This window comes from Lissotriton vulgaris, chromosome 5 (genome assembly GCF_964263255.1).
Source record: "Lissotriton vulgaris chromosome 5, aLisVul1.2, whole genome shotgun sequence".
Classification (NCBI taxonomy): Eukaryota; Metazoa; Chordata; class Amphibia; order Caudata; family Salamandridae; genus Lissotriton; species Lissotriton vulgaris.
Genome location: NC_141693.1, coordinates 249,826,741 through 249,970,919, shown reverse-complemented (window position 1 = coordinate 249,970,919; position 144,179 = coordinate 249,826,741). Strand labels below are relative to the sequence as shown.

Here is a 144,179-nt window from a genome sequence, read left to right as displayed (position 1 = left end):
GTGCTAACACACCGGTATACTTTTCTCGTGTGTTTCTACTGTTGTACCCAGGACTAAGACTAATATGTCCACCTTTTGTCTGTATTATAGGACAAATCTGCATCTAAATCACTTTTGTTCTTCAATGCTCCATGAGGGACTAAACAAGATTAAAGTTACCTAGAGGGAACCCACTTTCTGAATAAGCTCGCTGTGACCAAGACATCGAATAGGTAGGGGTAGTCTCCACAAATTAGGCTACACTCTTGCTTATGTTTGAAACATCTTGATCCTAATAGTTGTATAACATATGCTGTACTCCACCCTCAATAGGTTTCGCACAAACGCCTCATACCAGTATCTTTTCGAACTCTAGACCTCTCCGATGCCAGAGCAACATAAGACCAGTACAAGATAGGTAGGTCTTTGTGTTATTACATTTGAATTTTGTGTATCCAAATCCAAGCACTTTCTGCTAAATACTGTGTCATCTAATCTTGAACATGTCAAGTGACAAATTAATAAAAATCTTGGTACTGCTAAGAGATTTGACATTTTCTAGATACTGGAGCCAAGAAACCTCTAACATGCCAAATCCACACATACAGTGTCATGAGACTATAGCTTCGCAGTTTGAAACTATATAGACTTCTCTGGCCCGCTTTGATGTGTTTGTGATGACCTAATAGGCATTTTCTGACACTTCTTTATCTATTTGTGATCAACTCATAGGCAACATGTTAATGTCCCTGTTTTTAGTGGTTTTTTAGGGATATGAATATGAATGTATATGTAAGGAATTGTATATATGAGACCATACTAACAGATCAATTGTATATATCTAGGGATAATGTATATATTTAGTGTATATATTTTATGAGATGTACTTATTGCTACTTTTATGTTTCCAGCCTTGAAAAAGCCCTGGAGAGGGCGAAACACGTGTCGGCAGTGTAGAGCTGGGAAACTTTTAACTTATTTGAACAATAAAGAACTTGAAGCACAAGATTTGGTTTTGGACCCATACTTTGAATTGCCATTGAACCACTTAATAATGTTGATGCAATAACCTTGGAAATAACTATATTTATGTTCATATATTAATGGACTTTTAAGAGGGTGCTTGTGGAATTTGGTTTTCTCTCTTGATTCGTGGTATTTGCATTCAGTTGCATTGCTTAAACACTCCTGGTGGTGGGTGTCTTATCAAGTTCCCAGTGCACCTCTATTTGATACCTCACGCATCACATACCCGGGGAGAATAACTATAACAGTAGGTGCGGACGTTTTCTCTGATGAGAAACACTACCGCCATTTTCTGTGTATAAATAGAATCAAAAATGTTATAATATTTGTGACTAAGAATTTTCGGTTCTATGAACCCCTTCGCTACTCATGACGAGCTCAGCTCGTCATGCAGTACACTGGTCGTGTGCTTATGACGAGCTGAGCTCGTCATGAATAATGGGATTCATGGATCTGCAGCACAGGAGGGGAATTGCCTTAGCAGTCAAGGTGTTAAGGACATGGAGGCGAAGATTATCCCAACCGGGAGATCTATAACTGAAAGCATTTCTGTCATATATTGATACTGTTGATGCATTTCTTTACAGCTGTCATTCATGTATTGATTACAATTTATCACACCCATGTTCTAGTACAGAGATTTAGGGCCATATGTATCATAAACCTGATTTGCGATTCTCAAATAGCAATTTTTAAGAAATCGCTATTTGAGAATCGCAAATAGGTATGTATGTACAAAATTCCATTTTTTTTGCGATTTCTTAAAATTCCTTAATTGAGATTAGCAAATTGCGAAATGCAAATTAAGGAATAATTTCCCATTCATTTCTATGGGCCAGGAGGCCCATAGGAATCAATAGGAAGGTATACTCAATTTGCGTTTCGCAATTTGAGAATCGCAAATTGAGAATAATTTCAAGGGTGCAGGGGTGTCCAAAGGACACCCTGTTGCACCCCTGAAATATGCATGGGTGGCGCACATACATGCCCTAAGGGCATGTATGTGCATCACATGGCACTTTGAAAAATGCAAAAATTTGCATTTTTCAAGGAATTCGCAACTTACCACCAACTAAAAGTTGGTGGTAATTTGCGATTCCTTAAGGACAATTTGCTAATTTTTTTGGCTTCATACATGGCATTTAAGGAATCGCAAAATTTGCGATTCCTTAAATGCAATTGCAAAATAAGGAATCGTAAATTTTGCCATTCCTTATTTTGCACCAGATTTTCCTTCATACATACCATTTCACAAATTCGCATTCGCAACGCCAAAATTCTGCGAATTTTGGTGTTTGCGAATGTGAATTTGCTTGATACATATGGCCCTAAGTTCTTTATTTTCAGTTTCAGACACAAGAAGAAAACCAGGTTCTTCGCTACTCAAGAAAGAGGTGTCCTTATCCTGTCAGTGCTTATCCTGTTCACTGTGTTTATAGGGCCTAATGAGTTATGATTGGCTATTGGACATTCTACTCTTGGATGTGTAGTTCAACTCTGGGATTTGTAGTTTTGCTTCTACAACTCTGTGGTTACTGAGCAGTTTACATGGCTGCTGTTAAATAAAAGCAAAGAGGAGAATGTATGACTTTCGCCTCCGTGTCCTTAATAGAATTTAAAATTCTTGGTCACAAATGTTGTAAAAGATTTGTTTCCCTGTCACTTGCGATTTTGCCTGCAACATCAAAAGCATGCTCTCCAACTTTGTAAATCATAGAAAAAGTTCACGTCCGTCTCACATGGCCTTCAGAAAGCTTCAAGTGAAGACATCGTTGCAGTCGCTTCTTCCAAAGTTAATTCAGTTTCACCATTACGATGTAGGCTTCACTCACAGTAATTCGACTTAGGTTTCTTGCTCATAATCTGCACTACAGCCTCTCCCTCACCGAATTACCTGGAAGGGAGTGATTCCACCTCCTAAAACGTTATCGCCCTAGATGTCAAGAGCTTGAAATGTCTGCTCTTCTTTCTCGAAAGAGACATAGAAACATTTTAGAGAGGACACACATCTTAAATCTTCTGTTCAGGGTCAGCTACGAGACACTGCTCCTTCACTGACATCGAAAGATGAGTGTCCCAAAGGTGCCTGCAGATTCAAACCTTCAATTTCTTAGATGAAACCACAATCCTACGCGTTGATTATCGATTCGGTTACAAACAAATATATTGCTAGTGGCGCCACTTTAATTTGTAATTTATATTTGTATTGCGCATTATCACCAACGGTCTCTAAGCGCTTTGAGAGAGGTACCTGCTTAGGTTAGGGGTGGGGAGACGGTGCTTTACTGTGAGCCCCAGGCTTCCTTAAACAGTAGGGTTTTGAGTTGTTTCCTAAAAGGTAGTGTTCCTTACGGAGATTGTCAGGCAGTTTGTTCCAGATCTGTGGAATGGTAGACGAGAAGGCTCTGCCTCCCATGGAGGACAAGCGGAAGCGAGGGCAGACCAGCATCCTGGCTTCTGAGGATCGAAGTACTCTGGATGGAGCGTAGTTAGTTAGGCTGTTTTTGATATAAGTCAGTGCCTTGCCTTAGGTAGCTTTGTGTGCAATGCACAGGCCTTTAGACTTAATCCTCTGTCTAATGGGAAGCCAATGTAGTTGGCGCAGATGGGGGGAAGCATGAGTGCGACGTGGGACTTTAAACACAAGTCGTGCCGCGTCGTTCATAGTGGTCTGAAGTCTAGCCAATTGGTAGTCTGGGAGTCCTAGGTAGAGCGAAATTTATAATTTGTAATTTTAATAGCTCCTCGGGTAAATGAAAGTAGGGCAATTGGTGCTCACGACCAGAGGTCTTCAAACTTTTTTAGGCCAGGCCCCCCCTGGCAATATTTTTTAGAAGTTGAGGCCCCCCCAATCACTTACATTTCTGAAAGTTGGTAATGAGCATCTTTGGCAACCATTTTTACCCCGAGGTGTTATCTGACAACTAATTTTTTTTAAAATTTAAGATTTGTGAGTTGTAAATCTGGCCAAAAATCACAGAACTCATGCAACACCATTGGACGGGAAACTTTCTTTTGAGTGAAAAGTGCCACAAGGTCAGTGCATGCAACCCCAACTTAAATAAATACATAATGTTCACTCGTCATTGGCCATCAAAATCCGCCACCGCCCCCATCGCCCTTACCTACACAGGCTGCGGCTGCCGGATATAAATTAAGGCTGTTGCAGTCAGTTACTTGACAGCACTATCACAAACGAACAGGAAGTAGTGATGAACTGCCACAAATGGCCTACATTTGACTTGTTATTATGGGAAATACTTTGACAAAAGATAAAATGTAATTTTGCCTAAGACTCTGAAATTGCCTGCATCACAGCAGATTTACAGAATCCAAACTGCTGTTGGCTAAAACACCAGGACTCACAGTGATAAGTTTCTCAACTGTGGCCTCTTGATAGCAAAGTGCAAGCACACTAGGCCATCAACATTTACAGCGCAATTATGCTGTGTGTAAAAACCCATAGCGCTTTATCTTTTTCCGCTTGTTTTCAGTTAATGGCTCCTTTTTGTGTGATCATTAGGGTGTTGCTCTGCCTTTTAGAAACATTCTCAGGAAAGACACCATCACCTGGACCATGAGGACAGAGGTGACTCAGAAGCACCTGTTTGTAAGTTAATAAAATCTCCTTGAGGAAAGAGAATGCAGGCACCTCCAGTATCTGCCACCATATAGTGGTTGTTTGTGTGATTTAACATCTATAAATAGATTTTGACTAGCTGATGCGACAAAAATCTGTTTAGCAAGGCCATCTACTGCTGCCTCTGCGACTAGCGACTAGCGTGGCCCAAGTAAGTGTCAGCTTACCATAGCTGCAGGACTCAAATCATCTGTCTTAACAGAGAACAGATCTAATTTTTCAACTGACAAGGGAGAGACAAAACCCAAAACTTATTGGAGATTTAAGAGTTGAGGGGAGATCCCTCTCTGAGTTCTAAGGAGGGGGAGAAGTGTTGGGAGACTCAGACAGTGTCAGACTGGAGTCGAAAAGGCCCGGATACCAACATAAGAGGCCCCACTTATGAACTGGGTTCATGAAGCAGAGATGAAAAAGAACGGGCAAGACTCGGAGAAAGAGAGAGAAGTGAACAGAAGAGGCGTGAGCTGGAATCAAGAGTAAGCAGCCTTGGTACTTGGCCACCCTGGTCTTCAGCAGTGCTGCTGTCTGCTTCTAAGAACAAGCATTGGCATAGCCAATAGGTGTCACCTTTGGGACCTTATAAGTGTTTAGCCATGCAGCACATTATCCTGTATGCTGTGCCACCAGGGGTTGAAGGGCCACTCAACTGCTGCAGACTGTGTACACTTTATAAGTAGCAGCCATCTGCAAATGGTCTCATTTACTAATGAATGTTGAGGCAGGTGGTACTTGTAGCATCAGATACTCAGTGTCAGGAAGTGGCAATGACATCATCTTACCATTACCAGTCCTGTTACCCTCACAGGTGCACAGCAGCACCGGGGACGCTGAAAGCCAACTGCCATGTTCCGTTGTACAGCAAGCAGGAACAGAGAAGTAACAGAGTGCAGCTGCTCCAGACCATGGAAGCAGGACCAGCCTGCAACCTCTGTAACACAGATGCAGAGAAAAATAAATTTGGAAACATAAAGGAAGAGGAGAAGGAACAGTCCAAACACAGAACACAGCCCCTTTACAGACAGCCGTCCTGCACGGCAGAGCACAAACTGTGTGTTCTAGTGCCCCAGAGGCTCTGTATGCTGAACGCAGACCCCGAAAACAGGACCTTACTTCCAAGGAGGTACCTGAAGCACAAGCAGCAGCATCCATAACACCTGCCAATGCCCGTAAGATCAGGGAAGGCAGTCAGATTGCACAGAGACTTGCTATTAAGCACAGCGTACAACGGCTGGAGAGAATGCATTGCGACCTCGGCCGGGCAATCGACAACAAATAGCCACGCCACCCGGACACGATAATTAAAAACATATGGCCACTGTGCGCCTGTAGACGCTGAGGGCATGACTGGCGTTTTCCTTGCGTGAGCCAGCAGCAATGCACGATAATTGCTAACAGATGGAGCCGCTGCTCGCTCCCCCAAAGGAAACGCCAAATGTGCACGAGTGCCCATAGAGAGCAGTGCATAAATGCACAAGTTTTAACAAAAGTGCTGTGCGATGCCAAGAGGTCTCTCTAATCAGCCCTTGCGCGCTGCATAGGCGAGACCTAAAAACAGCACACACGTGCAGGCGCTCCACTAAGCAGCAAGGCTAGGAAGTGCACATCTCGCCTATGGCGGCTTCAGTGGGGGCTAAAAAACAGGTGTAAGGACTCGGAGCATCGCAACCCACAACACGGGTGTAACGCCCACTGCGAATGCAGCCAGGTCCTGTGAAAATTCAAATGCTAAAGCAAGTCCACAATAGAAAAACAAAAGAAAAATGACAATAAAAGCACAATAAACGTACTTGACCTTGTTAGGCAACAGATCTGTAGCGCATAAAGAAAAGAACAAACTGTCCTGGTGACATACTTCCCCCCCTTTGATCATGCTGGGTAGGCTGCACCATATTGGGTGGAAGTATTTTGACCTCAGCTAGATAATAGATTTCTGTGGGGCAGACGAGCTGCTCATTTGTAATTAATGGAACGGGAAGACCAGGACTCTGAGTAATGAAGATTACCTGTGAGTAACAGGGCATTCCCTATTACCACTATCAATACTGCCTTAAAATCCAACCTACGAAAAGCTGGAACATGACCTTAACTAACCTTCAGCCACTCACCTGTGCCTCTCTCCTGCCCCCTTTTGTATTATGTTACTATTTATGTATTCAATGGTTTGTTTCAGATATTGCAGATTTATCTGTAAATATACAGTCTGTTAACCTCCAATGTAGCCACTGTATTTTGTTATTTACTGCATTTTTTCATCGAAGTGATCATTTTCAATTTAAAAAAAAATCATGATTTTCATCGCATCAGTCTATTGGGCGTTGAATACAAAAGATATTCATGCTTTTCTCGCCCACTTTCTTCTCTGTAGTGTGAGGGAACAAATATTACAGAGGATCTCTTGCCTGTGTGCTGCATGAAGGTGTTAGTGAGTGAAAGGCAAAGCTATTGTCTTGTCTATTCTTTTTTTTGTTAAATAATTTTTATTTAAGAGAAAGAACACAGAGTAAAGAATACAGTACAAATCTCAAAGGAGAAATTACAAACAGTACTATACAATAATATAATCTATTAGAAACACGAATTAAAAAGAAATACAAAATATTGTGAGTATTATGATAAAACTCCTAATATATTAAAAAAGAGAGATCATAACAATAATAAAACTGAACGTTATACTGAAATACTGCGTTCTAGCAGAAATTGGGGAAGGATATAATATAGCAATGAGAAAAATTTTTATGAAATGAAAAGAACGGAGAAAAACTGAAGAGATAGCAGAAAGAAGGGAAAAGAAGAAAAAGAAAGAGAGAAAAGTGAGTAGAGTGAGTATTACAGGAAAGATGAATGAGATGACAAGAAGGTAGTGAAGGGTAACCATAGTCTTGGCTATTCTTGAGGGGTCACAATGGCAGTCTCTTCCTCAAGGCTGCCTGACTCCTCTAAGATGTTCTTTCTTGCCTCAGCGACAGGGTTGAGGGTTCCTGTGTCAGTGGCGCTAAGACCTTAAAAGCTCAAAACTCCTCCTTTTATCAAAGATCATTTAAAAGAAGAAACTTTATCAAATAAAAAAAGATTGTGATTAAGGTTCCTTGTGGACAGGGAAATGACTGTTGGAAAGAGTGCAACTAAAAAGGCAAATTTTTCTTGTCCAGGTTCGTGTTCTGATCAAGTGGACCATGGCGCTTCCTCCTTAAGAGCGGAGGAGCGGAGGAGCGTCGTCCCACCCCCCACACTTCTGCAGAATTAGTGGGAAATAAAATGTAAATAAATAATTTCACTGCCATTTTATTTTGAACTGTCTGCTGAACTAATTGTGGGGGTGGGACCAGTTTGTCATTGCTGCAATGACGAGTGACTCCTTCAGTGTGACTTGCGCATGTAGGTTTGCCCTCCAGTGCTCTTTGGAGCGCTGAGTAAGCCTGGTCTCCTCACTCATGCAACATGAGAGCAAAGTCTCGATTGGATAAGGCAGTTGGCTGTCTCTGAGGTCACTTTGCGCTTGGAGGAGAGTGGAGCCAGGGACTGGAGATCATCGAGGTCGTGCTGCAGGAGAAGGTAAGTGAAACTTTTATTTTTCTTTCCTGTAATTTTTAATGTCATGTAATGTTATAATGTATTAATATATGTATGCTCCTTTTAATGTTTTATCCGCCCCAATGTTTTTTTAAGTCACCAACTGCCTCTTGCAGTGGAAACTTCCAAACAGCCTATGAGATGGTTTTGTGATTTAAAAGCAAGGCTGGGAACTTGTGTGCTCCTACTGTTAAATCTCCCTATACTAATTCATCACTAATCCTTTTTTGGGTTCCGGAGTAGCGTGCTACTCGCTGAAAAGTGCTTTTTCTCCTCATCAGGAGTAATAAGCGCTATATAAATGCAAATATAAAAGCAGCAGCGACATTGGGAGCTTTGGCCCAGAGTCCAAATCGTTCAATAGCAAAGCTTCAAGTTTTATGTCTGGCACTGGAGAAATGCCCGGTGCCCTCTACAGTCAGTCCAGCCCTGCAGCCAAGCACCATCCATGCACAGAGCCAGCCTAGCACCAGTTCACGTACACCTCCACCAAGTGCCACTCCACGCACTCCACCAGGCAAGCACCAATCTACACACACCGTCATCAAGCATTAGCCCACCTACACCATTAGCCAAGTGCAGGTCCACACACAACACCAGCAAAATGCCAGGCAAAGGTCAGTACACGCAGACTGTAAGCCAAACTCCAGTTTACATCCACACAAACTCGTCCTGGTTTCTAGTGTTTTTCTGCCCTTGCTTGGGTGCAGAGGAGACAAAAAATATCACTGAAACAGCCAGAATCTAATACATCACAAAGTTTAATCCGTTACATTGGCCATCCTTCTGGCGCACAGTGATGCTGAGCTCATTTTTGGAGTGCGGAAGCTGGCCATCAATGTCCCCTCAGAGACCCATTTAGATTGTAAATAGTAGGACTGCTCCATTAGGATTGAGTGCCTCAAGTGAGTTGTGTACTAACAGGGGGAGAGTTTGGGGGAGATGATGTGATTTTCCAGGATTGAATTTAGTGGGCATTTTCACAATATAAATCTAAAATGTGATGTAGGCACTCTAACTTATAGCGAGCACATATTTGTCAAAAGGGATAATTTGAGCAGTTGTATTGCTAGGAGCAACTACTGGGCTACCCACTAAATTTCGACAGTGGAAGAGTGAAGCTTTTAATCCCTTTTTATAACTTAAAATAGTTTATTTTCTAAGTCAGGCCTGGGGCGACTATGGTGCTTGAACGTAAACAGGCACTATGACCTGCTGTAAATGGGAACAAATAGGTGCAGGTACTCATTAAAATAAGCTAGAGGTGTGAGTGGGCGGGGCTTAGGGCAAGACATAATGATACTTAATGGCTTCTATACCATTTGCAAGACATACCACAACACATGAGAAATGCATCTATGTAAACAAAGCAGTTTAACTTGTTACACAAAATGAAAGCCAAACGAGATGAAATGTTTACATTTCCTTGTGTAATATTTGAAGTTGCTGAATGCCATACTGTTATTAGCTGCTGTTTGGCACACAACTATATATTCTCTAGTATGCTCACCCACACACAAAGGAAGAAACAAGCAGACAGGCACACAGAGCATTCCTCACATTTCCTTTTAAAGTACCTCCTGAGCACGTCCCATTCTCTCCCTCTTTCTCTCTCGCAAAAAGACGCACACACCAGCAGGCAAACACACAGACATAAACAGACACACAAACCACCCGGTGGGATTAAAGCCATTTTAAACTTCTTTCCTCCCATTGACTTTTTTTAATTGCTGCTATCAGTGGGTTGCCTCGATTCCTGTGTTTACACAACTGCACACAATAGTGGGAATGTGATTGACAGCACAGGGCCTGAATGGACTGTGGGGCATATTATCAAGGGGGTTTATCTCCGCTTTTTTGGCTTTAAAAGCCAAGAAAGCGGTGATAAAATTATCTCCCTATTACCTAGCTGTCGCTAACACCTGTTAGCGACAGCTAGTAGGAGATAGCGACCATCTTGGGCCCCACTTTGCATGTCAGTGATATTTATCACTAATGACATGCAAAGTGGGCGTGCCAAGATGTTAGCGACTGGAAACAGTTGCTAACATCGCTATCTCCTATTACCAACTTTTGGAGATATTCGCGCTAAGCACGAATATCTCCAAAAGCTAACACCTGCCCTGAGCAGTTCTTAGCCCTGTTATCTAATGGGAGGTGGATAACATGGCTAAGAGCATTAGCTCGGTAATGCATGAATATCGCTGACTCAGCGATATTCATGCATTGCGGCCGTTTTTTATCGCATTTGCGATAAACCTTGGTAATACCAAGGTTCATCTGCGACAAAAATCGCCGCAGCTCAGCGGTAAATTTTTGTCTCTAACCAAGCAATAGCGATAATTATCGCTATTGCTTGGTAATATGCCCCTGTGTTCCATCAAACACAGCGTGGTGGTGAACATGGGACATTATGCAAATGAGCCCATGCTGCGTAGTTGTGCTGAGCTCAAGGCTACAGAAGCGCTTTAGATGTCAGAGATAGGTTCCACTCTAGTTGTCAATGAGCCCACCTTTCCTGAGTACTGGTACTCTCCTCCACAGAAGAGAAATGCTGGTACTCAGCGTGATAAAATTAAGAAGTGCCGGTACTCGGTCCCTTTGAGTACCGGCCCATTTAACCCATTGACCGCGGCGCGAATTCCGCTGCTGGTGAAACAATGGGTGGGCGTGATTCGGACAGCCCCCGGCCGTCTTCCGCACACGCCCACCATGATGTTGGGCGACTGTGTCCGTCCGAAGCACCAAAAAGGTTAAAGCACTGGCTATACTTTTAATCTTCCCTCCTTCATCTGAACAGGCCTTCTCACAGTGATCTCTCCTTGCTTGTGGAAGATACAAATAAACATTATCTGTGAATTGTGTTTTAGGTTTAAATACCGTGCTTTTAAGCAATGCTTATCCAGATATTGCTTGAAGAGTGTCCTACACTGTTGTTAAGAAGATTGTAAAATATTTGCCTGATGAGCAAGGGGCATGAACATTTTTGGGGTAATTGTTCTGAAGGGATATGCAATTCTGTTTTAAAGAGGGCCAATTTGTTTTTTTACATGTTCTCTTTCTGGTAAATTAGGTTGGTAGTTTAATGGTGTCTAACTGCACTGGTGGGAATATGAATATATATGTATAAATATATCCATATCCCTTAGTTAGTTCTGCGTTATCATAGGAAAAGCATTTGTTGGTTTGCTAATAACTTTGGCGCCTTTTGTGCGAATCTTCACAAAACTTTCCAAAAATATGCTCTTTTTGCTTAATTTTCTCATCAAAAGTTTTGGGATGATCCGTGGAGAGCTGGTTGAGAAAAAGGGGTCCCAAAATGCAAACTTCCCATAGACGTTTTTAGAATGTGATACTGCAAAACGGCAGAACGGAATTACACCAAATTTGGCAGGTAACAAGGGGGCATATTACCAATGTTTAGCGATATTTACCACTAACGATGCTTAGCAACAAATTTTTTAACGCTAAGCATCGCCGGAAATTATCGCAGAGATATCTTGCTATTAGCAAGGTTTATCTCAGTAGTGATAAAAATCCTCGCGCTAACTGCCAATTGAGAGATTATCTCTGGAAAACCAACGATAATCTCTCGAAGTTTGGCGTTAGCTTGATAATAGGGGCTCACAAACTTAGCCATGATATCCACCTTCCATAGGGGATCATGGCTAAGTCAGGAAAATACCAGGTGTAAAAAAAGCAGCGCTAACCGCGGTTAGCGCTGCTTTTTTTTTATCACTAACAGGGTTAGCGAAATCCTTGATAATAGGAGAAATGTCGCTTAACAACATTTCTCCTATTATTTTTCTCTGGAACGCCCCCTTTGCATCTCATTAGAGATGCAAGGGGAAGCTTAGAGAAAAAAGGTGCTAACATGCAAATTTGCGTGCTAGCACCCTGTTGCTAATAGGAAGATAATTTTATCTCCGCTTTCTTGGCTTTTAAAGCCAAAAAAGCGGAGATAAATCCCTTGATAATATGCCCCACGATCTTGGTCCAGAAAGTGTGCTTTATGGATTAGGTTAAAATCCATTCAGTCGTTTTTCAGAAATTATGGTTAAAAAATATTTGGATGTGTGACAGTTGGATTTGCGAGAGTCTTGCAGTCATGTGAAGTGAATAATGGAGGCCTCTGATTGGGTGAGAGGGCTTTTTTCCAAACCACTGTCTCACTCCTGCAGGAGAGAGGCTTCCACGAGTCCCATGGGAGCTCGCGCTCCGATTGGCTGACCTCAACATGAAAAGAACTGTTGCAGCTGCCATTTAATGATATCGGTATCCGGTCCCTATGGCCTGAAAATAATTTTTAAAAAGTATTGTTATCTGAAGTAACTAAAACTCTGCCAGTAAAGTAACTATAACTCGCGCCCCTGCCTTCCACCACTATTTACTTCCCATATTATATCACTTTGCATGTTCATCATTGACAACATCCCTGCAGCAAATGAATTGACATCATTCATGACAAAACTGCATGTTGGGACGTAAGTTATAGTTACTTTACTACACGGGTTATAGTTCCTTGAGATAATTATAACTGGTGAAGTTCAGTGTTTTTTTTTTTTAGTAATTAGTTTAAAACTGTATCTTTTAACTGACATTTTCACCTAACTATAACAGCCTTTTAACCTTTGTTTTATTAATTGAATATATATATATACATATATATATAGATAGATAGACAGATATATATATATATATATATATATGTATATATATATATCACCTTTGAAATGTTAAAAAGGTTTAGAAACTTTTATTCAGCGCTTCTCTTCTTGGGATGAGCACATGAGCCGTTGAGACTGCAATGTAAAGATTGACAGAGACTATATATATTGTAAATCAAAGATTATTGCTTGTATGTCCCAGCAGCATCAGTGTTATAAGGCTACACAAGCTAGATTGCCAATGGGTTTATGGTAGAAAGAGTTAGGGGTGGTCTAGGGTGGACATTGGTGCATTTTATGAGTACTAGTAATTATGTATTGTGCCAATGTAAAATCATTTGCAATTAAACATGCCATATCCTAGCAAAATCAAAAATGCTGCTAAAAGTCGAACCTAAAATTAACACAGAAATAAAATATTGTTAATTAGGGCCTCAGTCCAAACAAAACATCTCCAGGTTAAGACACCCTAAATCTGACTCATTACCCTTGCAATCACTGTACCTACCAGTCCTCCAGGGCCTCTTACTTCAATAAAACAAATTGATAGAATAAAATTCTAGTCCTAGTTGGCCGACTTCCGTTTTTGAAGTTTACATAATTGTTTAGTACTAAGCGGTAAAGAAATGACATCCCTGCTCATTGTTATGCTCATATTACTATTAAACCAAAAGGCAACTGCTGGCATAATTGTTGTGCATCATGCTTTATTAAAAATTAAAGAGCTTAATTTGAAGAAGGTAAATAACAGGGCCAACACATCGAATATGTTTGATCCACTTTTGGAATACATCTCCATACTCCTTCTAACAGGATAATCAAGATGAACAAGAGATGGAATATCAAGAAAACATTTTTAGTATTAGCTTTTAGGGTAGAGTCAGGTTGCAGGGTAGGTCTGTAGCTGTTTAAAGGTGTAATGTGTGAGCAGTTTGCTGCATCTGCATTTAGATCTACTGTGAATGCTGTTTCCTTGATAGATCTCTTAAATTGACAGTAGAGACTCCTATTCCTCTACCATGAACACATCATTTAATGATCCCCTTCTCTCTTAAATCACCCTCCCACTGTGAATCCAAGGAACATAGCTCGATGAAAGCCCGCCCATGGTCCAAACTTTACGCTGAGGAATGGTCAACACAACTTATAAACTCAAAACCAACTTTTGAGGCAGACATCACCTTGGCAGCTAAGACCTCTAACTGTTGGCTAGAATCCACACTGGATAAAGTTATTTCGGGAAAAAAAATGTAATTGTAGGATGAGAGAAAATATCTCCCCATGGTACTCACCTCAGCTTAGATTGATCAAACAAAAATGCAAACAATTAGAGAGGATCTGGAGGAAGGATTTATCAGCCTTATTCATGAAGGCTAAATCGGCTCGCAAAGGGCCGGATTCTGAGAATCCGGCCCTTTGCGAGTGCGATTTTTGCTTTTGGGATTCAGCATCCCAAAAGCAAAAATCGCTAATTGCGATGTCGCAAATGTGCGAGGAAATGACATTTAAGGAATCTCTATTTGAGATTCCTTAAATGCTATTCAACATCCTATTTCAATTTGCGATTTCGCTATTTCTAGGCGCAATTTACCGCGAGGTCAGACCTCGCGGTAAATTGCGAAAACTCAGAAAAATGCATTTAAATGCATTTTACTGAGTTGCATGTTACACACACACATGTCCTTTGGACATGTGTGTGTGCAACACCTGTGTCACAGATCATTTGAGGGGTGCTACAGGGTGTCCTGTGGACACCCCTGGCACCCTTCAAATCGCAATCTTATTTGCGATTAGCTAATTGCTAATCGCAAATAAGGAATACTCCCCATTCATTCCTATGGGCCTTTTGGCCCATAGGAATGAATGGCGAGTTATTCCTTATTTGCTATTAGCAATTTGCTAATCGCAAATAAGGAATCAGTAGGAATCGCATTTTATTATGCGATTCCTACATGATTACCGTTTTGCGAGTCCTTAATAGCGAATCGCTATGATTCGCTATTAGGGGCACGCAAAACGGCCCCTTCATGAATAAGGCTGTTAGTGAAAGCACCAAAAATACTTACAGAGAAGCCACAAAGCAATGTCAAGTGGATATCTAAAGGGCACAGTCATTGTATTATGAGGACAAAATTAAGGCAGCAGCAAACGCACCCAAAGAAATCTTCCGGATTACCAAGTGCCATATGTATCAAGCCTTTTTTGATTCGCAAAGGCTGAAATTCGCCAAATTTCGGCCTTTGCGAATAGCAAAAGGCTAATTAGCATGATTTGAAATGTATCAAACAATCGCATCTTAAGGAATCGCAAATACTTGCGATTCCTTAATTTGCCATAGCATTTAAGGAATCGCAATTTTGCGATTCCTTAAATGCTATGTATGAAGCATTTTACTATTGCGAATTCAGCTTAAGGAATCACAATTTACCACCAACTTCCAGTTGGTGGTAAATTGCGATTTCTGTTCAAAATACACTAATTTGTATTTTTGATTGTGGCATGTGACGCACATACATGCCCATAGGGCATGTATGTGCGCCATATGCACACACATGTAATTTACAGGGGTGCAGCAGGGTGTCCTTGAGACACCCCTGCACCCTTGCAATAATTCTCAAATTGCGATTAGCAAATTGCGAATTCGCAATTTGAGAATTATTTGGAAATCTTTCCTATGGGCCTCCTGGCCCATAGGAATGCATTTGAAATTATTCCTTAATTGCAAATTTGCAAAATGCCAATTCGCAATTAAGGAAGATTAAGGTATCGCTGATTAAAAGCGATTTTCTTCATACATACCATTTTGCGATTCCTTAAAAATCGCTATTTAGGAATCGCAAAACGGAACTATGATACATATGGCCCCAAATCTCTCCTAGAGCCCACTCTCCATTATACTTCCAGAATTTATCCAAGGGACAGTGTAATGAACTGGTGAGTTATTTTCAGGGAAAAATACAATCTATTTATAAGACTCTCCCTGTATCCCCACTACCTAGTGATCTAGACACCACCTTGACGGAAGTAGTTGGGCAACAGGAGCCTAGCGCTAGGAGCATGAGAGTAGTAGCCACTCCCACCCTAGAGGAATTTCCTTTTTTTGGATATGGAGACTCTAGCTAAGATTTTTTTCCAAATAAAATCTGGATCTCCCCTTGACCACGCCCCTCCTCACATCTTATCCAAGGCCAACTATGTGGTTCTACCAGCCATCCAGGAGGTGCTTAACAAGTTCATTACCAACAGACTCGTGCCATCGGTCTGGAAGCACGCTATGGTAAAAGCATTACTAAAAAAAAATCATCCTGGACCCCGAAGCACTGAGCAACAACCGGCCCATATCCCTCCTACTTTTGCTTAGTAAGATCTTCGAAAAACATATAAATTCCCCCCTATCAGCCTTCCTAGAAACCCATGAGCTACTTCATCACTCCCAGACAAGTTTCCTCCTGCAACACGGTTCGGAATCTGCATTAATGGCTGTGGTTGAGGAAGTTAGGAGGATAGCGGATCAGGAAGGAGTGGCGGCCATCATCCTCCTAGGCCTCAGCGCGGCCTTTGACACGGTCAACTTCAATGTTCTCATTGAACGGCTAAGGAGAGCCCGGGTAGCAGGAAATGCCATTTCCTGGATTCAATTGTTTCTTAATGGCAGAACTTTTCAGGTCTTTGCGGGGAAATACACCTCCAGCCCTCTTCCATTGAACTAGGGAGTGCCCCAGGGATCCTCTCTGAGTCCCACGTTATTTAACGCATATATGAGACCACTGCCGAGGTCATCCAGTCGTACGGGATCAAAGTGGTCACCTACGCGTATGGCACTCAGTTGGTGATATCTCTAAATCATCCGCGACTGACCCAGCAAGCCTGGAGCAGTGTTTGGAAATCGCCACCTGGATGCAACACTCCTGTCTCAAACTGAACGGAGAAAAAACGGAAATCATGTACTTGGGCAACACTGCCAAGCTAATCCCCACACTGTCCTGGCTGTTGTGCTTGGGCGCCACCCCAGTCCCGAAGTCCAAAATTAAGAGCCTCTGTGTGTGGCTGGATGACTCTCTTAAAACCAGAGGGGGACCCCACATCAATTAAAGGCAGGTCGACGGGGACAATAAAGATCAGACAAGAGAGGGGAACCTGCCCTGTATGGTCTAATAGATGGCCTCAACGAGGTCCACTATATTATGTGACGTACCCAGAACCCACGAGGGACACTTCAAAAATACATTGGCTCCGATTTATCGAAATTATTTTTTATTTTAAAGTTCATTTTTCTTATAAATAGGTTGAAACAATCCAATGAATAAATATATACATAAATATAAGAAAGAGCAGCAAAACAAAATTAACAGTGGTTCTTACTCCACACTATCATACCAACTACACACATACTTAGACATTCACACATCACACGACACTATGCAGGGATGGTCTTTGGTGGAATGGAGACCGATGGTTGGGTATCCTGGTTGGTTCTGTGAGTTCCAGGATAGGAACAGACGCCTGATGACTCTCTTAAACTCGACCAGCAGGCAGTGGCAATGACGGTGCCCTGTCATGGCATCCTTAGAATGCTACGGAAGGTCCTTCCCCTATTTCCCACTGAAGCTAAGAAAATAGTGGTCCAGGCCCTGATTCTTTCGCGGCTGGACTACTGTAACTTACTGTATTTGGGAGCCCCAAAGTCTACCCTAAGGAAGCTCCAGGTGGCACAGAATTCCGCTGCACGACTTCTGACAGGTTGCGGCAGCACGCAGTCAGCCAGACCCAGTCTGAAAGCCCTTCACTGGCTACCAATAAAGGAAAGGATCTCCTTTAAGGCCTTATGCACTGCTCATAAGACTCTTAGGGCACAGGCCCCCGCACCAATCAGCCCCTGATTACCGCCTGTCTTCCTAAGAAATCTCTTCGCTTGGAGAATTTAAATTTAGCCTGCATTCCTAAAATCAATAGGCTGCGGAGCGGAGGCCGCTCCTTTTCATATAACATAGCCAGACTTTGAAACTCCCTCTCGCTCAATCTCCGGCTTGAAACTCCCACCTCTCCTTCCAGAAGGGTCTTAAAACATGGCTATTCCAGAATAGTAATTGCTAGCTTTCTCTTTTCAGCCTGAACTGCTGCTAGTGCTGGGATGCCTCAGGGTAGCCATGCGCTTTATAAATGCTAATTATTATTATTATTATTATTAATAATAATCATCATCATCATCATCATCATCATCATCATCATCATCATCATCATCATCATCATCATCATCATCATCATCATCATCATCATCATCATCATCATCATCATCATGTCCATTTGATACTTCACCACAACATCTAGGTATGTGCCTCAAAATGATGAGTTTAGAGTTTGTTTTAAAATTACCAATGTCTATGGTAACAATTGCGTTCACATTTTGATAAGGGGTTTGCAAGAGTTTTTTCTCCCGCAGAATCATGCAAACTTTCCTGACCTCACTGAGACGAAGTTTAACTTCACTTCAATGCTGCTGGTTGTCCTGCCAAGACTGGAGGGAGATCAGGCTGCAGCGATATGGATCCCTAGGTCTGATTGGCCATGGGTGACCCAGAAATGCTCACACCTCACATGTTCTCTTCTAACCCGCAGGGAGGGCAGCCAGTCAGTGGATTGAGAAGGTGAGGTTCTTCAGGGCTGCGGTGGGGTGCTAGCCACTCCGAGAAGCATCTGGAATTCTTTCCTGCTGTCACTCAGGGGTCCACCTTATCTGACTTTAAAAACGTTTTTCCAGCTTCCCACTTCATAAAGCCAGCAACATTTTTTTAACCTGTGCAAAGTTATACCCTTGAGGTTCACAGAGCCTTTCTTTTGACTCCAGTGGTAGTTCCACCCATAAATCTGAGCCCTTCAGTCCTATGAATGGGAGGTTCAACGCTGGAACAGGAACAAAACACTTTAAAAGGTTAGAAGCCGAAACATGGATGCCAGTGTGGGTGGCTCTACTCTGCCCCACCATCCACCTTGCTCCTTTGACCTTCAGTTGTTTTTTCTGTTCTACTTTGCAAAACTATTAAGGGTGTTGATATTAGCATTTTTAAAACAGGAACGTTTGAAGAGCCATTTTATTATCTGAAAAAGATACCAGTTGTAGTCTGGAACTATCTGGGTGGATGCTCTACGCTGCTCCATGAAATTGCATTCTGGTTCAATATGTCAGTATGCAAATTTGTTAGCCAGATGGAACAGAGCAAAATATATATCAGAAATAACACAATTTTAAGTAAAATAGTGAATTCGGGATTCCCATTTTAATGATACTTAAGTTAACAACTTTAAAGCAAAGTGCACCTTTCCAGACGTCCGCTGTATCTTTCTTTCTCCTGAAGATCACTGCACTTATAAACTTCCTGTTCCTATGTCACTTGCTGAGAAATGCTGCTCATAAGACACTTAAGGAACTGTGTATAAGCACTTAAATGGCTGGTGGCAATGTAATAATCCATGATTGCAAGCTTACTAAGAGTAAGAAGAGGTGAGTGGGACAATAAAAAAACGAATTCAACACCTTAGTCCATTATGGTCCATGCCCACAAAGCTGCTGTTTGCAGCGTTACCAGTGTCGGGGTTGCAAAAACATGCTTTAGAAGATAATCCCCAAATTTTCCTACAAGCTACAGTAGTTTTAAATTGTAATCTGCCTCAGCCTGTCGTAAGGTGGAAGGTTCCTGGTAATTCACAGGGTCCAGCAGCGTTCCTGATATCATCCTTTTCTGACTTACCCAGCATGTTTCCCACTTAGGAGACCCTTATCCTGAGTCACTCTTAGGTGCTCCACAGGATCTCATGATTTTATATGTATAGGAGACCCTTATCCTGAGTCCTTCTGGAGTTGCTCCACATGATCTCATGATTTTGTAAGTTCAGGAAATCCTTATCCTTAGTACCTCTGCAGGTGCCCCACATGATCTTATGATTTTATATGTATAGGAGACCCTTATCCTGAGTCCTTCTGGAGGTGCTCCACTTGATCTCATGATTCCGTAACTGCAGGAGACCCTTATCCTGAGTCCTGGAGGTGCTCCACTTGATCTCATGATTCCGTAAGTGCAGGAAACCCTTATCCTGAGTCCCTCTGCAGGTGCCCCCCATGATCTCATGATTTTGTAAGTCCAGGAGACCCTTATCCTGCGTCCCTCTGTAGTTGCTCCACATGATCTTATGATTTTATAAGTCCAGGAGACCCTTATCCTGAGACCCTCTGTAAGTGCTGCACATCATATGATTGTGTAGGTCTAGGAGGCCCTTATCCTGCATCCCTCTGTAGGTGCTCCACATGATCTCATGATTTTATAAGTCCAGGAGACCCTTATCCTGAGTACCTCTGCAGGTTCTCCACATGATCTCCTGATTTTGTAAGTTCAGGAGATTCTTATCCTGCATCCCTCTGTAAGTGCTGCACATGATATCATGATTCTGTAAGTTTAGGAGACCCTTATACTGAGTCCCTCTGCAGGTGCTCCACATGATCCCATGATTATGCAAGTATAGGAGACCCTTATCATGAGTCTCTCTGCAGGTGCTCCACATGATCTCATGATTTTGTACGTTTGCTGCTCGTGAGCAACGCACTTGGCTCTGCTGGAAGTGGGGTCCACCAAAAGTAGTACTCAGTCCCCATTTCCCAAGGCTTAACATGACTATTTCTTGGGCCAGATGATTGCATTTACCAGCAGCACAAGTTCTGAGGTTACCTGGTAGTCCTCCCTCATGTATGGAGCAAGTGAGTGTCTGTTGTGAAAGAAGTGGGCATAAGAGATTGTATGCCTCAGGTTCTGGAGGCTGCCATAAACTTTTTGTTGACACAAGAAGGTCAGTTGACAAGGTACACAATAGAGTAAGATAGCTTTCTCCTGTGACAATGCGCTGCTGACCACTGGTCACTTCCTGTGCAAGCCATTATCGCCAGGCTTTTGTGTTCTGTGGCATCTTGATGCTACACCTTTTAGATTAGAATGTTCCTACATCAGTGCCAGCAGCCTAATTGGAATGTTATGATTAGAAAAGGTTTGGAGTTGGAGCTGACTGGGATTTGTAACCAAATGGATGGGATCCTTTCTAAAGAATAAATCTTATTTTATCAACTTTACAAGGACTGTTACTTCTTTCGTCTTGGCGACGAGGATGGGATGGAGTTGATGAAAGGATCTCAACACCCCAAAATTTTACTAAAGAAGAAGATTTACTAAAAGATTTCAAGATTTCAAAAGGTACTTTCTTAAAACCTCAATTTTTTATCTTGATTTTCATTTCTAATACATTTGCAGCCTTTTGGCATTTTGCAAGCTCTTTTATATTTTAAAAACAATAACCTGTGCAATGATCTGTGCCTTCATACTGGAACTGTCACTGTCATTTTGAATAAAGCCTGTAACCACTTTAGCGCTTTTTAAATTGGTGACTAAAATCTGTAATCAAGCATTGGCGCTTTTCATCCTTTGAAGTGACTTTTCTACCCTGACTGAAACCGTCGTACTGACTTAAATCAATTTTAAAATAAGGGCACAGAGTTAGTCACAGAGTTAACTTTGCACTCCAGCGTGTAATACTTTGCCGCTTTCATTTTTCACCCAAAAGCTGCAAAGCTGCGAAATTGCCGCTTTAATTTTTTTTACCCAAAGGCTGCGAAATTCCTATTTCTTTATACACTGCATTTTTTGAAGCTACGAGCGAAGATCAACTGAATTCATCACGCGTCTGCCTCGCGTTGCTTCACTCACCATTCGCGTTGTCTGCACGCGTTGCTTCTCTCACCATTCTCCGAGCATCACCATTGCGGAAGATACAGATGCAAGCTACTGATACGAGCGTCCACGTCATCACGCTCAATGTGGTAGCCATCTTGGAAAAGGTTTGAAGTTCTCGGTGTGCCGTTTCAGTGACACACACACTATTTCCATATTTTCTGACGTCGTGTGTTTGTAGCGTGTTTTTCTGTGACAAGCACACTATTTTTTTAGCGTGTTGTTCTGTGACACGCACACTACGATACAATTCAAGGAATTCCTGCATTTTCATCATTTCGACATTAGTTAGCATTACAGGAGTTTTGGACTTTTGCATGTCTCAGTAACAGCTCAGTGACACGCACACTATCATCAGGTATTTGGTGTATTTATACACTTTGACATTTACATGGTAGTCAACATCTTATTGTAATTTTGTTTTTAGATTCATGTTAAAATGTTTGACTTCATTAGTGTGTCACTACTCATGTATTATTACATAACTCAAATTTAAAATGTGTTTTTGTTTTGGAAACATATTAAGGAGAAGGTATTGATATTATTTTCGTTTTCATTCATGTTAAAATTTGACCTCACATATACATTTTAGTTAATTGGTGTTTAGTCCAAAAGCTTATTTAAAGTGAATAGTTTGGCTTACATTTATTGTTTATTTTCTTAGGTTTCAACATGCAAAATGTCACATCACCGCCATTTTTCCTATCTTCTCCTGGGGACCCTCCGATTAGATGGCAAAAATGGCGCAAAGTATTTGAACGATATGCAAGAGTTTGTGGTTCTAGCCTTAGTGCAGAGAGGAAGACAGCCTTATTACTACACTGTCTGGGTTCCGAAGGACAGGACGTTTTTGATCATCTTCCTGAACTTCAGGACAGCTCTCTCAATGAGTATGAAATTTGCATGGCTAAACTAGATAAACATTATTTGCCAAAAGTCAGTACCATCCTAGAAAGGTATCATTTTGGTCGCAGGGCTCAACAAGAGGAAGAGAGTATTGAGAATTATATTACAGCTCTCAGGAAACTTGCTTCGAGTTGTAAATTTGGAGCATTGGTTGATGAGCGTATAAGAGATCAGTTTATGTTGGGTTGTATCAGTGAAAAGATTAGGGATGAGCTGTGGCAAAAGGATGAACCATGTTTAGATGATGTCATCACAATAGCGAAAAGAATTGAACATTCCATTAAGTGTGTAGAAGTAATTAAAAAGAATGGCGAGGCAAAAAGTAAAGATGTAGTTCAGACTGTAAAATTAAATCACAAAGTTAATACTTCTCAGAAGGTAAATAGAGAAGAAAATGTCTCCAATAGTATGCTTCCTAGAAAACCTCAGGGTAAATTCAACTTTTCTCAAATTAAATGTTTTAGATGTGGCAAAATGGGACATTTCGCCAACGACAAACAGTGTCCAGGTTGGAAAATGACCTGTGGTAAGTGTAAAAAAAGGGCCATGTATCTCATATGTGTAAAGGGAAAGATTATAAAAGTAAAGTGAATGAAATGTATTATGATTTTGATGAATTAGCAGAAGGTATTGAGGAAATTGACTGTGGTCAGATTTTGGTACAAGTGATAAGCAGTCAAGATAGCAAAAATAGTCCTACTGATGACATTTTTGTTGATGGACATCAAACTAATGTCTTGTTTGATTCTGGAGCTAAAATAACTATAGTTGCAAGAGAATTCTATTTAAAGAATTTAAAAGACAAGACAAGTTTGTCTCGACCTGATATCAGACCTTTAGCTTATGGTAATAAGCCCATCAAACTACTTGGCTATTTCTTGGGACACATTAATTACAAAGGAAGGTTGACCACGACTAAAGTCTATGTGTCTCAAGAGGGTGATAGCCTTATAAGTTGGTTTGCACAAAGGGATCTTGGAGTTATCTTAGACCCGAATTCGTCTCCTCCAATCATTTTGAAGGAACCTTTTAATCAAGATCTAAAAACTGTTACGGTTGATAATCTAGAATTTAGTCGTGGTCTGGAGAAAAAATTCCCTAGTGTCTTTGCACAAAAATTAGGATGTCTAAGGAACTATACACATCACATCAAGTTGAAAGATAATGCTGTTCCAGTGTGTTGTAAGGTGCGTAATGTACCCATTGCTGTCAGGGATCAGGTGAAGGCAGAGTTAGAGAAACTGGTTAGAGAAGGCATCATAGAAGTTGTTGAGGGGACTGAATGGGTCGCCCCCATTGTCGCAGCGAAGAAATCGGATGGTTCTTTACGCCTCTGTGTAGATTTGAGAGAATTAAATAAGTGTGTAGTTAGTGACCATTACCCTTTGCCTAAGATCTCTGATATGTTGATCCTTTTGGAAGGTGCTAAAGTTTTTAGCACTGTAGATTTAAGATCTGCCTACCACCAGATTAGTCTGGATGAGAAGTCTAAAGACTTAACAGCGTTTATCACACCCTTTGGTACGTTCCGTTTTGTGAGGCTGCCATTTGGGTTAGTTTCTGCTGCCTCCGTTTTTCAGCGAGCATTGGAAAATGTACTTAAAGGCTTGAATGGTGTCAAGATATATCAAGATGATATACTAATTTTTGGCTCAGACAATGAGGAGCATGATCTCAGACTTATGGAAGTTTTGGGAGCTTTATGTACTGCTGGACCTACTGTAAAAATTGAGAAGTGTAAATTTAGGAGAGACTCCATTGAGTATTTAGGTCACACTATCTCAGAGGGAGGTATTCTGCCGAAAGAGAGTTTAGTATCCACCATTTCCAAAATGTCTTCACCAACCAGCAAGGAAGAGTTAATGAGTTTCTTAGGAATGGCAGAGTACTATAACAAGTTTATCAAGGGTTTTGCTTCTCTTTGTGTTAATATGAGACTTTTGTTCAAGAAAGGGTGTAATTTTGTGTGGAGTGACAAGTGTGAGCAAGAATTTCTGTTATTGAAAGAGAAATTGAGCTGTGCCCCAAAACTCAACAGTTTTGATCCTGCTCGGAAGTCTATTTTGATCACTGATGCAAGTTTAAAAGGTCTGGGTGCTGTTTTAGTCCAAAAGAGTGAAAGAGGAGAAGTAGTTATTTTATTCTTGTCAAGGGGTCTAAGAGGTGCAGAATGTAGATACTCTGTTGTGGAGAGGGAGGCGTTAGCTGTGTATTGGTCTGTCAAAAAATTAAAGAATTTATTGTGGGGAACTTCTTTTGAGATAAGGACAGACCATAAACCTTTATGTGAAATTTTAATGAAGAAAGGTATAGATGCTATATCTAGTAGAATCACTAAGTGGGTTGTAGGGTTACAAGATTATGACTTTGAAGTTAAGTATCTTCCTGGAATAGAAAATAAGGTTGCTGACGCTTTATCTCGCCTTGTTCCATCTGGAGAGTCTAGCGAGAAGGATGACTTTGATGACGAAGATGAGTTGGTGTGTTCCATACAAGATAGTATTATTGACACAGAAAAATGGAACAAAGCCTTAGAAGCTGACTCAGTCCTTGTGGAAGTCTTGAAACGAATTAATTCAGGTTGGAGGTGTAGAAACAAAGAAGATGAAATATTAGAAAAGTTCTGGTGATGGAGCAGATTTCATCTGCAGTCAGGCATTGTTTTATTTTTTTTGTGCTTCAGACAAACTGCATTTAAATTGCCACGCACCTTTTGGTGCAAATTAAAACCATGGCACATGAAAATCATGAAAGTGAGGCCTATTCACTCTGAAATGCTTTTGCTGAATTAACATATGTTTTTGCAATGTAGAGAAAAGTGACCTTTTTAGCTTTGAAGATTAATAGAATATGTTTCTCTCTTCCCAGCTCATCCCTAAATCCACTATTTCTGTCGTAAAAGACTTTTACTTGTTGCATATTTTGATAAATATTTTCAGTTAATAACACCTCTTTTACTTTCTTGCACATTGCATATTTATTTTGCATGTTGTACATAAATAATAGAAAAGCTGTTTTACGCTAGTAGCTTGGCTAAGTAAACATTTATAAGGAGTATTAGTATGAATTTGGGAAACATAATGGGCTGATTCACATGACATTAATATTATCTTTTTGTTTGTTTTATTTTCGGGCCTACCATTAAATGGCTGCCTGTGAAACCAGCACTATGGCTTGCTTTGAAAGAGAAGAGAGCATGCGCAGACTGTGGCAGCTTGACACAAACTGCGGAAGGGGTCAAGGACAGCTTGAACTATACATCCTTGTGATTCTGCCAAATGTACCAGTGTTAGTTAAAAGTGTCCATCTGACTGCGCTTTGGCAGGAAGGGAGGAAGACTATTGAAACATTTTCTCTAGCAATTGTTGCACACTTATAAAATGTATTTATTATGTATGCTTCTTTTGTTAAAAACTGGCATGGTCAGGTTTTTAGAATGAGTCAGGAAAGAGACGTCATGCCATCATGACTGACCAATCAGTACAGGTTTTCCTGAAAGTTGAAACATTTTGTGTAGTCTGCCAAAATTTTGTGTATAAAACTGACCTCTCCGGAGGAGGGGGTGGCTTTCTCAGCTCAGCTGGCTTCTAGGCTCATTAGGGGGTGTGTGAGCTCTTGAAGAGAAGGAACAGATTAGGCCAGACAGCCTATGGGTTAGGTACGAGAACGTCCCGGGAGATTGCTGAAGGGGAGGTGCGTCCGAGGAGAGTCAGGGGGAGGTTTCTTGCTTCCACGTCATATCTTGGCACTGCAGGCGCATTCCTTTGAGGTCTGGTGAAGGAGGGGCTATCTCACTCCCTGCTTGCTCTTTAGACACAGACAGGCAGAGAGTGCAGCTGATTAACTAGAAATAGATGCTAAACTTCAAGTTATGCTTTGACTAATTAATTAGGTCTGAAATGATTTATTCGTCTTATGCATTTATTTCTCTTTATGGGAGATTTTTGCAAACTATTTGATTAGCCTTGCAAGACTATTTTTTCCTAGAAACTCTTTAAGAATTTTGAATGACATTATGCGTCACATTCCTATATGTAATGCTTATATGCAGACTGTAAAATGTTCTGTATTAATGCTATTTTTCCTGTTTTCCAAATTCTGTAACCTGATTGATATTTTACTAATGAATAAAGGGTCAGAGAAAAATTAACTTTTGACTAGAAAATAAAACCCTTTAAATACTCAACAACTCTCTTTATTGGCTTAAAATAATAATTGCATTTTTGACTGTTCATCTTTATTTAAAGTCTTATGAAGGTAATACATGGTGTGAAGGGCCCAACACCTTTTGAGCGGTGAATTAGAGGTAGCATGAGGGTTTTGCATTGAGAAACTACCAGAAGAAATTACCGCTCCATCAGTTTTTGGTAATCAGAGGATGGCCATTATTGATTAGTTTGGTGATTAATGATTATTGATTTCACCATCAACTACTCAACTAATGGATCATTGACCTTAAGTAGGGAAATAAATAATTGCCCAAGTTAGATAAATGTCCAATTCCTGATTCCTGACTCCAATGCTCAGAACCTGAAGACTGGCAAAGCAGTACTGGAAGGTGATGCAAGAAGTGGTGTGAGTATGAATAGGGTTGTGAAATGTTGTTAATATGCTAGCATGTTTTTTTGAAGTGTTGAAAATAGTAAGGATTTTTACTGTTGGTGACATTTTGCTCATTTTGAATTGATGGTGTATTTGATTATATTGGTAATTTCATAGGACATAATTTTTGGTTATTGATTACATGTTTTAACTCTTTATGTTAAGTAAGTGTCTTGTTCTATGTTGTCTGAACACGCAGGTATGCACACCTGTGGAATCCCGGGAAGGAATAGCGGGTGGTAAATGGAAGCCACACTGCACTGAGGTTACTCGTCTGTTGGAATAGCACTGAGAAGCTAGATAGGGCTGGCAGTGTTAAATTAGGGACTATTTTCTGTGTGCGTGATTGTAGCAAAGAGTTCGCTGGTGAAACTTTAGTCTGATATCACCTAGAAAGGGTCACACTAAAGGAGTAGCAGGTTCTTCTGAGCTTGATTGATAGCAAAAGGGTTCGCTGGTGAAACTTTGGCCTAAGATATATCCTGAAGGATAAGGCCAAAGGAGTAGCAGGTTCTTCTGAGCTTGAGTTAAAGGTAAGCGGAAGGGATTTACCTGTAGTGTTTGAAGAGTAAACGGAAGGTCTTACTTTGTGAAGGGTAAGCGGAATGTGTTACTCGCAGTGAATAAATCTATCCTTTATTTAGCACAACAGACAGAGTAGCGAATGTATTTATGTTGTTACTAATAGAGTTATTGATTAAGAAAATATTGCAGTAAGGTTTTGTGGAGGGTCAGTGGTAGGAGTGAAACTGACTAAAATTGAGACTGACAGCTTTGGAGAAAAGAAATTGCATTGAACTATTGCAAAAATGAAATTGTTTGATGGCTTAAAGAAGCTTTTAGGAGGTAAAGTGAAAATTCGTTTTTTATTGGTGATGCTCCTGAAGGAACACCTGTGCATTTTATGTCTACCAATTTGGGACAAAATACATGTATGTGGGTTCACCAATGGTGCAAGATTACTGAAAAAGAGGGTGCTTTGAAGTTTCCAAAAGATGGTACTTTTGAATTGCAAATTATTGACAAATTAAGGGAAGTCCTATGTGAAATAAAGACACCATCTAAAGCTGCACAATTTGAGGCCTTAAGCATATGGGAAAAGGTAGCAAGAGAGAAAGCAAGTGAGGATAAAAAGGTAAAGCACCAAATACAGGAGAAGAGAATTAATGATGATAAAGAGCTTCAACTAAATAATGATTCAGGGGATGAAATAATGGAGGCATTGTTAACTGAGTGTCCACCACTTTATTTGGTTCCCATTAAAAATACTGAAAATAGTGTACTGGTAAGCACTACAGTGGCTACTGCTTCTGTTGAGCAGAGAAAAACACAGATTGAGAAAACTGTGCTAACATTTCAGATTGACCCATTACCTGTTGATTCAGCACTGACAGTGATACCTCCAGGTGTTACTGCTTCAAATGTGCCTGATTCAGACCAAGAATTGCTAACTTCAGATGCACAGATAATGCATAGAAAAAATATGACTGTCCCAATTAATATGGTCCCTACTGAAAAGGTTCAAAGAGCTGCAGAAGGAGTGATTATGGCAGGGTTTATTTCAGAAACTCAGAATACACAGACTATTGAACAGAAATTACCCCAAGAACTGAAGGGTGAGGGAAAAGGGGTATTTACAACATCTGCAGCCCAGAATAAAATAAATATATTTGAAAATGGGATTTCTCAAACCTGCTTTGAGGAAACAGCAGTGAGTAAAAAGATTGAAAACATGGGAGAACATATTAACACATGCCCTGAAAAAGAGAAACAGCGTAGTGTTTTAAATTCAGCACTTGAACATGGAGAAAATAACAGTCCATGCTGTTTAAATAATGAAAATGTGAACCAGTGTCAGGAAAAAGAATTAATTTCCCTGAGTGAGGAAACAGTTGCATGTGCATTAACTACCCATAATGGCCTGACAGATTTGGCTCAAAATTATGAAACGGATGTTTCAGGAAGTTTTCCATCTCAGAAAAGTTTTAGGGTACATATGGATGATGAAGCAAATGAGAAAATGTGTTCTTCAGGAATGCAATTGCACATTGCAGAAATAAAATATATTTTTAAATGCAATGGGTTTGAGAAATTAGGAGACAAATGGGCAAGAAAACATGAGAAGAAAAAGAAACCACCAGACCTAGCAAGGAAACTGGAAAAGGAAAAGAAGCCACCAGATTTAATTGAGAAAAATAATAAGCAGAATGAGGGAGAAGCTTTTGCTTACTCATTGAGAGAAAATGTGGGAGAAGTGCATATTCCTATGCCACAGAATAAAAGTGAACTTGCAGCATTTCTGAGCACATTCCCACAATTGAGAGACAGACATATGCTGTGGTACCCACAAGTTGATGGATTTGTTGAGATTTTAAAAGAGCTGTGCATTAATTTGGAAATGTTCTTTTACATTGCCATGCAGAATAAAATGTGGTTTGAATCTAAAGTTATTCAAAGGCCAAGTGATGAGGCAATGAAAAGGGTTTGCATGAATGCACCATCGTTTTCTGTTGATATGGAGGAAAACATAGCAGTGATTATTTTCCTGAAGGGTGGAGTGCCAGTAAAGGATGTTGATTGGGTACAGATTAAAAGAACACAGGATGGAAGTAAAGGTGTTTTGGTTTGTGAAAATTCAGGTATGGATGTTGTACTGCTGGAAAATGTGTCCTTTTGCCATCTTTATAGCAGATTTGAGCATTGGAAGAAGAAATATACATTTAAACATGATGCACAAAAACATGGAGAAATGCAGATGCAAAATATACCAGCTAAGCAAATGCAAATGTCAGTTCAGAAACAGGTACCTATGGCAGGAATTTTCCAAGCAAAGATGGTCCCACAAAATATGGAAAAGGCTACCATTAATTTAAATAAGTTGTCCGGAGCAAATGTGAATTATTTCCAGAGACAAAAACAGAACCCAGTCCAACAGGTTGCTGTGTTTGAAAATGAGAGTTTTATCCCTCACAATTCTGAATTTACCAAGTCCATTGTGAAGGCAGTGGAAAGTCCAGATTTAAATTCAGGAGTTTTAAACAAAGAAATTACAAACCTAGTTTTAGAAAAATTTGCACCAAAATTAGGCCCATTTGAGGAAAACTGCAAAACTGTTGTCTGTGGCTCTGGCCTAGCAGAAAAACAATTATTTAGCAAATTAAACAGCACAGATTACTGTATATCAGATAGTGTTATTTTTCAGATTCCTGATGACGATGTACATTTTAAAATGGCCCAACAAGAAACAGCTGTAGCATTATCTTCAGAAAAGAGAGTTGAAAAATTACCTTCTGATTTTGGAAAAATAATAAACACAGAAATAAGAGAGTTCACAGAGAAGGATGCCAGATTAATAAAATGTGCAGAACATGTCTTATTAAAATTAGAACCAAATGACATGTATTCAGGAACACCATCAGTTGCAGAAATTTTACCAATAAAAGGATTTTTGATGGAATTGATTAGAAGTTTATGTAACTTTCTGATCACAGATTCACAGAAAATAAATGAAAAGAACAGAATAGTGCAGGAGATTAAAAGCATATTTTTTTTCATGTTGTCCCGTGGTACCGAATCCAGACAATATATTTTTTCACATTCCATGTGCTGAAGAATGGCTTACTTTTATTGATTTTTGCAAAGTCCATGTAACAGTGCCATTGCATGAGAATAGTCAGGAGTGCTGTCAAAAAGAAGATGAATACCTGGGACACAAAATTGGAAAGGGAGGTAGAAAGGTGTCACCAGAGAAGGTGGACATTATTCACCAGATGAATCCACCTCAAATTAAGAAAGAAGTCAGGACATTTTTGGGAATGGTTAGCTGCTGTAGAGAGTGGTTACTAAACCTTTCCCTAGTGGCTAAGCCTTTACTGAGGCTGACACACAAAGGTGTGTCTGATCCGCTTCCATTGGACAACAATTGCACAAAAGCATTCCTAGAGTTGAAAGAGAAAGAATGTTGCGCCCCAGCACTAGGAATGAAAGTTTATTTGAAAGAAAATACACGAATTTGCAGTGAGAGGGAGGGCTGCACTCTCTCATTGCCTATTCAAAAAGATGACTGTGTTCAAAGCTCTGTGATGTATTGCCCAATGACCTTTGACCCTAACTTCACAGAAATGTCAGCAAATGATTTGGTTTGTGATGAAACTGAAAATGAGTGTCTAAATATCATGAAAATATGCATAAAGCCAAAATCAGACTTTAATGATGAATGTCTGAGTCAGCCCAACAATGTCCATTTTGTAGATGGCCCATGTTTGAAAGGTGACACATCAAAAGCAGCACATGCTGTGCTCCTTATACATTATGTTGTCAAAGCTTCATGGCTTTTAGTAATTACCCCAGCCCAAAATTCGAAATTGATTGCCCTTACCATAACATGCAGTATATCTGCTCAAATGGGAGTCACTGGGAGAGAGAAATGCTAATTCAGTTGCACACATTTGTGTTCTGTTAGCATGCACATTCTATGGAATCTTCACAGGTGAATTAAAAGAGGCTCAAGAAAATGTTTTTGAAGCAGCACAACAGGGTTGTATCAGAACTGTTTTTGAGAAAAGTGACAACTGCATAGTGGTAAAAGTGTTATTGCAAAGACTGATGCCCAGGTATAGATTGTCAGTTTCTCTGAAATCAGATCATAATGTGGTCTCAAAGATAATGAGTGCAGAACAACAGATTGGACAAGGAATGGATTGCAGCTATCTGCCTGAAGTGTCAAGCATAATAAAGCAACACAATGGCAGCACAGAGTTACCTTTTGCCAAAGACGGTGTCTCACCAACACCAAAGTGGCTTGAAAATGCATATGCAAATGCACTTGTGGAAAACCCTGAGGAGAACACTAGCCATTGCTGTGTAGGTCTGGTTGATGTACAGTGTGCAGTTTCTCACCAGATTGCAGCTGCTACACAAGATCTGCATAATGGATGGTGCAACGGCTTTGATTTGAGAGATGCTGTGGTGAAACATCTGAATCTGATCAAAGTGAAGATAAGAGTGAAAGGCATTGGTTGAAAAAGTGCAAGAGATTGATGGTGCTCTGTCAGAGTTTCTCAGCACCTAAGTAGTCTAATTTGCATTGAAAAAGGTACAGAATGCCAATGAGCCATTCTGATGGCAAGCTGATGACAAAGAGAAAAGAAATGCTGAAACTGTCCTGTTGAATTCCTTTTTTATTATTTTAGTTACTTATTTTAAAGAAGACTAACTGTTCCAAGAAGCTACTTACAGAACTCTGCACTAAAACAATTGAGCTTGGCTATATATGATCTGATTACAGATAGACGTGTGTTTGCCTTAGAAATCGAAGTAAAATTGTTATATGCTCAGCTTTTGCAAAAAAAAAAAAAATCACTTTGGAACATGAAATATGGAAATATGTGTGATGAATTAAAAATCATTTTATTATGTTTTGAATTATCAGAAGGGTGGATTGATGGAGCAGATTTCATCTGCAGTCAGGCATTGTTTTATTTTTTTTGTGCTTCAGACAAACTGCATTTAAATTGCCACGCACCTTTTGGTGCAAATTAAAACCATGGCACATGAAAATCATGAAAGTGAGGCCTATTCACTCTGAAATGCTTTTGCTGAATTAACATGTGTTTTTGCAATGTAGAGAAAAGTGACCTTTTTAGCTTTGAAGATTAATAGAATATGTTTCTCTCTTCCCAGCTCATCCCTAAATCCACTATTTCTGTCGTAAAAGACTTTGACTTGTTGCATATTTTGAGAAATATTTTCAATTATTAACACCTCTTTTACTTTGTTGCACATTGCATATTATTTTGCACGTTGTACATAAATAATAGAAAAGCTGTTTTACGCTAGTAGCTTGGCTAGGTAAACATTTATAAGGAGTATTAGTATGAATTTGGGAAACATAATGGGCTGATTCACATGACATTAATATTATCTTTTTGTTTGTTTTATTTTCAGGCCTACCATTAAATGGCTGCCTGTGAAACCAGCACTATGGCTTGCTTTGAAAGAGAAGAGAGCATGCGCAGACTGTGGCAGCTTGACTCAAACTGCGGAAGGGGTCAAGGACAGCTTGAACTATACATCCTTGTGATTCTGCCAAATGTACCAGTGTTAGTTAAGTGTCCATCTGACTGCGCTTTGGCAGGAAGGGAGGAAGACTATTGAAACATTTTCCCTAGCAATTGTTGCAAACTTATAAAATGTATTTATTATGTATGCTTCTTTTGTTAAAAACTGGCATGGTCAGGTTTTTAGAATGAGTCAGGAAAGAGACGTCATGCCATCATGACTGACCAATCAGTACAGGTTTTCCTGAAAGTTGAAACATTTTGTGTAGTCTGCCAAAATTTTGTGTATAAAACTGACCTCTCCGGAGGAGGGGGTGGCTTTCTCAGCTCAGCTGGCTTCTAGGCTCATTAGGGGGTGTGTGAGCTCTTGAAGAGAAGGAACAGATTAGGCCAGACAGCCTATGGGTTAGGTACGAGAACGTCCCGGGAGATTGCTGAAGGGGAGGTGCGTCCGAGGAGAGTCAGGGGGAGGTTTCTTGCTTCCACGTCATATCTTGGCACTGCAGGCGCATTCCTTTGAGGTCTGGTGAAGGAGGGGCTATCTCACTCCCTGCTTGCTCTTTAGACACAGACAGGCAGAGAGTGCAGCTGATTAACTAGAAATAGATGCTAAACTTCAAGTTATGCTTTGACTAATTAATTAGGTCTGAAATGATTTATTTGTCTTATGCATTTATTTCTCTTTATGGGAGATTTTTGCAAACTATTTGATTAGCCTTGCAAGACTATTTTTTCCTAGAAACTCTTTAAGAATTTTGAATTACATTTTGCGCCACATTCCTATATGTAATGCTTATATGCAGACTGTAAAATGTTCTGTATTAATGCTATTTTTCCTGTTTTCCAAATTCTGTAACCTGATTGATATTGTACTAATGAATAAAGGGTCAGAGAAAAATTAACTTTTGACTAGAAAATAAAACCCTTTTAATACTCAACAACTCTCTTTATTGGCTTAAAATAATAATTGCATTTTTGACTGTTCATCTTTATTTAAAGTCTTATGAAGGTAATACATGGTGTGAAGGGCCCAACACCTTTTGAGCGGTAAATTAGAGGTAGCATGAGGGTTTTGCGTTGAGAAACTACCAGAAGAAATTACCGCTCCATCACTGGCATGTCAAAGATCAGTTGACGGAACAGGATGGTTTATTAATGAGGGGAACTAGGTTAGTTCCACCACAGTCCATCAGAAATGAACTCATTTCTCTAGCTCACATTGGTCACATGGGCATTTCTAAGACTAAAGAACTTTAAGATCCTCTTACTGGTGGCCAGGAATGGATTTAGAAGTAGAGAGGACAGTTAGGGATTGTGTTCAATGTGCCTTAAGTGACAGAGTAGCCAAGCCAAAAACACAACCCATGATCATTAGAGATCGTCCAGACTCACCTTGGAAGGAAGTAGGTTTAGATATTCTAGGGCCTATTTCATCATCAGGATCTGATTGGTATGTTTTGGTCTTAGTTGATTTTTACTCAAGGTGGCCTGAGATAGCTATCACTCAAGGAATTGAAACAAAGCATGTTATTAACTTCCTTGAGAAATTATTTGACAGGGAAGGTATTCCTGACATTATACTTTCAGACAATGGTTGTCAATTTGTCTCATAAGAAATGGAGGTATTTCTTAACAAACATGGCATAAGACACAAGAAGTCATCTTTATACCACCCAGAAACCAATGGCAAAGTTGAGATGTTCAACCGAGTACTTAAGGAGACTATTAGGATGGCTAAATCTTCAGGTACCGACTGGAGGTGTGATATCTTTAAAAAAGTTAAAGTGTATAGACTGTCTCCACATGCCACGACCAATAAGTCTCCCTTTGAGCTTTTTAGATCTAGAAGAGCCAACACATTGGTAACACCAGCGTGGGTTAATGATTTACAACCCAGGTTGAATTCTACCAATGATCATGTTGACTGGAAATTACGTGAAGCTCAAAGAATACAAAATAGGAAAAGACTTTTTGATGTGAGGAAGAGTGTTAGGAAAACCTGTGTTAAAGTGGGAGATTGGGTTCTTATAAAAAAAATCAGTCTAATAAGAATAAGATGTTGTCTGCTATGTTCATGAAACCTATTCAAGTCATCAAGGTTTTCCAAAATGCAATTAAGACGGCTGATCATCGTATTTGGAATCTCAACAGAGTGGTGGTCATCAAAAAGGATTTGGTCTCTGGTGGTAATCCTTCTGGTTTAAATCCTGATCCGTCTTTAGATTCATCTCGTCATGATGGACCATATCGCTGTCTTCGCAAGTCGTCAAGGATCACTCGTGAACCAGCACATCTGAAAGACTTTGTTAAGTAGTTTTACTGTATATATAACTTTATTGTAGGAAGGGAGATGTGTGGCATCTTGATGCTACACCTTTTAGATTAGAATGTTCCTACATCAGTGCCAGCAGCCTAATTGGAATGTTATGATTAGAAAAGGTTTGGAGTTGGAGCTGACTGGCTGACTGGGATTTGTAACCAAATGGATGGGATCCTTTCTAAAGAATAAATCTTATTTTATCAACTTTACAAGGACTGTTACTTCTTTACATGTTCCTGGTTCAGATTTACAAAACTCTTAGTTGAACATGCAGAACGCGGTCTACCTTTTCCTCTTGTTCAGGCCAATTTAATCAATTAGCCTAGAGTGAAGATATTAATAACAACAATGGTACTATTGGGAGAAATATATCATACTACTCGGTCAGCAATATGGATGGGTTTTCCTTGAAAAATATTAGTAGCATACTTTTACTTCACCTTTGTCACTAATTCCTTTCACTGTGTCCCTTACCGCATCCCCTATTGTGTATATTGATTGTCCAGCTAATAAGATTTGACAGCAATTAAAATACACTGTTAAATACAGATAAGCAATATATTTTGAGTTTGCGCTTTATAAGTCTAAGCATATATATGCTCCCAGGAGAACCCTTGTTGTTATTAATATAAACATTGACCCAAGGTTCTCAGGGATACTGGGTGGCCCCAAAGTAATATATGGCCGACCTATAGTGAAGCACCAGATTTACATATTCTTTGGTGTGGGAATGTCGCTGTAACATTGGAACAAACAGGATATTCTGAGTGCCGAGCCCCACCCCATTTGGTCACTTCTGGTAGACGAGGACTGAAATCCAGCTCAGGCACTGGATCGGGTTCCAAAGCTACAGGATTCTGGTGTTATTATTGGATGTCTGCAAAAAACACAGTTGATGGACAGAATGCAGAACAATGTCTTACATTCACCCCAGTACAAAAATCTGGGCCTAAATCCATCGTAAGACATTGTTCTGCATTCTGTCCATCAACTGTGTTTTTTGAAATTTTCACCCCGAGTGGGCTGGGTATGCTCAGCCGTGAGTCCCAGTCTCTCGACATTACTGGAGTCAAGCTATCCAGGCTGAAGAAGGCTGATAGCCAGAAACTGGTCCTTGGATGCTTGATTCCGGTCTAGGTAAGACATGGCTTGGTAGTTTGGGCTGGACTGTTCCCATGAGGCACAGGGTCAAGGCTGATTTGCATATAGCCATTGTCTGACCTAGGGTGGTGTGGAGTGCAATAAAATGATGGATGTAGGCCCAGATCTTTGTCCTGGGGTGAATGTAAGACATTGTTCTGCATTCTGTCCATCAACTGTGTTTTTTGCAATTTTCACCCCGAGTGGGCTGGGTATGCTCAGACGTGAGTCCCAGGCTCTCCACATCACTGGAGTCAAGCTATCCAGGCTGAAGAAGGCTGATAGCCAGAAACCAGTCCTTGGATGCTTGATTCCGGTCTAAGAAAGACATTGCTTGGTAGTTCGGGCTGGACTGTTCCCATGAGGCACAGGGTCAAGGCTGATTTGCATATAGCCATTGTCTGACCTAGAGTGGTGTGGAGTGCAAAAAAAATGATGGATTTAGGCCCAAATCTTTGTACTGGGATGAATGTAAGATATTGTTCTGCATTCTGTCCATTAACTGTGTTTTTTGCAATTTTCACCCCGAGTGGGCTGGGTATGCTCAGACATGAGTCCCAGGCTCTCCACATCACTGGAGTCAAGCTATCGAGGCTGAAGAAGGCTGATAGCCAGAAACTGGTCATTGGAGCGAGAAGAGGCAACCTGTCACAAGCCAGGACCATACCCGCCAACTCACACAGTGCCACCAGTAGAGTGCTACCCGCCGAAAAGCACTTCAACACCCCATCAGGGGTAGCAAGCACTATATAAATGCAATCCCTTCCCTCTTCTATCCCTCCACTATCCTTTTCAATCCAAGTAACAGAATAATATGTCCACCACCCAAATGTATTTCATATTTCCCTATACTAATTCACCACTAATCATTTTTTGTTTCCGGAGTAGCGTGCTATTTGCCGAAAAAGCGCTTCAACGCCTCGTCAAGGGTAGTAAGTGCTGTATAAATGCAATTACAATTACAGTTTCGGCTCCCTTCACACCGTCATCACACGACAGCAGGAAAAAACGAGCTGAAAACCAGTTTTAGGAAGCTGTAAACAGCCGTTGTCCATTAAGGAGTGTGAAAACACCCCAGGACATGGGCGACAGCTCAATGACCCTTTGTTTTTATTTTTTGGGGGGAGAGGAGCGGGGTGGAGGGGGGGTTTGGTGAGGGGCAGAGGGCCTCTTAGGTAGCTCGCGGCATGAGGCAAGCCCCCTTCTCACATTATGGCCTTAATTTGTAAGTTGCAGGTATGCACCACTTTGCAAAACAATTAAATGAAATGATTTCACACATGTTGTAATGGTGCCAATAGAGCACGTCAGCTTCATGCTGAGTGCCTCAGCGTCTCAAAGCACCGCCTTCCTGTGCCTCCAGCTTACCACCAGTAAGATCTTCGCACATTTTCTTTTCACACTCAAACCCAGATTCGGAAAGCTGACAGGCAACGCAGTGCAGCACCCAAAGATGCTGCGCGGCAGCGTGATAGGGAGGGAGCAGGAGCGCCCCAAATTCACATAGAAATGGCTCCTCCTGAGTGCCGGTGCTGATTTCAGCTGCCGAGCCCCACACCCACAACTTAGTGATAGGCTGTGTGTGTGAGTCTAGCATAGGTTTTGTACAGGATGGGTATCTTTCCTGTACAAAATACTTTGCTTAAAGAAGTGAAAAAGCTTTCCCTACTTTGTTTGGGTGCTGCACAGTTGGTTTGTGAATCCCAAAAAAGGTTTAGCATTGCAAAAGTAACGCTAACCCAATGCTAAACCTTTGAGAATCAGGGCCTCAGTTTTTATTCAGAAATGTAAATCTTGAAGAAAAAATATAGGGGCATATTACCAAGCAATAGCGATAATTATCGCTATTGCTTGGTTAGAGACAAAAATTTACCGCTGAGCTGCGGCGATTTTTACCGCAAATTATCAAGGTTTAACGCAAACGCGATAAAAATCGCCGCAAAGCATGAATATCGCTGAAAAGTCCGCGATATTCATGCATTACCGAGCTAATGCTCTTAGCCATGTTATCCACCTCCCATTGGATAACATGGCTAAGAACTGCTCAGGGCAGGTGTTAGCTTTTGGAGATATTCGCGCTTAGCGCGAATATCTCCAAAAGTTGGTAATAGGAGATAGCGATGTTAGCGACTGTTTTCAGTCGCTAACATCTTGGCACGCCCACTTTGCATGTCATTAGAGATAAATATCACTGACATGCAAAGTAGGGCCCAAGATGGTCGCTATCTCCTACTAGCTGTCGCTAACTGGTGTTAGCGACAGCTAGGTAATAGGGAGATAATTTTATCTCCGCTTTCTTGGCTTTTAAAGCCAAGAAAGCGGAGATAAACCCCCTTGATAATATGCCCCATAGTTTTAGTTTTACAGAAATGGAAAATGAGTGTCATAAAGTTAACTTTTTGTGGTTATAGATCCTTAAAATGAATAAACTGTGCTGCAAAAAAGTTTTTCATAAGTATTGGGCGCACTTCTAGAATGACTTGCATGTAGAGTTAGAACGGCAGTGGAAGGTAAGAGTGTGAGCTCTGAAGAAGGCACCTCCAGAGTGTACAGTAGACTTTTATTTGATGTATGGCGATTTGCTGATCACGCGCGCTCATTTCACGGTTTTCCCAGGCATGCCAAGGTAATACACCTCAAAGTACATGATCCCAAATATTTGAGGCCTGGAATTATCCTGACATCAGGACTTTAAGTAGGTTGAAAAAACGTAAGGGGTCGCTAAAAGGGGTGTGCCTTAGTAGTTATATGCGTGGCTTAACCAGGTAAACTACGTTTCTGTGACTTCCCATAGAGTGCCACCCTACCGGTATTTTGGTATCTCTATGAGATATCTGTTTTTGCAACCAAATATAACAACTGACATACACCTAAAACCAGCCAGGACTATTGGTGTTGTAAATGGCTGTCTGTGTGTGCTCTGCAGATAGGCCAATGATTCGATGGCCATGTATGCTGAACACCTTTTGGCCCACTGACAGGCACAGCTAGGAACTCGCATTGCCTTCAGCCTCATCTCTAGACATCTTAATTGTGGCTGGTAAAAACACCTGGAGGTGGCTAATTTCAAAGCATGCACTATACGAGAGTAATATGCTGAGTGACAAAAAGATACACATAATCACAACATCCTGGGAATAGCTAACACTCTGAGTGCAAGATTCAGTAAAACATGTAAAATATAAACTGGAGCTAAATCACTGGCATGGGTTACCTGAATATTTATTACGTTAATTGTTCAGAGATCGTCCGGCTTTCCCCCCAGTAAAGTTAAGGACATACACATAGGGCCCGATAGGGACCCGTTTCAATGTCCGTTCAATAATACTACTGGCCCTGAGTCCAAGAGAGACCCAGACCACTTAAACCCCTACCCGTCATCGATATTTGGCTGCCTTTGTGTGCCTGCCTGCTGATTTTCAGGGGAACCATGGAAATGTGACAACTTTTGGGAGACACAGACATAAGGGGGAGAGGGGGCGCATCCATGGTTAGCACACAGGTCCTACCTCCAGGATTTGAAATGAGACCTCAATTGACAAGGTTCCTAGAGAGGTTTTTCAGAGAGGCCATTTTAATAGTGTGTTAAATAAAAAGACTGCTGATTTAGGGTTGCCACCTTTTCCAGAGTAAAATCACGGCCATTTGTTCATATTGTAAGATTCTCCAAAGACATGATACTTAAATAAAACTTTGAATAAGATTATCCTTACTAATTTTAACATGGCTTTTCTGTCTTTGTTTACTTCGTCAATCAAAGGCCATTAATGCAGCACCAGAACACATTTTAAAGTGCTTTCTTCTTATATTAGATATTTTAAGTATGTGATGAGGTGGGAAAATACCAGCTTCAGGTGATTTTCAAAATGTTTGCACTGGCCACACATTAAAATACTGGTTATGCCTGCTAAAAATGGCCAAGTAGCAACTCTATGCATTGGATAAGCATGGATTTAATGACTGGAGGCAGTGATATGTCTTCCATACATGATCAATGTATTGCCATATATTGTTATACAGTGAAACACTGGAGTTAGGGTCTTCAGGTGAATGTGTCCGAAGTGTTCAGGGACAGCCCCACATTCGTCATTGGGTCCTAGGCGTTGCGGATGGGCGTCTTGAAGGTGGTGACTTCTCTGCCGAACATGAATATTTCTTCTGTGTCTTCACTTCTGTAGAGACAAAAGGAGAGTTGAGTAGTACTTTTGCCAGGGGCTGTGCTGAGCTCATGAAAGCACCCTGAATGTGGTGTCCTGGGAGCAGCATTTGCTGTGGTAGCGCCCTGAGGGGGCCTGAGGCGGTGCAGAGCTGAGTGCAGAGCTGATTAAAAGAGTGTGCAGCTAGTATCCAGAGGCTGGGCTGCTGAAGACCATAGGGCACGATTGAGAATATGCAATGAGAACAGTGGTCGAAGTGGGCGGGATCTGAGGGGCACGGCGCGGCAATACTTTTTTAATTTAAGAAAAACAGTTCCTCTATTTTTTGTGAAAAGGCAACTGTCCAGGGGCGGTTAATTCCAACAGTTAAAATGCTTAAACTGAAGTGTAAGGCAGGGAGTCTCCTGTGCTATGAATCCGAGGGAGGAGCAGACAGCTTAACAAACCTCCTTGCCAGGGTTCCTGTTTGCCTGAAAGAAATGTAAATGTGCACAACTGCTTAACCTGCAATTGTAGAGAGTTCTTGGAAGCTGGTATTAACTTTAATTGATGGAATTACTTGACGCTTCCTGATAACACAGATGTATTCTTTTTGAGCGTTATTGCAAGGGAGTTACCAGCTGAGCTGTGAAGTGTGTGCTTTTATAGGACAGTTCATTAAAAATTTGCACTATGTACAGTTTGGGTATTACTAACATCTATATTTTGGAAGCCCATTTTTATATTAAACCTTTTTACGCATTTTATGTCAAACTACTTTCTTCTGTGTGTAATGCAAGGTTGAAATAACGAGCTATATGTTCGCAGTGCTTTCTGTAACATAAACAAGCCACTATTCTCCACTGTACCAACTAGGACTCAATTCCGTTGCTCGCTGGTTACCTTTGCAGTGCATTAACTAATAGAGGTTTCATAATGTATGATATTGCATTTCCCCCTGATTAACGTAACTTGTATTTATTTTTCATTTAAGCTGTGGTTATTTAATAGGTAGTTACATGAAGGTGGAAGACAGAAAGAAAGTTATAGAATGTTTAGATTTTTTAGCCACGCCTTTGACCCAGCCCCCGATAACTTCTATGATGTGTCTAGGTTGTATGAGTGAAGTGATGTTCTTGATCGCTGTCTGTGGGTCGCTTGGACTGCGCTGTAGAGAGTTAATTCAGACACTGACAGCTTTCAAATCTGTACCCTCGTGTACCTCCTCTGACCTTCTTCTAAAGCAATGCTTATATGTGGTTTGAACCCACAGCTCCAGAGAGCAGTTGTATCCACATTCATAGCCTGCCAAGCACCCACAACTCACAGCCTGAGCTCAGGTCTTGGACACACTGATGCCTCTGGGTGCGGATTTAAAGTACCTTTCAGGAATCTTTGTACCATTCCCATAAGCTTTTAATTTCATATTGTGGTCTTTGAGTGCATCCTCAAATTGTGATTGGTGTAGAAGGATTCCTGCATCCTGGCAAGTGCTCCCTGCCAATCACAGTGAGCCGCCATCAGTCATGCTAGACGAAGGAAAGGTAGACCAAGGGAGAGGCCCTTGGCTCCTCTTGCCGCTCTTAGGATGCCTGGTCCAGTTCTGCAGGTCACGCCTCGGAAGGCTCCTCTTCTGGCTGGACCTGTCTTGGGCTTGGAGGGAAGGGTGAATGCAGGGACGGCTCTAGGCTCATGGTGGCCCTAAGCAGGGAGCTTAGGTAAGGGTCCCGGAAGAGGGGGTCAGGGCTGGGTGGAGCACCAAGGCCAGTAAAGCAAGGCCAGTAAAGAGGGGGGGTCAGGGTGTTTGGAAGTGGAACAGAGCCGGAGGCCGCCAAATCCCTGCCAGGGGCCGCCACGCAAATATGTATCCATCCTCAGAGGATTATTATATTAAGGATATATATTGGTGTGGTGGCCCCTGGGGTTTGGCGGCCCTGTGCAGGTGCACAGCTTGCACAATTCCTAAGGCCGCCCCTGGTGAATACTTTCAAACCGATGCTGCTCGCCTGGAAACCCTCTGTGTCCTCTTTCCTCTGGGAGCAGCAGCGATATGGGCCACACAAATACCCACCCATCAGACCCTGGTTTTCGGCAATGAACTGCCAGGCATAGTAGTTGTAATTATGTCAAAATAAATCATTTTGTGACCTAGAACATCTTCACTTGATGTATCTAAACCATACTAGTGAGGGTTTCAGCTGGGAACAAGGCTGGATGGGGGAGCAGAGCTGCTGGTGGTCCTGACCTCCTAACCCTACTCCGGGTTCTACCCAGTCTGATCTGTGTGGTAGGTGTTAGTCATGTCCTGCCCTAGGCATGGACGCTGCGGTAGCAGTTTCCTTGTTAATCTACTGGTTCTATAAATATAAAACTCTGCTTTTGACCATATGCTTGCGTGATTGTCTCTTAAGGAATATTAAGGAAACGATTCCTCATGTGTTGCTCTCCACTGATGAGCGACAGCAATCCTGAAACTTGTCCAGAGATGCCCAGCATTGGCTGCACCAACACTCATGAAGGCTGCCAACTAAAGTGAGTGTTAGCATGCACTGCAACTACCACTATGCACTTGGGAGAGATGTGTGCCGATATGCTAGGCATTTTGCTCTCTTCATACCTGCCAACTTGAAGAACAATCTCACCATGTGAAGAGGGGCCAGGGTCTTGAAGAGGTGGGGCCTCATGCGAGAAGTACCTATGAGTCACTTTTGAACCCCACACTGCCCTCAATTCCCCACCTCCAAAAAATAAAGAAAAAAGCTTACTAAGGATGGGGCTGTCATCCTGGGGTGTCTTCGCATCTCTTAATGGCCATCGGCAGTTCAAAGACTCAGAAAACGAGCTGGAAAACAACTATTTACAGTGGTTTTTAGCTTGTTTTTCCCACCACCGTGCGATATCGGCTCCTCATCGGGAGACTGTGTGATGTGGAGCTGATATTGTGTGTCACACAGTCGCACCATGTGAGTTGGCAGGTATGTCTCTTCTCCATTTTTTGATTGCCTCCACTTTGTAGACCTGAGAACACGTCGAGCAGCATTTCCAAGCACCCCAGAGACTCATGTGCTGCTCTCGGCTGAAGAAGGATAACCGTGCTAAAAGATGTGTCCAAAGACAATGGGGAATAGTGTAAAGACTTTCACCTAAAGTGAGGGTTATCATGCTCTGCATTTACAGCAGTGAACGTGGGAGAAATGTGTGCTGCTGTTCCATGCATTGAGCTCCCTCCACTATGTTCTGTAAATATACGGTTGCATATCTTCTCACCTGTATACTTACTTCCACTGCTCGGTATAACTCTCCACTGTTTTGTTATTCACCATTTCTTTCTGAAGATTTGCACCTAGATGTAGACTTACAAGTCTCCACCCCCTCATAGCGAGGGAGTTGACCCTCCTATGAATGTATTTCCTGTAGTCCTAATTTATGTGTTACAAAATGCAGCCTGGGAATCCACCTGTGAGTGCATTGTCAAGTAATGCGATACATTCATTCATGCCCTTATTTGCAATTGAATCCGTGCAACTGATAATTCGCTGTTATGTTTTGAATTTAAATCTAAACTACTTCCTGCAGTTGGAAACCACAAACTTATCAAGTATACTTATTTCATAGTCAGTTGTTTGAAGGGTGGGGCCCAAAACATTGCACATATCCACGAACTATGTATGCAATGGAGGATCTTGTATAGGATGACAAGTAAACCTTCTTAACAGTTACCTCAGTCTTGTTTGAGACCTATTAAACCACTAGCGGCCGAATCGCACTGCCTAACTTATTTTTGCTAACCCAAACTTTGGTTCTCATTTAGAGTATGACTGAGCTTGAGCACCGCTGTGCACTGAATGTGCTTCCGCCATGCAAAACGTGCACTTCCTCCACTCCTTTTAAAGTCTGAGCAGGGGCGGCCTTAGGTATGTGCAAGCTGTGCACCTGCACAGGGCCACCAGACCCCAGGGGCCACCATGCCAATATATATCCTTAATATAAAAATCCTCTGATGATGGATACATATTTGCGTGGCGGCCCCTGGCAGGGATTTGGTGGCCTCCGGCTCTGTTCCACCTCCAAACACCCTGACCCCCCCTCTTCACTGGCCTCCACGCTCCGTCCCGCCCGAACCCCCTCTTTCGGGGCCCCCTACCTACGCTCCCTGCCCCGGGCCGCCATGAGCCTAGAGCCGCCCTTGGTCTAAAGAAGCACTGTTTACACCGCTAGCTCCGCCGGTGCAAACTTCCTACCTGGTGGCACAACCGCTAAGGTTCACCAGGCTCAGTGACGGTCACCCCACCAACATTGCCCTTATTTCCTGCCGGTGTCTATCAGGCTTCAGGCCTGAAATATGAACTGTGGCCTCCAATAACAAGGAGAAAGTTTCCTTAATGTTGAGCCATTTATCTGTTGTTCAGAGAAAAAAAAAACTCATACTTTCTATGAACAAAAAAGTTTGCCGATTGGGCGCTTTAAATAGTTCACCCTCATGGCAAACCTTCCATGCTGCAGAGAGAGCCCCTGTAATCGGGCCTCCCTTTACAACAGATAACTCTCTGCCAGGCTGATGGGGATCCTAAAAAATGGTGCGTGCTACCCTGTGCCAGGGTGGCAGTGTAAATGGCAACTGCTCTCCGAAGTGCATGCCGCCCAGGGTATGAATGAGACCAGGTGTTTTTTCCCTTGCCATGATATTGATGGCACCGCTAAACATGAGCTGATGAATTTAAGGAGGCTTGTATGCATCTGGCGATCTCCTCGCTGCATCAGACCATAAAGGAGCCACTATAATTTGAACCAGTGGTTTCCGTTGCTCGGCACCAGCACTTAATTGTCAACACCAGCACTTACGAAACTCTACCACATGGTGGCGCTGTTTATCTAACAAAAGTTATTTATTAATTCAATATACATTACAATGACTAATACATACTACTCAAGCCCTTCTTATAGCGTTGGGGCCCTCGAATAGTCTAAATTGCAATAACTGTAGCAGTGTGATGGCTAGTGGTTGTGTTGGTACTCTCATCGGCAGCACTGGTCAGGGCAATGAGTAGTGAAAGCTGCAGTGCCCTCCTGATGAGGGCCCTGACACTTTTTTTTTACTAATTAAGCCCTGAGCTATTATAATACCCGTAAGGAACCATATGACTGTATCTTAGTGTTAAACTCTAGGCAAGTGTAGTCTGTAGTCCTCCTACTCTTGCTGTACTTGTTCTGTTTGTGAGAGAATCTTCCACTTTTATTGACCGTGCCCTTTTCATATGGGAGAGGGAAGCTTGCACTGCTGGTGCCCGGGCTGTACTTGTTGTGTTTGTATAGAAGCTTGCACTACTGCTTATCATAGTGCACCTCTTCTGTTATTGAGTGAAGCGGGTACTGTTACTACCCAAAATGTACCTGCTCTCTGTTTCGGGAAAGGTTGCAGCACAACTACTCACACTCCCTGTTCTGTTTGTGAGGGAAACTTACACAGCTGTTATCCATTCTGAACCTGTTCTATGTGTGAGGGAAGCTTGCACAACTGCTGCCAGCGATGTATGTTCATTTTGTATGAGTGAAGCCACTTGAAATTGAAGTGCATGCTCTGTTTAAGTGAAGCCCGCAGTAATTTTGCATGCAATATTAAGGCCCACTCTATATTGTGTGAGGACCTCTAAATCACTACAGGAAAAAACAAATTTCCATTGGTACTTCCCATTCGAAAGGAGAAAACGCGTACGGCCATGAGTATTCTTGGTCCATGGGGTACCAGTAAATTCTGGGTGCAGAGTAAGTGAACGGGTGCTGCTGCATAACTTAGAATTCAGGCCTAGAGTGCTAAGCTGGACCACTCCAGAACTGTACATGCTTGAAGTTGTTTTGCTTAAATACAAACAAGTCCCCCCTGTGATTACTGTTTGGCACAGAAAACCTCTGGATTTCCACAGGCAATTTGGGGAATCTGCTGCCTTGGATTTGTGGGGTTTTGTTCTTCATACTTTGTGGCTTAGTGCCTGGAAGGACTTGGAAGAAGGTGCTTGAACTGATGTGCCAGATCATTGGAGGAAGGGGACAAGGAGGAGAGACAAGAAGAGGAGCTTTTTAGGGTTGTAAAACCTATTTCGAGGCTCTATAACCAGTGTATACCTGAAGGTTGAGTACCACTCTCCTGGTTAGGGCAGTGCCTCCACTCCTTTTGTAACAGAGATTCAGATTGAGTGCTTCATTTACTTTTCGCTGGGACTGACGCCTGTGTGCGAATAACGTCGTGACAGACAGTCACTGTCCAGACACCTTAATTGGAGGTTGTTTGATTTCCCTCGTAACTGTCGCCACCATGCTGGACTCATCTTAATTATTAGATCAGTGATAGCTCCTCTATTGAAATTGCAGTGTGAAACTTACTCCTACGGAAAAAGAATCAACCGTGCTGGGTCACTTCTGTAAGAAAAGGGTCTTTGCCATATGCAATATCCATCGTCCTGAAGATGGACTGACGCCATTTAAGACCGAAACGTCGACTTTACCATCTACTTCCAAAACACTTAGGGCCCGATGTAGGTAATCCCAGATTACCACTTCTTAAATACCGAATCTTACCGATTCGGTATTTAAGAACTGGCAATGGGGATGCAGGTATTTTTACCGAATTAATTACTGAATCGGTAAAAATCGGTAATTACCGAATCTGTATTTGCTATTGATTTCTTTGGGCCTTAAAGCCCATAGGAATCAATGGCAAATACCGGTTCGGTAATTACCGAATCCTGCCAGGGGGAACAGGGTGTCACTTTGACACCCTGTAGCACCCTCGTTTTTGGCTTGTGTGCAATGTGACACACATACATGCCCTTAGGGCATGTATGTGTGCCACATGGCACAGGTGTACATGCACAGATGTGCATGTACACAGGAATTCCTTATTTACCACCCAATTGTATAGGGTGGTAAATAACGAATTCTTAGAGACCTCTAGCACGGTCAACAGTGCTACCTACATTAGAATTTACAGATTCTGTATTTTTACCGAGTCGGTATTTACCGATTCGGTAATTTTGCCAATTCGGTAAATACAGAATCGGTAAAAATACCGAATCTGTAAATAAATGCCTCCTACATAGGAAAAGGCATTTACCGGTCGGTAACGGCCAAATTCGGCCGTTACCGACCGGTAAATGCCTACCTACATCGGGCCCTTAATGCTTTTAAGTGACCATTATTTTCATCAGGAGATATGTCACTTTTGATTGTACTGGAATATATGCTTTTATTCATGAACTGCTGGATAAATTGTATTACACCTCTTTCATGGCTTATTGCTGAAATAATTGTTTTTTGTACCCTTTTTAATTCGACTCATACATATAAATATATTTGTATACTTAATAAAAGATACTCCTGTTTTTGTGCTGTTCTTTTTATTCATTTATTTATTGTTTCAACTGATGAAATTTTGGCTTGTGATCTAATTAGACTCAACCACTGAGAAATTCCTCTACAAACAACTACAAAATACACCTTTCTAAGTAAAATCCCTTGTAGGCATCTTTACTTGCTATCATTTACAAGAAAGTGGCGCCTCAAGCCCTTAGGCTGCGCCACGCTGCAGCACTTTCAAAGTACAGGGATGAGACATATTTACTATAATATGTCGCATCCCTGTGCTTACCCCTGCTCTGGCATACAATTGGCTACCATGCGCCGAGGCAGGCACCCTGCGTCACAGGGATGATAGTTTATGTGCAAGAAGGGTTCCCTTGCTGTACATAAACAATCTGAAATGGCGTTGTACAACTTGTATGTGTGCTGCATTAGCACACATAGAACTTGCAAAACGGCATTTTCTAAATGATTGCTTATGTGCAGGAAGTGAACAGTTCCTCTACACTCACTAGAGATGATTTCCTCGTTCTATGTGTGCTGCAGAATGAAAGAGGAAATTAATATATTTTGCCTCATTACGCCTCCCTACGCCTCCCTTGGGGAGGCGTAGCATTCAGACTTCATTCAGGCAATTTCTCGTAAACCTGGAAATGGGTCAGGTTCCCTGGGTATTAGGTTGGAACACCCACAGCAGCACCCATGAAACGCCCCTGTCACTCAAAGTGCTGCGTGTAAAGTGGCCGTATTTACAAGGACAGTTAAAGCCACGCAGGGTGGCTTTTCCTGCCTTGTAAATATGGGGCAGGAAATTGCGCCGTCAGTCTATCACAAAAAGTGACACACCGGCGGCGCAAGGGGCTTGTAAATCAGCCCTCAATTACATCTGCTCCCTTGAGGCTGCCCGTGTCTGCGTGTGGCATGGTCTGCCATGATTCCAGTGTTTCTGAAGGACCCAAGGATCTTTGCCATTTTTTGGTACTTCCCAAATACTTCTATGAGACAACCCTAAACTAATAATGTTACACATCCCTCTTCGTTTTCTCTTCTCTTTCTGGTACTCTTTAGCAGTAAAAGGTCTATTTGACTGAAGGTGTTTGCCAAAGTGTTTTATTTGTTTTCTTTCAACTTGTTAGTAATTCTATTATTCAATATCTGTCTCTTCCAATTTGGTGGATGTCACCCTTTTAATTGAGCCAAAAGACACACCAGGAAGTTCTTCTAGCTCATTTTGGTTTGCAAATCTCCGGATTATTGTGCTTTGGGATCTAATCTAAAGCTGTTATGCCTCTTCCAGTCCCAGTTTCTACACACTTCATGTATCCTACATGTATAGCGTCTCCTTTGTGTGTATCTTCCCGGTGCTGTTTTCCCTCTGCCTGAAGTATGCATACTTATAAAGAGTGTGCTTTGTCTGCTGTGCGTGCTCCCCACCTGTGCTGAGGGCCCTCTGCCTGCACAGTACCCCATCTGTGCTGGGTGAACTCTATCTGTACTGTAGATACATCACCTGTGCTGAGTGCCCTGTGCATTCTGTGTACTCCATCTGTGCTGAGTGCCATGTGCATTCGGTGTCCTCCATGTGTGCTGAGTGCTCTGTGCATTGTGTGTACCCCACCTGTGCTGAGTGCTCTGTGGATTGTGTGCACCCCACCTGTGCTGAGTGCTCTGTGGATTGTGTGCACCCCACCTGTGCTGAGTGCTCTGTGCATTGTGTGTACCCCACCTGTGCTGAGTGCTCTGTGGATTGTGTGCACCCCACCTGTGCTGAGTGCTCTGTGGATTGTGTGCACCCCACCTGTGCTGAGTGCTCTGTGGATTGTGTGTACCCCACCTGTGCTGAGTGCTCTGTGAATTGTGTGTACCCCACCTGTGCTGAGTGCTCTGTGGATTGTGTGCACCCCACCTGTGCTGAGTGCTCTGTGGATTGTGTGCACCCCACCTGTGCTGAGTGCTCTGTGGATTGTGTGTACCCCACCTGTGCTGAGTGCTCTGTGCATTGTGTGTACCCCACCTGTGCTGAGTGCTCTGTGGATTGTGTGCACCCCACCTGTGCTGAGTGCTCTGTGGATTGTGTGTACCCCACCTGTGCTGAGTGCTCTGTGCATTGTGTGTACCCCACCTGTGCTGAGTGCTCTTTGGATTGTGTGTACCCCACCTGTGCTGAGTGCTCTGTGCATTGTGTGCACCCCACCTGTGCTGAGTGCTCTGTGGATTGTGTGTACCCCACCTGTGCTGAGTGCTCTGTGCATTGTGTGTACCCCACCTGTGCTGAGTGCTCTGTGGATTGTGTGCACCCCACCTGTGCTGAGTGCTCTGTGGATTGTGTGTACCCCACCTGTGCTGAGTGCTCTGTGGATTGTGTGCACCCCACCTGTGCTGAGTGCTCTTTGTATTGTGTGTACCCCACCTGTGCTGAGTGCCCTCTGTATGCACTGTACCCCACCTGTGCTGAGTGCTCTGTGGATTGTGTGTACCCCACCTGTGCTGAGTGCTCTTTGGATTGTGTGTACCCCACCTGTGCTGAGTGCTCTGTGTATTGTGTGTACTCCACCTGTGCTGAGTGCTCTGTGAATTGTGTGTACCCCACCTGTGCTGAGTGCCCTCTGTCTGCACTGTACCCCACCTGTGCTGAGTGCTCTGTGAATTGTGTGTACCCCACCTGTGCTGAGTGCCCTCTGTCTGCACTTTACCCCACCTGTGCTGAGTGCCCTCTGTCTGCACTTTACCCCACCTGTGCTGTGTGCTCTGTGCAATGTGTGTACCCCACCTGTGCTGAGTGCTCTGTGGATTGTGTGTACCCCACCTGTGCTGAGTGCTCTGTAATGTGTGTACTCCACTTGTGCTGAGTGCTCTGTGAATTGTGTGTACCCCACCTGTGCTGAGTGCTCTGTGAATTGTGTGTACCCCACCTGTGCTGAGTGCTCTGTGTATTGTGTGTACTCCACCTGTGCTGAGTGCCCTCTGTATGCACTGTACCCCACCTGTGCTGAGTGCTCTGTGGATTGTGTGTACCCCACCTGTGCTGAGTGCTCTGTGAATTGTGTGTACCCCACCTGTGCTGAGTGCCCTCTGTCTGCACTGTACCCCACCTGTGCTGAGTGCTCTGTGTATTGTGTGTACCCCACCTGTGCTGAGTGCTCTGTGGATTGTGTGTACCCCACCTGTGCTGAGTGCTCTGTGAATTGTGTGTACCCCACCTGTGCTGAGTGCCCTCTGTCTGCACTGTACCCCACCTGTGCTGAGTGCTCTGTGGATTGTGTGTACCCCACCTGTGCTGAGTGCTCTGTGCATTGTGTGTACCCCACCTGAGCTGAGTGCTCTGTGGATTGTGTGTACCCCACCTGTGCTGAGTGCTCTGTGTATTGTGTGTACTCCACCTGTGCTGAGTGCTCTGTGAATTGTGTGTACCCCACCTGTGCGGAGTGCTCTGTGAATTGTGTGTACCCCACCTGTGCTGAGTGCTCTGTGTATTGTGTGTACTCCACCTGTGCTGAGTGCTCTGTGAATTGTGTGTACTCCGCCTGTGCTGAGTGCTCTGTGAATTGTGTGTACCCCACCTGTGCTGAGTGCTCTGTGTATTGTGTGTACTCCACCTGTGCTGAGTGCTCTGTGTATTGTGTGTACTCCGCCTGTGCTGAGTGCTCTGTGAATTGTGTGTACCCCACCTGTGCTGAGTGCTCTGTGAATTGTGTGTACCCCACCTGTGCTGAGTGCTCTGTGTATTGTGTGTACTCCACCTGTGCTGAGTGCTCTGTGTATTGTGTGTACCCCACCTGTGCTGAGTGCTCTGTGTATTGTGTGTACTCCACCTGTGCTGAGTGCTCTGTGCATTGTGTGTACCCCACCTGTGCTGAGTGCTCTGTGGATTGTGTGTACCCCACCTGTGCTGAGTGCTCTGTGTATTGTGTGTACTCCACCTGTGCTGAGTGATCTGTGAATTGTGTGTACCCCACCTGTGCTGAGTGATCTGTGAATTGTGTGTACCCCACCTGTGCTGTGTGCTCTGTGCATTGTGTGTACGTCACCTGTGCTGAGTGCTCTGTGTATTGTGTGTACTCCACCTGTGCTGAGTGCTCTGTGCAGTGTGTGCCCCTCCTGTGCTGAGTGCCCTCTGTCTGCATTGTACCTCATCTGTGCTAGGTGCACTCTGCATTGTGTGAACTCCACCTGTGCTGAGTGGTCTCTGCATTGTGTGTATCCCTCCTGTGCTCTGTGCCCTCTGTATTGTGTGTATCCCTATTGTACTGATTGTCCTGTGCATTGTGTGAATCCCATCTGTGATGAGTGCCCTCTGAAATGTGTGTACCCCACCTGGGCTAAGTGCCCTGTGCTTGCACTGAACCCCATCTGTGTCCTCTGTCTGCACTGTACCCCACCTGTTTCCTCTGTCTGCACTGTACCCCATCTGTGTCCTCTGTCTGCACTGTACCCCATCTGTGCTGGGTGCCCTCTGTCTGCACTGCTAATATCTCGCCTGTGCTAAGTGCCCTCTGCATTGTGTGTACCTCACCTGTGCTAAGTGCCCTCTGCCTGGTCTGTGCTGAGTGCTCTGTGCAATGTGTGTACCCCACCTGTGCTGGCTGCCTTCTCTCTGCACTGTACCTCATCTATGCTGTGTGCCCTCTGCCTGCACAGTACCACATCTGTCCTGGGTGCCCTCTGTCTGCACTGTACCTCAGCTGTGCTGTGTTCCCTCTGCCTGCACAGTACCACATCTGTCCAGGGTGCCCTCTGTCTGCACTGTACCTCATCTATGCTGTGTGCCCTCTGCCTTCAAAGTACCCCCATCTTGTTATTGTTATTGTTATTGTTATTGACATTTTGTATAGCGCCAATTCACCTGCAGGTCTCAGGGCGCTTTGACCACAAAACACAACAACCGAGTTAGCCGAAAGGGAGTGGAGGAACTGGGTAGGACTATGCTGGGCTGAGCGTTGCTCTGAATAGAATTGTTTTTAGGGCTTTCCTGAAACGGAGTAAATTGCCATCCTTACGGAGGGCCTCAGGCAAATCGTTCTAGAGCTTAGGGAGTAGGACGGAGAAGGATCTCCCACCCTTTGTGGCCAGTCTGAACCGGGGACATACCAGCAATTGGGCGTCGGAGGACCTGAGACTTCTTTCAGGTCTGTAAATCTCTAGCCGTTCCTTGATATACGCCGGGGCTTGTCCATAAATGGATTTGTGGGCTATACAGAGACTTTTGAAGACTGACCTTTGCCCAACTGGCAGCCAATGAAGGCTCCGTAGTAACGGGGAGGCATGTGCTCTTCTTGGGAGTTTGAAGATGAGTCTAGCCGCGTCATTTAAGACCACCTGCAGTCTGTGGATTAGAGTTTTAGGTAGGCCCAGGTAGAGCGCATGTCCGTAATCAAGCCTCGATAGTATGGTGGCAGAGACTATCGTGCGAAGCATTGACTGGGAGAGGAGTGGAACTAATTTGCGCAGCTGTCTTATGAGGCCAGTGCAGGTTCCAACCACAGTGGAGATCTGGCTGACCATTGAGAGGTCGCTGTCTATCTTAATACCTAGACTTTTGACCGCGTCAGCTGGCTTAGGGGTCGGGCCCAATTCCTGAGGCCAGTACAGGTCACTCCAGGGCGAGCAATTTGAAGAAACTATCAGCAGCTCAGTTTTTTCGGGGTTTATTCTTAGGAGTTCGTGGACATCCAATGGACTGTGTATCTAAGCACCTCCTGTGCATGTAGCTGAGCCTGTATAGTGTTGTCTATGCTCAACAGCAGCTGTGTATCGTCGGCATAGTTGAACACACGGCAGCCCATCTCAGCTAGTGTATTTATCAGAGGTTGAAGATATAGGTTGAACAGGAGTGGGGACAGTGCTGAGCCCTGAGGGACTCCACATGTCAGGTCTCCCACTCCTGATATCCTGTCTCCCAGCTGAATCCTCTGTGTTCTCCCGGTTAGAAAAGATTCCAACCATCGGTAAGCTGAGTCCCGGACCCCAAAACCGGACAACCTGTCCAAAAGTAGGGTGTGGCTGACAGTATCGAACGCCGCTGAAAGATCTAATAATATCAGGGCGCTCGTTTTTTTCCTGTCAGCCATCCCTCTGAGCTCGTCCAGCACCGAGAGCATGACTAACTCGGTGCTGTGATGTGCACGGAAGCCTGCCTGCATCTCATGGAGAAGATGGTTGGATTCCAGGAATGATGCCAGGGATTTCAGCACATGTTGCTCAAGCACTTTTGACAGAAACGGAAGCTGGGAAATGGGCCTGTAATTTTTCAGGACTTTAGTGTCTGCCCCGGCTTTTTTTAGTAGTGGTTTCACTCGTGCTTCTTTGAAGCTAGTGGGAAGCCGTCCGGTATCTAATGATTTATTTAATATAGTTAGTATATGGTCCTCTAGACTGGGGCGGGCTAAGCAGAACACACTTGGGGGGCATGGATCTGCTGGAGAGCCAGACTTTGTCTTCCTCATCAGGGATTCAAGGATTAATGGGTCAATCGGGGGGAAATTTGACATGAGGATTCCTGCCGGATTTATGACAGCCTGTTGCTCAATGGGATCGACCACCATACTTTTTATTTCTTGTAAAATGATGTCGACCTTTTCCAGAAAATATTTCTGGAAAGTGTCGCAGCTAATATTGGTTTCCGTATCTTGAGTTCTTTTGGTTAATTCCGTGAGAATTTTAAATGTTTCTTTCTGGACGTTGCCCGCCTTATTTATGCAGTTTTCATAGAATGTGGCTTTGGTGTCCTGAATGCATTTTTTATAGGTACGGAGCGACTTCTTGTATTGTTCACAAGTCTTGACATCTTTTTTCTTCCTCCAGTTTCTCTCCATATTTCGTAGGGTCTTTCTATGCTCCCTCAGAGCAGGTGCGAACCAGGGGGCTCCCTTTCTGCCACTATTCGCTCTTTGGAGCTTCTCGGGTGCGATCTGATCAATAGCTTTGGTCAGATAGCCCATCATATCCTTACACTCCTGATCTACATCCTTATCAGATGCTATGGGTTGGACAATTTCCATCTGTGCTGGTTGTCCTCTGTCTGCACTGTAAATGCCTTACCTGTGCTGTGTGCCCTCTGCATTCTGTGTACCCCACCTGTTCTGAGTGCACTGTGCATCACGTGAACCATCTGTGCTCCGTGCCATCTACCTGGATTGTGTGTACCTCATCTGCATTTAATTTACTTTGTCTGCAGTTTAAGTACCTTACCTATGATGATTTTACACTGAATTGTGTGTGTTTCTCCTGTACTGAGTGACCTCTATATTGTGTGTGCCGATTTGTGCTGAGTTACCTCTGCCTGGAGTGTGTGTATCTCACCTGCAGCGAGTGCCCGCTGTCTGCATTGTAAATATTCCACCAGCCCAGAGTGCCCTCTGTATTGTGTGTACCCATCCTGTGCTGAATGCCCTCTGTCTGCACTGTAAATACCTTCCAGCAGGCGCGGTTCGTCCATTGGGGTGTGGGGGCGTAGCCCGCCCTGCCCGAAGCCGCCTGCAGCTCCCTCAGCGTTTTTGAGTTAAGACTGTGACAATCATGTCAATGAATCAACATGACGTCAGACCGCCCTGCGGTCTGGCGTCATGTTGATTGATTGACATGATTGTACAGGCGGCAACACAAGTGCGCATGAGTGGGGACGGAGGGTGAATTTTTACCCGTACCCACTTATGCGCACTTGTGTTTTTGCGACGTTGCACATGCCCATTAGGAGCCCTAATGGGCGTGCTGCAGGCGAGAAGGTACCTGTGCCTCTGGCGCCAGGATTGGCCAGGGGCGCTGTGAGCCTGTGACGTGTGGGGAGCAGAGCCCAGACGTGGCGTGGACCGGGACCGGCAGAAAGGTAAGAGTGTGTGTTTTTTTTTATTTTAAAGTGTTTGGTGCGAGCATCCGTGTATGCATGAATGTTCGGTGGAGAGTCTTGTGAATGGATGTGTTTGTATGTATGCGTGTGTGAATACATTTCTTTGAGTGTTGTGTATGTGGGTCGGGGGGGTCGCCCCCGGCCTGAGTGGCCTGGGGCCCACGCTCGCAAATCAGTTTGCGCCTCACCACTGTAAAATGTCACCAGCCGCCCCTGCCTTCCAGTGCTGAGTGCCCTCTGCATTGTGTGTACCCATCCTGTGCTAAGCTGCCCTGAGCTATGTGTGTACCCTAACTGTGATGAGTTAATTCTGCATCGCGTGTACCCATCTGTGCTGAGATCCTGTGACTGGAGTGTGAGTATCTCTCCTTCACTGAGTGCACTCTGCATTGTGAAAACTCCACCAGTGCCCTGTGCATTGTATGTGCACAACCTGTGCTGAGTGTCCTCTGTCGGAAAGTGTGTACCTCTCCTGCACTGAGTATCCTCCATCTGGAAGTGTACACCTCTCCTGCGCTGAGTGTCCTCTGTTGGAAGTGTGTACCTCTTACGCGCAGAGTGTCCTCTGTCTAGAAGTGTGCACCTCTCCTGTCCTGAATGACCTCCGTCTGGAAGTGTGCACCTCTTCTGCAATGAGTATCCTCCATCAAGAAGTGTACACCTCTCCTGCGCTGAGTATCCTCTGTTGGAAGTGTGTACCTCTTACGCGCAGAGTGTCCTCTGTCTAGAAGTGTGCACCCCTCCTGTCCTGAATGTCCTCTGTATGGAAGCGTGTACCTCACCTGCACTGAGTATCCTCCGTCTGGAAGTGTGCACCTATCCTGCGCTGAGTGGCTTCCATCTGGAAGTGTGTACCTCTTCGTTCCTGAATGTCCTCCGTCTGGAAGTGTGCACCTCTTCTGCAATGAGTATCCTCCATCTAGAAGTGTGCACCTCTCCTGCGCTGAGTGTCCTCTGTTGGAAGTGTGTACCTCTTCTGCGCAGAGTGTTCTCTATCTAGAAGTGTGTACCTCTCCTGCACTGAGTGCCCTCTTTCTGGAAGTGTGCACCTCTCCTGCTATTGGCAATGCAATAGCTTAAACTCTCGCAAATGTGAGACCTTTTGCATTGAAAATATTTATTTTTCATACTAACGCCCATGCGGCTCTTTCACATTCTTGAAGGCCGCACCCCTTTCTTTAAACAAGCTGTGTCTAAAGAAAGGGGCGTGTCCAACATTAAAGTGAAACCGTGGCATGGGGGCTTTGACAAAAAAGCATCTGTTTGTCAAGTTGACAAACAGATTTTTATGGGGGGGTAAAAGCGTCCATGCTGCGCTTTCACTTTAATATCGGCCGCGTATCGTTCTTTAGACACGGTTTGTGTAAAGAAAGGGGCACGGCCGCTATGAATGCGAAAGCGCTGCATGGGCACTAGTAATCAAAATAAATAAGTACGTAAGCATGGCCGCTAAATGCAGGCCGCGCTCCTAAAATAAATAAACGCAGCCTCTATAGTTAAAGTGGACCCTCATTAGTCAAATTCAAATAAAAGCGTGCAGCGTGCTGTGAGGTAGTGGGTAGAATTAGGGGAAGAGCATTAAATAATGTAGTGCTCACCAACTTATAAAGCAGACCGTGGAACAAGACAAGTAACGGGTCCGGTCGTTATGGGAGGTAACAAATGCAGACAAGGCGGTACCAAGGAGGGACTAACAAGCCTACTAACGACTCGGAAGCCAGCGTTTATGAATGACAATGACACAAGCCAGCTAAAAATATGGGCGGAGAGTTGCGGGGCTTCAAAGCCATAGCCACTACTGCATGCCTCGCAGCAGCGCATGCGCTGCCCAAGTTCGACCTAAAAAGGATCTGACAAGACTCCAAAAACAATGGGACCTGTGTGTGTCAAAGCCTGATAGATGCAACCGAGAGCTTTAAATTGATGCAATTCTCGATAGGTAATCAATTGTGATCCCGCAGCTGAGAAGAAACATGAGAGTGCTTGGTGGTATTGTGAATAGTTTGAAGTTTTTAAGTGATGCCTTAGTCACTCCAAGATAGAACACGTCACCATAATCTAGGCAAGAAATGATAAGCGCCTGAACTATAGTCTATGAAGCAGAAATCAGGAAAGAGCAGCAGATTTTCCTCAAACATCTTAGTAGACCAAAACAACAAGTGGCTACTGTCAGGGCCGGATTTGGCACTGGTGGCGCCCGGTGCGACAATCATTTTTGGTGCCCCCACACCACATGAATGCCTCCTTGGGTTCTCTCACTACAACCGGGCATAAGTGCCCCTCCTCTGTCCAATCATATGTTTTTGCTAAACACAGCCTCCCCCCCTGAGGTTGGCGTCCCCTCCACAGGTCAGTGCCCAGTGTAGCCGCACCAGTCGCGCTGCCCTAAAGCCGGCCCTGGCTACTGTGTTAATCAACTGTCAAGCCTGCGTTTATTGTCCAGCCCTTTTCCAAGATTTTTAACAACCTGTTCGACCGCTGGCAGAGGGCCCTGTGCTTCCGGCCACCAAAAGGCACCCAAAGATTGGGCTGATTCACAACTACTAAAACCTCTGTTTTAATGCAATTAAGTTTAAGACAATTAGTGCCCATCCACTGCTCTTCGCCGCTAAACAGGATTTATGTTGCGGAGGACAGTTGGCTGAGTCTGGGGATAAAGATATAATAATCTGGGTATAGTCCACATATGGAGTATAGAGAGACCAAACTCTTCAACAATGTCGGCACGAAGCCAGACAAAGATACTAAAGAGTGTACGGATGACTCAAAGAGGAGCCTTAAGGAACACCAGAAGTATTCAGGGAGGCGTGGAGTCTAGTGGGGTCCCAGAATGAAGAGAATTAAAAAGAATCTCGAATTTAGCAGTATCAATAGGCAAAAAAGAGGAGAAAAATGACTCCTTACTGCGATACCTAGTGCTTCTTGTAATATATATCCACAGGGGACTCCACAGGAAAAGTGGCATAAACATCGGCAATTTTCTTATAAAAGAAATCTGCCAACTCATTGCACTTATCCTCCGAGATAGGCGGACTGGGAGCCTTTCGGGTGGGGTCGATCTGAAATTTAACAATTGAAAAAATTTATTTCGCTGACTTTTAGGAGCTTTCAATTTTCTCTGCACACAAAACCAGGCGCACTTTTCTAAATGGACCTGTTATAGTCTAGCTTTTTTAACACTACAATAGCCCATATTTCTTATGCACTAAAAACATCTCCTGACAACCATCTCTAAAGTCACTGGCCTGTGTGCTTCTTCTACTATTTTCAGCTCTCTCGCTATCCGCAGCGGCTCCTCCACTAAGGCAGAGAAGCATTGCCTCACTACTTTGCAGCAGTGAAATAAAGGAAACCTAAAATGATAATAACTCTAGGTTATTAACATTTTATGTTCACTTGCTGCTGATTCAGGTTTGCATGTGGTGCGGGACTGCTCCAATGAGAGAGGAGCAGTGGGAGGAGTGGTTTGCCCACTCCAAGTGCGCAAGAATGTTTAGGTGGCCCTCTCGGACCGGCCATCTCGTCAATGCACGCTTTGCAGATTCTCCACACAGGCTGATTACAGCCTGCTTGGAGAACATGGCTAGGTTCCTATTCCCTGGCTGAGAACTGAACCACAGCGCTCAAACCAATCAAACCAATCACAATGCTGCATTGCAGCATTGTAATTGTATTTGTATTTGTATTTGTATTGGGTATTGGTAAAGCGCATCTATCGCTCCAGAAGGAGCATCCTGGCGCTGAGAAAGTGTACAGTACAATTACGGAAACTAGATAGCCGCCATTACAAAGGCATCTGGTAAATTAAAGATCCAGGTCTTTAATTGCTTCCTAAAGAGATTCTCCTGTACCAGGAGTCTAAGGTCTATGGGCATGGCATTCCAGGCCTTAGAGGCCAAAACAGTCAAGGTTTCCCCCCCCCCCCCTTAGTTCTATAATGGAATCTGGAGATGTTAATCAGATTACCACCAGATGATCTCAACTTTCTGGAAGGATTATAGCGGGTATACCGCTTAGATAGATACCTCGGTCCGATGTTGTTAAGAGCTCGAAAAGTGGTCAGTAGGATCTTAAACAAAATCCTCTTATGCAGGGGTAGCCAGTGCAGCTGTTTGAGGGCTGCCGAAGCGGATGATTTCCTTGGTAATTTCAATACCAATCTGGCGGCTGCGTGTTGCACGCTCTGCAATTTTCTTAAAGTGGCCTTTTTTGCTCTGGCCAGCAGGCTGTTACAATAGTCTAAACGGGAAAGTATAAGGGCCACTGCCACAGCCTTTCTTGAGTCAGTGGGAAGGAAATCAAAACATTTCTTTAAGGATTTGATAATGCCGAAACAGCTTCCTGCCACATTCCTCAAGTGTTGATCGAAGGATAGTGCAGAGTCAAATAAGACCCTCAAGTTTCTAGCTGCTTCCACTGAGTGGGGCGGAGCGGGGGAGTCCTCTGGCCACGATTTATCAGGGCAGAAGTTGACATTTTTCCCCATAGGCAAAATCTCCGTCTTATTAGCGTTACATTTTAAATGGTTGATTTCCATCCACTGAAAAACATCCGTCAGGCAGTTCTTTAAGTTCTGTTCGGCATCAGTGGAGTTTTTGTGTAGGGGTACGATCAATTGAGTATCATCGGCATAAGATGTTACAAGTATGCCGTATGACTCAATTAAGGCGATGAGGGAATCATATAAACATTAAATAATAAAGGACTCAGGATAGAACCTTGCGGGACTCCAAATGAAACTTTTTGTCCTTGGAAAGAAAGGGGCCAAGGGCGGTGGTTTGAAATCTGTCTGACAAGAAAGAAATTATCCAAACCAGGGCCACGTCTGTAATGCCAATATCTCTCAGCCTATTGATCAGTATTTTGTGGGAGATGGTGTTGAACGCCGCTGTTAAGTCTAGCAGGATCAAAACGGCGCTTTTACCTTCATCCTGTAAGAATTTTATAGAATCGGTAAGCTCCATAAAGGCTGTTTCCATCGAGTGCCTTGAGAGGAAACCCGATTGCTGAGGATGAAGGATATTGTATGTTTCAACATAATTTTTTAGTTCTTGGTAAACCATCTGTTCAGTTATTTTGCCCAGCACTGGAAGGAGGGATATTGGTCGTAGATTGGATAAATCGGTAGTAGATTTATTGGGTTTTTTCATAAGTGGCTTGACTATTGCTTTTTTCCAATCCGAGGTGACCACTCCTGCCCTAAGTGAGGCACTGACGATCCCATTAATAATGGAATTGACTACGTCGATCGTCTGATGAAGTATCCGCGGGGGACACGAATCAGAAGGGGCCCCGGATTTGCAGGCCAGAATAACTTCCCGCGTTTGAAGCAAAGAGACCGGTGTAAAGGCGCTGAGAGAATGGGCCTTCATCTCCATCTTATCATGGCCATCTGACATGGGGGATGAGTGATAATCAAGGAAATTCCTCTGTAATAATTCGATTATCCCCTCAAAGTAGTCAGCAATTTGATTGCATAGGTCTAAGGACTGCAGAATTTCTGGTAGATAGATAGATAGATAGATAGATAGATAGATAGATAGATAGATAGATAGATAGATAGAGTGAGGGCGATAGATAGAGTTAGGGTGATAGATAGATAGAGTGAGGGCGATAGAGTGAGGACGATAGATAGACAGATAGAGTGAGAGCGATAGATAGAGTGATGGTGATAGATAGAGTGAGGGCATTGTGTGTGTGGTTGTGTGTGGGGTTGCATGTGTGTGTGTGGTTGTGTGTGTGTGGGGTTGTGGGGTTGTGTGTGGAGTTGTGTGTGTATGTGTGGGGTTGTGTGTGTATGGGGTTGTTGGGTTGTGTGTGTGGATTTGTGTGTTTGTGTGGGGTTGTGTGTGTGTGTGTGTGTGGTTGTGTGTGTGGGGGGTTGTGTGTGGGGGGGTTGTGTATGTGTGGGGGCGTTGTGTGTGTGTGTGTGGGGTTGTGTGTGTGGTGGGGTTGTGTGTGTGTGTGTTTGGTTGTGTGTGTGTGTGTGTGTCTGTGTGTGTGTGTGTGGGGGTGTGTGTGGGTGTGTGTGTGTGTGTGTGTGTGTGAGAGAGAGACCTACTGGCCAAAAGATAAATTGTGCGTAAATGGGGAAATACTGACAGACCAAGAGTGTACGGATGGGCGAAGGAAATGTAGAGGTGTCGAGCCCTGGAAAAACTGGTGTACAAAGATTGGGGATGCCCCAGGAATTTGTGAAGATATGGGATGTCTGGGGCACGTTGGAATGCCAGTGAACGCAGCTGAGGGGGTTGCAGACCAAGAAGGGATGGGGGGCGAACACACAGACGACCGGAGATGTGTGCTGGGGTAAGATAGTGCACAGTTAGTGCCAGACAGGCAGGGGGTGTTAAGTCCCTTGTGACACTGAGTGGTATTTGGAATGTATTTTGCATTGATTGCAGTGCAATTATGTGCTGTGTAATTATGCGGCATTGTGTGGTATTTGGAGTGTATGTGGCATTGAGTGCAGTGTAATTATGTGGTGTGTAATTATGTGGCACTGAGTGGTATTTGGAGTGTATGTTGCATTGGGTGCTGTGTAATTATGTGGCGTGCAATTATGTGGCACTGAGTGGTATTTGGAGTGTATGTTGCATTGAGTGCTGTGTAATTATGTGGCGTGTAATTATGTGGCACTGAGTGGGATTTGGAGTGTATGTTGCATTGAGTGCAGTGTAATTATGTGGCTTGTAATTATGTGGCATTGAGTGGTATTTGGAGTCTTTGTTGCATTGAGTGCAGTGTAATTATGTGGCGTGTATTTATGTGACACTGAGTGGTATTTGGAATGCATGTTGCATTGATTGCAGTGTAATTATGTGGCGTGTACTTATGTGGCACTGAGTGGTATTTGGAGTGTATGTGGCATTGAGTGCTGTGTAATTATGTGGCATGCAATTATGTGGCACTGAGTGGTATTTGGAGTGTATGTTGCATTGAGTGCAGTGTAATTATGTGGCGTGTAATTATGTGGCACTGAGTGGTATTTGTAATGTATGTTGCATTGAGTGCAGTGTAATTATGTGGAGTGTAATTATGTGGTACTTAGTGGTATTTGGAGAGTATGTTGCATTGAGTGCAGTGTAATTGTGTGGCATGTAATTATGTGGCACTGAGTGGTATACTATCAGTATTTATCCATATTTGTTTTGTGAATAAATGAAGTTGTAATTTGTATATTTCCGCACCTAATTATTCAATAAATGTGCACTTATACTTTGCTGCATGCCGGGTTTAGATTCTTACGTAGCCCAAAAAAATAGCACCCACATGAAAATATTAGCATTATACCATAGGTTTATATTAAAGCATGTACACATTTAAGGAAATCACATAATTTTTTTTAACTCCCCCATGCTGTCAAACCGAATAGCTAATGACATAGAATTAGTGAATGACAGCATGGGAGTCAATCCAAAGATACACAATTTTCTGTATTTTTCCACTTTAAAAAAAATATACTGATTGGAAACACAATGATTTCTGTCAGTATTTTACGGTAAAAATCAGTAAAAACTGAAAACTGGGAGCCTTTTGCATAACGATGCGAACCGTGATAGCATTGCAAAAGTGAAAGTGGAAATGCGTGTCGAGCTATATGCCATCGAGCTTTTTAGCATGTTGTTCAAGCTGTCATTAGCGTCTGCTGTTAATATCCTCATTCAAGATGGCGGCCTTTTTTAACCTGTTTGAACGGAGTGCTTCCACAAATGTCTTCTGACTAAAGTACGGTAATAATCTCAGTAAGGGAACTCAGCCCGTTCCAAGATGGCACCATTTGATAAGACTGGCGGCTGTGACCTAAGCGTTGAAACGGTCACTGAGCGAGTGCACGGGCATCTAAATAGTGCTTTCGGTATGATTTGCTGAGTGCGTCCCACCTGTGCAGCTATATTCTCTGTGTATGAAGGACTTTTCTTGTAGTGTTGCAACTTGATGGAAACCGGAACCTTTGTTTCCGAGGGATTGTTGTGTGAGTCGCACTACTTCCTGTCCAAGCAACCACGTGTTTTAGGATGGGAGAAGGCAACCGTTTTGAGTGCTCATTAAGGAAAAAAAGTCTACTTTTGTCAGTAAGCGGTGACTATTTGGAACGCCTTGTTGGTGCCATGGCAAAACAAGCTCTCTGTATTACGTGGCGGGGGTGGGGGGGTGGGTAGCGGTGTGGGTGCTTGTTGCGTGTCGCGTTAGGAACAAGCTCTGGGCATTGCGTGGCGGGGGTGGGTAGCGGTATGGGTGCTTGTTCACGAGAGCGAGGCCAGCAAGTTCGGGAGCGCATTCCTTTGAAGTCTGATAGGGACATCAAAGGAAGGGTGGGAGGGAACGAGCAGACCTGCAGAGCGCGTGAATGGGAAGAGCTGCCATGGGAGGTGGGAGGGGAAGTAGGAGAGTGGTGGTGTGCGATGTGCATGCGGGCGGGGAGCGGAAGCCCTTGAAGTGTGATTGGGAGGGGAGCGGCAGCCTTTGAAGTCTGATGCGAGGAACAGACAAATGGTGGTGTGTGACGTGGCTGGCCTCGTGCACGCGCCTGTCTCACATGAACTGTGTCTAATCCGCCGTTTTGGTAGACTGTTCTTTTGCCCTTACTATAATATCGCTAGTAATGCGCAAGCGGATTGGCAGGCGAAACCTAAAGAACAATTGATGGACAGAATGCAGAACAATGTCAGACATTCACCTCAGTAAAGAGATTTGGGTCCCCTTGTTGTTGAGGCAGTAGCCTCATTCTTGTTCCCACACTGTCTATCAGTATGCTACTTAGATTCATCATCGCTTTGGGTCACTTTTGTCATATGATATAAGGCTTCTTTCTAATGGCTCACTGTACTACGGACCAGGCCATCAGTATTTGGCTCTATGAGGTAATGTCGTCTGGACGCAGAGCTTTACATGTACTGCATGCTAATGTGTACATTGATTCAAAGTTGCCTCTTGATGTTTTGTTCTCTCTTTCCCCCATTTGTTCCCTCCAGGTCGGTCTATACACTAATTGTCTTACACTCCATACTATGTGTTAACGGGGTAAGGTAGGGCTTTAGAAAGCACACACACTTTTGACTGACCTACCCTTGAGTAGTCTAGCCTTCTCTTTTCCTGGTACTGAAGAATTGCTGCAATCATTCTTTGACATAAGAATGGCAAGAAACTTGTCGACCTCCACTTTATTTTAGAGCCAACGTGGACCATTTCTAACCCTGGGTGTAGTTTGCGTAGTAGCGCTACGCGTAGCAACGCGAAGTGCACTTCGCACTACGCAAGCTACACGAACTGAGTAGTAAGGTAGGGAAAATGCTGTTGGCACTGATTGCACAGTGGCGGATGCTTGTCCGCACTGTACAATCATTTCAATCTGCTTTGTGCACAGTGCAAGCAGTTGTTTCCTGCCGTTCTAGTAGATTTGTACTCGAGCGGCAGCTTTCTCAACGCAGACTGGTAGTTTCTCATCGTGAGCGGTCGCGAGCATACACGACCACTCGCAATGAGAAACCTGACCGCCTCGCGTTGAGAATCTCGCCAAGAGGTTTATTTTCCATGCTCGCGATCGGCAACTTGAAGTTGCTGATCGCGAACGAGGAAAAGACCTCGCCGGGATGTAATTTTGCTCGTTTGCGGACGCTAACTTGACGTTGAGGACCGCAAGCAAGCAAAAAATGCTTGCTACGTGTTTTTGCACTGTGCTACGTGCAATTCGCGTAGTGCAAAGTAGCGCAAACTACCCACGCTCCACGAGCGTAGCGTAGTTCTACGGCCAGGGTTAACCATTTCATCCATTTCTGGCAAAAAGCCCCCCTGTGGGGTCGTTGGGCATTGCAGCGCCTGCTCAACAAGGAGCTGCCCGATGATGAAGCATGACACCCCTTGGGTGTGTGAGGGCTCTTGCTCCTGATGTATCAGATCCCCTGTCCTGATACATCAGGTGCTCCTGACCTTTCTGTTCCCTTCTTTAGAACTGCATACCTTTGACTGGACCTTCATTTGCCCCTTGTCCCTTTTTTGTTGACTTACCATCTCCACACTCCCATAGATGGGACCTCTCGCCTAAGACGCTCTACAGAGATCCACCTCTATAACCCAGTGCCACGACTCTGGCGTCTGTAGTTTTTAGTTAATTATGGGTCCCCTTACCCATATTTATCAATATTGCACCCGTCCATTTGCTTCATATTTTAAATAAAAAACGGTCAGTGCATGAAAGAAGCTTACAAACAAATCTTTTTTTTAAATTTCTAGTCAAGAGTTAATCACTGTGGTGTTTGTCATTAAGGAACATGTCCACACTAGGCCAATGAGGTGGACAAAAACATGGCGGTGTTCCTTATTATAAATTCAGACACAGATAACCCCTCCCAAAATGTTACCAGCCTAGCAGTAAAGACCTAGGTGTTCCAGTTCTGACACTACGACATCCTCCCACTTGGTGACATATTGCCTCCCCCTAAGGATGTGTTTCTTGCCTCTTAAGTATATACTTCCCAATCCCACCTCCCTCCCCTGAGAGTGTTATATCTTCCCCTTGGAAACCTACAGTGTGCCTCTTTCAGCTCGAGAGAGTTTGTCTCTCCCTTGAGAGTGTTTCTCTCCCGTGAGAGTGTGGTTCTCTCCCTTCAGAGTGTTGAACTCACCACCATACTGCATACTCTCCTCTTCAGGAAGTGTTGCCCTCTGGCCTGCTTGCACTGCTGTCCATTTGACCAGATTACTTACCCAGTGGTTGTTGCAGCCCATCCCACTCTGGGCTCCGATTTTGTCAATTTTTCCCCCAAAACAGTCGGAGGAGCGTCTGAAGCTCCTCGGGGAGTTGAGGAGCTCACGAAGGCGGTTTCTAATTGGAGTCATCCTGTCCGGGAGCTCCAGGGAGCCTCGTGTTTGGGCCGATTCTAGTTGGGGTCTGATGACATCTCCATCCAGCGAGGAACGAGGATTAGAGACTTCCCCCGTCTCGTAGCTCTGTCCCATAGCGCCTTGGGAGAGCCCCAGTCCTTGTTCATCAGGAAGTCTGTCTTCTAAGCGCTCCACCAGGGTCTGCAAACATAAACCATGACCTTCATTACTGCTGGCTAAAAAGAAAGGGCACAGCACCCTTCACACTACACTTACATAGGGTGACATGCACGCCATGCTTCGAATCTTGGCTTTCTTTGACAAATTTTTGTGATCTTGTACTTAATCCAATTAGTTCTATTGAATTAATGCAACACCTAAACTTCCTAAAGGCATCTGTTTTATTAAACAGCAGCACTGTAAACATGAAATCCTAGTGACATGTTTTCTTGTACTCAACCTACTTTGATTCTTAAAATGGGCAAAGTATGTTATGGTCAGTGTATGACATTTTATAGATTTCTGTTGTAACAGTTATAAAACAAGCACTGGCAAAACCAACAGGTCTTGCCTTTATAATGCGAATGTCGAGCTCTTGGCTTTGTCAATGATAATCTGTAAAGTATTGTTTAAAAAAGTAAAAGAAATACTCTTCAAAATACGGTAGGAAAAGAAAACACGTATCTTATGGTATCTCAATACTCTACATTAATTCCACGTTTTGAATCTTTATATTTGGCATGCTATTTCCAAAGAAATTTCACTCAGGAAACTCTTCAGAGAGTTTAGAAAGAATTATATAGTATCACAAGGTAAAGAGGAATGATTACCAAGCCTAATTTACTTTCTACAGGATTCAGCTATTTGCTCCTCTGCAAGGTCCAAGGAGCAGATTTATGGGCCTCCAGGAAGTGACATGCTAAATACACTTTCTGCCTCAGGTGCCAGTTGAGTGAGGGCAGTAGATGGTCCTTCCCCCAGGGCCATAAAAGCTTTTGTGTGCCAAAGCTTGTGCTTTTGTGCAATATGTGGAATGCAGGAGACAAAACAAAAAAGAACCCTTAAATTCTGCTCTTGTGCCATACCCCAGCAAAAATATCCCTGTTGCCATGTTTATACAGACAAGATGGGAGGCGTGTGAAGCAATACATGGCAGTGGGGATGAGGGGCATGTATTTGAGGAGTGAAACAGCATAAATAGGAGAGAGCTAGAAAACACATGCACTCTCGTGGAGTATCTAAGGAAAAAGAAAAAAAGTAGTTTTCTGAATGTGAGCAGTGGAAGGATGCAAGATAACCAATCAAAGCATTTGTAACAAAGCTATGCTCCTGGATAGGGACAAACACAAGAAAAGGAAGGTAAGACATCGAACAATAAGCAAACAAATGAGAGAGACAATAAAGCCAACCAGTGGTAAGCAATGGGAGATCATTAAGCCCGCTATAAACTCACAATAGGTCTTTTGCCACCAGACAGCTTGCACTGCCCAGCAGGCTCGACCTAAACAGCATTAAATTAATAATTTTCTGAGTTGAGGTTGCATATAGCAAATAACCAATCCAGGCATCCCACAAGTGCTGGCAAAGTTCAAAAAACAAGACAATAATAAATAATAATAAGGCACTGGAGTTACATAGAAAATTCAATTTAATAAATTTGATAAAAGTGTCATGAAAAAGTTCATTGACATAATGATGAATTAAAAAAACCACACAATAAAAATATTTCTTTCGATAGATATATCATTTGTACATGCAATTTGTATTAATAGTGTTCCCAATGATACAGAAGGGAAACCATCTTCACCAGTCAACTGCACCATTTCTTCATCAAGCATACCATCTTAGAGATTTCTAATCATGACTGTTTACACTCAATTTTAATGAAGAGATCACCGTGAGGCAATATAAGGCAAGAACTAATAAAGACCTGGGATAACAATGGGCTCTTTTCAAGCAGTGCGCCTGAGACAACACCCAGCTGCAAATGCTGATTTTCGGCTATCCGCTGGCTTTATGGCAAACTCAGTACCTTACCGCTGTGCCAGGGAGCAGCTCCAGCCGGGGTTGCTTGGCAAAGTTACCCTATTGGTATATGTTACCGCTCTGGAACTCACTTTGGTGGGCATAGGCTGGGCCGTCTTAACAGCATTATAGGCCCCTGGGCAAAGCAGTGCACTGGGCCCTGCATACATATGTTTAACGGAAAATTAGTGTTAAATTCTGGTCTGCATGGGCTCCACTGCGGTGGGGCCCCAGGCAGCTGCCCAGGGTGCCCATGCGTTAACATGGCACTGGGTATAGGTCCCGGGGTTAATGCACCTGCTGTGGCCAGGGTGCCTTCTCATGGTCTTAGATACAGATACCTGTGAGGACCTAGCACGAGTTTATTAGACTCAGACAACAACACAGAGAAAACACTGTGTAAACAAACCACCTGGCAGGTGCGTTTAAAAAACAGGTTTGAATGATTATGAGGTTTGCTCTCCATTAACCTTTACGTCGTTAAAAGTAAATAGCTCGGTATGTGGAGAGCCGCGCTTCGAAATGCATATATTTTGGTTCCCGTGGGACATTCCCGCCCACAGCAAAACCGCTGTGCGCGAGGGTCGTCCGATTTGCATAATCGCGCCTTTCATGGGCGCTCTTACCTCCAAGTCCGCGAGGTCGGAGCGCGAGATGGCGCCGTAGAGGGGGCTCCCGGCGGCGGTGAGCTGCAGTCCCAGGACGAGCGGGAGGAGCAGGCTGAGGCAGGGCGTCACCATGGTGCACTGGGTGGAACAAAGCGCGCCGGATTCGTGCTCTCTTCTCTTGAGCCTCTGAGACAACGTGGCCGATCCCTCCTGCCTCTCAGAGCTGTCCTACAACTCCACAGCCCAGGGCCCCTTTTTTATATCCAGAGAAACGAGGCCACTGCCCGAGCAATGACGCCTGTGACAGGCATTCTGTCACTTCGGAGTGATAAAAGGTGCGCCCCCGGACAGCAGAATATTCCCTTTTAGAGTTATTATCTCAGCTATCCGGCGGGAGAGGGGTCTCGGTCACTTCTGTGGAAATGACAATGCGAATGGTCACGCCGGGAAGCTTCACATTCCTGGCGGATAGCTTCGAGAGGTGGTCACATGCAAGGTGGTGGAGATGATGGGGGAACAGCTTGCTTATCACAGATAGACGGGGAGCCAATCAGAGGGCTGCGTCTCTCTTAAAATTTCACACCTTCATGTGCAATAGGAAGTGCTGATGGCACTGTGTCTAATCACATCAGCTCAGAGGCCTGATGAGCGCATCTCTACTCTGACTCCCTAACAACCACACTCCACTAGCGAAATGATTATGAACATCACCAAAATGGACCCAGATAGCAGTTGAGCAAGCATGGTAGGTTTTGCCAACCGCTGTAGTGTTTGCATCCTGCCCGCCTCTTAGCCAGGCCATTCAGAGCGGACATTGCAGAGGCCTAAAGGGAGGCTTTCAAGATTCTATTAAGATGCGCCCCGGGTGAGACCTGTGGTGGCACGCCACAAATTAGCCTTATGTTGCAAGTGTTTCACCTCCAGGCAGTACACAGGTTCTCAACCCAACCCAGTGACCTTTCTTCACATATCCATGAAATAAGTTGAAAAGATCTCAGTTCACCTTACGAAGAATTTTCTAACCGCCAAGGCAGTAAGGCACACCACCCATAAACACATTGAAGCCGTTTGGCAAATCTGGAAAAAGTTTGGTTTGTTCCTCTTATTGAGAGTCTATGGAATATTATTATTATTTGATTGAGACATACTACCAATCAGAAGAGGGCCAAGCCTGACTATGTAGAATGGGGTGGGCTAAGTTTTATAAAGCACTGAATAAGTCCATAATCTTATTGCATATTATTTTGCCTCCTGCAGCTCTGTCCATACAGTGAACAACAGCTATTTTTCTGGACTTTTTTCATAATTTGCCATCACTTCTAGGTAGTGCCCTTAAGCTGCTGTTCTTACTCACTTTAGATCACCTAATGGAATTTCCATCTCTACATAGAAATGAGACAAGTTACAGCATACAGCCCTGCCTTGATGTGAAGAAATGTAGACGCATGCTAGCGCTGTATTTCTGGAGTCCAAGATAGGTAGACCGTGCCTTGGAGCCCACTGGGCAAGTCAGAGGTTCAAATCATGTGAAACCGTGTCTGCCACACCTACCGTATACAATCACACCACCATTTTTATTGGGTTCAGAATCTAAAGGTACTCCAATGTTCGTGAACATCAGTTAAAGCACATGAAGAAAGTGTCTGTGGGCCAAACCTGTGTCTTGTTGGGCCTGACTGTCGCATCAAATTCACACACATGCCCTACGTTATAGAGGACACAAAAACACAAGCATATTCCCTTCTTGAACAGCAAAGCACATCAAGGAAGGTGCTGTGGACAAAGCCCACCTCGTGATGGGCACAAATGTCACAGGTTCTGTATAGACACACTGTACTATAGGTTTCATATCAGAAATGTTCCACTACTACCAAACACACCCCTTTAGCACCTGGCACTCACAGGAGTGAAGTCAAACAGTCCAAGACTTACTGAGGGAGGGATTCTGGGGTTAGATCTCATGGAAACAAGGAGTTCCTTTATGTCCCTGGGGTCTCAAGGACAGGAGGCCAGCCATCCTGCCCTTTGAGAGTACTCAGGGTATTGGGTCATGACAGTTGGCACTTAGCTGCAGGATAGCAATGTCCAGGCAAAATTAAACAAGTGATAGTCCCCCTTCTGGAGCACGACAACCTCCAAGCCACCACAAGTCTGCAGATAATCCAGTTGCGGTCCCTCCTGCCCTAATGATTTCTCTTGTTGATGGCTCAGCATTGACCCAGCGTAGTAAGGTTCCAAATCCAAAAGCGTCTCTAACTTCTGAAGCCAGAGCCCCAGTAGTTATACCCACAATGGCCTTTGAAGATACAATCAGATCAAAAGGCCACCTTTGAAATGCACACGCCCTCTCTAAATTTTGTCCTGTCTGCCATCCTACCCCGTGAGGTTTGATCACTGTCTTTAGGGGGCCAAGACTATTGCACCTTAGATTGCAGGTCCCAATTCCACCCCCATGTAACCGTCCCAGAAAGGTCCCTTAGAGTCAGAGGTCTGCAGTTTCCCTTGAGTCCCTAGTTTATGACCTTCTATCACTATACTGCTACTATTCTGCACATAGGAAAGACTGCTCAATAACTTTTCCCTACATTCCTCCATGCTAATCCAATGCGAGAAGCAGGCCATGTTGTACCGAACACACCATCTGGTGCCTTTCACGACTCTTGCATATAATGCACACAAACACATGCCCTACCTCTTCACTCACTTCGATATAGCAAGAGACATGCAGAGCCTTGGTACATAGCTTTAAATGCCAAGCCGAGTGCAGTAACCTGTGCACCCAGGCCCTACCAGGAAAAACCCTTGGCAGGATCGATAAGCTACCTCAGTGGATGGCACAACCAGTGCTGCAGGCTCACGGAGGAGCATTCGAGGTACATGCCCTGGGTACATGTCTTACCCCTAGACAAAGGATTTACAGCGAAGTCGAATCAGCCAATCATGTATACACCGATCACCTGTATGCATATGACAAGCACAGCACTGAATGGCAATTCCTAAGGCTAGCACATAGATCCGTGGAAAACTGGGAAGGAGAAAAGCAAAAGGTTGAGGGAAAGCACTCTAGAAAGGGCCATTTCCAACAGGAATGCTGTGAGTTTCTTCTGTGCAGGGAGAGGCTTACATGGAGAGGAGGCCCCGGTCGAGCTGAGGATTGCACAGATTCTAATAATCCCTGTTCCACCTTGCAGGCCCCTGGTGCACCTCCTAAAAAGAAATTGAAAACACAGGTGGTTCGAGTCCAATCTATGAACCAACCTCCTACATCTGGCAGTGCCAGCTTGGAGTTCTTGCCTAACCCTGACCCCCGGTCCCTCCAAAACATGGCGGTTATTCAACATAAGGCCCTGTGCCCTGTTTGCAGCAATATTGACAAGACTGTCCTCTTTTGGATCTCTATTAAAGACTTGTGCATGATTTGTGAGACTTTCTGATAAGCTGCAGCTCTTTACATTCCAACAGTGTTTGGTTTCATCTTGTGTTCAAACAGAGGATCTGTCCCGGAATGGGCAATTAACTAGGTTCAGGCCAGAAATCATCATGACTCATTACAACTTAGAGCGCAGAATGGCCCCCGAGGGTCTAAAGATCAGGCAGCCTGCAACATAGGGCAAACACCTCCAACCCTCCCTGAAACCCCCACTAAGTCCTCACTAACTATTTTGGATTCACCCTCTGTGTCGACACATTATGTGTTGGTGATGGTATGAGTTCCTCCACTTCCTGAGAATTCACAAGAATCGTGGAGGGAGCTTAAACATTAATGTATACAATGGTAGGGATGCAGGATGAGTCTAACAAATGTTATGTTCCAAAATGTGATTATTATCAGACGGGTCCACTTGGTAGGGTAGAGGAGTGAAGACACATGCATGGGATTGTATTGCAATTCATTTTCGTCAGTCTGCACTGGCCAAGAAGATTCTCCATGCCTGCTCTCACACCCATATACTATCTAAAACTACCTTGGCCATACCTTTAGTGCGATGGTTACATAATTTGAGAAACAAAACTCCTCATAGCTTTACGAATGATCTTGCTCACAATTTGATAATGACTGGAGGAGGGCAATTGGTTTGGTTGTTTCGAGCAGTCTTAACAGTCAAGATTGACTCTGTTTTAAGAGCCCACAGCATAATTGCGAATTTCTTGGTAATGATCCTATGAAGTGTGACCCAATCTTCTCTACCCATATTAAATGTTCCCACTGTAGGCAATGAGGTTTTACCTCCTAGATTAACCAACTTTGATACAATCCATTGTAATAGGAATGATTCAAATGCAGTAGGGCTTTTATCTTGGAATATATTACAGGTTAAAAAAAGCTGAACATGGATGACTGTAAGGAGTAAATCTATACATTCCATATCCTTTGTTTCCCAGAAACATGGGTGTTGCAGGGAGTTTACATGATTGGTTATGTGGTGTATTCTATACTGGCTCAGCCCACTCGTCCTGGAAGAACCAAGGGAGGTCTCGCAACATATGTCTTAAACTTTTTCCCAAGGAAGAAGGTAAAGTTTTGTAAGAACTACATAGTTTTTAATTTACTTGTATTTGAGTTGAAGAAAAAGTGGGATATGACTATAGTCATTTCTTATAATAATTGCTTTGATTCTAAAAGTAGTCCGGTGGTGGTCGGCTTGGATGAATCTCTCCCAGGGAATATTATTGAGTATGCTAATCCTCTCCGCGTATTCTATGTAGGTGATTTTAATGTCCACCACTGTAAGTTGCCAGCTAAGCCAGTGTCTAGCTTTGTTGATTCAAATGGGGAGGACTTAACACATTTTGTTCACGATCCCAATGGGGAGACACTTAATTACTTGTTAGTCAATTATAATCTGATTGTGACCAATGATATCGACTCAATTTCATGACATCTAATGCCTACATTTTCAAGCAATCAGTGTACATCCACCATTGATTTTATTTTGGTCTCTGAAATATTGAGTAAGAGTGCCAGTGACTTTGACTCAGTGTTTACATGTAGTGAGCATACAGGTCTTACCTTAAGCTTGGGCTTTGGGTTTTGTACGAAAGACAGTCTAAAGTTAGCCATAACCCCGTCCTGGCTTGCAAACATAATTTTACTTTAGAATGGGCCATGGTTGACACTAATAGTTTTCTTACCTCTTTTTTCAATAGAGCCAGTTAAAGGTAGTTACCTGCCTTAAAACCAATGCAGAGGCTAATTAGGTTAGGTCAGCATTTCTTGAAATTTAAGCTAACATAAGTCAGGCTCCAATAAGCTCTAGAAAATCTCCCCCACGTAAGCCTTATGGGTGGTTTGACAGTGTCTGCCCTAAAGCCCAAATGGCACTTCACACTGCCCTGTATCATTGACCCAGAGATGTGGAGATAATTAGGAATGCGCACACTCTTTATGAATCAGGCTTGGAACAAGCAGATTAAAGAGGATGCCTGAATGCCCTGTATTTAGCTACTGTGCAAAAAAAGATAGTGCTGTTTTTTAGCAGGTGGTAAATGCCCCCTACTTTGTTGACCCATCGAGTCCCTCTCTTAAAGTGCATCTTTTGCACCATTAGTGGGTAGAATATTACTCTAACATCTATACCACCCAAACTTCCGTGGAGGATCAAGTGGAGGACAGGTAAAGGGACTATATAAAATCCAAAAACTCCTACTTGCTATTTAGTTTACTGAGATCTGTAGAGCATTCGATGAAAGTAAGAAGGGGAAGGCCACAGGCCCGGATGGGGTCCCACTGGATGTCTTTTCTGATACGTCGGATCTGTGGGCTTATGCTGACCAACGTGTTTAAGGTAATAGTTAAGGTAGGCCCCCCTGAGATTTAGAAGCACTCGGTATTTACACCCATCTATGAAAAAGGGGCTAAAGCCCAGCCAAAGAATTACTGGCCCAAATCTCTACTAGACCCCTCTGTAAACATCATGTGCCGCATTTTATTGCTTTGGCATTAGGACTGGGTGGCCGAGAATGACATCTTAACCAATACCCAATGCGGTTTTAAGAAAAGTCTGGGCACCGTAGATCAATGCCTAAACCTGAACGTAGTCATAGACAAGTACACAGCGGCTAAGAAGGGGACCATATATTTGTCTTTCATGGACCTTACTGCAGTTTTTGACTGCGTTTCACACTCCAAATTGTGGTCCATTATGACTGAGTTAGGTGTGGAGCAAGGCTTTATTTCTCTTATGCAAGAATGCCACTACCTATGTCTGCTATGGTAAGGATGGCGAATGCACAGACACTTTTAGCATTTGACGGGGAGTAAGACAAGGATGCGTTCTTGCTCCATTTTTATAATCCTTGTACATTAATAGAGTTGAAAATGTTTTATTTTTTTTTATTTTTGTTGTTGCTGTTTCATGGTATACAGTAACGTACAATAGATTTTCAATGCAGCGTCAACATTCCGCTGCCACAATCAGTAGAGCAACTTTTTAATATTTTACCCCCCCAACTTAAACTTGCTACTTTCAGGGTTAAGTCAATAATTAGCAATGTTCTATATCAACATTAGAATGTCTAAATGCAACTATCAGGTCTCGGTTCAAGTATACATTTCAGTATGGTCATCCGCGGGCAAGTGCCCATGGTCCCGTACCCTCTATTATCCCCACAGTCCATTCCCCCCCCCCCTCCTCAATCCAGGCCTTTGTCATCCTCCGAGCTGTCCCCATCTCCTTCCTCGGGCAGGGGCTCACAGAGGTCTCCTCTAAATTTGTTCCAGGGTGACCAAATCCCGTTCCATTTCCGAGGATTATGTCTCTGCTGGTACACAGCCCGCTCAGTTAGCATAAGCACATCCATATTTCTGCACCATTGCGCCAGTGTCGGTGCTTCCTGTGCCCCCCAGTTCTTTGCGATGTCACGTTTCGCTAGCATTACCCCTATGACCACCCATCTCTTTGCCTGCAATGCAAGGTCCGTTGGGCCCCAGACATTCAGGAGACAGATCCTGGGATCTGGTGTAAATGGGTTCTGTAGAGTCTGACCAATCGTGCGCGTGACTCGCCGCCAGTAATCCTGTATATGTGGACACGTCCATATAGTGTGGTATAGTGTGCCCTCCTCCCCGCATCTTCTCAGGCAGTGTGGGTGCTCTGCTCTATGTATTTTATACAGCGTCGTGCGGGTGTAGTAGACCCTGTGCAGCACTTTAAACTGGATCAGTCTGAATCGAGTGGAAATACCCGCCTCCCTGGGCGAAGCCAGGGCTGCGTTCCAGTCTGCCTCATCTAGGTCCCCTACCTCGTCCTCCCAATACCCCTTCAGTTTCCCCAGGGGGTCCGGCAGGTTATTCATGAGTTTCCGATAAGTGAGGGAGGTCGCCCCGGCCTCCATGTAGTCTGTAAGCAGTCGGTCCTCCAACGGAGCCGACTCCGGAGGCGCCGTGCCAGTTTCTAGCACCGACAGGAGTGCGTGCCTGATTTGTATGTACCTATATGTTTCGGTCTCTGCAAGGTTGTATTGTTCTTTTAGTGTCGTGAAGGAGAGCACACCCTCCCTGGTCCATAGATCGCCCACTGTGGAGATCCCAATGGTGTCCCACTGTTCGAACCCCTTGGAGCTGCGCAGGTTACCGAGGGCCTTGGCGTCCCATAGTGGCGTGAGCCTGGTGATCACTCCCTCCCACCCCAGCCGTCTCTGAGCCCTGTGCCATAGGGCAACAGTGTGTTTGGTAGGCCCCTCTAGTTTCCTCACCATCCCTTTATTATAGAGCGGGGCTAGCAGAGTGGACAAGCCTAGTTGGTGTCTATCCGCCCTGAACGCTGGGTCGTCTTGTGGTGCGTGGATCCACTGGTTAATCACCTTGAGCTGAGCCGCCCAGTAGTACAGTTCAAGGTTGGGGAGGGCTATCCCACCGCTATACCAGTCCCTGGTCAATTTCAACTGTGCGACCCGGGCCGGTTTGTCTCCCCACAGGAGAGTGGACAATTGGGCCGAGACTTGACGGAAGAACGATACGGGAACCACCGCCGGCGTGTTTTCCAGAACATAGAGGAAGCGAGGGAGCGCCAGCATCTTAAAGAGTGCTGCTCTACCTAGCAGTGTTAGGGGGAGATTTTTCCAAAGGCGCACATCAGTCTTCAATTTGTCCAGTTGGGGCTTAAGATTCCGGTCAAGGAAAGTCGAGTGCTCCCTTGTAATCCGTATCCCTAGGTATTTAAAGGAGATGCGTTCCACGAGTAGTTGGCAATCTGTGGGTAGGATTGGAAGGTCGCCTTTTACCATATATATCACTGATTTGGACCAATTGAGTTTATAACCCGAGGCCGTGCCGTGGCTTTCACATAGTGCCAGCAAGACCGGGATACCGGTCGTGAGGTCCGTGAGGTAGACGAGCATGTCGTCGGCGTATAGGGAAACCCTATCCTCGCCTCCACCTTCCCAGCGTATACCTTTCAGCAGCTGGGTGGTCCTGAGGATCGTGGCCAGGGGTTCTAGCACTAAGGCAAACAGCAGTGGCGAGAGCGGGCACCCCTGTCTCGTACCCCTTGCCAACGGGAACTCTCTTGATATGTATCCGTTTGCGGTTACTCTAGCCATAGGTTCGGTGTATAGCAGTCTGACCCACGATATGAACGTTGGGCCGATACCAATGTGTTCCAGGACAGCAAAGAGATAGCGCCACTCCACCATATCAAATGCCATTTTGGCATCAAGCGACAGTACCGCTGCTGCTTCCTCCAGCTGCGGGGCTCGGGCCAATACTCCGTGCAGCCGTCGCAGGTTTAGCGCCGTGCTGCGGTGTGGCATAAAGCCCGATTGGTCCGGGTGTATAAGGTGCGCCAGATGGGGCAGTAGCCTGGTGGCCAACAGTTTCGCCAGGATTTTACTCTCGGCGTTGAGGAGGGAGATCGGGCGATATGATTCGCACTCCTCTGGGGGTTTTCCGGGCTTAGGTATTGCGACTATCGTGGCCGTGCGCTGATCAGGGGGGAGCCGTCCCCGTTCCCGGCACTCCTGAAACATATCGAGCAATGGTGCGGACAGTGTCTCGGACATGAGTTTGTACCATTCTATCGGCACACCATTGGGGCCCAGTGCTTTCCCGGGGTGTATTGCTGCTATGGCTGCCTGTAGTTCCTCCTCCGTCAGATCGGAGTCGAGCTCGTCCCGGTGGTCTGGGGAGAGAGTGCGGGTCGGCACTCCCACAAGGGAGTTTTCTACCATTTCCCGTGTGACCTCATATTCAGGGGAGTACACGGAGTGGAAATGATCAGCTAGGAGTTCCACTATTTGCGCCGGACTGGTGTGTACCTCGCCTTGAGGGTCTCTCAGTTGTAATATCGCCCGCTGGCCACCCCGCGCCCTCTCCAACCATGCCAGAAGCTTCCCCGCCTTGTCGCCTATGTCGTATATCCTGCTCGCTGTTGCGGACATATTGTCTCGCACTCGGCGGCGCAGAAAGTCGGTGTGGCTCTGCTGGGCCAGTCGGAGTGTGTGCTGGGTGTCTCCGGTCGGGTTCCCCTCGTGGTCTCGTGTGGCCTTTTCTAGTTGTTCCTCTAGGTCTATTAGTTCCTGACGTTGTGTGCGTCTGTGCTGTGCGATTACCGAGATCGCCTGCCCTCGGAGGACAGTCTTGTAGGCCTCCCACAGAATAGTGGGCGACTCCACGGACCCCACGTTCTCTGCAAGGTAGGACCGTGTGCCCTTCTTCAAGGCCCTGGTGACGCCCGGTTCTTTAAGGTAACCCGGGTAAATCGGGTAAGGCCGTCTGCGGGATTGTCTCTGACTGAGCAGAGTCAGTGTAAGTGGGGAGTGGTCAGAGATCCCTCTCGGCCTAATTTGGGAGTCAGCGAAAGTGAGGAGCCCCCCCCCCAACGTCAGGAAATAATCTATCCGCGACAGGCTGTCATGGACTGATGAGTGGTATGTGTATTGCCTATCATCTGGGTGGAGTCGCCTCCACACATCCACTAGACCCTGTGCTTCCATGAAGTCATGCAGTTTGGAGGGCCCTGGTGTACGCATGCGCGTTGGGTGGCGGTCTAGGGAGTCTTGTGCCACTGCATTGAAATCTCCCCCCATAACAAGCTCCCCTTCAGGAAGATCTAACAGGAATTTCCCCAGTTCTGGGAAAGCTATGTTGTGTAGTGCTGGCGGGATGTAGACCGAGACCACGTTCAGTGGCTTCCCCTCCCACTGGCCGTGTACCGCTGCAAAGCGCCCCTGTGTGTCTGTCGCCGTAGATTGGGCTATGAACCTGGATGAGCGATGAATCAATATCCCGGAGCCCCGGGACCCCTTTGTGAACCCAGAGTGTACTATCATGTTGTAGCCTCTCCTGTCCAGGGCCTTCGTGGCTGTGCCGGTGAGATGCGTTTCTTGTAATAGGACCAGGGCGGGGTGCAGCCTCTTTATACTCTGCAGTACCAGCCCACGTTTAATCTTGTCGCCCAGGCCCCTTACGTTCCAGGACATGAAGAGTAGCGGGGATGTCTGCCCTACGTTAGTGTCCTCCCCCATCCTGTGTTGGTTTACGGCCTGTAACTTTACGCTCGGGGATGGTCAGGAGGTCTGTGCAGTGCCCCTGTGCGGTGTATTGTGACCATACCATCTTATACTCGTGTGCCCCATCGTAGCTAACCTGACCCTGTGTAGAAACTAAAAACCAAAACCCCCTTCTACCCCCAACTCCCCCCCTCCCTGCCCCCCTGCTCAACGGACTCAGAACTGCCCGCCCCCCCAACTCAGCAGAGTGCCTGATCCCACCCCTCAACATAGTACTTGCTCGCTGGAGTGAAGGTTTCTCCGTGGTCAGCGGCCCCCATCTTCAGTTGCGGAGGCCTCTCCGCCCAGTGTCCAAGGCAGCGTTTCCTGTTCATATCATGTTCCTGTCAGCGGACCATGGCCGTGTCTTATAGATCTCCGTTCGCCTCGTCCTCCTGATGGTCGGATAAAGGGGAGTGCACCTCTAGATCTCCGTCGTTGGTTTGTGAGCCCTGTCGGGGGCCAGCTGGTCGGTGCTTGTTCTGTCTATTTGAGCGACGAGGGCCCGCCGCCCTCCAACCCTCCAGCCAATCTTGCGCCACCTCCGGTGATTCAAAAAACCAAGTCTTGTTGTCCGCTACGACCCGAAGCTTGGCCGGGAAGAGCATCGAATATGGGATTTCCCTGGCTCTGAGTTCTTTTTTGACCTCAAAGAAGGTTCGCCTTCTCCGCGCCACCTCGGCCGTGTAATCAGGGAAGAATGCCAGCGTCGCGTTCTGGATCTTGATAGGGGGTGAGTTCCTTGCTGCCTGTAGGATGGCATCCCGATCCCTGAAGTTGAAGAGCCTCGCTATGATCGGTCTGGGGTTAGCTCCTGTCTTGTGGCGTCCCCCCGGTACCCGGTGCGCCCTTTCCACTGTGAAGAAGGCGGAGAGTCCTTTGGGCTTCAGAGTGTCCTTGATCAACTTCTCGACATATAGGTCCATTGCCCTCGTGTCTTCCGATTCCGGCACACCAATAATGCGGATGTTGTTCCATCTCGAGCGCCCCTCTTGGTCATCGAGCTTGTCTCGTAGTTCTCTATTCTCCTTCGAGATGCGTTCCATACTAATCTGGAGTTCCGAGACGTCCTCGACCAGGGACTTGGTCACAACTTCCATATTGTTCACTTTCTCTGTCATTTTATGGAAGTCCGCCCTTATAAGTGTGATCTCGGCCGAAATCGATCCCACTGTGGCCTGTACCTGCGTGAGGGCCCGCATGACGTCGTCAATGGTCGCTTTCTTGCCCCCGGTCACTTCGGTCGTCTTGCTCGCCTGTGTTTTGGCGTCCTGCGAGGGGGAGGGGGAGCCGGGTTTTTCATAGGCAAAGCGGTCCAGGCGTGATTGTGATGTTCCGCCTTTATGCCCTTTACCAGCCATCCTGGGTCACCTGGGCCAAGCTATCGTCCTCTGCCAGCTGCTGGGGGTCTACCCTGGGCTCCCGCTGTGACTACGGGGGGGATTGTGGCCCCCTTGAGGCGTCTCAATGAGTTTGCGGATGTTCACGGGCCCCCGGTGTGTGGTGGCCGGCTGGGTCACTGACTCAGTAGTGGGGCACGCAGTCGAATGTCACCGGTCTGCAGGACTCCCTCTGCCCCCCTCCGCCACCGCTTACAGTGACCCTGGCTCACTGGAGTTTTCGTGTTCGGTCCCCTTATGGCGACGGGGGGGGGGGGGGGGAGGTCCGGGTTGCACCCAGAGAAGTCTTTCCGCTGCGAGGACGGGTGCTCCGCGCCGGTGCCCTGTCGGTTCTTGGGCGGGGACTCCTTGGGGCTGGTGCGCTTTGTCAGGCTCTCTGATCGGCCAGGGGGGTGGATCGCCGTACTCACACGGTGGCAGCGCGGTTCCGCCGCAGCCAGACTCTGCTCTCTGGCCGCTGCTGCTGAAAATGGCGTCAGCTTCCCCCGTCGTCGCTCTGGGCGCTGGAGCCCGCTTTCCTCGAGCGTCCCCCTCACCTCCGCTGAGCCTCCTGACAGTCCGATCGGCTCCCCACGGTCCGGTAACGGATGCTGGAGGGCTCGGCTTCTGAGTACCCTGGCGTTCTCCGCGCTCGGTTGTTTCCGGCGGATGGCTGCCTGGCTCAAGCCGCTTCCGGTCGGCGTGCTGCTCACTGTGCCTCCCGGTCCGGCGGCCGCCCACAGGCCCGCACGGGGCGCTGACAGTAACTGATGTTCCTGACCTCGGATTGAGGTCCGGCGACTCCGAATCGCCGCCGCCTGGTCCTGGGCTTCGCTGCCTACCCGCCTGGGTAATTAGGTTGCCGGATATATGTTCGGATTAAACTGGGAGCCGCCTTCAACACGGAGCTCTCCTTCTAGGCTGCCGCCATCTTCGGCTGCTAGCCACGCCCCCGAGTTGAAAATGTTTTAAAGTTGAGAGCAAAGGACACACCCTACATTGGAACTCGCCCCCTCCCCCCCTATTTATATGCTGATGATGTGGTCTTAGTGGCTAGAACAGGAAGAGGCCTTCAAAGTCTAATCAATGATTTTATTGTTTTGATGAAGGACCTTGATTTGAACATTAACAAGAGCAAAACGTTTAACCTTATCCGTGGGACTAGGCTGGGCGAAAAAGGTGCTCACTTGATTAATAACTCCAAGGTTTCGGTGGCGGCCACCTTTTCTTACTTAGATATCATGTTTGATGAAAAATAGAAATGTAAACCAATGTTATATAACTAGAAAGCCCTCTTTTAAAAATCCATTTTTGCCCTGCATGGTTTTTGTAAAAAGTTGGGTTCGAAACCAGTGAAAGAGATCTCTTCTGTTTTTTGTAAGTACATTTGTGGCTATTGCATCTTATTGGGCTGGCATCTGGGGCATGATAGACGTAAAGTTGATTCAACAGGTAGAAAACATCTTTTTGAAAAATACACTTGTGGTCCCTCAAAACTGTGCGAATGCCATCTGACATGCAGAATTGGGTATCCCCTATATAGAGGACAGAATTAAACTTTCTCCCCTCTTACTGTGGTACTCTATTTGAGTAAGGGAGGATACAGTCCTTATTAAGCTTATCATAAAGGATTGCTTATGACTTTATTCTGCACTAGATATTCTGTAGCTCACATACGTGAAGTCTGTTTGGGAGCTGATTGGTCGACCAGTCCTTTTTGCCACCCCAGCGTACTGCAAACACCTTGGTAAGGGCACTTTAAAGCAAGTGTTTTATGAGAAGGCTACATCAAAGAGAGACTGTTTAGACAATCTGTTGCACGGTCACGAGGGCCTTCAACAGTATCTCACGTTTATTCATAATAGACATCAGCGTTTCGTCCTCACAAGGGGTGTCATTATGATGACGAACGGACTGAAGTCCGTCTGCCATCGTATCGTACTTGGGACCGCCAGCCTGCAGGGCGGCGGTCCCACAGGGCAAATTACGAGCATTACCCATGTTTTGTGTTGCGGCGGGTGCTGCACTCTGCAGCACCCGCCACAAGACAGAACAGACACTCCACACATATCCCTGCACTACGTGGCAGGCACCATGCGGTGCCTACCACATGGTACAGGGATATGTAGGGGGTCACCGTAGGTGCCCTGTCTGGGAGCCAGAGGGTATGGGGGCCGCTATGGGCCCTCAAAGTCCCTTTCCGCCTGCCTGTTCATGGCTGGTTCACCACCATGATCAGGCAGGCGGAAAGGGACAGCGTAATCCTATGGTGGTGCCCGGTTGGCACCCCCACCATTGTAGGGACTACGAGCCCATCTGCTGCACCGGCGGGCACAAGGAGCCCGTCGAATGAGTGACGGTCGGTCTTTATGACCGCCGCACGTCCGCCCGCCATCATAATATGGCAAGCAGTAAAGTTGTTTAAGATGGCCGCCACCGACAGCCTGTCGGTGGTGGTATCCCCGCCATCGTAATCGGGCCCTGGGTACTGTTTTAAGTTAATACCTCTCCTGGTGGAATTTCCTGCCAATAGTTTCACTTTATAAGAAATATGTGTATGCCCCTGAGATGGTAAGTTTTTTCAGTCGACCCTGCATATTGTGTTCTTTTGATATTTTTATCCACTACCTAGAAAGAAGTTTATACCTCCAATTGTTAAAGATTTTAAATTTCGTCAATGAGGGCTGGCTTTATTGTTTTTACAGCAGTTACATACTCCTCTGATATCCAGCGCGTTGGCCTCTTTTATTTGGCATGCTTATACTTTTTCCACTCTGTGTGCACCTGCATCATTATATTGTGATGGGTGGTTATTTATTCAGTGTGATTCACTGTGTCTTACTCTTTTATGCCACAGAAATATAGCGAATAAAGATATATTTGAATTCGAGAAAGGATTTGTACTAGACGACTGACATTAAGACGTGCCCTCAGTGGCAGGATGTGTAATTGGGAGAAGGTCGCCCAAGAGTACAATGTTGGCAGAAGGTGAGCTGTGCAGAGCAGGCAGCCCAGCCGATTCTGAAGCACAGGAGCAAAGGTCATAACAAGAGCTCAAGGTCACCATCAGACTTGGTAATGCTGCGAGTTGCTCCAGTGCACATTTGCAAGTCATCAACCCTTGAAGCATACTTCCAAGGAAGAAGAGGCCACATTTAAAAATGTCCCCAGAAACCGTTTTAAGAAGACTAGGTCTGCCACAAGGAGATGATGAATAATGTCTTATTAATGCGTGGGTGTTTGGGAGAGAACTCGTTAGTATGTGACAACTCGTGCGCAGCTCATGGGCATTTGGAGGTGTCAGGAAAAGTGTGACATGCTGCCTCTCATTTACATCCATCTCATGCAACACCCTGTGTGACCAGGGGAACTCGTGTATTTTATATGTTCTCTTGCCCAAGCGGCTGGGCAGATCCTGTTGGGGCTGAGGTAGGATGGGTTTGTTTGTGTTCGGGCCCCTCCTCAAGCTGAAATACAATGAAACTGAGGGGCATATTTTTAAGGGGATATCACCACCATCGTCACTTTTAACGATGTTCTGGTGGCGATATGCCCTTCTCCATAGTGACAAACCAGTGTTGAGCTACTTTTTGTGGCTTAACACCACCTTGTAAATAAGGCCCTTTTACACGCATCACTTAGCATGAAAGGGGCGTGCAAAGGGTGCTGCTGTGGGCGTTCCACCACAACACCCATTGCCTTTAACGCTGCCCCAGATTTACAAGGGGTATAACTCTGTGGCAGCACCGAAAATGAACGCAATGCAAAAGCACGCATTGGAATGGCAAAACGAGGAGAAATTATTTTATTGTCCTCTTTTTGGGTTTTTCCTATGTGTGCTGCAGAAATGTGTGCTGCATTCTGCAGCATTCATAGAAAGAGCAAAATGCCATGAATGATGAAGGGGCACCTTCCTGCACATAAACAATCATTACATAATAATGATTTGCTACTTCTAGCACACATGGAAGTAACAAATCACTATTATTGATTGTTTATGTGCAGGAAGGGACACCTTCCTGCACATAAACAATCATTCCCTGCAATGCAGGCATCCTAGAACTATGGTGCAAGGGTGACTGCGTTGGCGCTTGGCAGATAAATTTAACGCCAGTTCTAGGGAAAACACAGGAGTGCGCCATATTCTTGTGAATACGGCACATCCCTGGGTTTTTTAAAATGTCAGTGCACAGCGCTGCCAAATTTGGCCCAGCTCGCCAGACGAGCTAAAAAGGTTAACTGGAATACTAACAGAGTGAATACCATCGGTTCACCTTGAGTCAATCATTTCACCAACCACTTTTTAGGCTCCCCTGATGATATGACGTAGATTTCAAGTCACAGAAATGGCACATATTCCACACTATATATTTGCTGTGAGTGGGTGTGTTTGCTAGCATGAATGGCATGTGTGCAACCCTCCCACCCCAAAAATGTTGGGAAGAAAGTCGAAGGTAGCTGGAAAATTCTTTTTGAAGAAGAAGGTATTGTTTGTTATCAGGTATTTGTATAGTTTTTGTTGCTTTGCATCACATTGCTCTGTTGTTTTGGCACAGTAGGTCGTACCTTTGAATAGGCCCAGAAGTGATTCTGAGTGGTCGAGGATTCTCCTTTTGTTCTGTCGGGTTGATAAAGTGTAAGTTTATAGAGTGTCTTATGTGGGAAGAGTGAGGGTTGCAGGGTTACTCCAATTGTGTACATATCATGTAGGTGGGAGGAATCCAGAGGTGTAAATATGGGTGTTTACCATCTTCAAGCAGCTGGGTAAGTGTTGTTTAGCTACTTATGCTTTGTTTGTAGGGTGTGGGTTTGTAGAGGATTTTGCGGGCGTGCAAGTGTTGGCATTGAGAAAATATTTATTCCAGGAATCCATAAAATTGGGGTCAAGGTGTGGCAGTGCAAATGGGTGGATAGGTAGATGCGTCACTTTTTAAACCCCTGCGCCACATTATACCTGTGTCAGGTATAATGTATGCAGAGGGGGCGTTCCCCCACAAAAAGCCTCGTAATAGTGACGCAGTGAAATCTATGAGATTTCACTGCGTCACTTTTAGGACGCTGTTGCGTCAAAATCTTGCGCCTGCCTCACTGCAGGCGTAAGCCTGACGCAAGCCCTTTCACATGGGGCTTTCCCCATGTGAAAGGACGCATTGCTGGAGTTGCGTCACTTTTGTGACAGAATCCAGCAATGCGTCACTTTTGCGCTTCCAGATACGTCAGAAATACTGACGTATCTGTAACTCCTTGCGACATGATGCGTCATACATTAAATATGACGTATCATTGGTGTTGCAAGGAGTGCGCAGTGAAAAGTGACGCATCGCTGTTTTCAAGCAGCGATGCGTCACTTTTCATAAATGAGGCCCCAGGTGTTGAACAAAGTCGAAAACCTGCCACCTATATTACTCTTAAGTCTTTGTTAAGTGATAAAAAATAATCTGGGTGCCTTTGTTTTCCTTCATTGCATTGGGATCGAGGTGCTAGGGTCCAGATAGCTCACAGCCAGGATGATACTTGAGAAATGCAGAGCTAAAGGCCCTTTAAACCAGGCCTTTATTTTGGGCCCAGCTGGAAAATAAAATATGAAAGCCCACCTCACAACCAACAGGCTGCTGCTAGGAATGGAAACCAGACAATGTGCAGGCGCTTCTGAATGTGTTCCAGTGTCAGCAAATGACACCAGGAAGGATTCAGCATATTTCAATCGATCTGCCAGAGCCAGTACGGTAATAGCTGCTGGAGCCAAGATTCAACTTGAGCCCCTCATTTACTGCACTGGGAAGCATTCAGCGTCATGTCTGCAGGCCAAACTGATGCTTTGATCATGATGCAGCATATTGCGACTGTGCCTATGCATGGTGTGCAGCAGAGGCGCGTAAGATGCATAGAGTAGTGCATGCATAAACTACCATCCTTGTCTGAGGGGACAGGTGCATCTGGGAAGTTCCAGGTCTTTACCACCTCCTGAATTCCTCTTGGCCATTCCTTCATGAGGCTAGTCAAGTGTGCTTCTAAGAAGCAGGTCATCACCTCTGACAGTAAGAGTAAACGCTGCCTATTCCTTGATGGCACTAGTAGTCAAGCAGAGACATCCGCCATCTTGCAAATCAGGTTATTTATTCAGGTTCTGTTTTTTTTTTTTTTTTTTTTCAAAACCTTTATTGCACTTTGCATAGCACACAGCGGAATGCCTACAACCCCGAGGGCCGGCCGCTATCTGAGGATCAGTGTACACAGAGATTTTCAGCAAACAGGATAATCATACCACAGTGTTAATAAAAGTCTTGGTGTAGTGAGCTGAAACAATAAAAGTGTCAGTTGAGCAATTATTCAATGCAGTAGTTTGAGGTTTTGATGGAGTTTTTTTCGTTTTTTTTGAAAAACAACAAACACAGAACATCAACAGTTAGGAAAGGTAGTGAGGTCTGAAATGAATCAGTGCGTTTCAAGTCTCTAGTGTCCCTCGGGAGTTTGGGATCCTGACAGCCCACCCACTGCGCACATGTCTCTACTCTCCCCACCCGCCCCTACCCCCTCGGACTCAATCGTTTACGCACTAAAAGGCGACCCTCTGCAGCCGCCCACGCCCCCCCCACACTCCCTCCTCCTGCCCAGGTTTAGCCCTCCTCGCCCTCCTCGTCAGAATCATCCCACTCATCCTCACGCAAGGGTTCGCAGATGTCCCCCCTGTACTCATTCCATTTCAGAAACCATTCAAATTGAAATACAAGAAACTGAGTCCAAAATAAAAGCAACTATAACGGGTTACAAAAAGAAACTCGATGAAATAAATAAAGAGCTTAACGAGTATAAGGATAACCTAACCCAAGCGAAAGTGAATAAATTTCAGAAAGATTTAAAAAAATTCGAGTACGAAAAAGTGTATCCTTACTCAGCTCCCACTTTTACACCACCTTCCAACAACCCTCCTAACGATGACATGTCAGATGATAATTCATCTAACAGCAGCGGATCCAGCTCAGGATCATTTAAACAAGGGAAAAGACGAGGTAATCGGGGCAACGGGAATAACCGTGGCCAACAAGGCTACCACAACCAACAACCCAGATGGCCGGGGCCACCGCAAATGCCGACCATGGGTCAGCAATTCCCTTTTCATCAACCACCATACCCTATGATGGGCTGGAACCCAGGCTTCTTTCCCCCTCCCAACTACCAACCCCACTACCGCCAGCCTTTTTTAGAACAGGGCCGGAGAGGAAGGGGAAAGAGAAGAGGTGCGGGTCAACCAACGAACCATGTATCTTGGGAGACCGACGACGCAGTGAGCAACCACACCCGCAACAGGGAACAACAACCAGGATCGAGCGGGATCTAAGTCTAATAAACAATCTGTCTGACAAAATACTCACCCCTACAGAAACAGCTGTCCTTGAGAGGGGTCTGGGCTTTGTGCCAACAGCCCGCCCAGACAAGTTTAAACTTCATTGCGAGCTCTCAGCTTTCTTCAGGAAACTAAAGCTGAAAGCATTCTTTGAGGGTAAGGAAGACCCAAATGAAGCCCAACGCAAAGGTGACACTGGTCTTAGATTGAACTCCACCTTCAATCCCCCAGCCCAAACAGTACCAGCTGCTATTACGGCCTTTGAACAGGCAGTATTCTTGGATCTCGAGACCTACCAGGCTGCCCCACCTTACTGCAACTTCAGTACAGAAGAATACCAAGCACTGAAATCTTTACAAAATGATCCCAAAATCACTATAAAACCGGCGGACAAAGGTGGGGGTCTGGTGATTCAAAACACCATTGATTATGAAAAGGCATGCGAAGTCCTGTTAACAGACAGGCGTAATTACACTCCCCTCACAAAGGACCCGACCCCAGAGTTAAAAGCAAGAATCACCACTCTGGTCAAGAGAGCGGAAGACAATGGAGAAATCTCCAAGAACGAGGCTGACTTTCTTAATACCAACGAAGGTATAGTCCCGTATTTCTACACCCTCCCGAAGACACACAAAAACCGGCTACCACCGCCAGGAAGACCGATTGTGTCTGGCATTGGATCTTTGTTGGAACCACTATCTCGGTTTTGTGATCATTACTTAAAACCGTTGGTCCAAAACACCCCAACCTATCTCAAAGACACAAAAAGTCTACTACAACTACTCCAGAACCTAGACTTCCCTGAAAATTCAGTCACCCTAGTGACATTGGATATTGAAAGTCTGTATACCAGTATCCCCCAGGATGACACCATCAAGGTCCTGGGGTCGGTTTTGGATTCAGAGGACTGGGACTATCAAACCTCTAAAGCCTTTATCCTAAACTGTGCCACCATAGCTCTCAAAGAGAATTTCTTTGCCTACAAGGACAAACTCTACCTACAAACGACAGGGACCTCTATGGGCAGTACATTTGCTCCCAGCATAGCGGGTTTGTATGTTGCTGATTTCGAAGCAAGACACATCATACAACCAAACTGCCCCTGGACGTCTTCAATTAAAATTTGGAGACGCTATATTGATGATGTCCTGATGATTTGGACAGGGAGTGATGAGCAATTACTAACCTTTCTAAATTGGATAAACACATTAGATACCAACCTTAAATTCACCTCTGAAGTAAGTAAAACTGAGATTACCTTCCTGGACGTCAGGATTCAAGTCAATGGCACGAAGCTGTCAACAAAAACTTACCAGAAACCAACAGCTCGTAACAACCTCCTACAATTTACAAGTTTCCACCCGAGGCCACTAAAAGAAAACCTCCCATATGGACAATACTTGCGAATCAGACGCAACTGTTCAGAACTCCAGGACTTTAGAACCCAGTCTGCAGACTTAACAGAAAAACTTAAGCATCGGGGGTACCCCGTACAACTCCTCAACAAAGGATACAAAAGGGCACGTAATCAACCACGTGAGTCACTCCTAGAAGAACAGGCCACCAATGTTGAAACCATACCATTGACCTGCGTAACCACTTACAATGCCATGTCTAACTACATGAAAAAATCAATCAACAAAAACTGGCGCATTATATCGAGCATTAAAACTGATTGGGAGAAACCATTGTTCTCTTTCAGAAAAGGGCGCAGCCTGAGGGACAGTCTCGTGCACACACGACCGAGAGCTGAAACCCCAACCACGGAAAGATCCATTACAGAAACTTGGGGTCTCCCACAAATCACTGGACACTTTCCATGTGCCAACTGTAGTGTGTGCCACCTTACGACACACACAAAAACATTAGAACTCGAACCTGGAAAAACATGGACACAAAAATGCCACACCAATTGCAACACAGATAATGTCATCTATCTGATCACCTGTTCCTGCGACCTACGTTACGTAGGAATGACCACCCGCAAAGTCAAACAAAGAATAGGTGAACACCGTTCCAACATCAGGTGTAAAAAACTAACCACTAAACTAAGTCGCCATTTCCTTGAATTCAACCACACCCCCAACGACATGCGTTGGACTATCATTGAACATGTGGTTGGCACAAGAAACATTACTAACATTCTTTTTGAAAAAGAACAAAGGTGGGTCTACAGACTGGGCACCCATCTAATTGGCCTCAATGATGACATACCTTGGAATGCAGTAATCAAGTGAACCAGAGTCTAGCGATATCAGTGTTCATTTTATGATTAAAAAAAAACCCCTGTTAGCTATCTGCTATACACTACTTTATGCGTTTAAGCCTTATACCCATCATGGCGATAAATTGCACATAACAACGATCATGGTCTCTCAGACAACCACAGACGCTTTCCTATGTATATCTTAGCCAATGGAAAGTGAGGCCTCCGTGACCGGCGTTACGGAACCACGCCCATCCGGCAACGTCATCATTACGGCGGCCGCGCTGACATCAGGCTAGTCGCGCAGGCTTCCCCTGTTGCTTAGACAACAGAACGGCAGGCCCACACGTACTCAGCGGACTCTCTGAGACAACGCCCAATAGGGCGTCCGTATCCAACAACGCCTTCGTAGCGTCAGAAAATGAAAACATGCCACGCCCACCCGGAAGCATTTGCCGCTTTGCCTCGCGGCTTTAAAAACAACTTTCGAACCCCCTCATTGATCGTCGGGGTCCAGTACGAGGGCGACGTAGGTACACCACGGGTGCCGAGCGTCGAGGGCGTAAGTAGGAACAACTTACCAGAAACGAGCTAAGTATTGATCGCGCCTCACTAATCATGATTCTAATGCCGGGCTAATGTTTTTCTCTCGTTATGCCATGAAATAGGGTGTGCCAAATACGCTCCCACCCCCCTCCTGAGACCCATGGTGTTTATCCTTAACACCTTAAAAGTGAGACAATTTTAATTGATGATCATTTGTATATATTTTAATTTGATCACAACAATGAAAATCTTCATTTTTTATCCCTTAGTCACTACTAGACTGTACCACAAATAGTACACCACACCTCTCATAGCCCTTGCGAACCCTTGGCTAGAAGGCGGTGTTTAACATAGTGCTATTTCTCCCACAGCTAGAGTGTCTATCACGTTTGGAGCACCATTTTCACCATACAAACTGCTGGCAACTAGGAGCAACTCTAATTGTGTGTCCTGCTATTTTTGTGTCTCTGTCCCTTACCTTTCAGGTGCAGAAAACGAAAATTCGAAGCCTCCTAAACCAGGAGTAATTAGGAATCAACCCAATATTCCTAATTTTTCGCACTTTTTTCACTTTTTCTTAATTTTCACATATCACGTCCCTAGGTAAGGGTGGGCCTTAGATTGCCCATACCGCCAGGGTTTATCACACCCAGTCCTGACGAATTGCCCGGTAAATTGACACCGTTTCGATGGCAAGAAACATGTTGACTACTATTTTCTAGGATCCCACCATTCAATTAAAAGTGGACTGGATCCTCACATATATTTTATACTTGTTGTCCTTAGTGGTCTCTAATAAAAATTGCTTCAGATACACTACTGACAAAAAATTTTTAAAATACCCTCAACACTCACTAATTTTCTTTTTCACTCAACACGCCCTTTACCCACCAACCAGCTCCGCAGTAATCCTGGCGTTGCAGCACACCAAAGAGACATTCGGTCTCTTTGGTGGGGCCCGATGATGAAGCATGTCATCACTAGGTGGTGAGTGAGGGCTTTCCTAAACATCCTAGTACGGTTGTTTTTTGAGCTCCATTATGTGGTTCTTTGTCTGATAGACACTCTTCTTTTGTTTACTGCTCATTCCATTTCAGCCATATCTTATTCCATTTCCCGGGGCAGGCTCGGTTGATGTACACTGCTCGCTCGGTCAACATTACTCGATCCATGTTCAAGCACCACTGGGACTTGGTTGGGAGTTCTGCTGCCCCCCAGCGCTGTGCTATGTCGCGTTTCGCTACTATTAGCCCCGCCGTGACCCAGAGTTGCTCATACCGGGACAAGTCAGTGGGCTCCCAAATATTCAGCAAGCACCTCCTTGGGTCGGGTAGGATGGAGTGGTCTAGTGCCTGTGAAAGCGTGCGGAGTACTTGTTTCCAGTATTCCTGGATCTTGGGGCAGTCCCATATAGTATGGAAGAACGTGCCTTCCTCCCCACACCCACGCAGACAATAGGGATGGGACGCTCTATGTATGCGATGCAGCATTGTCCTTGTATAGTAAACCCTGTGCAGGATCTTAAATTGCACCAGCCGCATGCGTGCCGAGATGCCTATTTCTTTAGGTGACCCAAGAGCTGCGTTCCATTCATGTTCATCCATGTCACCAACCTCCCCCTCCCACTTCTCTTTCAGGTGTAATGTGGGGTCAGGGCTGTTATTGAGGAGCTTACGGTAAGTGAGGGATGTAGCCCGTTCTAGCATGTAATCCGTGAGTAGGCGATCTTCCAAGGGTGAGGACTCTGGGAGTTGTGTGTCTGCTGGAATGGCTGCAAGTAGTGCGTGACGGACCTGAATGTACCTGTAGAGTTCCCTGTCGTTGAGCTCGTAGAGTTCTTTTAGTCGGGCAAAGGGGAGCACTTCATTCCTCTCCCACAGGTCACCCACCACGGAGATGCCTATCGTGTCCCACTGTGCGAACCCCTTGGTGTTCCTCAGGTTGCCTAATGCGCGAGAGTCCCATAGGGGGGTCATCCTTGTGATTTTCCCCTTCCAGCCCAGAGCTGCTGTAGCTGCATGCCATATCTGCACCGTTAACTTGGTGGGGCCGATCAAAGTACGCTCCTTGCAGTGATCATATAGGGGACCCAGCAGACTGTCAGCGCCCAACTGCTCCCTGTCCGAGTGAAATGCTGGCTCGGTATGTGGTGCGTGTATCCATTGATTAATGGGCCTCAGTTGTGCAGCCCAATAATACAGTTTTAGATTCGGTAGCGCAATGCCCCCGTCATACCAGTCCCTGTGTAGCTTGGATTGTGCCACTCGCGCCGGGAGGTTGCCCCACAGCAAGTTGGAAACTAGGGCCGCTACTTTCTGGAAGAATTTGGGTGGCACCGGGTAGGGTGTATTGTCGAGGACGTACAAGAAGCGCGGCAACGCCATCATCTTGTAAAGCGCCGCCCTGCCGAGGAGTGTTAACGGCAGGCCGGACCAGAATTCAACATCCCGCTTGAGTCTATCCAGGGGCGGCTTCAGATTCTTGTCTACGAATTCAGCCGGGTCCTTAGTGACGTGTATGCCTAGATATTTAAAGGATGATCCTGCCAAACGCAGCGGGCAAGTATCGTCGAGGTCAGGAGCCGGACCCCGTAGGACATATAGCTCTGATTTGGACCAATTTAGCGTGTAGCCTGAGATCCTGCCGTATGTGTCACATCAGGTTCTGTTTTTACTTCTACTTCACACCTCTCTTTGTAATATCCTTTAGCCCCTAGAGCAGCAGCGTCTGCACTTGTTGGGGATCTGGACAACAATGTTAAGGTGAGTTTTTCAACAATGAAAGTGAACTCTTTCCATTCACACTCGGGATCAGTTCTTAACACCACGAGCACATTATAAGAAAGGAAAATCAATAATGTGACTGCACCATGCAAACTGACCCTAGGAGCGAAGCCTTTGCGCATGCCTGCACAACGCTGCATGTGGTACGTGGGACCTACACCTCCTTAGAATAGTGGATATACTATGTTAGCGAGACAAAAAAACTTTACTAAGGTAACAAAGTCGAATATAGCCTTGTAGGCCACTGCAGAGGGTTATGCTGGTTGTTAGAGGCCCTGAAGCTGAATTATAGGATAGAGTTGTAGACAGGGCCTATAATGAGAGACAGGGCATTTAATAGCTGGTATAGCCTGAAGCAGAAGGGCTATAGAGCTAATATAACATTCCATCCACTGAGAGTAAAATATTCTGAACTAAAATAAGTAGAAACAGAAAGACAAATATTGGATCAGAAGGCTTAGACCAGCAATTATAAGCACCAGGCCACTTCATTGTCTTCAATGGTGCTGTGAACATTCCAATGTTTAATGCTTATTAAACATTGGAATAGGCTATCTGCAGGGAGGCGGTGGGGGGGTTCAATCAGTGTTTTGTGTGTGGACAGGACACTAGCTATTGACGTGTGTCACCCCTTCCATTCCTCCGTGCCCAGGAAGACCCTAAGAGTATTCAGAATGCAGATGAGCCTCACCTTCCTGTGTTTGTGGCTGTCTAGGGGAATGCACAAAGTGTACCTGTCACCCACTCCAGAAGTGTATTGGAGACAGGCTGTTGGGCACATAGAGCAGTAAGTGTAGAGAAATGTCCACAGTCTAAAAATTGGCATTTCTTAAACAGTAATGTTAATTTCAACTTCCACTGTAAGGAGGATTTATCATTCTCATTTCAAATATATGAAACATGAAAAAGCTACTTCTCTCTGATCAGGAATTCCAGCTTAAAAGTGTATTAATAAATTCCCAATGCTGACCTATAAGAGGGGTAGGCCTCACAGTAGTGAATGAAGAAATAGGCTGTGTGTCACTAGCAGGGCATGCCAAACATAAACGTACATGCCCTACCTTTAACTTATATAGCATCCTGCCCTTAGGGTTACTTAGGGCCCACTTTTGGAGTTACTTTTAGGTAATAAAAGGAGTGTTTATGGCTTGACAAGTCGTTTAAATGCCAAATGGAAGTAAACTGCACAAACAGGCACTGCAGGCCTTAGACAGGCTTCTTGTGTGGGGGTAGCACCATCAGTGCTGCAGCCCATTAGTAGCATTTGAAGTACAGGCCCTGGGTATATGGTATACCACTTTACAAGGGACTTACCAGTACAACAGATATTCCAATCAGGTATACACCAATGCCATAATGTTTAAGGGAGAAGCAAATTCACTTTATCACTGGTCAGCAGTGGTAAAGTGCTCAGAGTCCTGAGGCCAACAAAAACAATCAGCAAAAATGAGAGGCATAAGGCAACAATTGTTTGGAAAGACCACCAAAAAGGTGGCAGTTCTAACATAGGGTATGCTGAATAAGCCATCCCTATTGGTTGAGGAAGCCCCATCCACTTCTAACGGCATGCTTCATCATTGGCTACCTCATCCCACCCTTGTGAGGAGATACTACTGAGAGGACTCAACCTCACTAAGAGGGAGTTGTTTAAAAAGCTTAACTGGATAATAGCTGGGATCCAGATGAATCAAAAACACTTTGGGGTAAACCTAAAGGTGATACCCAAGGGATGATGAAAATAATATTTTGGATGTTATAGGGTACAATGTCTCTTACCTCTCATGCAGATTGTGCAGCAGACTATATGGCAAATGTGCCAAATCTATACTTATGTGAAAAATGCAGCAGCCGCACAGACGCCTAAATCCAGTGGGCCGGGCCTAAACCTACTCCTCAAACTCCTACTATGCCTGTGTTCAAGAACAGACACAAATTACACCACCAGCAGGTTTGGTGCCAGCAGCTACTTGTACATCTCCAGTTCCTTCAATTCTGGTAACATGTTTAAGCCTCCTACCTGACCTCCTCCATCAATGTTGGAGATTGCATGATGGATATCACTTATGACGACGTCAAGGTCAGAAGCAATGACATAGGGTTCGAGTATAGCGCCGATGACTGTGGCAGGGTGTATATTGACAACTTTGACATCTGGAATAACACAATGTATAATGGAGATGGTACAACCAGGGCTCCTTGAAATGAATACCTTTTGTCAAATTTGTGCAAGTCACATTCAGTTCTACCTCTGATGACGAGGTAGCTGTAGCATACTCACCAGCCTGGGAGCATGCAAATGAATAAGCCACACACTGAGCTCTAGATTGTATGTCTTTATTCCTCTGCATACAATCACACACTGTTCTCTGATTATGTCATAACCATTAATAACCAGACCGTAACACCTCCCAACCAGTTATGTCCTTCCTCTGATGAGTCCACCCAGAACAGCAACGGTCCTGGCACACATAGTCTCACAACACTAGAGTAGCCATTGAGAAAGATACTTGGATTATAGTGGATTGACTCTGGTCAGCTTTGCATATTGTGTAGACAAGAGCAGAGACAGAGAAGTGATCAGCAGTAAAAAATAGAAATGAAAGATTAGTCTTTTTTTTAAAGAGTTTTATCTGGCGCAAAATAGACCCGACACATCGGGTATCAGAGCACTTTACATGCGCACCAGTTTCATTACTGAAGGAACCATTCATTTTTGTTAAGCACTGGGGGGCAGATTTACAATAACTGGCGCATCCCTGCATATCAGCAGGGATACGCCAGTTATTGTGCGCCATGCCTCCGCCACCATGGATGCGCCACATTTACAATGCGGCGCACCATGGGGCAAAAACAGCACAGATGTGTGACGCATCTGTGTCTTAAATGTGGCGCATTGATGGAGTTGCGTCGCAAGCGCGACGCAGCTCCAGCAATGCTCTGGGGGGCCCTATTCTTACAATGCTGCATCAATCCTTATACCTGTTCAAGCAGGCGCAGGGTTTTGACGCAGCATGGGCCCAAAAGTGACTGAGTGAAATCTTGTAGATTTCACTCAGCCACTTTTAGGAGGGGTTCGTGAGCCGGAACGCCCGCCCTGCTCTGGAACGCCTCCTTCTGGCGCAGGGCTTTACAACATGACGCATCTCCCAGATGCGTCACGTTGTAAGTACCCCGCACCATAGCTCATCTTTTGCGCCGCCGCTGCATCACAAAAGTGATGCAACGGCGGCGTAAAAGGGGCACAAGGGGCTTGTAAATCTGCCCCAGGGAGATTACATGATTTGCCCAGAATCACAGGTTTTTGAGTGTTGTTGCCGAGACTCAAACCCAGTTCCTCAGCTTCGAGGTCGACCGCTCTAACCGTAAGGCTACATCCTCTCCCCTGTTGTGATGGGTTCAGTAAACAAATTTGGGAAGTTGAGAGAGGAAAGTCTTTACTGAAGATACCCCTCAGTTGCTGCAGGATGAAGGCTATGGAAAAGAAGGGAAGGGCCACTGCCTGTACGTACAGTATGAAAGAAGAATGAAGAAGCGAGAAATGTGCAGAGACCATACGGAAACTCCATATTGGCCCCTCACTGTCATTGAATTTCTACTCATGCTGTGTCCCCTAATTTGCCTTTAGGCTGGGAAACGTTCTACAGAAATGAGGCATGAAAAGTTGTCATGAATTCTGCCAGGGACTCATTTATTGACCACCTGCTGCTTTTAACAACCCACAAGAAAAGTTGTTCTTGCCATTTAATTGTAAAGAAACTCATTTGCCTTAATTGCTCAGAGTTTCATCTGCTGCAGAACTCCAGGGGAGGATTTCCTTTATAGCTGTATCATTTAAGCTCAGTAATAAGAAAGATGACATGGGCTACATATTATTGAGCTTTGCATAGCTGTCAAGATTCCCAGGTCTACGTGTGACTATTTAGTTCAGTCCTGTTTTTTTACTTAGAATTTTGGGACTTGTACTCACTCCTGGTTTTGTACTGATTTAAATAAGACTACAAGTCCCAGAATTCTAAGAAAAAAAGAAGACTGCCCTAAGTACTCACCTCATGGATTGAGAAACTTGCCGGCTGTGTGCTGCATATGAAATCAGAGCCTGGTGAGCCCAGTGAGAACAGAGGAAAATTTGCAATTGAGCCAACACCAGGTGAGGACAAAAAATGATGCTTGGCCAATAGAAGACTTGAAAGACACAATTGGATAGGCATAGGCGACCAGACAACCCAGATTTTACGGTTCAGTCCCAGTTTTTAGAGGACTGTCACAGTGCCCCAATGCTTTTCTCAGTTTTAAATACATGTGCCAGTTTTTGGGACAAATGTAGTGATTCTGCAAAGCATAATTGAAATGTATGATCTTGTTTCCAGGGGTGCCTCTAAAATCTGGAACAGCTTAAGCTATTTATATTTTTCTTTCAGGCAGCACAGGATGCTCCCAGCAGAGAAGAGACGGAGTGGGATGGAGAGGAGTATTGGGCACAGGGTAGAGGTCCGCCATAACTAATGATATATAAATGTATATGTAAATGTAAAATGTTATATAAATGCATCTTTTTATATGAAGAGTTCAAATGAACAAATTGTTAGAGCAATGTTCAATTTCTAAAATTCACTCTCACACATTGTGTGCATCTATATATGTATATGTATGAATATGTATTACATCTTGATCCTTGCCAGCCTTTAATCTTACTTCTATATCTTGCCTGTCCTGGTTTTTGATTCTCAAAATCTGGTCACCCTAGTTAGGCATGTGCCTTGAAATTGGACTGAATCCGAAAGTCCCCTTTATTCATTCCTGCTGCAAATCTTATTCTTTTATTATTAGGGCACAAATACGAAGGCCTCTAGAGGAATCCACTGTTATGCCATATATATGTTGCAGCACTTTGCATCGTGCAAATTGCTGGGGAAAATTCAGGTTCATGTTGCACTCCAATAAACTCTCAGTCCCAAACCGAGGCAGTCACTGCAATCAATTAAATAATTTGAGGCACATTTGGCCCCACAAAGATTACGGAGAGTATTGGTTTTTATTAAAAGTTTAGCAAAGTTATAAATTCAAATCATCACATTTAGTCGTAAATCAATATCCAAAACACAAATGCATTAATGACTATAAGTCAAAGCAATTCAGTTATCTCAAAATAAATCCAAGCACACCCATATCCCTTTAAGGGGAAACCTTGGTCATCTAAGCTATGAAAAACTTGCACATTTTAGGGAGAAGTCTGATAGAAGGTGTCAGCATGGAATGCCTTTGAAAGGCAGGACATATAAAGCAAATGAAGCTTCATCTAGCAAGCGGGGAAGGTATCTGCTCTAACCAATACCTATACATCTGCTCAAACCTGAAAGGCATCTCTCTCTAATGGAAGTTAAAAGGAAAACATCCTCTAAAGAAAATTAAAAGGGAATCTAACCTAAAGGAAGCTTTGAAAAGCCTCTCTCCTCAAGGAAGCTAAAAAGGAATCTCCGTCCAAAACGCTGTGAACGCATTCTTACAACAATGGACTTCTAGCAATATCAGTAACACATAAACTTTCAGAACAACCAACCAATCCAGTGAAATCAGAAAAGATACAGTTCTAGTCTCATTAAAATATTCTTCCTTCTCACAAACATGCTCAAACTATGACCAGGGCCGGACTGGCCGTAGCGGGCACCGGGCATTTACCCGCCGGAAGGGCGGGGGCCTGTTTTGTGCCCGTGGGGGCAGGTTTTGTCACTGGGAACCGGTTTTGCAGCAGTCTGCCAGGGCTGGTTGCTGTTCCTGATTGTGACCTTCAACTAGCAGATACATTTTTTCAATGTTGCTTCAGCTTTTGGACTAAAATAAATGTTTATGTTTTACACGCACAGTAATCAATAACCATGAGCCCATTTTTTTTAAATGCAAGACTACATTAACTAAAATCAGTTTAAATGTGCAGAAAACACATTTGCATGTGTCATATTACTGTTAATATATGTGCACAAAATATTTAATGAAATGTTTTCTTCACATATTGCGGCCTTTAAAGAAGGCCTTTAAAGAACCAATCTTGACAAACTACATCACGATTCTCCAGTTTCTACCTCTAGTTTCTTCCAAGAGTTTCCTCGAGGTTCAATCAATCTATGCAGGCTGAATGTTTTCCTGCTCACTCTCACCTTATAAGTAACACAAATGGATAGAAACCAGGGCAAAAATATATTTGCGGCTAGCTCTTTAGTACTATGGGCATTGAATGCAACCAATAATACTGCTGGGTACCAGTATTTTTGGTGTGACTCAGCTCACATGTGTGATAAAAGCATTGGAAAATCCTATAATATCAGACTTCTTGACTTTGATAATACTTAGTAAAGTGAATTCGAATTCCAGTGCCAAATTTCACTAATGCACAATGTATACATTTTAATAAATTCAAAGTCTTTGTTTACGTAAAATATGCAATCTATATACAGTAGCATATTGGTTAAAACATTGACGAAACCAATAGGTTCCAAAGGCTAAACCTTTTGCCTTTGCCAGTGCTTGTTGTTTTTAGCTATCTATTTTCTATCGGCCTCTTACTCTCATGTATTGCTAACTCTTCCCTATCGGACTCCTAACAACATACCATTATGAACACATACCATTAAGACACCACGCACCCACCACCGAGACCACCACCCCCCCGCCCCCCACTGGCACCAGCCGCCTGACCGCCTGGCCCACCATCAGCGATGAAGACACCATCAAAACCATGAACTCCATCCACTCCGGATCCCCATCCGACCCCTGCCCTCACCACGTTTTCAACAAAGCCAGCACAACCATCGCACCCCACCTACGGAAAGCAATCAACATCTCCTTTGAAACAGCAACCATCCTGGAAAGATGGAAGCACGCGGAGATCAACGCCCTACTGAAGAAACCCAAGGCGGAACCCAAGGACCTCAAGATCTTCCGGCCCATCTCCCTGCTCCCGTTCCCGGCAAAAGTGACATAGAAGATTGTCAACAAACAGCTAACCGGCTGCCTCGAGGACAACAAAATCCTGGACCCTTCTCAATCCGGTTTTCGCAGCAACCACAGCACCGAGACCGCCTTCATCGCCGCCACCGATGACATCAGAATCCTGATGGACAAGGGAGAAACAGCCGCCCTCATCCTTCTGGACCTATCAGCAGCCTTCGACACGGACTACCACCGCACCTTAGCAGCACGCCTCCATGACGCGGGAATCCAAGAGAAGGCCCTGGCCTGGACCACATCCTTCCTCTCAGGCAGAACCCAGAGCGTCCACCTTCCACCCTTCTGCTCTAAAACCACCAAGATCATCTGGGGCGTCCCTCAGGGATTCTCCTTCAGCCCGACACTGTTCAATATCTACATGGCACCGCTCGCCCACGTCGCACGACAACATAGCCTCAACATCATCTCCTACGCAGACGACACCCAGCTGATCATCTCCCTCACCAAAGACCCCGCACCGCCAAAGCCAATCTCCACAGAGGAATGAAGGCCGTCATCGACTGGATGAAGGACAGCAGACTGAAGCTGAACTCAGACAAGACGGAGGTCCTCATCCTCTGACCCACCCCATCAGCCTGGGACGACTCCTAGTGGCCCACATCGCTAGGCACTGCCCCGGAACCCACCGACCACGCACGCAACCTGGGGGTCATCCTCGACTCTGCCCTCTCCATGACCAAGCAAGTCAACACCGTCTCCCCGTCCTGCTTCAACACCCACTGAATGCTCCGCAGGATCTTCAAATGGATCCCCCCCGACACGAGAAAAACCGTCACCCAGGCCCTCATCACCAGCAGACTCGACTACGGGAACGCCCTCTACTCAGGAACCACAACCAAGCTCCTGAGATGACTACAACAAATCCAGAACGCCTCAGCACGACTGATCCTCGACGTCCTCCGACGCAGACACATCACACCCTATCTGAGAGGACTACACTGGCTCCCCGTCAACAAGAGGATCACATTCAAACTTCTCATCCACGCACACAACACCGTACCTCATACCTCAACGACCGACTCAGCTTCCACACCCCCACCCGCTGCCTCCGCTCTGCCAGCCTCGCCCTCGCCTCAGTTGCTCGCATCGGGAAAACCACCGCTGGCGGCAGATCCTTCTCCTACCTCGCCGCCAAGACCTGGAACGCTCTCCCTACCAGCCTACGACATACCCAGCAACTGCTGGCCTTCAGAAGACTCCTCAAGACCTGGTTCTTCGATCAGTAGCAGCCCCCCCTCCCCGCCCAGCGCCTTTAGACCCTCACGGGTATGTAGCGCGCTTTAGAAATGCAGTGATTGATTGATTGATTGAACCCCTTTTCTCTACTGCATGCTATTGCACTTTTACACCAATTTGCTGTTTTCATTCATTTTCTAAGAGTAAAATCAAATAATGCCAGCTTTCCACTGCTCTAGATGCACAATAGAAGAAGATAAGTCCAGTTGCAAAGCTTATCCAGGTCCCGGATGAAGTGGAGGGGTGCGGGAGCAGAGGGGTGGCTATTGAAAAGAAGAATGAAGAACCCACACATTTTGATGCAAAATATTGCTCATATAGAGATACATTGTGAAAAAAGAAATCAAATAATGCCTGGTTTGACACATGTATAATTGTGTCCAGGGTATCAAGCCAGGGCCACAGTCTTTTGAATTGCAGCACAATGGTACTCTCTTCCTGGCAGTGAGTTTCCTTCTCATCAGGTAGAGATGTTTGAAAAGTACTTCCTCACAGTACTTAATTTGTGCCAGGGGTTTTGTGTGCTCAGCACTGGCACTTCATTCACAACACTGGAACTAATGAGAGTCCACCACATGGTGACACTGTTTATCTAAATTAGAGATCAGCACTATTTAATAATTCAATATAAAATAAAATGACAAATACCTGCACTGTGCTCTTTTTATAGCTTTGGGGCCTGGAATAGTTTGAATTGTCACATTTGTAGGAGTGTGATCATAGTAGTTGTGTTGGTACTGTCATTGGCAGAGTTGGCAGGTGTAATGGGTGGTGCAGGCTTCAGTGGCCTCCTTAGAAGGGCCCGACACTCACTCACTTACTTTATTTACCCCCCTAATTAAGCACAGCTTTCCCCTGCTCTAGATGCACAACAGAAGATGATAGATCCTATTGCAAACCTTGCCCAGGTCCCGGATGAAGTGAAGGGGATGAGGAAGCAGAGGGGTGGCTCTTGAAAAAGCGAGAATGAAGAACCCACACATTTATATGAAAATATTGCTCATATCGGGTTAAATAGTGAAAAAAGAAGCCAAGAACAACAAGAGAGTGACAATCAGAGTGAAAAAAGAAAAATCGAGCTGCAGACAGCAGCAATGGTGGCTGCTCCAGGGCAGAAGTGGCGGGGCGGGGAGAAGGGGATTTAAAAAAAAATCAGGTACCGACTGGCCGCCGCCGCCTCTCCTCCGTCCTCTTTTGTCAACCAGAAGCACACAGGCTCCCAGATTCCCCTAGCCAATCACGATGCTGGTGTTACCAGCATGACAGCAGCATTGTGATTGGTCTGTGAGGCCTGGTTCACGCTCAGACAGAGTGTGAGCCTGTGCATTTTGTCCACCCAGACTGTACAATACAGCCTGATGGAGAACCTCCTAAGTGCGCATGACTGTTTGGCTGGCCCAACATGAGCATTTAACTGCACCAACCACTCTTTCGACAGCCAAGCCCCGCCCCAAAACTGGTTTCAGCACATCCTGTTATTATCACTTTATTTTTCCTTTTTTGCGCTGCTGGAAAGCAGCGGCGCGACGCTCCTCACAGCCGCTGTGAGCAGTAACAGCGCTGATGTGAAAAGGGTGTCAAGCTTCGTCCTCACTAACTTAGGTTGTGTCAGAAAGACATATCTTACGAGCAAATAATGGATATTGTATTTCAAAGTGGCTGTGGAAGTTGATACGGCCTTGACAGGACTTTTCAGGAAATCTTCTTTATGTGGAATCATGGAAGTGGAAGGTTATCCTCTTAATAAAGATTACCCCTGTAAAGCATCCACAATGGGGTGACGCTCTTCATGTCTTGCTACAAATGATCGATGCAGTGTTTTTTTAAACGTGTTTCCTCGGATGGAAAACTGACTTTTTCCGACCAGGCCCACTGATGTTCCAAGCAGTCAGGCTAAACTAGTTGTAGTGACATTTCATCAAGGCAACATATTAATTGTGGTAAAACAATGCACATATCGCAAACTTTTGTTAGAATAAAATGTGAATTATGCTAGTTGTATTTTTTGTGTTCTTGGAAATGAAGATTACCCTTTCTTTGGAGAAAAGTATTTTTTAGAGTCTGTAATGTGCTTTTCTTTCATTCATGTTGAAAGAAATGCATAATGTGTATTTTAAGACCTCTCGATATATGGAGATGGCAGCCTTTTCTCAAAAGAGCTTTTCTCCTATTATGTGCTAAGCACATGACAATGCCTCGCATCCGTCGGCCTTTTTTGCTGGAGTCAAATCTCCTGCTGCCCTATTTATAACAATGATTTCACACAGACGTATGAAAGGACCCCCATGGTAGAAGTTATTTATTTAAAATCCTCCTTGCAGGGGGTGGCGCACTTAAAAAGTAAAGGTAATGATTGAGAAGCGAGCACATGTAGAACCAGTGATCACCCTCTTATGCACCGGACGATATTTATTTATTTATTTCTTTATTGCCATTTCTAAAGCGCGAACAAATACCCGCAGGCGTCTCGGCGCTAGATATAGCCCCTGGGTGAGCGTCTACAAGTAGGCTATAGGAAGGGAGTAGCAGGAATCAGATTTGTGTCACTGGTGTCACTACCCAGGCTTTCATCTCGCCCCGTCGGGCATAAGTGGGTGATTACTGGTCCAAGTGCCCTGATGAAATTGGCAGTAGGTTATGGGGTGGCAATGAAACATGTCGGCCGTTCACATTAAAATGGTCTAAACATGGTTGTTTGTTCTTAATCATGAGTGTGTGCATAAAAGACATATGCTAAATATCACACCTAACTCATTTTTAGCTTTTTTGAGAGAAGATAATTCTGCTTCCTTTATGAGAACCTTGGAAGGCTATGATATGTGTGACGCATTCGATAGGATACACACATGCAACATATTTCATTTAGTCTGGGTGTTAGTTCCTTAGGTTTATTGGAAAGCTGCCAATGATGAGACAGCAAGTGAATTGGTGAGTAAAAGCCAATTAACTCATGATGGTTCCTTACGTGAGGCACTTCCTATATATACATATTACCTGCTGTCGGTCGCCAGCAAGTAGTTATAGTTAGATGTAGTTTCCATAGGTAGAGTTTTTTCATTTGGGAGGAACTTTCGCATCATTTGATGAATCCTCGTGAAATCTTCAAAACTAGTATGAAGCTCACTCCAGCTGAAAGTTTTGTGGTGATCCGTCAAGCGGGGGCCAAGAAGAAGGGGGGGGGGTCCCAAAACAAGTTTTCCCGTGTTAATTCCAATAGGAACTACAGATCTAACTGCTGAACGAAATTACACCAAATTTGCCAATACAGTAGAAGTTGGTGCCGGGAAGTGCCTTTTTGTGTTTAGTGTAAATCCTTTCAGTAGTTGCAGGATTATTAAAAGAAATTCAAATTTGTATATATATGGATGTGGATCCTTCGAGGATCCAATAGTGCCCATGCTCAAATCTGATTGGCTGCCAACATTTCAAACCAGGAAGTGTTGACAGCCATCTTTGGACTCAGCTTGAGCCAAGTCCCAGATTTTTTTTTTTTAAAGAGAAAGGGGCAGGGTAGGAGTACCCTGACCACCTAGGCCTTTTAATGGGGTCCAATGGGACCCCGCCAGGGCAAAAAAACACTTGCAAAAAAAATTGTCGGAAGTGCATGCTCCCGTGCTTCTCTAATATTTAGCTCCCAGATGGGCCAGGTCCCTCTGCATGCAGCCATAAAAACTCAAAACGTAATAGATCAAAATAACTAATTAACCACTACACAAGGTTTGTATAACCTAGAGATTACACTCTTGTTTCACATAAACCTAGATACTGAGAAATCTTATTTGTACATACAATGAGAAGCACTACCACAAAAACTGCAAACCAGAATTACACCACATGTGGCAAGAAAATCCTGGTTCAGAAAACGTGTTTTTTGTGATTTGTTGTAAGTCCGTTTGGTATAGTGTTTGAAAAATGAATGTTAAAAAATATTTTATAGACGTTTAGGTTTCGAGGGACTCACAGGAGTCCATTGAAGCCCTTTTTTTAAAACAATGGGGTGTCCTGATTGGCTAGGGAGCTTTTTTTTCCTTGGGCCAATTCGCTCCCATCCTAAAGTCTACTGTAAAAGAAAAAAACAATATAAGGGGGTAGGATAGGGATACCCTGCCTCAACTAGGCCCTCTAGGAGGCGGACTCAGAGGGAACCCCGGGTCTAATTAAAAAAAAAATGTGGCCAGTTTAAAAATAAATATTTGGGGAGGGGGCATGAGTAGGGCCTTCCTACTTAATATTTGGGGAGTCTTTTTTAGGGGAGGGGTCGTTTTTAGGGCTCAGGGTTGTTTTTAGGGCACAGGAAGATCGGGCTGTTAGGGCTCAGGGGGTCTGGTTGTTTTTAGGGCTCAGGGGGTCAGGTTCTTTTTAGCGCTTGGGGGGTCGGGATGTTTTTAGGGCTCAGGGGGGCTCGGATTGTTGTTAGGGCTCACGGGGATCAAAGTTGTTTTAGGGCTATGGGCGGTCAGGGTTGTTTTTAGGGCAGTGGCCGGGGGGTTAGGACTCAAGGCGGTGGGGGGAAAGTGACAGTTTTCAGGGCTGTGGGCAGTTTTAGGGTGGGTTTGGGGGTCGGGTAGTTTCTAGTATGTGTGGCCGGGTTTTAGGAGTCTGTGCGGGGGCCGGAGGTGTGATCTTTACCACGTATGTCTCTTTACCAATCATGCCTTTACAATGAAATTGCATGGTAAAGGCATACGTGGTAAAGGAATGCGTGGTTAAAACGCATTTGTTGTTGGGGCTTCGTAGTAGAGGCATGCATGGTTTAGCCATGCGTGCTTCGGTCATACAACCATTCATAACTGCCTGTTTGAAATCAAAGTAATACCACATGCTATTTCTGTACTGTTGAGCTGCCCTAGGTAGCTGGGTATTGCATCAAAAGTGGCACGTAGTTGTGAGTTTTTAGTAATAGTAATTGCAAGATCAGTGATAACTACATATTGGAAGGCTAAAAAACCGCTGTATTGTGACAAAAAATAGAAACATTTATGACCTGAGAAGAATCTATGCGAAGCGTATAAGTGTTTTAAATACGTTTGACAAAATCTGGACATGGTATGTGAATGTTATAGAAGTTAATACATTTTTTATTTATAATTTTTTTGAGACTTTGAAACCTTAAAAATTAAATTCGATGTAATGAAATATGAAGTATGCAATGACACTACTATACTCCTATTTCTGCCTTAGGTAAAATATGTAAATTCTTTGGGCTATGTTTATTGTATATTTCAGGAAACCTAATAACAATAATAATAATACTAATCATAATAATAAAAAAGCTCAGAAAATAAAGAATGTTGGCTGCATCGCAAGGGCGCCAAAGTTCCTGTGGCTAAAGACCAAGAATGAAAATTGTTCTAAAGTCTCGTATAGACTTGGAGAGCACGTTGCTACCTAGACTGCTGGATGGAAAGAGCTACCTCTGCAGAACATCTCCATTGACCTTTCAATTTCTAATCCGCACGTCAGGACGCCGAACCTTATGTCCGACTGCAGAGGTGCCTTGAGATGGAATAGTTGGGCACAAAAATCCAAGGAGGCAGAACTGATAGTTACTGCAGGACATAAACCATGGTCTTTGATTCCAAGCAGGGCGATCAGAAAACGTCATCTTGATTGTCTTCGATCTTCTGAACGAAAAGGCTGAAATGCATATAAAAGGCCATTGGTCCACTGGTAAGTCATTGCATCCAGGCTACAGACTTCCAGAGAAGGAAGAGGGAAGCACAAATTAAGAAGGCTATGGTTCTGGGGGACGCAAACAGATCTAACCATTAGGATCCGAGCCTGTCTTAAATGGCGTGAAATAGGCGAGTCCAAGTGCGAAGGGTGGGTGACTACAGGAAACGCTGGCTCAGCCACTCTGTACAACCATTCTCCAGCCCCAAAGCATGCATTACAGACAGCTACAGAAAACTGAACTCTGCCCAAGAGCCCATAGTGCCCACCAGTTGGGCTAGTCTCGTAACACTTGACCCGTTCCCAAGTCATTGAAGTAAGCGCGAGTCATCTGAGTGTCACCTCTGAATCTGAAATGTCTCACTCTGATTCTAAGGGGCAGATGACATTGGAGCTTTGTAGAACGCTGCCAACTCCTTCCAATTCAAGAGTGCCTCTGATTGGTCCTTTGTTCACAGACCCTGAAGAGGCTGATCTCTCAGAGTAGGTTACACCCTCTGCTGCTGGAATCCATTGTTATCACTGCAGGTTGTGGAGGGGATAGAGCCCCTTGGATGGATGAGATGGAACTAGCCAACACAGAAGATCCTGAAACCTTAAAGAGTGACTGGAACCATCAACTTATAGTCCTCTGACCTCGTGTCCCAAAGAGTCATATGGTGTATTGATAATGGCTGAAGATGCAAGAGAGCCTCATTAATCTACACTCTCAGCCAATACCTGGCCAAGCACAGGGAGCTGCATCTATGCAGCCAGATAATTCATTAACTTGGACTACCTCTGAGGACTCTTGCTAGGCCCGTTCTGCACAGTGCACATCTGAATTGTAGATTAGGAACAAGAACCAGATACGATTTGGCTTTGTTTAAAAGAGTGCATGCGCCCTTAAAACTTAGCAAACCTGATCAAAAGCTTCTATATCCTTTAAGAAAAGATGCACAAATTGACTTGTCATCCAGGTATGGCAATACCAGTATCCTCTTAGCATGAATATTACCCTCCAGATCAGCTAGCATCCTGGTGAACAGTACACTCGTAGGGCAGAACAGCATAAAACTCAGGATTTAAATGGGAAGTGTAATTCTTCCATGCAAATGTAGAGATACCTGTAGGAGTATGGATGGACCAGAAAATGCACATAAGTGTGCAACATGTAAGAAGCAAGGAAATCAGGTGAAGAAATTAGCAATAAAATGGTCCCAACGGTAGCCATGTGGAAGTGTTGATGAGGCAAGAAGGTGTTCACTCTCTTTGTCAATGATTGGTCGAAAGTCCCTTGAAGGCTTCTAACCCAGAAAGATCATTTTTATTGTTTTTGTTTAAGGTCTCTTTTATTAGTCATTTATTTCACAAATACAACAATTAATCCACCTACATTCAATGGTCGGTGGGGATGTATGAAGCAACCTGAACAGGAGAGGAAGAAATGTGAGTGCAAATGGAGAGAAACAGGAGGGGGACATCTCAAAAGGGGAGGGTACGTGGTGGTGACCAGTGAGCTGAGTAAGACAGCAAGAACATGCTAGGAGAGCACAGGGGATTAGAGCCAGGCCTTGGACAGTCACTCTCCACTCATCTAATCTTGGTCTCTGTCATTGTGGGCTAGACGAAGAACTCGTAGGGCACGTCAACTCTCAAAATGTACCCGAGAGATAGCAGATGCAGGGTCCTAGGGCCAGATGTAGGTAGCCCTTTACCGATCGGAATCGGCCGAAAATACCGATTTTCGGCCGTTTCCGATCGGTAAAGGGCTATCGAGATGTAGGGGCACATTTTCGGTAATTTTACCGAATCGGTATCATTACCGAATCGGTAAATTTACCGATTCGGTAATATGTACCGAATCGGTAAAATAATTACCGATTCGGTAATATTTACCGATTCGGTAAAATTACCGAAAATGCAATGTAGGTAGCCAATTTACCATTGGCACATGGTTTACAGAATCGGTATTTTACCATGGAATACAAATCCATGGTAAAATACCGATTCCTGTGTACATGCACATCTGTGCATGTACACATGTATGTGACAGACAGACGTGCCCTTAGGGCATGTCTGTGTGCCACATTGCACACATGCCCTTTTTGGGGGTGCTAGAGGGTGTCAAAGTGGGAGGACTACAGTATAATCAGTCTTCAAAAATAGAGAACACTAATAATTCCAGCAAAGAATTGTTCCATATTCTGAACTCGCTTTCCTCCCTAGAACACGTAGCAGCCATAGCACCCGCATCTTTAGACCGCTGCAATAAGATTGCCTCCTTCTTCGCTTCTAAAGTAGCTACGATATACAACACCTTTCCGGCAGAAACTCGTATTTGCATCGACCTAGGCTCCCTTTCAGTTGATTTAACCATCGAGAATGGCCTCAGTGAATCCAGTTCCCCATCTTTGGAAGATCTAAAAAGACTTTTTATGATCATTAAATCAGGGACTCTTCTAGATCCGGCACCACCTAAAATGATGTTGCAAGAGATGAAGGTTATTCCCCTCCCCCACCTACAACAGCTGATGTCAATGCCCTTCCGGCCAGGTGTGATCCCGCAAAAACGGAAGCACGCTGTGGTGCTTCCCCTACTGAAAAAACCTTCCCCTGATCGCCACGCAACCAGAAAATCTTTGTCCCATTTCGCTCCTGTTGTTCTTTGCAAAAATAGCTGAAAATTGTGAACAGCCAATTTAAGAGTTTTATTGACTCAAATGACCTGCTTCACCCGACTCAATCTGGCTCTAGGGCCTCTCACTCCACTGAGTCCGCTCTCCTTGCCACCGAAATTCTGAGACAGTCGAGGAAAAAGGGCATACAGCCACTCTGGTGCTGCTAGATCTAAGTGCGGCCTTTGACACTGTATTGCATGACCTACTCCTCCAGAGGCTCAGGCTGTGTGGTGCCGGTGGTACCGCACTGCGTTGGATGACTTAATTTCTCCAATACCCTAGCTTTCAAGTTGCCCAAAGGCCTCATATGTCAGACATCAACTCTCTAATGCAAGGGGTACCACAGGGCTCAATATTGAGCCTAACATTATTCAACCTATATATTTGCCCCTCAGCGGTAATTGTGGAAAGGCACAACGTCAAAATTGTGTGATATGCAGACGATACTCAGCTCATCATCACCCTCGCCAGGGACGCGGAAGCTGCTGCGGCCCAGTTCTCCCTATGCCTGGAAGAACTAGCCTCCTGAACGACAAACACCTGTCTTTAACTGAATGGCAACAAGACGGAGGTACTGATAGGTGGTAAAGGAGCCTCTATCTGGTCATTAACATGGTGGCCTGCAGTCCTGGGTCAAACCCCCACCCCAAATTCCAAAACTAAAATCTTGGGTGCATGGTTTGACTCCGAACTTTTGTTTGAGAATCAAGTTAGTAGTTTAGCTGGAAAATGCTTCAGGACTCTTAAAATCCTGAGGAAGACCCCAGACCGACTGTCAATAGCTGCCAGGAAAACCTTTGTAGATGCTCTAGTAACCTCTCAAATAGATTACTGCAACGCCCTTTACCTTAGGGCCACAAAGGGTAGTCTGAAAACTCAAACGGATTCGAAATACAGCAGCCTGTTTAGTTCTAAATCTTCCCAGAAGGACATCTCATTTCAAATGCCTTGACTACACTGGCTTCCAGTGGAGAAGAGACTCATTTGCAAGGCCATGTATTACTGTCACAGAATCCTGATGGATAAAGGCCGTAGATACCTCTACTCCATGATAATACCTTACGCACCTTCTCTGAACTTAAGATCGATAAGGCTAATGTAGTAAGGGTGCTTAGAGTGCAGAGGGCCAGGCTGGGGGCACGGTCTTTCAGGCATCTGGCGGCCAAGACATGGAATTCCTTACCACTGTATTTGAGAGCAGAACCAGTAGACAGGGCCTTTCATAACTGACTTAAAACTTGACTATTCAGGACATTAGCTGCAAATGTCAAGAGGAGAGGCGAGGTCTGCTCCCCCTGTTTCTTTTTACCCTTTTTTATGGTTAGATCTTAGAGACCAAATCTCCTCATGTTTCTCCCTTTGTGTTGTGAGGTTAGGTCTTTAGCACAGGGACACACAGGTTGGTGTAACTATGTGCTTTAGCTAATGTTTTCTTATTATTTATTACATGCTGTCTATCGTGGACACGACTCAAGAAAGATTTTTGCGTAACATCCCACCTTCCTCTCTTCCTCAGTGACTGGGGTAACTTCTGTTTTGATGCCAAAGGAATCACCACGAAGCAGGAGTTGCCAGAAAGAAATCCAATTCTCTGGAGTGTCCTGGATTTGGATCTGGTAACTGGACCTTACTATTTAGAGAGCACAGGAGTCCAACACTGAGGCTTGCTAGATCCAATAAAAAAATCTGATTCCTCTTTCCCACCTTCTCAGAATAGACATGACTTCACTGGGGTAAGGTTGGAATAAGAGATGGCGTGTCTGTTTAGGAACACCCCCAGGCATGACCTTTGCCTAGTTCTTCCCTTAACCTCCCAAAGAAGAAGAAGGAGGACAAACAGATCTTAAAAAGAATCCTCAGCTTTTCACTCAAGTCATATAGGAGCCAACAATTGATGATCTTCCATTGACTTCTTAACTTAGAGGCATATTTATCAAACTTTCACACAGCACAACTCAGCAAGCCACCTTGGTGCTCTGCACTGCATGAAAGGGAAAGGGCAGGAATGTGCCATATTTAACATTATAAGGCACATTCCTGTCCTTTCGTTGCTATAGCACTTTAGACTGCGTAGAACCAATGCAGGCACCCTTGCGTCATGGTGCAATGGTGCCTGTCTTGCAGGCAGGATTGGTTGTGTGCAGAAAGGGACACCATCCTGCACAAAAAGAGTCCTCTGAGGTATTTTCCTCTTTCTTTTTGTGCTGTTGAAGGCAGCACATGTATAAAGAGGAAAAAACGAGGAGAAATAAAGATATGTCGTCTCCTTACGCCACTCCTGGGGAGACGTAGCATTTTCACGCCTACCTAGGTCTACCACTAATGGGAAATCTGGTAAAGCGACAAAATCCACAGGTGGATGTGTGGGAGGGAACACCCACTCTCCACCCATGGAATGGCTCCCTGGTGCAGAGTAACGTACAGCAGTGATTTGCACTGCCGTGCTTTACTCCAAATTTACTAAGCCATACAGGACCACGCAAGGTGGCCTTGTGTGGCTTGATAAATCTGGCTTTAGTTTTGCGTCTCCCTTGCACCCCCTCGCGAGGTGCAAGGCGACACACCACTATGATAAATCTGGCCCTGAATCTTCAAGCTGTGATCCAAATAACGTGGCATTGTGAAGAGAAGATGACAAAAGGTATTTTTAGGAACTATCGTCCATACAAGCCCTCATCAATATCTGCCCTCTTACTCCAACATCTGATCTTGATGCTGCAGTGTGGAGCCCATCAACAGAGACGTTTACTAAAAACCCGCGCTGCTATTCTGTCAAAGTCAGGCAGTACAGATTAAGTCCTGTCACATCTCATCAATCAAAAACAGAAAATCTCGAAAAAGCGATTTCACTGTGTAGGAAGTATAAGTTTCAGCTCTCACCTCACAGTTGGAAGCTGATTAAGATATATTAAAAGCTCTTTTAACTCTTTTGTCCAATGCACCTGCCAGAGCACTGAAATGACTGCTGAAAGTTTGGCTTCTCCACATCCTTCCACTCTCTGGCCAGGACCACCTTCAGAGCATCATGCAAAGGCAGAGCCAGGTTCCATTTCATAATATATAGCTAAAAAGTAATCTTCATCCTCCTGGGAAAGAGAGGAAGGAAAAACCAAATTACTGGGCAGGTGTTGTATTACTTCAGATAAATCAGCCCCTTGCATGGCTTCAATTCCAGTTTCTCTTCAGATACATTAGTGGAGCAATCATCAGGGAAGCCATCAATGTTGCTTCTTTTGCATGGAGAAGGACTCTCTCTGACCTCAAAAGCTGCTTCCAACAGCCTGATTACTCAAAGACTACAGCATATCCAAAGAAGGCATGATCTCCAGATCTGCCCTTGAGTTGAGCGGATCCTCCTCTCCTGAGAAATTGAATTGTAGCGTTTGCTTTTTTTTGTTGCCTCTTTGGCCACACTGTTGTCTGCACTATGAACAAAAGAACGCTCCACGCATCTCATTTCCTGGCACAGGGTTCTCCTAAATCGGTCCTGACGGGCCGGATCCATGCCAGATTTTTAGCATATCCCTATTTAGATAAATGTAGTTAACTTAAAAATCTGGCATGGATCTGGCTCTCCAGGACCGACCTTGGAGAACGCTGCCCTAGCAAATAAGCAACGCAGCTGGTTGTCAAGTCTTGCAGGACTGCAGCTCTGCTACCAGCGGCTCATCGCTTAGTGGAGATAGGTGGGGCATTAAATCCCACATACATAGAGTCCTTCACCTTCTAGACACGGCCATTGTAACAAGAAAACATCAGCACTACCTATCAAGCTGCAGAGACCAGCAGCAATACAGCAGTTTCAAGGGTAGCAGACGCACGCTGCCACGGAAAAAAATTACAACCTGCATTGGAAAAGGAGCTCTTTGGATGAGGGAAAACCAAAGTTCTTATTTTTGGCAACCTTTCAACCTGGACTGGACTAATTGGTGGCCTGCCACTCTTGCAGCTCTTCCACCCTCAATGTACAAGAATTCTGGGGCCCATGTTTGAACCCATAGCTCTCCTTTAAGAAGTATATAATTCATTTGATCTGAACCTGCTTTCATCTCTTGAGTATAATCAGAAAGATCCTGGCTTATTTCCATCCACCATTTTCCAGGAAAAGCGTAGTACCATCCCTAATGACTGCCAGGCGTGACAACTGTAATCATGTGCTTTTGGGCCTGCCCCGGCACTTAAATTCAAAGGCTACAGGTGGTCCAATGGGCTGTGGCTCCTCTGATACTGGGGATGATCAGACGATCACCCGTCTCTTCCCACCCAGCAAAGCTCCATTGACTACCTGTAACCAAAAGAAGTTTGTTTAACCCTTTAAGTGCTGCCGTCGGCCAACGGTCGTCGCGAGCACTACCTTGCCAGTGCTGAGCACGACCGTTGGCCGACGGGCCAGCACCCATTATTCGAACGTTCAGCACTGGGCGCTGAACGTTCGACGCTCTTAAGGAGTTAAGGCTCTGTGTTTGTGTTCTACATCTATCTAGGCCCCTTCTGCCAGAAGTTACAAGCCCTTATTTTCCTCCTGGTACTCCACACCCGGGCCTTTTAGTCTAGTTCTCTTCACTGGTGGTAGTCCCAGTCATAGAAAAGCTAGACAGTAAGATGATCGCTCTCCACCAGCTTTAGCGCTAGTGGCACCTGCGATAATCTTTTTTGCCGTCCCTCCTCCATGGCCTCCTCCTTGGATTCCCTCTCTACCACCTGGCAGAAGTGCCCCAAATATATTCATAGCCCCTCTCTCATATACATTTCATTTGTTTTAAAGCACCAGTAAAGGCTCTCTTTACTAATCCATCCAGCTATCCACATAAAATACAGATCTGGTCTTTGCAGCAGGCATATTAACCCTCTGCGCTACTTTGTGTCGAGTCAAAACTGCCACTCAAAACTCCAATCTCTCTCTCTAGCAGGAACATTAATCACAACAGTTATCTGGACATTTTTATTGCTATCTGAAAGCTGGACTCACAAGGAACTCTGCAGCAGGTGATTTTAAAGTGTAAGTAATTGCTAAACACAGTGCCCCCGTGCCAGGTCAGTGCCCACTGCTGCCGCACTGGTCACCAGACAAAGCTCCAATCTCTCTCTCTAGCAGGAACATTAATCACAACAGTTATCTGGACATTTTTATTGCTGTCTGAAAGCTGGACGCACAATGAACTCTGCATCAGGTGCTTTTAAATTGTAAGTAATTGCTAAACACAGTGCACTCTTCCAGGTCAATGCCCACTGTTGCCGCACTGGTCACACCGCCCTAAAGCCGATCCGAAGCAAAGGCCTCTAGTAACTTTCCACCGGCCTGGCAGCAGCAAATAACTTGCTAAAATGTGAACGTTGAGGAAAACGTGCCTTTTTTCTACCGGTGCACAGTTGTTTTTGTTTTCCTGTTATCTGCTACCCAAAGTCAGCACCAGGACGACCCTTTTTTGGGGATAATTGAGGGCATATAAAGAGAAAGTCAACCAATCAATGCAAAAGTGTATGCAAAGGGTGTCAAAGTGAAAAATTTGGGAAGAGTGATTGAGCACGATAGTGAACATATCAATTCAACACTAATGCTTTATGGGTTCCGGAGTAGCGTGCTACTCGCCAAAAAAGTGCTTTGACGCCTCATCAGCGGTAGTAAGCACTAGATAAATGCTATTGCAATACAATCCAATATCAGAGAGAGTGGCCAGTACAGGGGTAGACCGAGTAAGCCACAGAGAGAATTGCACGTGGTTGAGTGAAGCAGTGACTGACCTTTGAAAAGAATAAGCGAGAGAGCTCACTAGTGAGTGAGAAAGAAAACCTTATGAGTGGGTAGGTTAGAGTTCAAAATACCTACATCAATTACCAGTATTCTTCTTTACTCCTAATACAGTTTTTCCGTTTGCTTCTTGTGCATGTACTTGAAGGCCGATAGCCTACAATAATGTCATCAGTGCATCATTTGAGCCAGTACTTTCTGAGGCTTGGCACCAGCAGATAATTGTCAACATCACCACTTATGACAGCCTGCCACATGGTGGCACTGTTTATCTAATTTAGAGATGAGCACAACAACAGTTTTCTATTAATTCAATATACATTTAAAAAAATTACTAATACCTGCCGCCAAAGCCATTCTTATTGCTTTTCGGTGCGTGGAATGGTACGAACTGTCATCCTTGTGGGAGCCTGATTGGTAGTTATTGTGTTGTTTCTGTAATTGGCGGTGCAGACAGTGGCAATGTGCAGTGCAAGCATGAGTGGCATCCTGAGCGGACCTTGGAACTTCTTTTTTTTTTTTTACAAATTAAGCTCAGTATGACACCATACACTGCCCTAACCATTGTATTCAGTATTTCTACATATTGAACCTAGAACTTTAATTGCAACTACCACAACCTGCTGCTTTTCCCTAGACTACTGTTTGATGAGTGTCTCATTCTCTGACTAGTTACTTCAATATCGTTTTGACCTTCTGCTTGTGTCAGTCTGGTCCAATCAAGAGCATCCAAAAGGCATGCGTGTGAACTACTGCATTATATATATATATATATATATATCTTTTTTTTTTTAAATAGCCCAGCTTATCACCCGCGAAGGCATCCAGGCACTGTCCATGGGCATGGGCCATGGACACTACTGTAGACGCTTCTTAATTAAACTTTTTATAAAACCTTACAAATTAATCCCTGATACACCTTTTACCAGAGTGCTCAGTAAAAGTCTCATCATTCCTGAAACTTAAACTCAGCCTTAACTGTACCATCTTCTCTTACGTATACACCAGTAACTTCTCTGCCTTTCCTTTGTTCTCCAAAGAGTATTTCCTCTAAACATTCTGTGTTCTACGTGTTTGGTCTTTCCAAGATTTCATTCTAGCCGAGATTTTAATAGACTGACAAAAATGAAATACATGTAACATAAAATAGAAAACTCTGAAGATGGTCAATGTTTCAGTGAAGGCCGAAGATGGGAGGTTTTGTTGCGTAACAAATTATTTTTCCCATCGTTTTTTATATGTGGTGGTGTCCCACCACCTTTAACGAATCTTGATACCCAAAATGCAAATCCATTTTATACTATTGGTTTCTGTAAAATAAATTGTAACATGGACCTCATTAAGTATCTTAATGTAATCAAGTAATACATATACTGTGTAGACCCAATTAAAGAAATATTCAATAAAAGTATGTTAACTTTTCAGATGCGGGGACCAATCATTTTATTGCGCATTTGAGGACCGCATGATAGCCCATATCTCAGACTGCTAACAAGATTGCACAATGCAAGAGAAGTTGCTCCCTTGTTCTCCTACAGTTGTCAGATCTTCCAAGACTTTTAATACTACTGATGCTGCACCCCTGCTAGGTCATAGTCTTTGATGCTAGCGTAGGGTACTGTTGCTCTTCACAGGCCAAAATGACAATTTTCTCCAAACCTGAACATTGTACAGAAGGCTTGAGATAGACCTAAATTTTTAGGTCCCTGCTAACGTAGGCTGTGCACATGCGCAGTATCGCTGGCGAGATTTAATGACTCTGAGTAGCGAGGTTAAGCTCCACCACTCTTCTCCATTGGCTGGCCTCCTAAAAGGCGGCCAGCCATTGGAGAAGAGGTCCCAGTGATGACATTCTTTCGATCTAAGCCCCGTCCTTTTCGGATTGGGGGGGCGTGTTTTTGAATTTCTTTCTCGCCTCTTCTCCATTGGCTGAACACTCTGTGTATGGCTCTGTGTGTGTGTGTAGCTCTGTGTGTGTGTGTGGCTATGTGTGTGTGTGTGGTTCTGTGTGTGTGTGGCTCTGTGTGTGGCTCTGTGTGTGTGTTGCAGTGTGTGTGTGTGTGTGTGTGGCTCTGTGTGTGTGTGTGTGCAAATGCAATAGGTCTCACATTTGCAAGAGATTAAGCTATTGGCATTGTAAATGACAATGCCATTTATTTATCTGTTTTCAAAACCAACCCATAAATATAAAGTTTGTCATTTACAATGCCAATAGCTCTAACTTTTGCAAAGGCAAGACCGTTGCATTGTAAATACTTGTTCAGTTTGGATCTCAGGCAGAGGGGGGCTTCTTCAGTTGGAGTTGATCTAGGCGGGTGTAAATACAGGGGGTGTCAGACAAGTCACCAGGGATCGGCTGATCATTCAGCACAGATGTTCAGCCCTTCAGGATGGACAGCCAGCCCTTCAATGATATGGGGGACAGACACACATCCAAAGGTGAGCTTTTACTTGCAACTAACAATTTGGTGAAATACTTAGAGAACACGAGACAATGACTGAGCCAAAGAATTCAAGCGGAGTTCACTGTGTGGTAATGGGGGAAACCCTGGTCTTGTGCATTTTGTTACTCTTAATATTTGCATATGTGGATTTAATATCAGGCGAAAGGAAGGATTACAGTTTATAACATGAGCACCGGCAAGGTGTGTATTGCAAACTTAGGCCGTGGGCTGTGGGAAATCCTGTACATTTTTTATACATTGTATAAATTCCTCCTGTGGAAGAGAGGCAGGCACCCATCACAGTTTTAACGTAAAAATCATCTGCGTTATTTCATGTTTTGAGCAGTATGGGTAGGTCGGATATTTTATGTTTGCTTAAGTTTCATGTGATAATCACCATTTTCGTTGAAGTTGAATTAAATTGAATGAAGACCAATTGTAATTGGGTAATGATAAGTCTTTGTGAATGCATGGCTTACATTTAAAAGTGGAAAAGCCAATCTGAAACACAGAATGCAGTCCCTAACTACTGGTGCTGGCATGCTTACTCACAACATACAGCTCATTCAAAGCACTGCCATTGAACATAGAGAACTGACGAAATGCGATAGTCATGTGTTAAGAGCGATGTTGACCTTGCACCCAGTAAGCAACGCTAGTTATTGGCCCTTGTCTTCCGTGTGTGCCTTCGTGGATTGGGGAGAGATTAAAACCATAGGCCAACAATTAGAGTTATGTGCCAACTTCAATGGAGCCAGCAGCCAATAGAGCTATATTAAAGTGCTTTGGAGAAAACCTCTATAGAATTACACACAGTATAAATGTAATGAAAGCATATTGTGTGCACAGGAGGACATGTATTTCCCTTTTCATTATAGGAATATGAGAGACACTCAAATTATCTGGGTATTTGATAGTGTAAGAAACAATTATTGAAATGTTGCTAGAACATAGTTAGCCAGTGGTCAATCCTTTAACACCTTGTGTGCTGCCCCGATTTCCCCCCGGTGCTGGACATTCCATAACTGGGTGTGGTCGTGACGGAACCATTCCGTCATCAGCACAGCTCAACCGTGACTGATGATGGAATGGTTCCGTCACAAGCATCGAAGGGGTTAATAAATCTTGGTTCAGACTCTCTTACACCAGCCACCTACAGGGAATGTATGGGAGAGGATGACAGTTCTTGCACTTTCATCTTCTAATGTATGGCTCTCATAGAGAGCCTCTACCATTTATTTCAGTTTTGTAAGTCATAACTGCTTGCTATGATGACATCACAACAGTTGATAACAAAATATCGACGGTTGTGATGTCATCAAGCTCTTCCAGGCCTTCTGACAGGGCTCTCAGAGTGCACCTCTGCTTGTCTACTTTGACTGGGAGCAGAAAGCACACCCGCGGGGGTGGGAGGGGGGGTTTGGGGGGAGGAAGGTACTCGGTTTTGGTTAAGGATAGCAGGTGAGATATTAATTTTTCACATTTGTTTCATGGAGTAGAGGGCATGCTATGTATAGTTCTCCAATTACCCACTTCCCCTGCGCAGTAAGTGAAGCCAGGCATAATATAAAATTATTTATGAGTAAAATGTAATTACAGGGATGTTTTTCACCTCGGAATTCTGAGTGATGACATCACAAACAACTTGAGCGTCACTCTTGTTGTCTATTTGACGTCACTCAGAACCCCTTGGTGAAAAACATTCCTGTAATTCACTCCTATCCATCTATAATTCAATATATTGACCTTGAATCCAGTTGATTACATTAAATTCAACCTAATATTGGACCAAGAAGTCAGGAGCAGAGGAAAATAATATGCTTTTTATCGGCTTTATTGTCGGTAATGATACAGCAGCAGGACATTCGTGGCTGCTCGTAGACTGCTTTAGTATTGCTGATTTATTCCTATCACACACAATTTCCCCATTATGCTCCCCACCAACGTGCCCAACGCTGCCAAACCCCTTCAAGAATACCTCTGCTACATTGCTGTAAATTCACCCTTTTAAATATGTTATAGTACATAGATTAGTGTAATACTGCAGTGACATTAGGATGGCTTTGCGGAGCTGTTGGCGTAAGGGTACATTCAAGTCGGAGATAATGTCAAGACTGAAGTTTGATTTTGGATTGCTTGAGTTTGACCATCAATAGAGTGGGAGGGATTTATATTGTGGTTTTGTCTTTTTGGTCATGGTTGTTGAAATGGTTAGTGGCGCCAGGGTCCTTTACCTTATCTGGAATGTGCCATTTAGGAGGACTGGTGTGTATTTTGCAGCTTGAAATATGTCTCTGAGGTCATTGACAGTTAGTTGTCTTATTCTTTCAACCCAACTAACAGTGCCAGGTTGGCTGCGTGTTTGTTTATTGCGTTATTGGTGGTTCTGGAGTACTCTGAGCTCAGTGACGTCCAACTTTATGGTGACAAAGAGAAGTGCTGGATGTGTGTGCATGGTTCTGTCTAATTTGTTCATTGGAAAAACAGATATAAAATAGTACAGAAATTAATTTTTGAATCCTGTTTCAGTCTAAATTCTTGCCATGCTGATTTTATTGCACTGATTTCAATATATTGGTTGTATCTTTCATGAATAGGTTTTTTTAACAGACAGGGTAGTTCAGTAAGTTGATCCACTTGCTGTTGAAATCTGTATATAACCGTGGCATCACAGGTTTGAATTTTAGCAGGCCATGTCCTGCTCAGCCTGTCAGTCTTCGCAGCTTGATAAAAGTTAGTGCAATTATGTTAGGTTGTAACCATTGCTATTTACTATACCACAACGGTAAAAGAATGTGGTAACAATATTTTATTTAATGTGCCTTAAAATACAAATTGGCCTTGGTGGCAGCAGAATGGCTCAGAAGCAAGAAGACATCCTGCAAGTGTAATGTGTCCGTTTTATTTGAAATTTGATATTTGCAGTGCTATGAAGTAAGAAATGTCTTTTTACAAAAAAAACTCGAATAAATAAAAAATAAATAAATAAATAAATATGGACAGCCTTCCACAAAACGGTTAAAAAGTAGACTGGAAGCATCCTGGGAATTGTATAGAGTGTTGGAGATGGTGCTGAGCAGGATCTCTCTGCAGCCGGGTGGTCATAAGCCTCACTCCTGCAGCCATTCGGTGCTGAGTCTCATTCCTGCAGCCAGGCGTCACTGTACCTCAGTTCTTCCTAGGCCCTGAGGGGAACCAAGAAAAGGGATTATAGAATGTGGAAAGAAATAAACCACCAATTCCATAAATCTGATCAAGACCAAACACTACTCAAATTTAACCTTTGCCGACAAATCATCCGGAATAAAACTGCTCAGGCGATAGTGAAAATCTGCAACCTAATGTTACATGTCATAGGACCACTTCATGAAAGCAAAATCTCATGTGCAACAGGACTAACTAACCTGATCACGGTATTAATTTACTTTGAATTCCCATACATTTCTGACTTATCTGTATATTTAACAATGCCTAAATTATAGAAGTTAATTGTATTCATGAAAAAGCAAATTTACACCTGTCTCTTTTATGCTATATGAGTAAATACCTCATGTCTATGGTTAGGGAATTTTAAAATCTATCTTAAAAATATTCCCTAACATCTTGCCTTTATGCACTCCTTTGAAAAGTAGGCTAATTGTTCTCTATCAGCAGCTGTTTCACATTGGATTTTCAGGAATTTACATGTTCTGAAAAAGTTAGGAAAACTTCCTTACGCATGTCTGTGATTGACCACTAAGTTCTGAATGAGTGAGTGTTTGGTACATTGCATGGATTTTCCATGCATGCATACTCCCTGGCACACCTCAGGGAACACCCTCCAGTGGAGTGTGAATCAGAGTTGACAATTAACTTTTGCGTTATATGCATTTACACTTATCATTCTTTATGAATCAGGCAGAAATTACTCAGTGTAAGTTTTGATTTGCTCTGATAACAATCCTACTTACTATTCCATTTCCCTACCTTAATATCCTCGCCCAAGCTACATTATCCCTTGTGGTCAGAAATCTTGTTATGCAGTTTGACTCCCATAGATACTGTCACACTTCATTATCTCTGTGGCGACAGCCGCCTGCCTCAACATCTCACCATGTGAAGACTCTGGCAGCACACCTTCGTCCAATTGGACAAAAAACCCTCATCTACTCTCTTGTCCTAGACAAACTGGATCAGGGCAACAATCACCTCCTTGATCTTCCCCAGCATATACTCTGAGTAAATGTATTTATCTCACCAAGTGCATGCTGTTCTCACAGCTTGCTGTCCAGACAAAACAAGGTCCTATTTTAATTCCTTAAATTGGTCTTAGCAGCAGTTGATGATCATTACCTGATGAGCAACATTAGCTTTAACTGTCCAACCCACATCGATCTCACTGCTACCCGGCACCTAGATCCACCGGCATTCCTTCACACGAAATTTCTTCTTGCTCCTGGCCCCACTACATTGGAATGCTCTTCCTTTGAGCTAGGCAAACTCCTTTATTTGGTAGCATTTACAAAAGGTTCTTAGGGCACAGCATCTAGCCCCAGAAAAGCCACCACAAAGTCATGTCAGAGTGCCGCATGGAACATACCAACAGCCCGACCCTACCGCACACTTAATTCTAGTTCATGAACATGCATGCTAAGTATGTTTGTTTGAGTCTGTCTTATTCCCCGTTTCCAACCTCCTTTCTCAGCCACCACCTCAATGCATGTGTCCTTTGACCTCTGCATGTTTATATGTTGATTGTTATTAGCTATGATACGCTTTTTCTGGTCCAAATGTACTGTTATTTCAAATATTACTGATATTTCAATCATATTTTTATGTACTGGTCTTCTTCATTGGCCAGTCCAATGTCTCTTCTATTTTCTTTAAATTGGCCTCGAAGCTTAGAATGTGTGCTTTATCTCAGTGTGAGTCGATAATGGCAAACGAGATATACCTCATAAAAACTCCCTCACAATATAAGCCTCTCTGAATTGCATTATATGATGTTAAACATGCAAAAACCAATAAAGACACTTATAAAAAAAATCTCAGTGTGCGTCACAACAAGGGGGGGAGATACTCTTTCATAATGAGATGCCTGTGTATGTTGGCTCTGTTATCTCAAGTTTGTATATTTGTTTTCCTACAGCTCTACCGCTGACTAGGTGTGCCCTAAATTGTTCACAATACAAAGCTGCAGCCTGCATGTTTTACATAGTGCACAAACAGGTGAGTCATCTCTGGGTGCTGGGAATGTGCTGCTCACAAAGGGACACCGATTAATGGTTTAGGATGCTGAGCTCCATTTGTGAGCAGCACATTCCTAGCATCCAGAGATGACTCACCTGTTTGTGCACTGTGTAAAAACATACAGTCTGCAGCTTTGTATTTTGAACAATGAAGGACATTGTGGTGAACATGCACTCCTACCAATGATTATTAACAGAACATAACATGGCCTTTAAAGAAACTTCATAGTTAGGTTTATGAACCAAGGCTACAGAGGGGTGAAAGTCAGCTGTACTAATTTAACTTGACACATTACAGCAAAGAGCATTACTATTGACACAATAATCTTTCCACGAACATGCCATATTTGCTCTCAACTGTTCTTTAATAAACTCCATTGTCATTTTCCTGGTTTACACAATAACCAGCTTTTGTCCCACTTTTCCTCCACGTATGAGGCCTGTGTTCATCCAGCTGTGCTGTAAGTTGTCCGGTTCACCTCTCTAGGAATGCATGATGTGTTCCCCAAGAGGTGTTCCACCTACTACGATTATTATATCACCTCTCCCCCATGTGTGCCGCACATATTCCCAGTTACTTATCACCTCTCCCTCATGTGCCATACCTGTTCCCAGTTGTGTATCTTCTATTGCCAGTGATGTACTACTGTCTCCTGATTGTGTACAATTTTCTCCCAGTTGTGTGTCACCTGTCTCAATTCTGTCCCATCTTCTCCAAGCTCTGCCCAGCTCGCCCTCAGTTGTCCCCCAGTCTTCACATAATGTTTGTCCCTTAAACCCAGTTTCAAGTGGTTCAGCCTGGACTCACCATTGCAGCCCATGCCACTCATGGACCCGATCCGGTCGATGCGCCTTCCGAAGCACCCCGAATCGCGCATCATCCTGGGGTTCTGGATGGCGCGGAGCCCCTTCAGCAGGGAATCCTTGAGGGAGTAAGCCCCCGCGGGGGCCACTCTTGGCTCGGACTGCTGGCTCTCGCCGTCTTCCGAGGGGTCCACTTGAAGCCCACCTTGGACCTCCGGCTCCTGCAGGTCGGGGCTGGACTCCAAGGTCTCCATCAGAGAGAACTTCTCCTCCAACCTCTCGAGGATGGTCTGAAAGAGATGAGTGAGCTGTAGTGAGTGGTCTGTGGTGTGCCGTTGTCACTCTGGCACAAACCCCCAGATTACTATAGTCATTCTTTTTGATAATATAAGAATAGCATTACCTTTGGTATCAATAGCATGCATTATATCATGAACTAAAAACTTATTTCAACATTTTCTCATTACATTCCAAAAATTGACTGGCCAATGAACTCTTGACAGTAGTTTGAAAGAGCCATTTTTATCACAAAATTGAGGATTCGGCAAAAAATGTGAACAAGATGAATACTTCACATATATATCAATGACTTAAAACAGCATGATAAGCCATAACTCTCATGCATGGGTAAGTCGTTAACACTGGGCTTCCTGTCTGCCAAGCGCTTCGTTACCCCATCAGGACTAGTGAGCGCTACATAAATAATCACATTGTAACATCACTCTCGGGGTCAGCTTTATTGCTGTTATGTTTGTTCTTGATACGAGTATTATTACCAGTAGAAGGTGTAAGCCCTAGAGGCTTCAGGTATTTGGCTGCAGCCTGAGGAGTGTTTGATTCAGACCTGCATCGCCGCATGCCCACGTTTAACTCAATTATAAATTGTTAGTTGTCAATTTCTTTCAATATGGCTGATTTTGCTGCTCTCTTCTTGTAAAGTTAAAATCGTAATACCACCTTCAGCGCCAATCTGGACAGCAGCTCAAAGACTCGGCAACGTGCACCGACCCTTTCACTTGTATGTCTATGTTTTGCAATTTATATGGCGCGAATTTCACCCGAAGGTTTTGGAGCGCTATACGTAAGCACCACTTGGATTACACAAATTCGCGATCATGTTTTTTAGGCGGGGGAAATTAAAGGATTTGTCCAGAATCACACGATGTTTGGGCCGACGCCGAGACTTGAATCTGGTTTCCCAGTTCCAAAGTCGGTAGTTTTGGCTCCTAGCGCCGCATCCTACCTCCTCAATCCTGGTTCATCACATTTCTGTTTAAAAGTTCAGAGATCTATGGTTTAAACGTATGCCCGTTAAACAGTCTAATGGTATCGTATATGTCGGTCATTTTTTCCGGGAACACTTAGGAATAGTTAGTGGCCACTTACGAGTTTAAAAAACAATGTCCGATCCTGCCATCGAACTCACGCATTTACTCTACACCCCCCTCTGGGTCGGTTCGATCATTTTCCCCACCTGTGGAAAGGGAGAGTGGGGGTAGGGCCCCCCGGCTCATCACAGGGACAGACCATCCCCACCCCTGCAGCGTCCGATGACATGAACTGCCTTCCCCGTTCCTGCTCTGCTCAAGCTCCGAACGAAACCCCCGACTCCGAGAGGTACAGGGTCCCTTTGTACCCGCGTTGAGCCCGCCAGCCTCCCGGGGGATCCCTCTCCGGAATCTGCCGAACCCTTCTCGTGACAGCTCGGACCGGACGCCCCTCACCTCAGAGCCCCCCGCACGCTCTTCCGCACCAAGTCTCAAGAATACTTGGGGCAGATTTACAAGCCACTTGCGCCACTCTTGTGTCATTTTTAACATGGGAAAAATGACGCAAAAATGGCGCAAGGGGCTTGTAAATCTGCCCTTCTATGCGGTTACCAAGAGCCAACAAAGCAGGTGCACGAGATAAACACAATAGTGCATATCACTTAACTCGTCCTTAACAAAATCTCTAATACAGAGACTAAATGAGCAAATTAGCAAAGCGTCACAATTAGTAATGCAATTGTATTAGCAGCCAAATAACACTTCTATCAAGCAGCATCACAAAGTATGGAACTATTTTATTAATGTAAACGCATTTTAAAATTACTTTTAGTCGGGTTCGTATGAAAACAACGCGCAGTACAATACAACAAAGCAGCCTTCCCTGGAAGGTGCGCAGTTTATACCCAGAACCGTGGTTGTAGGTCCACAGGTAATAGTATCGATTCTCGCTTCCGGCAGACATTCACTGCAAATACAATTAGGTCTGATGTATCGGTTTTCAAAGTCCTGTGAGCAACAGCCACCTGGTTACCCGAGCTTCAGACAGACAGGACGAATCCAACTCATCTGAAGCCCAGGTACACTGGGCAGAAAAACAAGACATGCCCAGGTCTCAGTGGAGCCCTCTCCCCTCTTTTCAGGACCCCTCAGTGGAGCCCTCTCCCCTCTTGGCACGGCCACTTCCCTCTCCTTCCGAGACACTGTTCCTGCAACACCATACTTCCTTTAAGAACCCGTCACCCAGAAGCACCCCTCCTCCGAGAGCCCTGTCTCCTGTGGCATATCTCATCCTAGGTCATCTCTTCTCCCTGCAGCACCCCTCTAGCGAGAGTACCCTCTTTCTGCAGCACCCCTCTAGCTATGGTCCCCTCTCCATGCAGCACCCCTCTCCCTGAAATCCCATCTTCCTGCAGTACCCCCCGCCGAGCTATGTTCCCCTCTCCCTGCAGCACCCCTCTAGCTATGGTCCCCTCTCCCTGCAGCACCCCTCTAGCGAGAGTACCCTCTTTCTGCAGCACCCCTCTAGCTATGGTCCCCTCTCCCTGCCGCACCCCTCTTCCTGAAATCCCATCTTCCTGCAGTACCCACCCCGAGCTATGGTCCCCTCTCCCTGCAGCACCTCTCTTACTGAAATCCCATCTTCCTGCAGTACCCCCCCCCCACCCCCAAGCTATGGTCCCCTCTCCCTGCCGCACCCCTCTTCCTGAAATCCCATCTTCCTGCAGTACCCACCCCGAGCTATGGTCCCCTCTCCCTGCAGCACCTCTCTTACTGAAATCCCATCTTCCTGCAGTACCCCCCCCCCACCCCAAGCTATGGTTCCCCTCTCCCTGCAGCACCCCTCTAGCTAGAGTCCCCTCTCCCTGCAGCACCCCTCTAGCTAGAGTACCCTCTCCCTGCAGCACCCCTCTAGCTACGGTCCCCTGTCTCTGCAGCGCCCCTCTAGCTAGAGTCCCCTCTCCCTGCAGCACCCCTCTAGCTAGAGTACCCTCTCCCTGAAGCACCCCTCTAGCTAGAGTCCCCTCTCCCTGCAGCACCCCTCTAGCTAGAGTACCCTCTCCCTGCAGCACCCCTCTAGCTAGAGTCCCCTCTCCCTGAAGCACCCCTGTAGCTAGAGTCCCCTCTCCCTGCAGCACCCCTCTAGCTAGAGTCCCCTCTCCCTGCAGCACCCCTCTATCTAAAGTCCCCTCTCCCTGCAGCACCCCTCTAGCTAGAGTACCCTCTCCCTGCAGCACCCCTCTAGCTAGAGTCCCCTCTCCCTGCAGCACCCCTCTAGCTAGAGTACCCTCTCCCTGCAGCACCCCTCTAGCTAGAGTCCCCTCTCCCTGCAGCACCCCTCTAGCTAGAGTCCCCTCTCCCTGCAGCACCCCTCTAGCTAGAGTCCCCTCTCCCTGCAGCACCCCTCTAGCTAGAGTCCCCTCTCCCTGAAGCACCCCTGTAGCTAGAGTCCCCTCTCCCTGCAGCACCCCTCTAGCTAGAGTCCCCTCTCCCTGCAGCACCCCTCTATCTAAAGTCCCCTCTCCCTGCAGCACCCCTCTAGCTAGAGTACCCTCTCCCTGCAGCACCCCTCTAGCTAGAGTCCCCTCTCCCTGCAGCACCCCTCTAGCTAGAGTACCCTCTCCCTGCAGCACCCCTCTAGCTAGAGTCCCCTCTCCCTGCAGCACCCCTCTAGCTAGAGTCCCCTCTCCCTGCAGCACCCCTCTAGCTAGAGTCCCCTCTCCCTGCAGCACCCCTCTCCCTGAAATCCCATCTTCCTACAGTATCACTCTTTCTGGGGACCCATTTACACGCAGAATCCCTCTTTCTGATCCCATCTCCATGGAGCATCCCTACTCCTAGGGCCCCATCTCTCTACGGGTCCCCTGTTCCTAGGCCCTCTTGTCCCTGTCGCTCCCCTGGCCAGAGCATCCCATCTCCTTGAAGAATCCCTCTTCTCATTTCCTCATCTTTGTTCACTATCACTGTTCCTAGTATCCTATCTCCTAGTAGCATCCCTGGTCTGAGGAACCCATTGCCTTGCAGCATCCCTCTTCCCAGTGACCCATCCTACCGCAGCATCCTGCTTCCAAGTATCCCTTCTCCCTTCAGCATCCCTATTCCTGAAGTCCTACGACTCTGGACCATACCTCTTTCTGGGCTTCCACCCCATGCAGAATTCCTCTTCCTATAGTCCTACCTCCCTGCAGCAGCCCTCTTTCTAGAGGGCCATCTCCCTGGAGCACCCCTCTTTGTAGGATCCAATCACCCAGCAGCTTCTCTTTTCCTAGGCTCCCATCACCCTGCAGCATCCCTCTGCCTTTGATCCCATGCATCTCCCTGCAGCATTCCTCTTCCCAGGACCCCATCACCCTGCAGCATTGCTCTTCCTAGAACACCATCACTCTGCAGTGTTCCTCTTCCTAGGACCCAATCACCCTGCAGCGTACCTCTCCCTTTGATCCCTTCACCCTGCAGCATTCCTCTTCCCAGGACCCCATCACCCTGCAGCATTGCTCTTCCTAGAACACCATCACTCTGCAGTGTTCCTCTTCCTAGGACCCAATCACCCTGCAGCGTACCTCTCCCTTTGATCCCTTCACCCTCCAGCATTCCTCTTCCTAGGACCAAATCACCCTGCAGCGTTCTTCTTCCTATGACCCCTGTCACCCTGCAGCATTCCTTTTCCTAGGACCCCCATCACCCTGCAATATTCCTCTTCCTGTGACCCCATCATCCTGAAGTATTCCTCTCCCTTTGATCCCATCACTATGCAAGGTGCTTTCTTTCCTTGATCCCATCACACTGCAGCATTCCTCTTCCTATGATCCCATCACCCTGAAGCCTCTCTCGAAGACCCCATTTCTCGGCATCAGTCATCTCTCTAAAAACACTCAACTTCCCACGGAAAGTTCTCTGACTGGAGCATCCCTCTTCCTAGGATTCCACCTCTCCACCCTGCAGCAACCTATCACCCTGCAGCATCCCTCTTCCTAGGATTCCACCTCTCCACCCTGCGGCATCCCTGCAGCAACCCATCACCCTTCAGCATCCCTCTCTTTATGATCCCTTCTCCCTGCATTATGCCTCTCCCTTCAACACCCCACTTCCTATGGGACCTTCTCTCCCCGAAGCATCCCTCCTCCTCCTAACACAATTTGTCCAAAAAGTTCCTCTCCCTGCACCAGCCCATGATCAAAGGGTCACATTTCCTTGCCCTCAAGTCCTTTAGGACACCCTCGCCTGCAGTGCCCCTTTCCCCTAACACCTCTCTCCCCAAAGAATCCCTGGCCGACCCTCTCGCCTATTCTTCAAGGGCCCGTCTCCTTAGCAGGTATCATCTTAGGACCCACCCTCCTTGTACCACCCGCCAGAACTTAATTTGAGCCGGATGTTACCAGTGCTCGGCACCAGCACTTAATTGGTTTCCAGTGCTGAGCACCAGCACTTAATTGTCAACATCACACTTATGACACTCTGCCACGTGGCGGTGATGCTCATCCAATTTCGAGATGAGCAGAACAACAGTTGTTCATGAATACACTATACATTAAAAATGACAAATGCCTGCTTTCCCAGCCATGCCTTTAACTTTGGGGACCTGGAATAATCTGAATGTCGCACTTGCAGGCGAGAGAGATGCTCAGTAGTTGTTCTGGTACCCTGATGACAGGCCAATGGGTGGTGCAAGCTGCAGTAGCCACCTGGCCAGGACCCTGGCGCTTATTATTTTACAAATTAAGCACTACCCCTCTCCCATCACACCTCTGTTCTATACGACCTTCTACCTCTGGAGCCCTTCCCTGCCCTGGGTCTCACCTTCAGGCTGTCCAGCTCCCGGGCGGGGCTCAGGTCATAGATGGGGCCCGCCCTGGCCCCCTGCAGCTGCAGCAGCAGGAGGAGCAGGAGCCCGGAGAGGAGCGGCGCCCTGGGGTCCATGCCGGAGGGGAGGGAGGGTGCTGGAGCTCGGGTCCTCTGCTTTCCTTGAGTCTGGCAGGTGTCTCGCTTCGGCCTCTCGCGCTCTGTATCTCGCGCTCACTGTTCAGACTCCGGGTTTCTCCTGTGCCTCCGGTGTCTCCCGCACTCGTCTCCAGGTATATCCTGTATTTCTTGCTCTGTTCTCCCTTGTTCTTTCTCTACAGTATCCTTTTTTTCTCCCCGGTCTCTTGTTCTGGTACTCCGGACTTTCTTCGGTCCTTCTCTTCTGTCTCTTCTCCCTCAATCTTTGGTCTTTTATACCCTGTCGGGTGCGCTCCCGGACCCGGGTTTATCGGGGTCTTATCTGCACACATTCCTGTCCCGGGCTGAGATAAGGGGAGCTCGTGTCCCCCCTCCATGAGGCACCGGTGAGGAATGTGTCACGAGCCCGCCCCCCAGCTCCCGCTATCCCCGTGATTCCGGCCGCAGATAGCGCCCCGGCTCTCAGTGGAAGATTCTTCCAAACACGGTGCGTTCCGGGAAAGGCGCGAAGACGCCACGAAATCACTCGCCGCTCCTCCGACTCCCACAACAACACCTAGGCAGAGCCATAGACCCCTGCCGGGAGACGCCGGAGAAACCCCGCCAGCGACCACAAGAAGCTGAGGCAGTGACTCACATGAGGAGACACTAAACCAAATAAGCTACACTACCAAGTCAAGAACTTCTACCGAGCCAGGGCACCACAATCCAATAACAAAGACTTACCACAGAACCATGAACTCACGCAACAAAACAAGAACTCTTGTAACCAAGCTAGGAACTCATAACACTGAACCAGGAACTCACACTACAGAACAAAGAACTCACACTATTGAAACAAGAACTAACACTCCTGGGCCAAGAACTTACACTACTAAAGGCATAACTTACCCTACCGAATCAAGAACTTACACTACAGAACTCACACTACCCAATCAAGAACTCCCACAGACACAGGACACCACACTCCAATAACAAAGACTTACCACAGAACCATGAACTCTCACAACAAAACAAAAACTCTCGTAACCGAGCTAGGAACTCACACTACAGAACCAAGAACTTACACTACTGAAACAAGACCTCACACTACTGAAACAAGACCTCACACTCCTGGACCAAGAACTTACACTACTGAACCAAGAACTCACACGACTGAACCAAGACCTCACACGACTGAACCAAGACCTCACACGACTGAACCAAGAACTCACACGACTGAACCAAGAACTCACACTACTGAACCAAGACCTTACACTACTGAACCAAGAACTTATACTACTGAACCAAGAACTCACACTACTGATCCAAGACCTTACACTACTGAACCAAGAACTTACACTACTGAACCAAGAACTCACACGACTGAACCAAGAACTCACACTACTGAAACAATAACTTACACTACTGAACCAAGAACTTATACTACTGAACCAAGAACTCACACTACTGATCCAAGACCTTACACTACTGAACCAAGAACTTACACTACTGAACCAAGAACTCACACTACTGATCCAAGACCTTACACTACTGAACCAAGAACTCACACGACTGAACCAAGAACTCACACTACTGAAACAATAACTTACACTACTGAACCAAGAACTTACACTACTGAACCATAAACTCACACTACTGAACCAAGAACTCACACTACTAAAACAAGACCTCACACTCCTGGACCAAGGACTTACACTACTGAACCAAGAACTCACACTACTAAAACAAGACCTCAAACTCCTGGACCAAGAACTTACACTATTGAACCATGAACTCACACTTCTGAACCAAGAACTCACACTACTGAAACAAGAACTCACACTACTGAAACTAGACCTCACACTCCTGGACCCAGAACTTACAATACTGAAGCCAGAACTTACCCCACCAAATCAAGAACTTACACTACAGAACTCACACTACCAAATCAAGAACTCCAGAGAACCATGAACTCCCACAACAAAAGGAGAACTCTCGTAACCGAGCTCGAAACTCACAACACTGAACCAGAAACTTACAATACTGAAGCAAGAACTTACACTACTGAACCAAGAACTCACACTACTGAAACTAGACCTCACACTACTGAACCAAGAACTCACACTCCTGGACCAAGAACTTACACTACTGAACCATGAACTCACACTACTGAACCAAAAACTCACACTACTGAACCAAGAACTCACACTCCTGGACCAAGAACTTACACTACTGAACCATGAACTCACACTACTGAACCATGAACTCACACTACTGAACCAAGAACTCACACTACTGAACCAAGAACTCACACTCCTAGACCAAGAACTCACACTACTGAACCAAGAACTCACACTCCTGGACCAATAACTCTTACACTACTGAACCATGAACTCACACTACTGAACCATGAACTCACACTACTGAACCAAGAACTCACACTACTGAACCAAGAACTCACACTCCTAGACCAAGAACTTACACTACTGAACCATGAACTCACACTACTGAAACAAGACCTCACTCTCCTGGACCAAGAACTCACACTACTGAACCAAGAACTCACACTCCTAGACCAAGAACTTACACTACTGAACCATGAACTCACACTACTGAACCAAGAACTCACACTCCTAGACCAAGAACTTACACTACTGAACCATGAACTCACACTACTGAACCAAGAACTCACACTACTGAAACTAGACCTCACACTACTGAACTATGAACTCACACTACTGAACCAAGAACTCACACTACTGAACCAAGAACTCACACTCCTGGACCAAGAACTTACACTACTGAACCATGAACTCACACTACTGAACCATGAACTCACACTACTGAACCAAGAACTCACACTACTGAACCAAGAACTCACACTCCTAGACCAAGAACTTACACTACTGAACCATGAACTCACACTCCCAGACCAAGAACTTACACTACTGAACCATGAACTCACACTACTGAAACAAGACCTCACTCTCCTGGACCAAGAACTTACATTACTGAACCATGAACTCACACTACTGAACCAAGAACTCACACTACTGAAACAAGACCTCACACTCCTGGAGCAAGAACTTACACTACTTAAGCCAGAACTTACACTACCGAATCAAGAACTTACACTACATAACTCACCCTACCAAGTCAAGAACTCCAGCAGAGCCAGGACACCACACTCCAATAAAAAAGACTTACCATAGAACCATGAACCCACACAACAAAACGAGAACTCTTCTAACCAAGCTAGGTACCCATACTACTGAACAGAGAACTTACTCTATTGAACCAAGACCTCACTCTCCTGGACCAAGAACTTACATTACTGAACCATGAACTCACACTACTGAACCAAGAACTCACACTACTGAAACAAGACCTCACATTCCTGGAGCAAGAACTTACACTACTTAAGCCAGAACTTACACTACCGAATCAAGAACTTACACTACATAACTCACCCTACCAAGTCAAGAACTCCAGCAGAGCCAGGGCACCACACCAATAAAAAGACTTACCACATCAGGTGTCCCTATATGCAGACGATCTATTGGTCTTTGTCAGGGACGTGGATAGTATGCTGGAACATCTTACCACACTGCTAAGCTGATTTGCCGATCTCTGGGGGCTCCGAGTTAACACAGGTAAGTCCTGCCTATACGCCTTCAATAGTGAGGTGCATGATCCGGAGTATAGCCTACAGGGCACGAGAGTGCAGTGGCGCGCGGACACGTTTAAATACTTGGGGATCCAGATCAACCGGCAGCCAGCGGACCTGATGGATGGGAACATGGGTAGAGCGGTTACAGCGCTCAAGGCGCAGATAGGCTTTTGGTCCACGCTCCCCCTGACGCCCACGGGCAGGGTCGCTTTGACCAAAATGGTGATGCTTCCTCGCCTTCTATACTATTTTGCGAATCTGCCTCTGTTCGTGCCTGCAACTTTCATCTCCAAGCTCAGCGGGACCCTGCGCGATTTCGTATGGGGCGCGTCTCGACACCGACTGGCCCTAGGGAAGCTATTTATCCCCACAGACAAAAGTGGCCTGGCCGCCCCTGCTTTGAGCACTATTATCTGGCAGCGCAGCTCCAATGGATTGCCCGCTGGATGAAAGGCAGGGGGAGGGAGGACACCGCCACAAGTGAGCCGCCTTATACCTTGGAAAGGATCACTGCGCTGTTTCATCCGCTGGCAGCCAGGGCCAGACCTTCCCCGCTCCTGCTAGGGGTGGCATACAAGTGCTTCCGTAGGGCACTATACCTCACGAGGAAAGTGCTTCCATACGCGCCCGCGGTGCTGTTGGAGAGCTCTCCGGGAGGCGAGGGTGTTCTCACACGCCGCATGCTAGAACAGTAAAGAACACTCTTTCAGTCAAAGATTCTGGTAGAAAAATTAGAACTTTTTTATTTTATTCTTTGTAAATTTAGTTTGTTTTTTATGTATATTTTTTCAAAAGAAAGATTTTTCACATATAAATGTGCAAACATGTATTTACAACATCAAACATTCATCATATATAGAAAATGGAGGAGTACAGTCTTTTGAAACAGGGGGGATTGATGAATTGTGGAGACACTAAAGACACAAATAGACACAAGACACGTGTACACAAGACAGTGAATATATAACTGACATTGCGCATCAACCATTGAAGGTAATCTTTTTCAGCATGCAGGGATATTTTGGAAACATGATCAGTTCACCAACTGTAAAACGAAAAATGTGGTCTACGGGATACTCTGTCCGTGTGACAAACTATATATAGGCAAGACATTCCAAGAAGTGAGACAGAGAATGTCTCAACACAAGTCCAGGATTAAGAAAAAAGTCCTCACAGCTCCATTGGTACAACATTGGATAGAGAAAACGCACAGCGAACATGAGTTCAAATGGACAATAATTTCTAAAATTGACACTGACCCTAGAGGCGGAGACGTAGAGGCCAAGCTCCTCCATTTTCTATATATGATGAATGTTTGATGTTGTAAATACATGTTTGCACATTTATATGTGAAAAATCTTTCTTTTGAAAAAATATACATAAAAAACAAACAAAATTTACAAAGAATAAAATAAAAAAGTTCTAATTTTTCTACCAGAATCTTTGACTGAAAGAGTGGTCTTTTCTGGAAGTAGCGACTAGGAGCTTCTTCTTTTACCTGGATTTAAACGAGTGCACAGTACTGGCAATTGTTTTGTTCATTACATTGTGGCGCAGCCTTACTGTGCTCATCGCCAAACCTGTTAAGTTTCGTGGTTTATATAGCGGGCGCCGGCCCGCGAGGTTTTCTGTGAGACATTCAAGGTAGTCTCTGGTCTTGAATTTATTAGTGTCCACTTGTTGTGGACTGTGGACACCTTCCACTGTGGCATTTTTTCTTTTTCCATTCACTATCTATTTGCTTCATTCACTATCTATTCTTTCACATATAATTTTGATTGTGTATGTTTTGTACGGATGATTTCCAAGCGTTCACTCTGAAAAGGATTTTTGATATACTCTCACTATTCCAAGTCCGAGATAATGTCAGAGGAGCAAACATTTGCCTATAGCGAAGATCACATTAAAAATTTACTGAGAGACCCTCCTTCGTTCAGCTCAGCTACACTCAGCAACTCTGCCCAGGTAAATATTGAATCAGACAAATTAATCCGACTGAAAAAGAAACAGATACGGACTGATTTACATGGCCACTACTTACTCCAACATCTTAGGTCAGGTACTATACCAACTGGATTGATCGTTAAAAACATACCGGTGATATTTACAGAAGACAGTGTGTATAAAAAAGGTTTTAGTTTCATAGAGACTAAATGTAGTCGGGACCTTATGGTCCTAACTATAGAAACAGCTCAACGTCTGTCTAAAACCCAACTGGAAGAGATTGAGAAATTAGAGGCGGAAATAAAAGTCAACCCCCTAATACAAGACTCAAAGATCCTGCTTGATAAAGTAGAGAAAGAAATACTTGAGTTTAATGACTTCACTGTGCAACAAAAAGAGAACAACTTTGAGAGAGACAAACGCAACTTCACCTTCGAGAGAGCTTATCCTTACCTTCAACAAGAATTTTATACTAGACCTGAAGCACGACGATTTTTGTCTGACAACCAAGGTAGATCAAGGACTAAATACCTAACCTTCTCTGACACCTCAGGAAGCGAGCCGGAACAAGGGCCCTCCCGCCCCCAATTCAACCAAAGAGGAGGTTTCCAAAGAAATTACCAGCAACAATACCAAACTAATTACCAACCGAACTACCAAAACCAACAACAACAACCTTTTTTAGGACAGGGCCAGCAAAAGCCCCGAGGAAAAACAAGGTACAACCAACCATGGGAGATGTCAACACGGAGACACAATTACAAGAACTAGTAACAAATGAAAAATCTCCCATTTATAATCTCTCAAAAAAAGTCCTAACTTCCGTGGAAATCAGTGTCCTAGAAAAGGGATTATCGTTTGTACCAGCTAAATTCACGGACTTTGTTCGATTAAAACTTGAATTTATAGAATTCTGTCGGAAAATCCGTCTGGTCACATTCTTTGCTGATAAGGAAACACAACCACAACTCGAAACAACTGGATTTAAGAGAAAATCAAATTTCTGCCCGCCGGCGAATAAAATACCAAAAGAAGTTGTCCATTTTGAGAAGACCATCCTTTCTGCTTTGGCAGCTCAAGAAAAGAAAAAGAAAGGATATATTAAACCGAATCTCTCCCAACAACAGAAATTGGCGTTGCAATCACTCAAACAGGACGAAAATATTATCATTAAGCAAGCCGATAAAGGCGGATCAATTGTAGTCTGGGGAACAGATGACTATATTCTTGAAGCCACTAAACAGCTTTCGGACGCTAAGTGTTACCGCAAAATTAATACAGACCCGACCGCTGATTTACAGAAAGAACTCAGCGCTATCCTCAATGATGGACTTGAACAAGGATTCCTTGGGAAAAATTAATATAATTTTTTACTAAATAAACACCCACGAATCCCATTATTTTACGTACTTCCGAAAGTACACAAAAATGAGACAACCCCACCTGGACGACCTATAATTTCTGGATGTGACTCTTTATTTGAACCAGTCTCGAAATTCATAGATTTTTTCTTAAAACCATTTATTCAGACGGTCAAATCTTTCATATTGGACACCACGGATTTTTTGACAAAATTAGACCGGTTACCATTTACAGAGCGCCACGACCTCTTGGTAAGCATGGACATTGTTTCATTATATACCCAGATACCACAAGATCAAGCACTGGAGGTACTTGAAATCTTTCTAAATAGACGTGAGAGCTCATGTAAAATTCCCACAGAATTTATTCTCAAACTGGCCAAACTTGCACTTACAAAAAACTATTTCAAGTTTGGTGAAGATTTTTTCTTCCAGATAAAGGGGGTAGCTATGGGCTGTCCTTTCGCCCCAGAATTAGCGATCCTTTTTATGAGCCAATATGAAGACACCTTTATCCACAATGGCAACCCATTCCACCAATGGATTGGTGGATGGGTGCGATACATAGATGACGTCTTTTTCACCTGGTCGGGGACCTCAGAACAACTGACTCAGTTCCATGAGTGGATTAACAACAGGACAGAAGATATTAAATTCACCCTCCAGACTTCTGAAACAAGGATGTCTTTTTTAGATGTGGAAGTCTACTGTTCTAACGGACAACTGGTCACTACTCTATTTAAAAAGAAAACTGACCGCAATAAAGCATTGGATTTCTCTAGCAGTCACCCAAGAAGTTTAAAACAAAACCTTCCTATAGGTCAGTTTTTGCGCATCCGCAGAAACTGTACCTTCAAAGATGAATTTATGGAACATGCTGAAGTTCTGAAAGGGAAACTGTTAGCTCGTGGCTATCCAGCCAAACTTCTCAAACAAGCAATTAAGAGAGCTTGGTGGACACCTCGTGAAGAACTATTGACCAAAAAACAAAAAACCCACCAACAACGCACCGTTTGTGTATCCACATACTGCCCTTCATCTAACATCCTCAAAAAATTGATCCACCAGAACTGGCATCTAGTTAAGGACCTTGACGACCAACTCACAGACGTTCCCCTTTTTGCATATAAAAAGGATAAAAGTATTGCTAACCATATCGTTCATTCTTGTATAGCGAACTCCCTAAAACTGCGCACTATAGTTTTAACACTTCTATGGCAGCACGCGCTAGCACGAAAGGCGAGGCTACACCCTAAACGTAAAGCTCCGTCTAAGAGAGGTATCCCAAGCAGCTCTCGCATACGGTGTCAGAATGACCAACCTCCCGAACGCCCCCCCATGGCTAGCCTAGTGACCATGCTATATTATATCAAAAGATACCATCACCATGGCACGATTAGCCTAAGTAACAGGATCTCCCATCATTTTTCAGAATTGTTCTCGAGGTGTTACAACCCGAATTGACTGAGCGCTGAGGAGTGCCATAGATCCACACTGAATGTGCGATAGGACTTCAACCTATAACTGGACTAGACATAGCTACTTGCTAGTGAGTATTTTTCAAAAAATCTCCCCTCCATATATATTGATGGAGTATGACTACTCTATGGCCTCGTTCTGATCCATGGTTTTTAAATCCTTTTCAGCTTACTACGATCTCAAATCTTTATTGAAACTCTGCGACAGGTAAGCTTCCTGAGAGTATGTGGTGGCTGAATGTGAGTTGAGAGTCTCTCTTTTATATGCATGTTTCACTGACAGAACGCTTTCACTTATTGTGTCTTCCATCTCTCCTGAAGAGAATCCTTTATAATACTTTAAGGATTCGAAACGCGTCGACCGAGGTGGTAGTTGTGTTCGGGCCAAGTTGTTGGCCTTAGATCAAATTGTGCTATAAATAAGAGTGACAGAAAAATATTGGAAAATAGTGTTTGGTCTTAGTTACTTTTGTGATTTTTTTTGGAGCTTATGTACTGTATGCCACCATTCCTATGACTGCTAATAGGATTAGGATTTAGCTCCGTAATTAATTGCAGCAACTGAATAAGTTGAGGATTTTTGACAAAACTATACTACCAATTACCACCGCGCCCCAGAAATGTCAGTTATATATTCACTGTCTTGTGTACACGTGTCTTGTGTCTATTGGTGTCTTTAGTGTCTCCACAATTCATCAATCCCCCCTGTTTCAAAAGACTGTACTCCTCCATTTTCTATATATGATGAATGTTTGATGTTGTAAATACATGTTTGCACATTTATATGTGAAAAATCTTTCTTTTGAAAAAATATACATAAAAAACAAACTAAATTTACAAAGAATAAAATAAAAAAGTTCTAATTTTTCTACCAGAATCTTTGACTGAAAGAGTGGTCTTTTCTGGAAGTAGCGACTAGGAGCTTCTTCTTTTACCTGGATTTAAACGAGTGCACAGTACTGGCAATTGTTTTGTTCATTACATTGTGGCGCAGCCTTACTGTGCTCATCGCCAAACCCGTTAAGTTTCGTGGCATGCTAGAACAGTGGCAGGAGGCGGAGGTGCAGACGCTGGGCGACCTATACCGGGATGGAGCCCTGATCCCCTTCGAGACGTAGGTTGTAGAGGTTGGGCTCCCCCCTGGGGAATTTCTAATGCATAGGTCACTCACAGCCCGGATGGTGATGGGGTGGGGCGACATAAAGGAGGAGCCGGCGCAGCATCTGACGATCCAGTACCTCCATGTCATAGGCACGGGCAGACCTCTCATTAAATGATTTGCTGCATCCCTACGGTTGCACACAGAGCTGGACTTCGCCCCCCTCTGCGGGAAGTGGGAACAGGATATGGGAAGACCGCTGGCGGACAAAGAATGGGAACGGATGCTCAAAAGTCCGGTGCGCATCCCCAGAAAAATGCGCTTTCGCCAGACCCAGGTATATATAGTCCACAGGGCCTACCTCACCCCAGCAATCAATAAATATTTTAATAGGGCAGATGCATCTTGCCCTCGATGCGGCGAGCTAGATGCGGACCTCCTTCACCTTTTGTGGCGCGGTTCAAGACGTAGCGCTTACTGGAGGGAGATCCATGCCCGGCTCGTGCAATGCACTGGCCGCGCAATCCCCTGTGACTGGCCTGAATTTCTCTTACACCACTTCAAGCGGTCGCCTGCTACCAAGGCGTCGTCCAGATTTCTGGACCTGGGAATGGTCACGGCGGTGAGACTCCTAACAAAGAGATGAAAGGCAAGGGACCCACCCAGTGTGCAGGCGTGGACCCTGTCTCTCCTGTCGTGGGGCCGTGCAGAGTGGACCTCCATTAGGAGAGAGGAAACAGTGGGACTCCACAGAGAGCCCATGGCAGAATGTTGGGAGGGCATGCTCAATACACTACAGGCAACAGGGACTGGCACGGCTGAGGAAGGGGCGGGGGACACAGAGGGCGGAATGAATAACCCTGGGGAGGGGCGCACAGCGAACACCAATAACAACAGCAATGAAAGCAGTAATACTGACACTAACGCGCAGGAGGGGGCACGCGGCCGGAATGCTGTGAGGGTGCAGTAGACATGGGGAACATGCATGCGCCGAGAGCGCGGAGAAGAGGAGAGGGGGATGCGGGAGGCCGGTTAGGTAAGATGAGGGAATAAACGCACATTTACTGACTGAAGGAGGGGGACTTCGGGGAGGGAATGGGGGAATGTTTTGTATTGAACACAGGTGATAAAGCTGTATCTCGTTATTACTGTTTCTTGCAAATGTTGTGGTTGCAACTGAGTTATGTATATATGAACTGGCACTCCAGGCAGAAATGAGATGCAAAGACTTGCACAGGATATGGCCATGTACGAAGGCCCGGGACTCAGTCGCCTGATGTATATGTCACACTATATTAGCGTCTTAATAGCAAAAGGTGTTGTCAGAGCACTGATAGCAGAACACTGGTGATAATGTATTTGATGTACATGATGCGTGAACTGAGTTGTTGAAAATGACATAGAAATGCCAATAAAAAGAGTTGACAAAAAAAATAAAAAGACTTACCACAGAACCATTAACCCACACAACAAAACGAGAACTCTTGTAACCAAGCTAGGTACTAACAATACTGAACGGAGAACTTACTCTACTGAACCAAGAACTCACACTACTGAACCAAGAACTTACACTACTAAACCAGGAACTTACACTGCTGAACCAAGACCTCACACTCCTGGACGAAGAACTTACACTTTTAAAACAAGAACTTACATTATGGAACTCATACTACCAAATCAAGAACCCCCGCTGAGCCAGGGCATCACACACCAATAACAAAGACTTACCACAGAACCATGAACTCACACAACAAAACAATACCTCTTGTAACCGAGCTAGGAACTCACACTACTGAACCAAAAACTTACACTACTGAACCAAGAACTTACACTACTGAACCAAGAACTTACCCTACCGAATCAAGAACTTACACTACATAACTCACACTACCAAGTCAAAAACCCCTGCTGAGCCAGGGCATCACACTCCAATAACAAAGACTTCCAACAGAGCCATGAATTTACACAACAAAACAATAACTCTTGTAACTGAGCTGGGAACTCACACTACTGAACCAAGAACTCACACTACTGAAACTAGACCTCACACTCCTGAACCAAGAACGTACACTACTGAACCTAGAACTTGCCCTACCGAATAAAGAACTTACACTACGGAACTCATACTACCAAATCAAGAACTCCCACAGAGACAGGACACCACACTCCAATAACAAAGACTTACCACGGAACCATGAACACACACAACAAAACTAGAACTCTTGTAACGGAGCTAGGAACTCACAACACTGAACCAGGGACTTACACTACCGAACTAAGAACTTACACTGATGAACCAAGAACTCACATTACGGAAGCAATAATTCACCCTACAGAATCAAGAACTTACCCCAGCGAACCAAGATCTCACGCTAGTGAACTGAGAGCTTACACTACTGAACCAAGAACTTATAATCCTGAATCAAAAACTTACACTACTGAACCAAGAACTCACACGACTGAACCAAGAACATATTCTCCTGAACCAAAAACTCACACTATTTAACCAAGAAGTTACCCTACTGAACCAAGAACTCACACTACTGAACCAAGAAGTTACCCTACTGAACCAAGAACTCACACTACTGAACCAAGAAGTTCCACTACTGAACCAAGAGCTCGCACTACTGAATCAAGAACGCACACTACCAGGTCCAAAACTCCACAGAGCCAGGTTGCCACCCTACGATAACAAATACTTACCACAGGAACACAAACTCATGCCACAAAATAAGAACTTTTGTGACCAAGCTAGGAATAGAACATAAAAAATAACATGTTTTGTAAAGTGCATGTTTACCTGTAGGCCTCTTGGCGCAGAATAACAAATGTTAATTGTTACCCAAGAGTACTAGTTTTATCGACTTCAGATGGATGAAAGGCTGAGAGGAGCTCCTGGGATTTGAACCTGTTAAAATGAGGCAGAACGCAGGCCCCTACAGTGAATGCGTTAGTCCACTCAGCCACCAGACCCCAACCAGGAACTCTCACTACCGAATCAAGAACTTACCCTACTGACCCAAGAACTTACCCTACTAAACCAAGAACTTACCCTGCTGAACCAAGAACTTACCCTACTGAACCAGGAGCTCCCACTACTGAACCTAGAACTTACACTACTGAAACATGAACTCACACTAGCAACTCAAGAACTACTGCAGAGCTAGGACGCCACAGTACAATAACAAACACTTACCACATAACCAAAAACTCAAGCAACAAAACAAAAACTCTCATAACCGAGCTAGGAATCACATGAATAAAGCTAAAACTCCCTATAGCAAATCAAGAACTTGCACTAGGGAACCAAGAGCTCACACTAAAGAGCCAATATGTTAAACAACAGAGCCAGCTTCCAGACCAGTTTCTAAACTTATAGAGCCAAGGACTCAAGCTACAGAACCAGGAACACACCCTACAGAGCTTTAAC

General features: G+C 44.8%; 2 protein-coding genes across 2 annotated transcripts; both read right to left on the bottom strand.

Annotated features, from left to right (window-relative positions):
• Window positions 1-40,225: 40,225 nt before the first annotated feature.
• LOC147710617 (natriuretic peptides A-like) lies at window positions 40,226-69,700 on the bottom strand. The gene is made up of 3 exons (XM_086921291.1): window positions 69,485-69,700; window positions 66,717-67,034; window positions 40,226-40,849 (listed from the first exon to the last, which is right to left on the bottom strand). Exons 1-3 carry the CDS (start codon window positions 69,596-69,598, stop codon window positions 40,844-40,846), a joined length of 438 nt encoding a protein of 145 aa, XP_086777417.1. The 5' UTR covers window positions 69,599-69,700; the 3' UTR covers window positions 40,226-40,843.
• Window positions 69,701-121,768: 52,068 nt separating this feature from the next.
• Window positions 121,769-131,465, bottom strand: LOC147710616 (natriuretic peptides A-like). The gene is made up of 3 exons (XM_086921290.1): window positions 131,075-131,465; window positions 125,014-125,299; window positions 121,769-122,162 (listed from the first exon to the last, which is right to left on the bottom strand). Exons 1-3 carry the CDS (start codon window positions 131,192-131,194, stop codon window positions 122,146-122,148), a joined length of 423 nt encoding a protein of 140 aa, XP_086777416.1. The 5' UTR covers window positions 131,195-131,465; the 3' UTR covers window positions 121,769-122,145.
• Window positions 131,466-144,179: the final 12,714 nt, after the last annotated feature.

Bases quoted from the DNA above. Each gene is read 5' to 3' on its own strand.
- LOC147710617 (XM_086921291.1), bottom strand. From the start codon at position 69,598: ATGGTGACGCCCTGCCTCAGCCTGCTCCTCCCGCTCGTCCTGGGACTG. The intron at 67,035-69,484 runs GTAAGAGCGCCC...TTATGTTTGCAG, and splicing joins CCGACCTCGCGGACTTGGAG to ACCCTGGTGGAGCGCTTAGA.
- LOC147710616 (XM_086921290.1), bottom strand. From the start codon at position 131,194: ATGGACCCCAGGGCGCCGCTCCTCTCCGGGCTCCTGCTCCTCCTGCTG. The intron at 125,300-131,074 runs GTGAGACCCAGG...CATCTCTTTCAG, and splicing joins GGGAGCTGGACAGCCTGAAG to ACCATCCTCGAGAGGTTGGA.